Below are 141,114 nucleotides of genomic sequence, written 5' to 3'. Positions count from 1 at the left end.
TAATGAAAAAAATAAACATAAAAATAAGAGTATCCTGAGATGGAAGGGACACAGAAGGATCATCAAGTTCAACTCCTGGCCCTGCACAGACACCCCAACAATCCCACCCTGTCTCTGAGAGTATCATCCAAACCCTCCTGGAGCTCTGGCAGCCTTGGTGCTGTGCCCACTGTCCTGGGGAGCCTGGTCAGTGCCCAACCACCCTCTGGGGGAAGAACCTTTTCCTGATAGCCAACCTGAACCTTCCCTGACACAGCTTCAGGTCACTAAAAGCCACATATAAAAAAAGCCAAAAGCCAAGTCCTGGAGCTCCAGAGACCTTTAAGGACAGACACGTGGGCTGGGGAAGCACATAAAACATATGTATATAAAATCTAAAAGGCACTGTGTCCTGCTTTCAGCTGGGATAGAGTCAGTTTTCTTCCTAGCAGCTGGTCAGGGCTGTGCTCTGGATTTAGGATGGATGCAGCAGGACATGGATGGGCAGGGGCTCTCCAGGTGATGCTCTGCCAGGCTCTCACCTGTGCACCAGCTGCAGGTTCTCCTGCCGGAGGCGGCTGTGCTGCTCCCCGTTGGCAGCCGTGTCCTTCTCCAGCTCCGTCACCCGCTTCTCCAGGAACACCACCTGTGGGGAGGCACAGGGAGGATCAGCCACCCGGCCCTGAACCCGCTGGGATGGGCCTCCTTGAACCCAGAGCAGCTCCCAGAACCATCCTCAAAAACGGAGGGTTGCCGCAGGAATGGGGCAGCCGTGCCCTGATTTAAAGCATCCTTATAAAACATCCTTTTCCACCCATGTTTTGATGTCTCCCATGTCCCAGTACGGGGTCAAACACTTCATTCTTGCCTTTCTTCAACCCTTTCCTGATGACATTCTAAGTGGAGCCTAGAGGGATCCCCAGAGCTCTGCTGCATCCATACTCCACTGCCTGGGACAGGACCAAACCCCTGCATTTGCAGATAAATAAAGTCACATAGGAGGGGTCAATGCCAGATGGTGGGGAAGGATCAGAGGTGAGGGGTTTTCTCCCTGTACCTATGCAGGCTTTATTCCAGCTGTATTTGCATTTTGTTCATTCAAATCCCAGTTATACCCACACAAAACAATCGTGGAGGAGAGGCAACTAGGAACACGTCTGCAAAACCCAAACCACCGCTCTTGGAGAAGGGCAAGAGACATGTGGATATTAAAAAAACCGTGCAGAGACCAAGGCCTTTCCCAGCACTACATCCATGGTTTCCCAAGTTAACTGCCTTAGGGAATATGAGTATTTTTTTCAATTTTTAGGCTTGGAAAAATGTTTGATTTTTAATTATTTTTTAAAGGCCTTCTATGCGTTATAATTATTTTCGAGTGCAGCCACACACACATCTATTTCTCTTTCACATGCAGCTCTCTATTCATATTCTAGAATTAAAAAGCCATTTCCAAGGAGTTTCAGGACTGCAGCAGACATTTACACAAGCCCCAACTCACCTATCTTTAATTCTCCTTCTTTCCCATAGCTTCTTTCCCCTATTTTTAGGTAGGGGTACTCAAAACAAAAGCTTTCCTGTGCTCCCATCTTATCCCATAACTCTTTTCTTGTAACACCCCCATAAAACCCAGCAGGCCCAGCACAAAATCAGCTTTTCCTGATGGCACAAGCAGAGTGTGCCAAGGAAAGGAAGTTGTTGTTTCACATCAGGCGAATTGACTCCAAAAAGCAGAATTTGAGAACATCTTGTTTTGTGAAGGAGAAGTGAAAACACAGCCTGCATACAGCCCTCCCTCCTCCTGACACGCTGGGACAGCCACCACCCCTGGAGAAGGCTCCAGTGCCACCTCCTGACCCAGCACAGGAGCTCTGCAATCCCTGGAGTGCTCTCATCCTCCATCCCCTCGATGGCTTTCTATGTCCCACCTGCACCCACCTACCCAGAGGAGCTTCAGCCTGACCCTGCCTGTGGATCTGCACTGCAAGGCACTGACTCCACCAGGACAGCACAGACAGCTCCCCTGTGCCCCTGCCCTGCTCCCATCTTGTCCTATAATCCTTATCTCCTAACACCTCAGAAAAACCCAGCAGGACCACCACAAAATCAGCGTTCTCCTGATGGCACAGGCAGAGCGTGGCCAGGAAAGGAAGCCTCTCACCTTGTCCGTGATGTCCTCGTCCGTGCACTCCAGGCTGTCCTGGTAGGACTCCTCCATCACCCCCACGGCCAGCGAGCTCGTCTGGTGCAGCTGCCTAAAACAGAGACAGACCACCCCGACCCAGAGCAGCAGCGGCATCAGCGCCAACATCACGGCCATGGGACAGCAGGGGACAGCCCCTCCTGTCCCCCCCACAGCCACCACCGCCTCCTCCCAAGGGATTTAGCAGCACTGCTCTTCGGGCTACTGGATTTCCAGCAGAGGAAGGTGTGGGCAGGCCCCTGGCAGAACAGCTGCCCCCCTCACCACCCAGCTCTCCCCAGAAGTCTGGCACCTCGAGCACCCGGAGAACGGGGACAGCAGAGCGCGGACGTGGACACGGCTCCTGGGACTTCATACCGGGATCATTGCTCCTGCTCTTTGGAATGGCACGAGATAAGAGCTCCCTCTTTCCACTTTCTTTCTTTATGAACATCCCAAGGCCGTGGATTAGCCAGCACAGGCCAGAGTACTGGCTCTGACACTGATAAGGTGCAGAAGAAGGGGAGGGTAGGGGTGGGAGGGGAGGGAGGGGGGAAAAACCCCCCAAAGCTGTTGCAAAACACCCCCGCCCACCCGGGACAGCCCAGGGTGAGCTAATCATTAGCAAGGCCTTGTGACACCAGTGTCCCCAGCTTGGTGAGGAGCTAAAGGACACCCTGGGGAGGAGCTGGATGGGGCACCACTCTCGTGGCATCACTGTGGATCAGCTCTGGCACCTCATGGCACAGGGAAGAGCTACTGCCATGGGGAGTGTGGTGCATTCCAGCTCTGGAACCCCAGGCAGGTGCTACCAAGAGGAAAACACTCTGCCCTCCCACTGCTTTCAGCAGGACATGGATGAGAAAACCACAAAGGTCTCTTCTGAACCTCAGTTTTCCCTAGGAATTTGTAACATTGGCTCTCAAATTCATCCCACTGCACAATATGCCCATGCCAGTACTCACAAGCACAACTGGCATTTACCAAGAGACCACAGCCAAGGCCCAGTCTCATTTTGCATCCTCACCCTCAGTATATATTTAGATTCTGAAGTCTCGGGCACATTCGTCATTTAAATCACGCCAAGCACAACAGGGCTGAAGCAGCAGGAGCAGAACCCAGATAACAAAAATGAGGAGAGAGCCCTAACCAAACCAAAATCGATCTTTTAAAATGTTTTGGGATTTTTCAGTAATTACAGTATCTACAACAAAGGGTTTGCTTTGAGCTGTGCTTAAGGATCTGGCTCAGCAACGCCCTGTTATCTCTCACCTTATCACAAACTAAACCCAACTGCTCTTGAATTAACCAATATTTACCCAAGCCCACATGTCCCAGTCTCAGAATGGCATCTTGCCAAGGGCCAGGAGGGCTCAATCTCCCAAAAGACAGGGAACCTCCATTCCCAAAACTTTAACTCAAATCCTCCCTAATTTATCTGTGCCACAGGACAAAAACTAGTCCTAAAACAGGAAACCTGGGGGCAGGCTGCTCCCTTCAACCCTCTTTCCTGCCAGTGTTTTTAACAAAGCTCTAGAAAGTAAGATGACTGGAAGTAGGAAATGTAATATCAAGGAGCTGCTTCCTTTCCAGGAGGGGAAATCACGCCAGGGGAGATTGCTGACCACAGGAAAAACGGAGAAGGGAAAGGTGTGAGAGCACAGGGGGAGGAAGAGGCACAGGATCAGCACAGGGAGCTGAGTGCCAGGGCACAGGGTATGAATATTCCCAAACTGAGCTGTCTGCTCCTCCACAGTGTCCCTGTGCTGACTGGAAACAAGCAAAGAGAAAGCCAACAAGTGCAGAGGGAAACCTCTCTCCTGAGCAGAGCAGAGGCAGGACAGCAGAGGAATGACCCAGTTTATCCTTAAAATCCTGATGGCACAGGAACAGGAGGGATGGAGAGTTGGGAAAGGAAAGCACCAGGTGTCACCAAGAGGGGATGGATGGATCCTCTGCTCCAGAGATTAAGAGCAAGCTGCCTGAATATATCATATATCCCTGTGCACTCAGGGATCAAAATGCCCACAAGGAAAATGTGACCATGACAAGATGGTCGTGCAGGACAGAAGCAACACAGAATTAAACCTGGGTTTAAATCAGGGTTAAACCATTAAGCCAGAGTTACCTGCAGCCCCCCAGGACGCCCCAGACTGAGGGAGGAGGGGGGGGATGGTCCCACAAAGTCAAGTGCTAAGTGAAGTAAAACAGGACCAAGAACTGTCTGAAGTGGTTGGATTTTTTCTGGGTGCTGGAGAAATCCCCCTCCCCTAGAGACCCACCATGGTGACACTGGGGAGGGGACAGCCCAGGGGAACATATCCTTCTAGGAACTCTGCTCCACACACCCCTGGTACGGCACTGAAGGACAGAGAGGGAGGAGAAGCACCCCAATTTTGTCCTAGAAGAAACCAGCAGCCTCCAGCTGTGTGCATGGGTGAGAAAACCCATTTCAGAAAAACTGTATCAGAATTAAACCCACTTTTCCCCAGGGCTATGGAATAAATCCAGAAATAAGGCGCTTCAAGCTTATTTTGAGTCTTCCTTCTGTGGAGCCAGCAGCTCACACGGATCAAGCAAGCAGGAACAGGAGCATGGGCTTACCTTGCCACCTTCTTGCTGGAGAGTCTTTTATTTGGGCTGCAAAATGAAGAACAAACAGGAAAGAGTTAGAAGAGCTGACAGTGGAGAGCAAGGGAAACAGGAAACTGCGAGGAGTCCGGGGCACATCCTTTGCTCTGGCACGGAGCACCCACAGCATGCACCCCCCAGCCCCCCTGGAAAGGGCAGGAGAGGGACCACTCATGGATTTAACACCACAGAGACAACGAACCACATGGAATAATGCTGGAGAAGACCTGACTGCCCCCACAACACTGCCCTCTCCCACTGATCCGTGCCTGAAATCTGATCCCCCAGGAAAGCGCTAATAATAGTGGGGAGAGTGGGGGGCTTCAGCCTGGCGTCGATGGCAGAGTGAGCCAAGTCTCCTGCACCCCACACCACCCCAGGCCTCCCCTGGCATCCCCCCAGGCTCCTGCCCCCTGGATGGGGGACAGGGAGCAGCTCCTGCCTGCCAAGGGGCACGACCATCCTTCTGCCCTTCCCACAACCATTATCCTCCAGATCAGCAGAGAATTGCTGCCTACTTGTACTCAGATGTTTTAGGAGCTGTTGCTGGTGCCCCTGTCTGGATTTCAGGCTGTTAAGAGTGGCTGGGGAGAGGGAAGAGCTCTCCTCTCCAGGAGAACTGACAGGGATCACTCCCCTGGCTCCGTGTCCAAGGCAGCTGCCACCACCATACCACGGCGGTCAGGGCTTAGCTAATGCTCAGCGTGACCAGGGTAGGGAAGCCAAGGTCTGTGTGACCCTGTCCCAGCCCCTCAGGACGGGCTGCAGGCCCTCCCTGCTGAGAAAAAAAATAGCCTTTTCCAGAAACAGCTCCTTTCTAAGACACTCCTTCCAGTCTTTTGGTCATGACTGATGCTGGTGAAGTGAGCAGGGCCTGGATCTCCCTCCTCATATGCCACCAAAGACATGCTGGTGTCAAACAGATGCCACTGGGCTACATCACTGGTACCAAATCCTCACTCAGTGATGGCAAGGGAGAACCTGAGTGGAGAAGTAGCAACTGCATTCCCTGGTATTCAGCTCAGTTGAAGGAAAAAATAATAAATAAAATCATCTGGGAGTTCATTCCTGCCTGCAATATCAGTTCTTGGAAGGAAGAATTAAAAATAGCTCAGGACAATTTTCTTTGTAAAAAAAACCCTCAAAGCCCAGCCGGGGGGTGTTGTCAGGGTGACCAGCCCTCATGTCAAAGTGCATCCTCAAATCCCAGATTTCCAGGGAGCACAAGAGCTGCTCCTGGCTGGGCTTCAAGGCCGCTCGGCGCCCACCCGAGGGGAGGAGGTCAGGCCCTGGTGTTTGCCAGGAATTGTAAGGAATGTCCCCAGCACTGGGGGGAAATATTTTTCTCTGCAGAAAGCTCATCAGGAAGCGATGCCGGCACCTGCTGAGGGGTGAGACACCAGCTCTGCCACAAGGGCACTGAAACAAAACAGTCACAAACTCCTCCATCCCAAGCTCCTTGAGGATTATTCCCTGCTTTCCTGTGCTGTGGGCTCAGGAAGCAGCACCCCAATGCTGGGAGCAGCTCCCCAGTCTATGACAAGGATAAAACACTGTCTGTAAGCCCACAGTTTTTAAGAGTGAGGCTGTTACAGGGTGCTTTGGGCTTCACCCCAGCTGCCAGAATCCCCTGGAGCTGGTGTCTTCAGGCTTGTCCCAGATTTTGGTCCAGTTCCTACTGCTCTGGTTGTCTGCAGTCTGGGACCTGTCCCTTGTTCTGAGGCCTTCACGTCACCAGTGATGCTGGGAGGAACAACAGGTCCTGTCCCGTCCCACACACAGCACATGGCACTTCTCCTCCTCACCACAGAGAGGGCAAGTACTGCCCCTTCCACCAGGCCCCTTGGAACATATTGCCAGGAAATCTGTGCTCAGGAAATTGCACCTCCTCACGTGCCAAATCAAAACCTACGGAATTCCCACTGTGACCGTGGGACAGGGAAACCTGCACTGGAAATGCCACCCATCACAGGAGCTTCTGAGCTGTTAGTTCAGCTTTGCAGGTAAATTTGGTGGGGAAAAACTGAAATGGAGTGAGGTTACTGATGCATCCAGGGAAAACCAGTGTTCTCCATAGTAACTGCATAACCTGAGACCCATCACTGACCCTCAAGGCCCCCAACAGCAAAAACTACTATTTACTCAAGAAAGGAAGAGAGAGACATTCTTTTTTCATTAAAAAGAATTAAATTCAAGATTCTCTTTGTTTTCCAGTTTTCTTCCCATAACTATACAGCCCACGAGAGCTCCCAGATCACATTGTCCCTGCAGAGGACAGACAGGAATCAAGAGCATGACCAAAAACCAGGCTTGAAGAGGCCCACCAGCCATGGGAAGAATGATTATCATTAAACACCACCATCCTTCCACCCAGTGGGCTGCAAAAGGTCTGAATGAATAAACCAACAAGCAGAAATTCCTCCCCAACTTCTCAAACCAGCACATCCAGCTGCTGGCTGGTAGACTTCCAGAAGGACATTCCAAAGCTCACCAAGCTCCTACACAAAGATCCTGGTGTCTGTCATGAAGTTCCTACACAAAGATCCTGGGGTCTGTCATGAAGTTCCTACACAAAGATCCTGGTGTCTGTCATGAAGTTCCTACACAAAGATCCTGGGGTCTGTCATGCCTCCCCGGCCCACGGTGGCACAGGCAGTGGGGGAAGCTGGGTGAGACAAGATTTGACTGCTCCCAAGCCCCACAGAGCAGGTTGATTCCTTCAGGATACTGCTGCAGTGGGAGGATGGACTGGGCCCTGCCCTTCCAGGCTGAACCAGCAGCTCAGCTGTGCTTCCAACTCCCGGTCTTTCCTCGGTGACAGAAATACTGTACGTGACCAGCCCATGGCTTCCAGTGCCAGGAGAAGCCCCCACCACTCACAGAACATGCAATGGGGCTGCCCAGAGAAGAAGGGAACACGCTCCTTGTCTCCCAGCTTTTGTGGCTTGGATTAAAGGCATCTTCTGCTCCCCTTCATTAATATTATCCCCACCTTTCCCACCTGCAGAGCCTCACCTTGAGTGAAACTCATTCCCCGTCACAGGAATCGACCGACGCAGCAAAGGGAAAGCTGGGCGAGACAAGGAGAGTCTTCCCTCCCAGAACATCATCCCCAACACTGAGAGGGGCCACAATTACCTATTCATCTCAAGATCATTCAGGCGAGCGGAAAGATCCTCGAGGCGGTTGATTTGTTTGTGGCACTGGCTACAGTAAAACTCAAAAGCTTCATCTGCGAGAATGCTGTGCAGTTTCGCAGCGAGCGGATTGGGGCTAGAGAGATCACAAGGGTCAGTTCAGCAGGACAGAACCACGGGCAGCAGCTTCAGCCGGGGCTTCCACAAGCTGAGGGTACGGTGGGGCAGGGGAGCTTTCGGTGGGAGACGTGAGATTTGCAAATTGGAAACACCAGGGCAGATCGGGGCGACTCCCACCTTGGTTTTAGAAGCCAAGTCGCAGTGACTGTGGGGTTGCTTGTAGCAATGTATAGAAAATTTAGAATTGCTTCTAAAAATATATTTTTATTTTTTTTAGAATATTTTAGATTTATAATTGGCAACACTTTCATCACTCCCAGAGCTGAGCTTGGCCTGTGCTTCCAAACCCCTGTGCCAGTCAGCTTCAGTGGGGGATCCCCAAGAGCCCAGGGCAGGTGAGGTAAGCGCTTCCTACAAACCTACATCACCACAAAGTTTACTTTTCAACACAATTTTCCAGGCAATCTGTCTCAGGAGGCTCCAGCAATGGTCCTGGTTTGCCTAATTAAGTGCAGGACTGGGCACTGTGAGCCAGAGGTGAATCTAAGGGGGGTTTAGTTTGGATATCAGGTTCTTTCCCCAGAGGGTGGTCGGGCACTGGAACAGGCTCCCCAGGGCAGGGGCCCATTTTCCAATGGGATGTTTTAAAGATAGAGCAGCTGTGCTGTTGTGCACCCACTGTTAGCAATGCACAGTGTCAGATATTCACAGCAAAGTGCTTTTAAGCTAAGATTAAATGGGCAGTTGCAGTTCAACCCTTCTCTCCTACAAAGTAAAGCTCAGAGAAGCCAAGCAGCAGTGCTGCCTTTTTGTAGGGAATGGCCTTTGGGAAGAGGACATGGGGGGACTTAAACATCTTGAGAAGCTGTGAGTCACCTCCCCACCTGACATGCCCTGGGCAGGACAGAGGGATTCTGAACAGCAAAGGGTTTGTGTTAATTTGGGGCCAGATAGACTCCACAAATCCTTTCTGTAGGAAAATACACTTCTGGAAGCCACGGACTTGAATCAAGGAAAGGTTAATAGTGAAAAATCAAAGCAGTTCAATAAGAAAGACAGGTAAAGGTGTGAGCAAACACAAGCAAGCTTAAAACCAACAGGCATCCAAGAGGGATAGGCAATCCCAGGATACAGATACACAGCAGCAAGTCCTGGCCTGGGGGATGCTGAAGGTGTGGGACATCCTGGGGGTCCCCTGGCTCAGCCCCATTTTAGGGGCAGTGGGGTGTCAGGGTCACCCCCAGGGTCAGGCCTTGAGTCTGTGCTGCCTGTACAGTATTTCCAAGCCCCCTTAGGCAGGTAACTGTTCACCAGTCAATGCCAAATTACTCATCTCTTCGCATTCCTGGAAAAAAAATTAAATTGAAACTCATTCCCCCTGCCCTCCAGGGCAGGTTTGGACCTGGGATAATCCATTCCCAGCAGGACACACGTTAGTTGCTCAGACTTTGTGCAGGGAAGAGGTGACAGCAGCTGAGAGACACCCGAGGAAGGGATTTGCCCTTTTCTGGGTGCTGGTGGGTAAGTTTCCCTCCCAGGTTGGTGCACCCTGGGCAAGGTGGGAACCCAGATCTAACCAGCATTAACACAAATAAGAACAGAGGTGTGGAGGAGAACCTCTGGGCCAGCCTGGCAGCTCCTGGGGTGTGTAAAGATCTCCCTGGCCTCTGGCTGTGCTGGTTCCGTGCCCGCTGAGTGGGTGGGAGTTTAGCCCCACTGTGCCCTAGGGTGTCCCCACCTACCCCTGTGGCACACAGCCAACACTCAGTGATCCTGATGGAGCCCTTCCCACTCAGCATATTCCATAGTACCATGAGACAGAGCCTTCCTGCTGCCTCCCTCCACCTCCTGGAGCAACGTTCGTCTTCCACAGGCCATCAGTGCTCCCTGACAGCACAGGTGAGGAGCTTCTCCCTTCAGTTCCCACCAAGCATTGCCAAGAGACTTTTCCTACTGCAAGGATGTGCCAGGGAAGAGGTGGCAACCCAAGAGGATGGATCACAAACACACACATGCAAGGACTGAGCAGGGAAATTCAACATCTCACAGGGTTCCCTGAAGGCTCTTGGGGTTTGTGTCAGTCCTCTGGTGACAATCTGGAGCCGTGGCAGGGAAATCTGTTGATGTTATTCTGTTCAGAGACTCTTGTCTTGTAGCACGGAAAGGGTGCCTGGAGATGTGGCCCTTTACAAGTGAAATTACAGGCTGTGGTTCTTTCAGGTTTCACTGTGTTCAAACACACCAGGGCTGCTCAGAATCATGGAGTGGTTTGGGTGGGAAGGGACCTTAAAGCTCGTCTTCTCCCACCCCCTGCCATGGGCAGGGACACCTTCCACTAGTCCAGGTTGCTCCAAGCCCCGTCCAACGTGGCCTTGGACACTTCCAGGGATGGGGCAGCCACAGATGCTCTGGGCCAGGGCCTCCCCACCCTCACAGGGAAGAATTCCTTCCCAACATCCCATCTAACCCTGCCCTCTGGCAGTGGGAAGTCACTCCCCTTTGTCCTAAGTCAAGAAGACACAACTGCATGGAATGATCAGCCAAAGACCTTCACACGTGGGATGATAACCCAAGGTGAGGGCAGACCTGAGAGGCACAAGGCAAAACATTCCTGACCCTGGAGGTTTTGCAGGGTTTATCTCCCCAGCAAGAGCCAGCAGAGAGTCTCCAGCACAAACCACCACAGGCCATGTGCTGAGCAAGCCCCTCCCAGCACAGGGAAGATGGGATAAGATTTGGATAAGATCCAAAGAGACAGAGCAGAGGAGAGATGGTGCCTGAGAGAGCAAAACTGGAACACCAGGAGTTCAGGCAGACTGGGAGCTCTGGACTGATACTAAAGAAGAAGTTTAACTGATTGTAAAGGTCCTTCAGCTGGATATTTTCTGGTCAGGAGCCTTCTGGATGAGGCTGGAAGCCCATCCTCAAGGAAAAAATGAACATCAAGGCTGGTTTTTAATCAGAGAATTCTTCCTATGCCACAGCACCAGTACAGCCAGCTCTCCTCAGCTGCACCTCCTGGATGGTGCAAAGGACAAGCATGGAGGAGAGACTGTGCCCTTCCCTCTGCAGAGTATCCCAGCATGGAGCACTGGTTTCCTGAAGGAATGGGTTGGGAATTCTTTACAGCAACTCTATTGCAGTTAACACCTTCAAGCACCATGAAGAAATGAGCCCTGACCTGCAGCACAGGGCAGGGGGGGAGGTTTGACAGCAGCAATTCCCTGCACCCAGAATTGCCCAAACTTTCCAAAGGGCTTTGGGAAGTCGGGAGAAAACAGGCAGACAGCAACAACAAAGTTATGAGAAGTTTACACTGCTGCAGAAAGGCAAAAATGTATCATCCCAAAGGGAAAAAGGATGTTCTTGTCTTCAGCAAAGGTGTCTGGCTGGCAGGGATCACTCCTGCCCTGTGCTTCCAATGGAAAAACACATTCCCAGTGTGTCATCATGGAGACCTGTGGGTTGCAGCATTGGATGATATTCCAGCTTTTACCTATTTTCCTTAGAAAGTAAGTCTTGATGGGGTTTGTACCATCACACCACCTCCTCAGTCCACCCTGCACGGGCTGCAAAATGGACTTTTCCTGGTTTCAGACTCTAAAGCAAGGAGAGAAAGCTACAGCCTGCTTGTTGGTCCACATATCCCTAGAGAAGGAATGCTGCCACAGCTCATGCAGATCCAACCAAGCATGGGATCAAAGCCCAAAACACAAGTATAGAAGAGAAAGAAAAGTTATCCAGCAGCACCAGGGGTAAAGCTGCACAATGGTTTTCTCTCCTGGAAGATTCTGTGAGGAGCCACACCCCTAATAGGACTGGGAATGTGATGCATGGACATACAGACTGCTCTTCCAGTTCCTCCTGGGCTTCAGCCACTGGAGGAGAGGAGGGGCACTAATCAGGGAAAAGAAGCACTGGGGGAGGGAATTCCTCTTTCATTTTTGAGCTGATTATCCTGTAGTAGCCCAAGTTTTCCAGGACCCCTGTCTTGCAAAGCCCAAAGAAATCCCTCTCCCACAAAGCAGAGTGAAGGCACTGAGCAACTGAACCTGGTGGAACAGTGCCAGGGCTGAGTTACCTGGGAGAGAGGAACGAGGAGCTGCTAAAGCTGCTTTCCCCATTACACAAGCTGTCCGAGAACAAATCTGCTTCATTCCCTTCTCCATAATCCTCAAAGTGCTCCTCTCCACTAATGACTGTGACGATGGAGTGGCTGAGGTCCGAGCCCAGGGGCAGGTCATGTGGGTGGGATCTGTGGGAACAGAGGGGAACATGTTAGAGGGTGGGTGCCACAGCCACCTTTCCAATTACATTCAGGACGTGCCCTTTCCAAGCCATGCCCCCCATTCCAGCAGAGAAACAGGAGACCTTCACCCTGTGCCTTGAGCACTGGAGGGGCAGCCCAGGCACCACCAGGAAGTTTGCAGCAATTTTTTTTCCCCAATAAACCAAGTTTTTTCCATGCAAACTGCCCTGGCAGCTGCAACTCGGGATCTGGGGGCACTCAGACTCACAGGGTTGATGACAAGCCTTTGCCCAACCAAAAGCATGGCAGAGAAAAAGCTGGGTGAGTCCCAAATACATCCAAAATACGTTCTGAGTTCCATGGGCAGCCTGTGTGCCAGGCTCACTCCTGCCTGTTGCTGCCTAATCCTATCAAGGGCCTATCCCGGGGTTTAACACTGCAACCCCGGCAGGATTGGTGTCAGGGGGGGTTTAGGCAGCTGCCAAACCCAGCAGGGACAGACCCCCCAAGACAAAGGAGCCCTTTCCCTGCCCCTGCTGGGTAAATGCTGTACATGACAATCTCTTCCAAGAATGCTCTTCCATGTGTTTTTAGCCCCAGATCCAGAAGGCTGGAGCATGTTAAGCTTCAGTGTAAATCCCAAACACACCCAGCACCAGTCCTGGGATGTCCCTTACTTCTCAGGGGACACAGCTCAGCACTAAGTCATCATCCCTGAAAGCACCTTTGCCCATGCAGAGCATGGAGCCACAGAATCCTGGAATGGTTCATCTTGTTTCATCCCCTGCCATGGGCAAGGATATCTTTCACTATCCCAGGTTGCTCCAAGCCCTGTCCAACCTGGCCTTGGACACTTCCAGGGGTGAGGCAGCCACAGCTTCTCTGGGCAACCTGTGCCAGGGCCTCACCACCAAGTCAAGCCACCACAGCAGGATGTGCATATCCCCAGAGGACTTTCCTGCCCAGGACTGTGGAGGTTTTAAAATGAAGCTGGGGGTGTTTGTAAGGACCAGGCTGTGGAAGCATCCATGTGGCTCTGAGCCACAGGAACGTGTTGGGGGGGACCAGCACTGCACTCCTCTCCAAAATTCAATGTTAAAAATAAAATATTGCATTATTATAAAAACTGGTAGCTCAGACTACACCCCCAACTCCATCCACTTGCTCGGAGAGGGAAATGGGGGTGTGACCAGACTGCTGGGCTAAACCAGAGAGAAGAAAAGATTACAGATAAGCCATTTATGACAAAAACCTGCACCATCTGAAGGATTTGCCCTTATCCCGCTAATAAAAACATGTCAACCCTCCAGATCTCTGTTTAACCACAAATAAATCCAGTCCAGCCTGTGGGCATCTGCACATCCTCCTCGTGTCCTTTTTATTCCACAGCGAGATCCACCAGAACCCATCCATCCCTAGGGTGAGTCACACCACCACCAAAACCAGCGGAAACCTCGCCAGGAATAGAAGGTAGGGGGTGGAATTGTTAACTCAGAAGCAAAACCCAAGCCCAGATCTCTAAGTCTGGGGCTGTGGTTTGACAAGCACCGTACAGAAGCAGATCTGATCAGGCACCTGGAAACCCTCAGCCCGGGATGCTTTGAGCAGCAAACAGTATTTCCTGTTCACCTCTGGGGGCTCCAGTAGCTTCAAGATCCAGAGTCTAAGTAATCTTTACTACACAAAGCCTAAATAGCCACTTAAGCTCAAACCATCTGAGGTATGTTGAGCTTCAAGAGCTCCTGAGAAGTGATGCTGAAGCTCTGCTTCAGCCCACCAGCTGCACTGGTCGGACTGGCCCCTGGAAGAGCTCTGCATCCTCCTGTGTGGGGTTTGATGGCACCAAAACCAACCCTCAACACCTTGGGAACAGACTTCCAGAGGTTTCCATCTCAAACCATTCAAATCCTTAAGTCAAATGAAGCTTTTCCTTATATTTTTGGCTATCTGGAATTTGCACACAATTAACACACCTGGCAACAGGTACCACTGTGCTTGGACAGAGCACCCAAAGGACACCTGACATTCCCAAACCAACACTGGAAACAGCAGTGAATCACAGAAACCCAGAGTGTTTTGGGTTGGAAGGACCTTAAAGCCCATCTCATCCCACCCCCTGCCATGGGCAGGGACACCTTCCACTAGCCCAGGTTACTCCAAGCCCCATCCAACCTGGCCTTGGACACTTCCAGGGATGGGGCAGCCATAGCTTCTCTGGGCAACCTGTGCCAGGGCCTCCCCACCCTCACAGCCAACAATTCCTTCCTGATATCCCATCTAACCCTGCCCTCTGGCAGTGGGAAGCCATTCCCCTTATCCTATCACTCCATCCCTTGTCCCAAGTCCCTCTCCAGCTCTCCTGGAGCCCCTTTAGGCACTGGAAGGGGCTCTCAGGTTTCCCTGAAGCTTTCTCTTCTCCAGCTCTCCCAGCCTGGCTCCAGAGCAGAGGGGCTCCGGCCCTCAGAGCACCTCCATGGCCTCCTCTGGACTCTTTCCAGCAGGTCTATATCCTTCCTGCGCTGGGAGCCCAGACTTGGGAAGCCCCAGGAACAAGGTCACCTTACGATCAGAGTTCCCAAGCAAAGCATTTTGTACCTACAGGCAGGTGAATCCAAGGCACGCCCCCCTCGCCAGGGGCCGGGAGCGCACGCAGGCCACCATGGCCCCGCCGGGTCCCCCCGCTCGCCGCCGGGAGCTCACGGCCGATTATGTCCCAAATTAACTGTCACTGAGCTGCAGGCGCCGGGGTGAGGAGAGCCAGGCCAGATAATCTCATTTCTGCTCTAATCCACGGCACCCTTTCAGCCCCGGCGCCGAGGCCGCGGCAGCGCTGCTCGCTGCATCTCTGACGATCCCAGATGGATTCAGGGGGTGGGAGGGAAGGCTGGTGTTTCCAAAAAAACAATGGGAACTGTGAGGACTCCCCAGAGCACCAAGCCTGGGCGATGTGTTTTTGGCCAAAGCTGATTCTGTACTTTATCAGACCTTAAGCAAAGATGATTCCAGAGGTTTCGGTGCTCTTGGGTCACCAACCAGGTTGGCCCTGGCACAGGCTGCCCAGAGAAGCTGTGGCTGCCCCAGCCCTGGAAGTGTCCAAGGCCAAGTTGGACGGGGCTTGGAGCAACCTGGGCTAGTGGAAGGTGTCCCTGCCCATGCACAGGGGGTGGGACAAGATGAGCTTTAAGGTCCTTTCCAATCCAAACCATTCCACGATTCTAAAGGAGTTATTCTCTCTCTTCCTCCTGCCAGTATCCCAGTTTCACCCTAAACTCCCCTTTTCCCCTAAAAATGAGGTGGGCCCAGGAGCAGTTTTGCCAGCAGCAGTTCAGACCCAGGGAAGGAGATCTCAGCTCACGTTTCTGTGCTTCAGGCACAAGTTTCAAACTAGTTATTACAGGAGGCAGTTGCACATCAAAGGGCACACGCATGTTTTTAGGGAAAACAAAAATAGGATGAGTTCCCCTCCTGACTTGAAAATTATATGTTGTGTTTCTGGTTTAAGTGATAGATTAAAAACTGCGAGTCTTTCAGGTGTTTGGATCACTGAGAAGTTATTTTAGAGGTTTAAAGATGCTAATGAGGGTACAGAAGATCTCCCAAGGCAAGCAATGATTAACTCAAAGAGATTGCCAGGTCGAGCTCCAAAACAGCCTACACATGGTGCAGCCTAATTATTACCATTATTTTTCAAGAAGAGCTATTTTGGTCTTGCATAAAGTTCCAAACACAAAGAACAAACCAAGTTTCAGCAAGACAGACTCAGCCCACTTGGATTGTACATCCTCGGGCTGCGTCTCCCTCGATCCTCGTCTGCTCCCAGTTTCCTGGGAGCCCGCACGGTGGGTTTGCTCCTTGCTGTTCCCACTCACCCCTGCTCCGGCTCCTCGATGGGGTCTGTGAATTCCGAGTGCACGGTGGAGTCGATGGCACTGTCTGTCTCCACCTCGTCGTGCATCTCGTGGTGGACCAGGGTGCTGGTGTCCTCATCCGTGAAGGTTTCGCACTCGCTGTACGTGCTCTCCGAGCCCATGTAAGCACTGTCAGTCACCTCATTTGCCTGGCAGAAAGCAAGTACAAGAGGCAAAAAATAAGATCCTACAGCCACGTGGATTCATGGCAGAGCAGGACAAAACACGTGTGAGGCAGCGAACCTTGGCTGTGTTACATTTCCAAGCACAGAAATCCAACCTCCTAAATCCACCCCGCATCCAGGTGCTGTTCTGTCGGCACCCCGGGGTGCACCCCAGCCTTTGCAGCTTTTGGAAAGCAGATCACAGAAACACAGACTAAATAAGAGTTGGAGGGAGGCTTTTGTTGTGAGCCAGTATGGATTTGGCAAGGGCAGGAATGGATTACCCACTGCTGACTCAGCAGTTCCGATCCCCGCTGCTTTCTCCCACTCTATTCCAAGAGGACACCTTATTAATCTGAATTCCCTGCAAAAACCACCATTCAAAACTACCCAGTTAGCCCCTAAAGCACTTTTTTTTCGCCCTGTCTGGTAACACCTTCCATCCCTCAACAGCAAATAAGCTGGTTTATAAATCTTCATTACAGTCTCATTTGCAGGGACTCAAATCTCCACATTTCAGCTGGAACAGCATCTCAAATCCATCACCTGAGCAGGTTCTAGGAAAGCAACAGGATTTGGTTTTTAAGAGGCCATGATATGAGAATGGAGAACTGGGTTTTCCTCCCAGTTCTGCCCCTCAGGCAGGTGTTCACCTTCAGTTCTGCCTGTTCATACACATGGGCAGGGACAATCCCCTCTGTGCCCAGAACCATCCCGATGTTTGGAGGAGAACCATGGGAGCACCAGGAGAAAACCCCTCTGAAAGACATCACAGTGCCAGCTCCTTTTCCAACATTTGGGGATTTCCCCAGCACGCCTCAGAACAAATCAAATTATTTTTGGTTCTGTCAGTGGATAACAATAATATGGGATCTGTCAGTGATGGTGCTGAGCTCCAGATAATCCCCTGCCACTGGAGGTGTCGGGCAGAGGGATGGGAACCCTCCTGGCTGGCCTCCAAATAAAGAGCTGCTCATGAAAAGCCTTTTGCTCCATGTGAAGTCCACCTGAGGGGATCCCTCCGTGATGAGATGCCCTCCAGCACGGCAGCAGGGCAGAGCAGCAGCAGTTTGAACATGGGCACAACTGAAGCAAACCTCTCTTCCTTGGCCAGAGAGCCCACAGAGCAGCTTTCAGGGCTTTTCCCAAGGAATTTTGAGAACACAACGTGTCTCAAAGTCCTGTACTGACAGAATCATAGAGTGGTTTGGGTTGGAAGTGTCCTCAAGGCTCACCTTGTCACAACCCCGGCCATGGGCAGGGACACCTTTCACTAGCCCAGGTTGCTCCAAGCCCCATCCAACCCGGCCTTGGACACTCCCAGGGCCAAAAAGGGATAGAAAACTTGAAGGGGATGGAGACAGAGCTGCTCAAGAGCAGTTCCTATTCCACAAGGCCACAGGGGAGCAGCAAAATGACCCAGTCCATCTCTGCTTTCCTCCCCGAGCACTCTCCTCAGCCCACTCAGCACAGTGGTGGATGGAGACAGCCAGGAGCTCCTCTTGGAAGCTTGGCTCAGTTTCCACCTGACTTATGGACACCAGCACGTCATCAGGACACCACCCTGAAAGTTAAACATGACATAAACCTGCACAGAACTGGAGTGTGAAGTCAGCCTGAGAAGACAGGGGGAGAAAGAGACTTTCACCAGCCTTTGAGAGGAAAATCAAAGCCTCTAAAATCCCCACCCACTTTAAAAAGCATAAATCCACCAAAACCACTTATATACCTAAAGCTGGGACTTGCTTAAGGGTTTCACTGGATTTATGCTGTGCTTCCCAGAAAGGCCATTAATGCTCGAGGAGGGAAGCAGAGGTTTGGCCTGCCTGGATGGCTCAGGGACAGAGAGGGCCCAAGAGGGGACAGCAGCCACCTCCACCTGCAGATTTCCCCTCCTTTTGCCTGTTTGAAAAAGATTTAATGCCAAACTGGAAATCACTTTGCTTGTAGACTCCAAAAGAAATGCTGCTGTGACTGTTCGTTTTTTTGTTGTGTTTTTTTTTTAAATACAAGCCCCCACACACACTGAAAAAGCTTGAATTTAAGTATACATTGAAGTATTATTATGAGCACAAAGTAAAGACAACTACTGAAAGAAGCCAAAAGCCCCATAACACTCCAATTCACAAGTAATTTGGTTAAAACCTGCCCTGCTGTGGTTACTGCTGACTCCCTCGACGTGAGGCACAACCAGGAGCTGAACTGTGACCCTAGTTAGGGGTTGGAATGAGATGATCTTTAAGATCCCTTCCAATTCAAACCATTCCATGATTCTGTGATTTATCTATCACATTGTTCCAGAACACCTTAATCATGGGAAATACCAATATGGACAGGTTGGATGAGGGAGCAACCCCTTAGGGGCAGAAGTGGCCACCAGGACAGCACACCAACCACCCTTCAGGCCCACCAAAGATGTGCACAGATTTATTATTTAAAAGTTATTTTTTCCCTTGTGATACCATCCTAGATGAGATTTCAAATGCAAGAGCCCTATTAAAGTTAAACCTGTGTGACCAGTGAGTTAAGCAGCAGTTGAAACTTTAAACAAAATCCTCCTGAGCATGAGCGTGGAGAACTTTGCTTTATGTTTCATCACAGAATAAGTAACTAAACCTCAAGAAGAGATGCCAGGAGGAGATAGGCAAACCAAGGGGGTTTAGGTATTGCCAAATGCCTGACAGAGCAAAGCCAAGCCAAGTCTCTGTCCCTGGGCAAAGGTGTGGGTGCAGACAGTTCTTATTTACAGCCTCAGTTCTTATTTACAGCCTCACAAGCAGCTGGTTGTGCACTGACCCTTTAAAAACCTGTCTCTCCTTCAGCCAAATCTGCCTTTCTGGGAGCAGGCAGAGAGTAAACACTTTTTCCTGCTTAAAAACCCCCCACATACACTTAAAAGATACTCATGGGTTTGGGGCTGCAAGGCTGGGCTACAAGCACCCTGGGGAACTTGCCAGGGATGTCTCCAACATGTTCAGAATGGGGTTGGTGTCACCAATATCGGTGTATTTTAAGTTTTTATCAAATAAAACATACCCTCAGATGCTTCAGGCAAACCTCAGACTTTAAAACTGGGACTGATGCACACTCACAGCCCCTGAACCAGAACAGGATCAAGATCTGACTGAGGTTCCCAACTCCTAATCCAGCTCCTCCACCAGGTATTTTCCCCAGGGAAATATTTTCCCCCTGGCTGAGCAGGACATGGGCCACCTGGAAGCATCTCTGCCTATTCAAAGCAAACCTCCAGGGATCTGGAAGCCCAGGTGAGCATTTCTGCTTCTAAAAGGAAATAACTGGATGAAATCAGCGCTGGAGTGACGTAACGTGCCCGGATGGAACAGGTGAGATGATGAAGTGCTTTAGGAGCCTTCTCCAGCTGCAGCTCATCTATTGCAGGCGTGGGATTACACATGGCAGTAAAGACTATTTGATTAGATGTTGTAAAGTGCTGTAAACCCCACGTGGATTTAAAAAAGGCTGCTGGAGTATGAGGAGAGGAAACAAGACTCTTGGGAGTCACCTGCAAGGTCCAGGCAGGACCAGGCTCAGCTTTGATCTGTGATGGACAGAAGCTTCAGCCCAAGCTCTGGTAAGGTGTTGCCTTGGAGAGGAGAGCAAAGTCTGGCTCCCAGAGAGGTTCCTTGCAGGCATTTTCCATGGGGCTGGTCCCTGGATCTGTCCTGACATCCCAAAGCTCTGCTGTCCTCGGCCACAAACACTCGGAAGGTTGGGAGGGAAGGTGAGTGATGAGGAAAAGGATAAACAAGTCTGTTTTCCCAGCAGTGTGAGCCTGTTTCTGAAGAACTCCAGCCCTGATTGCATACAGGATGGGGGGGGAGAGGAGCCAGCTACAAAAATCACCCTCCAAGGACACCCTGTGGCCAGGACAGCAGTGCCAGTGCCAGGCTTAGAACGCTGTCCTGCCAGGGAGCCAGGGACAGGGAGATAGTTGTGTTTATAGTTCCACGTGAGCCTGCATTAATGCAGCCACCCCCAAAGCCCTGGGAACACCCCATGACAGCTCAGCCTCCAAAAAGCCACTGTGCCACCACGTCACCCCACATGGCAGCATGGCACTGAGCTCTGGGCCACAACATTTGCCTCATCCCACATATTCAGGCAGTGTCAGCTTTTCATGGAAGCCAGGGAGCCTGTGCTCAGCCCTGGACAAAGGCAGCTTTCACAACTCAGTCCCTGAAGTTGGGGTTTGAGGGTATTACACTCAGTTATACCCCTCAGGGCTGGGCAACAGAACCACCCTGCATCTGTTGGGGCAAATGGAAAACACCTGCCCAGCTCAGAAACCCCAAACCAAAAAACAACTCACAAAACACCACATCTTGCACACTGTCCTCAGCACCCCCAAAGCCTGCAGGCACTGTCCCTCCTGGTCCAACTCCCCTGAGAGGACCCAGGCAGAGAGAGAGGACTGCGAAGTTACATCATGGAATCATAGAATCATGGCATAGTTTGGGTTGGAAGGGACCTCAAAGGTCATCTTGTTCCACCCCCTGCCATGGGCAGGGACACCTTCCACTAGCCCAGGTTGCTCCAACCCCGTCCAACCTGGCCTTGGACCACTCCAGGGATGGGGCAGCCACAGCTTCTCTGGGCAACCTGTGCCAGGGCCTCCCCACCCTCCCAGTCAAGAATTTCTTCCTAACATCCCCTCTAAATCTCTCCTCTTTTATTTAAACCATCCCCCCTTGTCCTACGCTGCCTGTGTAAGGACCCACATGGATCCCAACCTGCCCCTTCCTGGCACCTCCAGGGCTGAGGGCACATCCCAGGTGCCACAGACCTGCCTCCCCCTAGAAACCCAATCCCCCCTCATTCCGGGTCAGCCCCAAACCCACCTGTGGACACATCTCCTCTGAGTCCACCCCAGCTCCGGGAGCGCTCCCAGCCGGGAGCTGCCGCCTGCTCCTGGGAGGCAGGAGGGAAGCAAAGTCCAGGAGAGGCAGGGAGCGAGTGTGCCGGTCCCAACAGAGCGCCTTTTGTTCCCGACCTCGCCGATAAGGAGCGGGAGCTCAGCCACACTTCCCTGCCGTGTGACCGCAGCCTCTCGCTGGTGGGAACTCCAAAATAAAAGCACGGCTCCAAAGCCCCACGCCCTGGCCAGCCCTGCTCCAAGTGCTCATGCTTCCCTTTCCCGTGAAACCGCCCCCAAATAAAGAGGTTAAATCTGAAGACGACCTATAGAGGCTTATCTCAGCCTTCCTGGTACTTCTGGTGAATATTTAAGCATTAAATGACAAATTCCTTCCTTATAGCCACCAATAGAGGGGTAAATAATGCCTGGCTTGCTCAGCAGGGGAAGATCAGAAGCACTTTCCTGCTGATAATCACTGTGTGGGTGACTCAGAGGGTGAGCTGTGGTAGGCAGTGACAATATTGACCCCAAAGAAGGGCTGAGCCTTGGTCACAGGTGCCAACCGAGTTTACAAACACCCCAATGCAGCCCAAACTCACACCCCAGCAGCTGCTCCCTGCAAAGAGAAGCCCAGCAGAGCCAGAGCCACGGCTGATCTGTGGGATCCTCCCTTCCCCATGGTGAGCTGATCCACTGGATCCTCCCTTCCCCGTAGCAGCCCTCGGCATACAGAGGCAAAGGCCTTGGCAGTACAGGGTGTGCAATGCACTGCTCAAACCCACAAGTGTTGTTTTGTCTGTTTTTCTGTTCCCTCTCCACAGGAACCTCACATATTTCAAGCCTCAGGCTCCTTCAGTCCTGCCTGTCCAGCGTAAGCAAACTTATTTCCTTCCATTACCTTCCCAAACCACGTTTTCTCCGGGTTATCCTTGCTGTCCTCTTGTCCACATCCTTCCTGAGGGGCAGAGCTGCGAGCAGAACTCACGACTCAGCAGCACTGACTGCAAGTGTCTTGCACCTTGATAACCAGTTGACCTTCTGTGCTGAGTCCAAAAGCAGCCTGGGTTGCTGCTCACGAGCAGGGCAGCAGGGAGTTATGTTTTAACACGAGCTCTCCTCTGAGCCCTGCCTGGATCTGCTCCTCAATGGGGCAACTCACAGCCCTTCTGCTCCTCTGTGTGTGCAGCAAGAACCCCCGTGAGAGCCCAAAATCAGACACCCTTACACTAAAGCTTTTAGAAAACCTCAACCACTGCCCATTTTACTTCTCAAACTCTTACTGAGACACCTTTGCTTCCAGCTTTGGCCTCTCTCCTCTCCTCTCCCAGTCCTGCCCAGTGTCCCACGGCCCAGCTCCCACGTTTCCCAGTCCAACACACTCTGCTCACAGTTCAAGATAAGGCTTCAAGGTCTGTGTTTTCCAAACTCCTTATAGCCCTGTTTTGTACAAGGCAAACACTTCAACCAGGATCTTTTCCAGCAAAGAAATGTCTCTCCCTAACCCTGCACTCAGGTCCTGCCTTCAGGAACGTTTGTGCCCGATTTACATTCCCATCCTTCCCCCTACGCAGCACTGAGTCTACACAAGAAATAAATCTCCTTGGAATCTGCAGGTGTTTAGTTACCAAATTATAACCACAGACTCACTTGGGAGTTCAGTCCAGCAGTTTTAGTGATTTGATAATGGTACTTTTTTCTGTCTAATAACAGTGTGGGCAGCAGGGGAGGGGGGATTCTGCCCCTCTTCCCTGCTCAGGTGAGACCCCACCTCAGAGCTGCCTCCAGGTCTGGAGTCCAACATCAGAAGGATATGAAGCTGTTGGAGAGAGTCCAGAGGAGCCCACGGAGATGTTCCAAGGGCTGGAGCCCCTCTGCTCTGGAGCCAGGCTGGGAGAGCTGGGGGACATCACCTGGAGAAGAGAAGGCTCCAGGGAGACCTGAGAGCCCCTTCCAGGGCCTAAAGGGGCTCCAGGAGAGCTGGAGAGGGACTGGGGACAAAGGATGGAGGGACAGGACACAGGGAATGGCTTCCCACTGCCAGAGGGGAATATTGGGAAGAGATTCTTCCCTGTGAGGGTGGGGAGGCCCTGGCACAGGTTGCCCAGAGAAGCTGTGGCTGCCCCATCCCTGGAAGTGTCCAAGGCCAGGTTGGATGGGGCTTGGAGCAACCTGGTCTAGTGGAAGGTGTCCCTGCCCATGGCAGGGGTGGAACGGGATGATCTTTAAGGTCCCTTCCAACCCAAACCATTCCATGATTCTGTGAATACAAGGATAACATGGACTGTTCCCTCACGGTGACGTTGCTCCACATGTGAATGGGGTGAGCAGCTCCCTCTGTCTCTCTGTGCAGGGGAGCAGAAAGGCTTTGCAGACAGTGGGGACACTGCTCAGGGCTCCACGTGCTTGCCCAAGGCACAGGCAGATGAACAGACACTGAACTGCCTCTGTCACACTCCACAGCCACCCACAAGAGTTTGAGTGCACCAGCTGTTCAGGACAAAACTGTCACCAATTCCAGCAGCCAACCTGGGGAGGGATTTGTGACCTTTCATTCAGACACAGCCATGCTTTTGGGTCAGCCCTGTGACCAGAAGCCTGTTGAGGCCAGTCCAGAATGAGGGAAAGGCATCAATAAAGAAAACCTGAGCTCTCATCTCCATCTCCCCATCCCCACCACCTCTGTGGGACCTGTGTTGGGATAGTCAGGAAACAGCCCAGGAAGTCCCTGGCAGAGCTGGAGAGCTGAACCCAGGTCTGTCCTGGTGCTTTGAGCCCCTCAGTCAGCTCAGAGGAGGTCACAAAGCTTAACCTTGTCTTTTCACACTAGTTGGCCTCTACCAGCCACACATCCTGTGGTAACACTGGTGTGGAGAGGCAGAGGAGAAGAAACCTCACGTAAAAAGCTGAAGATTGCAAAGCAGGTCCCTCCCAAGGCAGCAAACACACTCCAAATGCTCCATGCTCACCACGTCTCTGCCTTAGGGAAGGCAAAGATCTTTCTCAGGAGTCTGCCCTAAGAAAGGAGAGCTCAGAAGGTCCACAGGGCTACCAGGAGGGGCCACAATGAGCCTACAGCAGACTCATACAACCACCCCACGTGGGCTCCTTGCACAACACAATCCATAAGGAATGACAGCCCATGCCTCTGGGAACAGCTCCCACCCACCTGAGCTGGGGTCACCACGTGCTCTCACAACAGCATCTGTGTTCCAACACACAGCTGAAGCCTGCAGGTCTCTAAGTCCCCTTTGCAGAAGCTCTGAGCAGCTGGAGAAATCCAGCAATGTGGCTTTCAATTGCCTCACTGATTTCTGCCCTCAAAAAAGCATTAAATTCAATTGCTCCACATGGGAAGAAATTTCAGCTTTAACAGAGGCCACAGTTTCACAGAGATGGTGTGTTAACCTGAAAGCTGCTGCTCACTGTCTCACAGAATTTCACAGAACATTCTGAGCTGGAATTCTTCCAGCTGTGCCTGTGGACAGGCAGGCTGGGAAATGCAGGAGTTTCCCCAGCTCCCAGAATACAACAGCTACACGTGAGACCTCACCAATACTGATTTTACCCCCCAGATCCACTCCCACCCCACTGTAGGACTCGCTGCTGGATGTGGAGACAAAGGGGATGTGCCTGGGGGTGGTGAAGGCTTCCAGAGAAAGCCAAATTCCCCTCTTGTGGCTGTGCAGGAGGTGTTTTCCTGGCTGCCTCCCGGAGGAACCGCTGTGGCTGCCCAGCAGATGGCAACAGCCCTGCACGAGGCACGGCACAGCACCACACACCCGCAGGATTTATGGAGGGAGATCTCAATAACAGCCTTTTCTCACCTTGCTGGCCCAGAACGTGAGTTCCCATGGCTAAAAACCACTATTTGTGCTATTCATGGTGATATTTATGGTGCTCCCAGGCAACCTTTAGGGAGCACAGCCTCGCACTGGTTCTGCCTCTCCTCCAGCCCACCTCAGGTTATACACCCCCGTGCCCATCCCAGCCTAATTCCAGCATTTCTGTGGCTTGTTTTCCTTTTGGGAAAGTCAGCCTTTCCACTCTGCGTTGCTCAAGCAGGCTCACCTGCCCCAGGAGCAGGGCAGAGGGGCACAGAGCACTCACCCAGGGAGAGGCACAGGGGGAATCACTGTACTGCTGGGCTGATGGTTGGTCTTGATGATCTTGAAGGTCTTTTCCAACCTTAATGATTCCACGACTCTAGGATTCTAAGAAAGCCAACTCCAAATTCACCTTCATCTCCCACAGAGCACTGCAAACGAGTCCTGTACCCCAGCACTGAGTCACAAGCTCCACAGGAGCATGAAAGGGAGGCAAGGAGAACTCCCACCTTCCAGTTAGTCAGCAGCCCAGCCTGGGGGAGAACAGGGCTCAGGTGCCTGGATGGACGAACTCCAAGCCCCCTTCACATGTCTTTTCCAAAGCAAAAAGGCTGTCATTCCTTTTTGGTGATGTTTCCCAGCAGCAGCACTAGCATCATCATCCTGCAACCACCATACTTCCAACTGGGATAGGGATGAACACACTGCTGGGGCTGCAGGCAGGTAACCCCAGCCAGGTGATGCTCTCCCTGCTCCCAGTGGACACACAGGGGATGAGGCTCCTCTTGCATGTGTGACAGTGGAGCTGCAGGAATTGTGATGAGCCCCCTGCAAGACCAGCTGGAGGCACAAGGAGCCACGTGGCTGCAGGAGCTGCTGTCTCACTGGAGCCACAGACCAGAAATCCTCTTTGAAAACAGTCTGACAGACAGACCTGTCTGCTGGACAGACCTGGAACGGTGCAACAAGAGCCAGGAGCTCTGTGCCACATCCAGATCCACACCAGTGGCTGAACTGTGGGAGTATCCAACACTACAAAGGTCCCAAGTTCACACCTTGTCTCCTTCAAGAGGCTTTTACGTCCCTACTGGAGGAAGCAAGTGTTGGTGGTTCTGTTTGTAGAGCAAACAATGGCTGAAAGACCCCAATTCTGGGTTCTCAGGGTTTTCCATGGACGCTGAGCTGTCCCTGATGACAACCACCAGAAGAGGGAATGAGTCACCAAGAAGAGCAACCTTATAAACAAAGAGAGGGTGTTTTCATGGAAGCTGCTTGAAGCACTTGTTTACACTTGTTTGAACAAACATTTGGGAGAAAAGCTCTCTGTCAAGACCCCAGCACTTGTAAGAGCCAAGAACTCCAGCCACTGGAATTTTGGGCTGTTTAAAAGGGACCACAGCCAACACTCAGATCCAGTAACCACAACTGCCCTCAGCCCCTCTCCTTCAGCTCACCTTTAAACTTCCTCTGACGTGACACGAGAGGAGAAAATCCAGCAGTGCTCCTTCCCCCCATGGCCCACAGGAAGAGGGGCTCACCCCGTGCCTGGAGATCCCCACCTGTGTTTTGGGGCTGAGAAAGAAGCTCTTCTGTTGAACTGCCTGGTGGTCCCAGCAGCAGTGTCAGAGCTGAGCGTTTGCTGGGCAGCATCTTCCCAGCTCTGACACAGGGACATCTGTTGGGGCAGGAGGTCTCCTCAGAGGAAAAGCGATGTCGTCACTTTGAAAGGTGCTTTTCCCTCCTCGTCTCTTCCAAGGTGAATCCAAGCAAGATGGAATATGTGTATTGGGAAAGGTCATTTATTCTGTTTTCTGCTTTAGCCATTTTCTGCTGCACCAAAGGAAGAAGGGCCTGCTGGAGCACCCCTCCCTCTTCTCCCAGACCTCCAGTGAAAAACACTCCTTTGCTGCTCCCAGCAGGATGCTTCCTACAATGGCTTCTCACATCCCCCCTTCCCTGAATCCCCTCCAGCTTTCCAAGGTACGGCACTGCAGGACATGTGGGAGAAAATGCACATTGGGAGCTCAGGGCTCAGCTAAAGGAGAACAAAAAACCCCTCCGAGACTCCAATTTATTTTTACCCTCACTGGGCTGAGCGGGTATTTCTCGACCATGTTCTCGTTTGCTGAGCCTCCATGAAATCCTGGCAGGCTGGAAATGATTTGGAATCACGTCTCCAAGACAACAAGGATAATTCTTCCCCGGCATAATAAACGTAGAGATCGACAGAGCTGTTCTTCAGATGAGTACCCTGAATTCGGTATAAAAATCCATTTAGATATTTTGGAAAAGGAGATTTCAGGACTCATCACCTTTTCCCTTTGGGTCACCTTGTCGTTTCAAGGAAAGGCTGGCCCAGCAGCACAAGTATTTCATCCCAGCGGGGCACACGCCCGGCTTGTTGGTATTCTTGCCCAGAATAGCTTGCAGCACTGACAGAGCCCATCTGTGTTAAATTAGCCCTTAGAAAATATCCCTGCTCGGAATCTCAGGGAAGAGGGTCCCTTGACGCAGGTCTGAGGAGCAAAAAGTGAAAGCCTTTGCCTGTCACAGCCTCCACACTGCTCAGTCCAGTGTTAAAAAGCACATTTGTGACCTTGTACCAGATAAAGAAAATGGAAACCCATCTCTCTGCCTGCCTTCCTGTCCCACTTCTCCCCAGCTATTACTGGGTTTTGTAACTATCTTTCAAAAAGGAAAAATAATCTAATATTCAACATTGCCCAGAGAAGCTGTGGCTGCCCTGGAAGTGTCCAGGGCCAGGTTGGATGGAGCTTGGAGCAACCTGGGATGGCAGAAGCCATCCAAACCGTTCCATGATTCTATAACCAGCTGCCCAACATCCAGTTTATCATTAGGAAGCTCCAAAGAAAAACCTGAGCCTTTTATCAAGAAATAATAAGGCCAAAATGATGTATTACAGACTATACAGACCAAAGATATATATAGAGATATATATAGAGAGAAGCAGATAGATGGATATATTTGCATGCAAATACAGAGGTCGGGAGTCCTTTTGCCAGAAACAATTTGTGTGATAAAAATCATACAAAATCATGAAATATCCAGAGTGGGAAGGGACCCACAAGGATCACTGAAGTCCAGCTCCTGCTCCTGAACAGGACAGCCCCAAATGCATCCAGGCTATCAAGACACAAGAGTCACAAATCTGAAGAGGAAGGTTTGGAAAAGTAAAAACAGAGGGAGGGACTCAGTTCCCACATGGGACAGGGAGCCCTTTGCTCCAAAGGCACCTGCACCTGCAGCACCTTCTGCTCCAGGCTGGAGCCCACCAAGCCAAAGCCAAAAGCCCACAGACAACAGGTCCATCCTTTCCAGCTGGGAACAGCAGGCACGGGACATCACTGCAACATGCTCCTGCACTAAAGAATACAGGAGGGAACCAAGGGATGGGGGCTTTACCTTCAACCAAAGGAAAACCTATCAGAGAAGCCTCCTTGTTCAAGCCCAAGAACACAGAGAAAATCTAGATTGTTGTCCTCTGCTCTACCTTTTACTGGCCAAACAGCACTGAGTGCCAGCGCCCCACGGCCCTGACATGTCTCTCAGGCAGGCTCCTGGCTGCTACATCTCAAAACCAAGCTCAGAAACTCCAGCAGAAGACAAACCCAACAGCAGCAGGTCTCCTTCCTGTGTCACCAGTGTTTCACTGCAGAAAGGGGCTCCCTTTTCATCCAGGGCTCTCTCTAAACTTGGGGTTTTTTCCTTCAACACCAATTTTAACTTAAACAGCACCAAATGCTCGGTGCAAACTCTCTGGGCCAGTCACCCACAGATTAAAGGATTTGTTTTTACATGTTAAGCATCCCTGTGCCCTGTCACAGCCAACACCCCTCTCCACAGCAAACCCTCCCTGCCCCGGTCCCACCCCGACACTCGCAGGAGGAACAGAGCTCATACTTGCCTCAAACGTGACAAAGTCATCAAACTCATCAGGACAGGCCGGGGTTTCCTCCTCGGGGGTATATCCCATATCATACAGCTGGCTGTCAGGATCTGCAGAGGGAAAGAAGCACAGAGCTGGAATCACCAAGAGGAAATCTGCACCTCAGGCCAAGGATGGCTTTGGGAGACACGAGAGCAGCGGGACAGGAACTTCCACCTGCACGCACCAGCACCTTCAGCCTTCAGGAAGGACCTCTGCTTCCAGGCATTCCAACACCACCTTGGGTGGAAGGCCACGGGTTTGGCTTCTCCCTGGAATAAGCCCTATGAGGCCCCTTGCTGCTCTGAAGAGGCCAGCACCTGGATTCATCCCTACCCCTCCATGCTCTCCATTCCTTTTCCTGCCTTCTTCCCTATCTCCGTTTCCTGCATCCTCTTGCTCTTCTCCCAGAAGGCTCTAATCCTGCTGTGGGCAGGGAACACACGAGATGTATGTGTGACAGCCAAGTACCATGGGAACAGGGAGAGCAGGCAGCTCCGGAGCCTTTCTCACTGCTGCTCCTCCCGTGGCCACACACATCAGGAGCATCCGCACAGGCCCACGGCAAAACAGGAGCTCTTCAGGGAGATATCTTTAAAATATATTCCTCCTCCCGCCCCCAAGCAGCATCTGCAGCAGAGCATCCGAGCCCTTCCAGCGAGGAAGGGAGCGCGAATTCCCCGCGCTCCTCAAGCAACAGCTAATGCCCGATCCGGCACACGACCCAGATCCCGGGCTGGAAACACCAAATCAGGCTCAGATGCTGCAGTCCCAAAATAAATAGCAGGCTCAAACCCACACGCCTCGGAGCTGTGATGGTTGCAGCAGCAGGTTTGTCTGCTGTCGATACACTCGGCTGGGCACAGGGAGTGTTCTGTCAGTGCTCCTTGGGAAGGTCGGCACACGGACGGATTTGGGGAGGGACAGGGGGCTGCTTTCTGTGTCCTTCAGGCTGGTGAACTCCCAGCAGGGTGGCAGCCCAGCCAAGGCAAACAGCTCCCAGGCTCGAGTCCACACCAAAGGGGCACACAAAGCACATGATGCTGCAGCTGCCCAGACAGGACTGTGCCAGCCTCCCTTGGAGGGGACATTCCCTACAGAGGCACAGACAGAGCTCCTGCTTCAGGTCCACCTCGTGGTATCAAGAAAGGACATTTTTCATTAAGGAATCCTAGTAGTCATTTCATATATCTAATACAAAGTCAAGGGGTTAGGAGTTGGGGCTGTTCAGCCTGGAGAAGAAAAGGTTCCAGGGAGACCTGAGAGCCCCTTCCAGGGCCTAAAGGGGCTCCAGGAGAGCTGGAGAGGGACTTGGGACAAGGGCCTGGAGGGACAGGACAAGGGGAAATGGCTCCCCACTGCCAGAGGGCAGGGTTAGATGGGATATTGGGAAGGAATTGTTGGCTGTGAGGGTGGTGAGGCCCTGGCAGAGGTTGCCCAGAGAAGCTGTGGCTGCCCCATCCCTGGAAGTGTCCAAGGCCAGGCTGGACGGGGCTTGGAGCAACCTGGGCTAGTGGAAGGTGTCCCTGCCCGTGGCAGGGGGTGGAATGAGATGGGCTTGAAGGTCCCCCCACAAGCCAACCCGTGCTGGGATTCTCTGATTAGGGCACAGGACTGAGTTAAAGAGTCAGGTCCATGGCAACCCCCTCCCACCCAAACACTATACCTGGTGCCTCTCTCAGCTGACCATTAAACACAGAGTCAGGGATCCAGGAGACACTGGAGCCACCAACCCAATGGGTTCCATGGGGGTGGGAGAAGCTGAAACGTGCACCAAGAAATGAGCCCCCTCCTAACCTGGGTCTGGGGCTCCCAGGAGGAGGCTGTAAATCAGGAACAAGCCAAACTGCTTTTCCAGCAGCCAGCACCCAACACTGTGCTCCACAGCAAGTGCAGGGTCAGGCCTGCAGCACATGGAAGGTGCTCTTGGTCACCATTTATGACAACAATATCTGCTGCTCTCCCACTGCTGGCACCATGAAGTGGTGCTGCTCCGAGCTCTGCTTCCAGCTGCTGGGGCTCCTGCTCCCCTCAACCAGACCAAGGCCATGGGACACACATGGAAATGCTGCTGCCTGAGCACCCTGCTCAGGGCAAGGCCACCTCCTGTCCTATCCAATGGTATTAGCACTGAAAGATCTCTGACTTGATGATCTTGGAGGTCTTTTCCAGCCTTAATGATTCCATGATCTGAAGGTGGAATTGCCTCTCAAATGTCCCCCTGTCCACAGCTCCACCATGAGTCTGAGCCTACAATCAGGAGTTTTCCCATCAGTTATCCTGGGATTTGGGCCTCCCTGCTGGCACCAGGGAGGACCAAGGGGATGGGGACAGTGACCTGCTTGGTGCAAAAGCTATGGGAGCACCTCAGTGGGTTGCACCAAGAGGAGCCTTTGCCCACATCTAGGGGCAAAACCAAACAGTGCTCCTGAAAGGCAACCCAAGTCACACCACCCAGAGAGGACAGCCAGCCACATCTCCTGCCAACCCCCCCAGTCAGGCAGTGCCCACCTCCAGAGAGGAGGCTGTGATGTGCAAAGGAGTGTCCAAAGATCTGGATCAGCTCACTGGGATGCAGGCTGCAGGCACACTGCCCTGGTCCTGTGCCAGCCAGGGCTCTGCCCTGTGGCATGTCCCCCCAGCAGGAGCTCTGGGGACAGCTCTGCTCCCCACGGCCCCCAAGCACACCCTGGCACAGCCCAAACCCTTCATCTATAGCACATGTGAGCCCCAAGCCAACAGTGGCTGATCTCACACCTCTGCCAGGCATGGATGGGCAACCCAGCCAGCCTTCCCAGTGCCCACCCTGCCAGGCCATCTCCAGTGATCCTGGTGACACCCCATGGCAGCCCTGGGAACCACAGAGCACCCCAAAGGCACAGGCTGATCCCTTCTGCTTATTCTGTATCATTTCTTTTCCTCCCCCTCCAAGCAGACACACAAACACTTCCTACTCTTCCACAGACACAGATAGAGATATTTATTCCTCTCCTTCCTTCCAAAGGGGCTTGAAAAGGGAGGATTTTCAGTCAAGCAAAAGCTTCCCTTCAGAATCAGGGGTATAAAACATGGGCAGAGCACACAAACAGCTCCTGCCATCACCTGCTTCCTGCTCAGCTCTTGCTTAAACTGAGGGATCCTGGAGCCTTCCCAGCCCTTCGTGGGAATGAACATGATGGGGATGAACATGAGTCTGGTTGCTCCATCTGTGTGCAGAGCACTCTACCCAAAGAGGGAGGGGTCTCTGTGTGGGCTGGGTCTATTTTTGCACCAAATTCCACTGTAAAATCAAGGAAAGACCATCTCAGGGGTCACCTGCACCCTCGCTGGTGGCATGGCCAGCAGAAGCCATGCCCAGGAACCAGCACTCAGTGCTTCCACCTCCCCACGCTCCACATCAGAGAGCAAAGACAAACATCACCACAAACAAAAGGTTGACTTTTCTGTTGGATTCATTCCCTCCCCCTCTGAAAAAGCCATATGGTGCTTTGTGTATAGGGAGAGTTGCCATGGAGAGCCTGCCTGCGAGTCTGCCAGCACAATAGGCTGCATTAAGCTTTCAAATTCCTGGCCAAAAGAGCCAAAAAGTTCCTAGAGCCAAAAAATCTGAGACCTTTGGTGCTCAAGTGGCACTTCCCATGTGAAGAGCCCTGTCCCCAGGTGCATGTGGTGAAACCTGGAGGGTCTCACTGTTGTTTTCTCCCCCCCACCCCACTAACAGAGCAGGGGATGGCTGTGGACCACCAGCAGCAGCACTGCACAGCCTAATTCCCATGGCACAGGATGAGCTCAAATCCTCACATTCCCTCTGCTCTGCCCCTTGGACCTCAAAGCCAAATCCCAGCTGACATTCTGCTCCCCTTCTCCATGCCCCTCACAACACAAAGCATCCTCCCCTCACACTCACCCCTGATTTACATTTGGATTGGAAAAGCCCTCAAAGATCATCAAGTCCAACCATTCCCCAAGGCCACCACTAACCCATGTCCCCAAATGCCACATCCACATGGTTTTTAAACCCCTCCAGGGATGGGGACTCCACCTCTGCCCTGGGCAGCTGTGCCAGGGCTTGACCACCCTTTCAGGGAAGAAATTTCCCCAATATCCAACCTAAACCTCTCCTGGCACAACTTGAGGCTGTTTCCTCTTGTCCTGTCCCCTGGGAGCAGAGCCTGACCCCCACCTGGGGGGACCTTCTCACTCTCTTCAACTCCCCGACAGGAGGGTGGAGCCAGGTGGGGGTCGAGCTCTGCTCCCAAAAAACAAGTGACAGGACATGGGGAAAGGGCCTCAAATTGTGCCAGGGAAGGTTTAGGGTTAGATTAAGGTTGGATATTGGGAAAATTTCTTCACTGAAAGCATTGTCCAGCCCTGGCACAGCTGCCCGGGTGGAGTCCCCATCCCTGGAGGGATTTAAAAGCCATGTGGATGTGGCACTTGGGGACATGGGTTAGTGGTGGCCTTGGCAGTGCTGGGAGAATGGCTGGACTTGATCTTAGAGGGCTTTTCCAATCTTAATGATTCCGTGATTCTGTGATTCCATGATCTGTATCTGAACACATCTGCCATTGCTGGACCATTGCCTCTCATCTCTTACACCAACTGCAAGCCAAAGGCAACCTCTGCCCAGTATCCACAAAGCCTCCAGAGCCACCAGCCAGCTCAGAGGAGCAGCAGTGCCCACAGCAGGGACACAGCCAGCTGCATGGACATCTCTCCAGGACGTATGGAGAGTGACAGGACAGGTCCTGGGCTCTCTGTGGGGGTGCATGAGTGCTAAGCTCTGGCAGAGAGACCTCTTCAATGTCCTGTTGAGCTCCAGAGGGCTCAGGGGTGCCGGAGTCACCTGTGCTCTCCAAGAAACCCTCAGGAACAGCAGCCCTCAGATACAACAGGCACCTGAAACAGATTGTAAAAACTGCTTTCAGAAGGCAGGGTTGCAGTGAAAAGGCACCTTGAGTGAAGAAGAGCTGTGGGTACAGTAGTGACACACAGGTCAGACAGAGCCAGTTTTATCAGCTTCATATAGGAATGACCTAGAAAAACAGCCTTTCAGGAGAATTTAAGTCATCTGCCAACACACACCGTACACACTGCTGCGAGCCTCAGAGCCACAAACTCCAGTGATTCCAACAGCATGGACTGGGTGAGCTAACAGACCTGAATTACTCAGTGTGGGAACAAGGCTTGGAACCTGCTTGAAGGGCACAAAATAAAACAGACCCCAAACCAGGCACAACCAAGTTATGTTTGGCTTAAGCTGATATAAACAGCTCCCTTACTGGGAATGCTGCTGGAAAACAAGGGGGTAACAGACTCAAGCCAAGTATTTAAAAGTTACAGGAATTTAGGAGGATCTTGTATCCAGAGCAGAGACACAGGGGAAGCCACTGTCCAGCATTTCCAGAGGCAGCTCGGGATCTTGAGCTTTCACCAAAGTTCATGGTGTTATCCCTGTGGGATAAAGGCAGCACCACTCCACTCATCCACCCTCTTCCTTCCCCAGAGTGACCCAGCAATACTTTTATAACCTGATGCTCACACAAAGGAGCTGGAAAGAGCAGCTTTCTGCTCTCTGCTTTTCCTGTAGCTCAACCTGCCCCAGAGATGGGCCAAGGGAACTGGAAACTCTCACGTTCCAACCCAAAATGACAGGAGGGACTGAGTGAGTGGCAGCCCAGGCTCCCAAGGAGGCAGAGGCAGAATTCAGGTTGCTTACACAACCCTCAGCAGAGCCCCCTCGGCTAATGCGCTTTAGCAGTCCCTCATTCCCTGAATATCATTGCTCATGGATTGGGACTTATCACACATTCCTTTTGATCCCCTTCCTACAGCACAGGCCCTCAAGCCTCATTTAGACACACCATCTAAAGACAGCATGGAAAGAATTAACTTTATGGTATCCAAACACTTTGGAAGCATAAATCCAGCTGCCTCCCCTTCATCTCAGGGACCAGCTGGGCGCTGTGGCAACAGATCCAGGACAGGAACCCACCACTAACACGTGGAATTTGGGGCTGACTGACACATGGCTCCTCCTTTTTAATTCTCAGCAATCTGAGTGGCCCTTCCAGTGTGTGGCAGTCACCAAGATCAGCTCAAATTCCTCCACACTTGTGTCAGCCAGGAACAAAGGCTCACTGCTGGAGGTGTGGAAAACAAGGAGCAGGTTGTGGCCACCAGCAAGTGGCTCAGAGCCACCTTGTGATGTACCAGCAGAAAGGGCCAAGTGACTGAGCCTCCAAAATAGCACAGGCTGCTGGTGAGGAGACTTCCTGATGTCCTCCAACTCCTTCACTCTAGCTTTTACTTCCAAAACTCTATACTTGTGGAAACAAAGCTGGATTTGGCAGCCAACAGCTTTATCACGGAATCATTACGGTTGGAAAAGCCCTCTAAGCCCATCGAGTCCAACCATTATCCCAGCACTGCCAGGCCACCACTAAACCATGTCCCTAAATTCCCTGTTCTGGGAAGAGACTGAGGCGGGACCTCCTGAAAGAGCTTATGGAACTATGGAACCAGCAGAACACTCAAACTCAACTTCCCAGAGCACACTCAGTGCAGACACAACCTTTGGGACATCCAGCAGCCAGTCTCTTGTCAGGGGTTTGAGTACCCTGAAACAGAAACTCTTTGAGATGCTCCACACCCAGCCTGTCTCATGCAGGAGCTCACAGAAGACAAGTGGCACCTTTTAGATTAGATGGTCCCACAAACAAATAAAATTAAAGGCAATCCTAGCTCAGGAGCTCAAATGGACCAGAGCTTTTGAGACCCCAAATAACACCAGGCAGTTTCTCAGCCCATTGAGAGCACTCCCATCAGCTGGGAATGGCTGGATGGCACCATCCCACCACAAAGCATTTCAGCCTCCCAGCTCAAGGCTCCCACATGGAGAAACCAGGACAACAGTTAAAACCAGTCCAATCCTCCCCAGCTCAGAGCTTTGTGCCTGAGAAATGCTCACCATGTCCTTTCCTTCACTCATGGCTAAATATTATCAGAGCAATCCACGTAGATCCAGGCACAGCTTCCAGACCCACGGTCTGGACACGAGTATTAAAAGAAGCCATTCAGCACCTACAGCACTTGCAAATCAACACACAGACATCAGCACGTGTCATTCAGGTCTTACTTGCCATTTGTGCCCCCAGCTAGCCACACCACAAGCTGACCACAGTTAATGCAAAGCCTTTCCAAAGCCATCACCAGGCCCTGGGAAGCAGTTTGGACCAGGACCACCCAGCTGCCTCTGGGCAGGATGTGATGGAGTGAGCTGGAGGCTGGGCAGTGACTGTCCACACACCACCTCCAGCCAAGGCTCTGACCTCAACAGGTAAAGCTGCAAAATCAGTAACAAAGACTAAATACAGTTATTTATAAAGCCTCTGATCTCAGACTTGCCCACTGGGTCCTGACCAGAACTCAGCCTGGGTTTAGGGGAAATTGGGGAGAGAAAATATGTAAGAGAAGAGACATTGAACTCCACCTGCAGGAAGAACTCTTCCCAGTGTGGATTTCTGAGCCATCTCTTGGAAATTATGATCATGCTGCTCCAAAATGTCCCGTGCATTACAGGGAGCATGGAGCAGCCAGTTTGCCCTCCTGTTCTGGACAAAGGAGAGCAGTTTGGGTCCCTGTCCTCCAAAATCCCTCAAAAGCTATGCAGATTAACAGGAAGATGCTCCCAGAGGCTCATGTTTGAACCCCCTTCCCTGTTTCTCCCCCTAACTCCCAACATTGCCAGAAAATCCCTTTGAAACAGAGCCAAACCATGCCCCATGTGGCACTGAAGGAGAGAGGAGCTGCAATTTTTAAAGTGCTTTTGCCCCAACCAGTTCTGTAAGAGAAACATTGTCCAAAGGAAAACAAAGTCACGGGGGGGTGTCCTATAAAACTGGGTTTTAATCCTTTTTCCAGCTGTTATTTGTGCCTGGCCATTCCCCTGCAGGTGGAAGGAAGACTGGGAGGAGTGAGACTCTTCAGAGTACAAGAGCTCTGAGAAGGAAACTGAGGGGCTGAGAGGTTACAAACAGAACTGTTAAGGTTGAAAAAAACCCTCAAAACATAAAGTCCAAACATGGAAACACGGTCCCTGCCCTTGCCCAGGTCCTATGGCCTCAACAGGAGTGTTTTTACTACAAGTTGTCACATAATCTCTCCTGAACTCTCTATAACAATTAACTCCATTACTAAAACTTCCTATTGCCTTGTTAGCAGGAATCCTTCCTACCCTAAGGAGAAATAAGCTGTCCAGTGGTTAGAGCTTTACAGGAGCAGTCAGATGTATGAGCTTGGAACAGCTGATCATCAAGGAGAAGGACATGGAGGGACATGAACCAGCCCAGGAGGGGACACAGCTTGGCACAGGCACAAGGGGACGGAGATGAAGTGAGCTGTGCTCAGCCAGAACCACCAGGGAATTGGGAAAACTGTGTTTTCCCAAAGTGGGGATGCCCATCAGAGCTGTCCTGCCTGCTGCTCACCCATCTCAGCCCAACCCAGCCCAGTGGCTCCACAACCAGGACTGATGTCCTGGGAAACCCATCTCACATGCAGCCTCTCCTGTCAAGAGCAGGACCAGGAAACACTCTGAAAGAAATGAGCTTTCACCACATCAATCTGTCAGGGTGTCACAGGGTACACTCACTACAGTCACCAGCCCCCAGGCTGTGACAGAGCCCAGCAGGGCTCTTGGAGGAGTCACAGTCATAGGTGAGTCATTAACCCTTCCTTAGTAACTCCAGACTGACTGGATTCCTAAGGAGAAATGGGCTGACAGCTCTGCCTCCCCTGCTGGTGCAGAGGCAGGACACTGGGCTTTCCTTCACCTGAGCTGGGGCAGCCAACCCTCCTGATCCCCCAGGTGTTCCTGGTGAGGAGGCAGGAGACATTCCCACCTTTCTGAGCTGAGCACTAATAATCCCTGCCTCCAGAGCTGACATCCAAACCTGAGAAATCAAAACAGGCAGAGCCGAAACCACCCCCAAGACCCATCTGGAGCCACCAGCCCAGCCCAGCCTCCTCCCACGCACTCCCCAAACCGCAGGCGAGCCCAGCTCCCAAAAGTATTCACAGCAACAGATGTGGAAGAAAACAGCTCCCTCCCGGCTCAGAAAGTGAAACCTGTGATGGAGAAACACTGAGGCAGCAGATGGATGATGAGAAATGTTTATTATTTAACAGCAATTGCCTTTGTTTTCTCCTTAGTCATCATATCCCTGTAAGAGCGTGCTAAGAACTGCTCCCGGGCTCTAATAGAACATTCCTTCTTATTTTCATAGTGACCATTTTCCCAGGAAAACAGGTAGTCCCAGCAGTGGGTTTTCTGCCCCTTTCCCAGAAAAATTTGCTTTCTTTTGGCCATCTAACTTAAGCCTTTCATTTGCAATTTAAACTCCCCCCAGCTGGCCTCTACCAGGATTAAGTTATGATCTGAGGGTCTGAAAGCCATAGGTTTCCCTTACTTCAGGACACATGGAAGTCCCTGTGCTCTGTAATTTGCTGTGATTTCCAGGAGATGTGGGCACACAGCAATGCTTTCCCTCCCATGGAATGGTGAACCAACAGTGATGCTCTGGGGGTTTGGTCCCACGTTCAATCCCAGCTCGCCACGGCGAGCAAGGGGCAGCTTTTAGGAACCAGAACTTCCTCGGACTGAGGACGTATTTTGGACCTGTTACGCTCCATGACGGTGACTGGACACTGCAAGATTTTTTTGGCATGTGCTCCAGAACATGCACAGAGCAGGAATTCTCCAAAGGGGAGGGATTCCCACGCCAGTCTCCCAGTCCCCAGCCCTCTGGGGCTGCTGAGCCTTCGCCGCGGTTTTCCGGCAGCACGTTGGAGTAATTCCTCGCTGTTCTCATCCCGGAGCTGCAGCCTACGGACACAGCTCTTCCAACACTTCTGCGCCTCTCCCAAAAGTAGGTCAATGCAGTGTGTCATCTGCCAGGCTGTTTTTGGGAAGACAGGCTCCCTCCCAGCCATGGCGCACGCGGAGCAGGGCAGCCTCCCCCCGTGGAACCCTTCACCCAGCTGCCAAATTCAGGAATCGAGTGAAAACCAGCGCTGATGTCAATTAAAAGAGAAATAATGCAAACTAAAAAACGCTATGGTGAGCCAGAAGTGCCCCCCCATCAGCATCCAAGTGCTTTCCCCAGCACACTATTATTAAATAAAGTCCATTAATGGCTGGATTCGATGATCTTAAAGGTCTTTTCCAATCCAAACAATTCTATGTCTACATTATAGCAGAAACAGTGACTTAAAAGAGCTGGAGGGTGATGTGAGCTGTGGGTCTGCAGGTCTCACTGCTGAGGAGCAGCTCCTCACTCCCAGCAACTGCTCCTGCTTCCAAAGGGAACAAAAAGTTATCCTTGCTCATCTAAAGCTCCCTGCTCCCACTGCCATGTAGCCAGGATTTACCTTGCTGATCCTGGCAGCTGAAAGGCTGGAGAGAAAGTTTTGCACACACTGTGCAGCATTTTGGGGCTCCTGGGAGCAGAAGAGGGACTTTTCTTCTCCAAGGACACAGCATGATGTGGGCTGGGGGAAGAGAACAACCACCCAGTGTCCTCTGCCCTGGGGCTGCCTCCTGTGTCCTCCCCTCACCTGGAACAGCCTCCAGTGGGTCTGGATTCACACCTGCTTAGTTCTCCTTCTGTTTGCACCTTCATGCAGAGGAACTTCATCCCACCCTCACCCTCTCATGCCCTGAGACCAGGCCCTCACAGGAGAGTCTCTGTGCCCCAGGTATGCCTGGACCTCTCCTGTTAGGAGAGGGGTGGAGAGAGACCTGAGGCCATTCTGACCACAGGACATCCCCAAAGCAGCTCATCTCCATCACACACTGGTGCCTACATTCCTAACTCCTCATGGCCCACGAGCTGGGAGAGAGACTCAACAGAATCCCAGAATCAGTGAGGTTGGAAAAGCCCTCCAAGCTCATCGAGTCCACCCTGTGCCCCATCCCCACCTTGTCACCCAGCCCAGAGCACCGACTGCCACATCCAGTCATTCCTTGGACACCTCCAGGGGTGGGGACTCCACCATCTCCCTGGGCAGCCCCTTCCAATGCCTGACCACCCTTTCAGTGAAGAAATTCCTCCTGATGTCCAACCCCAACCTCCCCTGGCACAACTTGAGGCTGTTTCCCCTTGTCCTGTCCCTTGTTCTGTGGGAGCAGAGCCTTAAACCCCCCTGGATCCACCCTCCTGTCAGGGAGTTGAAGAGAGCAAGAAGATCCCTCCTGAGCCTCCTTTTCTCCAGGCTAAACAACCCTCACGCATTTTCATGGACAGGCCCAGTGGTTTCCAACACAAGCCTTTAAATGCCACTATTTCAAGGCAAAAAAACCAAATTCAGTACATCCAAGTAAGGTTTGGCTGCTCCTGCCCCTGGCAGAAGAGGGCACAGACAAGCACGTGGACCCCAAACTTGACAAGCACAGTCATGGTTCTGTGAGCAACCCTGCACCACAGGGATGAGCACAATTCTGATCTACAAAGAACAGCAGGGGATTATGGTTTTTTTTCAAGTACACATAAAAATTTTAAAGCTACACTTAAATCTTCACCCGTTTTGGGAGCAGAATTAACACTCATCTTTATAAACTCCTTATCCCAACCTGCAGTATGTATAGCACATACATATGGATCTGCCAGAGCAGATCAAGATGCAAGGCAAAAAAAAAAAAAATAAATGCAGAAGACATAATCAGAGCAATTTGGATTTTATTCTTGCTCATGAATCAATCTTGATTTCCCATTCATGGCAGCCCCGTTCCCTGCACACCAGCTGAACACAAAGAGGCATCTGTCCTACCTTCAGCCATGAAATGAGCTGTGTCCCTGAGCAGTAATGGTTTAGCCAGGGTTAGGAACAGGCAGGAGCAGCAGGAAGGTCTTCACTGCAGCACTGCTGCATGAATACAGGGATCAGCAGATCTGATGGGAACGTAGGAAGTGCTCAAAGCGGTGCCAGATACTCACCGAGTTTAGTCAAACGTGCACACGAGCTCTGCTTCCATCTGCTAAGCCTTGGGGAAGGCTTTTCTTTTAAAAAGCAAATGCCTGGAATATTAAATTGGGCCTGGACACCCCAACTGAGAGACTGTGCTCAGGTGTCAGCATTAGCCTGTTGCAAATACAACCATAATTCCAGCATCAGAGAGGAACAGAGACCACTGAGGATGCAGAAAACCAGCCCCAGAAATAATAACAGGATTGGGACTGGGTAAGGGAATGCAAGCTTTGGCTTTTGGAATTATCCCTGGGCAAGGGAAGCTTTCCTTCAGCGTAGCAAAAGCCATCTGCAATGCAGATTCTACAGAAGGGGGGAAGAAACCTCCACACAAAGCAAACAGTGGGTTATGTTACCAGATATCCAACACCTGGAAATGCTCCGTGGAGCCAGCACGGATCTGTGTCCCCAGGGCAGGAGCCAGCCTGGCTCTCCCCAGATTAAACCAAGTGCTGCCCAGGAGCTCATACAGGCACCAAGGGGGCCATGGGCACTGTGGGCTCAGAGGTGGCACCTGAGCACTGTCAGTCCCAGAGGTGTCTCTGAGATGCTGGATCAGCAAGTGAGCAGCAGCCAAGGGAGCAGGGAATGCCACTGCAGAGCACAGCCTGCACGTGGGGTAACACAGGGATAACTCCCTGGATCTGAGCTGATGTGCAGTTCCCTCTCTTGGCTCTGAACCCTTAAGATACAACACCCTTCAGTCAGAGAGAGGCTGGAGGTGTGCTTTTCTTTCAGGAAATCCCCAAACTGACACTCAGCTACCCAGAGATTTTGGGACATGGAATGTCAGCTGCAGAAACCATGGATACACCCACTTAGATCCTCCCAGGGATGCTCCCGAGTGCTGCTGCCCCCCAGAGCTCATCCCAACTGGAGTTCCCGTTGCTGCCAGTCCCAGTGAGGAACAACAGGGAGCTGTGGCACAGGCTCTGTGCAGGAGGCACAGCCCCAGCCCCTGAGCCCTTCATTTGCCATCCAGCACCTGACTGCCCCAGTTTCCCAGCTCCATGCTCTTCCCTTCAGCTGGCCATCTGGAAGCCAATCAAATGCCTCTGGGGAGCTGAACATGCTCCTCCTGCTAAAAGCCCCTTCTTCAACCCCCTAGGGATCTCCCCCGAGCAGAGGCTCATTCCTTTGGCACAGTGGCTGATTCCTGATCCAGCTCCCCCAAAACTGGCACTGCCAGGGGCCCCCCAAGCTTTGCCCCCCACTTGCTCCTGCCAGAGGTCTGTTGTCCCTGCAAACAGGAACTCTGTTATAGCTTCCAGATTGGAGTGTTGGCTCTGGAGCTGGATTTTCCATCTTCCCAAATCCAAAGAGCTTTTAGTTGAAGCATTTGAAAAAAAAAAAAAAAAAAGATGTGACTATTTCCATCCTCAGGCCCTGCCCTGAGCTCACGGGCACATGCAGTCCTCAGTGGATGCACTGTCTGCTCTCAGTGCACAGGGGCCCCTTTGTTCAGGGATCAGAAGCCAAGGCAAAGGGATGGGTGAGGCTGGGAGCTCCAGGAATGCACCTTCCCCCTCCTGGCACAGTGGTCACTTTGACTGACACCAGCAGCAATTCCCCACGTATCCCCTGCTCCCAGAGCCCATTCCCAGTGGGTTTTTCTCTGGAAGACAGATGTTTCAGATGTTTCAGCTCAGAGCATGTGTGTGAATGACATGACTTGTTCATCACTCTCCTGAAGTTGTAGTGAGAGCAAAGAGATGTTCAGCATGTCCTACTGAATGGTGAGAGGCAGCTGTTGAAAACACAGGTGTCTGAAGCTTAGAAAGGTTTTAAATACCCTGACAAGGAAAGGAATCTGCTTGTGAGCACAGCCCTTGCTGTGTGTTTGCATCCAGCTGTGGCTGTCACTGCCCATCCCTCGTGTTTGCCACCGAATTCCCCTCTGTTCCTGCATCCAACACGTGATGTCCAGAGCTGTTCTTTGCTCCAGGACCTTGGCTTCAAATTACAGACACCCTCTCAGTCCCCCACCCCAGGTCAGCTCCTTACTCCGGGTCTGAGTTTTCCAAGTGGCTGGAATACAATCCCTCATACCTGTTTCTCACCGAGGAGACCCCTGTGAGCTGGAGCTCCCAAACATGACAACTCCAGCAGTCACACTGGCTCCCTCCCTGTTTCTTTTCCCTGCAGACTTTGAGGATGTCCCGTTGGATCTCCCTGATTGTAGCCAGATGCACCAGGTCTTCCTCTGGCTGTGGATTCCCCAGACATCCAACATCTTATCTGCCCTTTTTAAGCACGTTCTAGAACATAATCTCCTTCATTACTGCCTCCACTACATTATCAGTTTCTCAAGTTTTACAACGTAAAATTCCACTTTTCGGAGTTATTTATCAAGCTGCCAATGTTTGATCCACAGTGTCCCCCTCTGCTTTGCTGCTCACACACTGCCCTGGCCAGCCATCCAGGCACCATTCCCACAGTCTTTAAAAGCAGGCAAACCCCACTCCAGGTTTCCTGGAGCAGGGGAGGACAAGGGGGCCCAGCAGCCACACACCACCAACGAGTAGGAAGGGCTGGGACACAGCAAGTTGTGAGGAGCTGAACCTGTCCCTCTCCCAGCAGCATCTCTGTCCCCATGGTCCCTTCTTGGGGTTGGACCTAAAAACTGAGCCCAGGGGCCCCAGAGTCACAGGCTCACCACATCCCACAAGAGGGAGACTCTCTGGAAGCACTCCAGTGGCCATCACACCAGCACACACACACACTGCAGGCACAAATACATATGTGAGGACCATGTTTTCCCATTCAGTCTTCACTTTGGGAAGGGCAGAAGGTAAGGCAGCCCCAAACTGGCTAGAAACTCTCCTTCAAGCCTCAAATCCAGCTCCTGCAGCAGGCAAGACACTTTGCTCTTCCCCCCTCATGGTCAGAATTACCTGGCCAGACAGAGATTACAGCAGCAAAGAGATCAGAAATGGTTCGTGGCAGTGGAGGGGTGACACTCTGAGGGGCTTTGTCTGAGTGGTGTTTACTCCACACTGAGGCAGAGGCAAGTGCCAGGAGTCCTGGATCAGCACCTCAGCCAGTGGGACATGCCTCAAACAGCTGGCACAGGGACAGCACTGAGTTTAGCATCCTCCCTGGATGTAAAGGCCAACTGAACACGAAAGCAGTTGTGAGAAATGCAGCTGACAAAGCAAATTTGGCTGGTTTTGTAAGTGCACCTTCAGTTTGCCAGGCTGGAATGTAAGAGCTCGGGTCAAATCACAGCTACTCTGCCACAGGGAGTGTCCATGGGAGGGGGAGAGAGGAGAGTGGAGCATCTTCAGAAACAAACCCTTACCTGCATTAAGACAGACACTGGGAGGTACAAACTGACATCAGCTCTCACTTCCATGACTGACCAAAGAATTCAGAACACCAAGAAGTCCAGCAGAACTCTCTTTGGCTAAAAATAGAGCCAGCTAATTACCCAAACCTTGTTAAAAGGGACACCCAGCAGCAAGCATGACCTCTGCTTTCTTTACAAATGGATGATCAATATTGACTGTTCTCAACAGGAAATCCTTGAGATCACTCCAACGTGAGCAACTGCTCACTGTGAACTCAGAGAACCTCCCTCCATACCCTGCCCTGGGGTTCTTTTATAACTATTTAATGTGTGATGCTTGAGAGTTCAGCCTTCCCTAACCACTGTAATAAATACACATCAATCTCTTTCAAATTTAATAAATAGAGACCTTAAAAGCTTGCTCTGGATCTGCTTTTCCCATTCAATTAATATAACACAATACCAAAGCAATGAATTATTGAGGAGAAATACGAGCCTGAGCTTTCACAAACACGCTCTACTCCAATGGCAATTTATTACAAATTAATACTGTGCTGCATTTCCTCCTGTGGGAGCTGGGAATTGGTCAGGCTACACCAGCCACGAAAACTTCAGAGCTGCCATAAAACACTACAGTGCTGAGCACAAACAATCATGGAATGGTTTGGGCTGGAAGGGACCTTAAAGCTCATCCTGTTCCACCTCCTGCCATGGGCAGGGACACAGAAATTTCACAGAGGTATCATTTTAATTTCACAGAATATTCTGAGTTGGAAGGGACACACAAGGATCATTGAGTCCAACTCTTAAGTGAATGGCCCATACAGGGATCAAACCCACAGCCTTGGCATCATCAGCACAATGCTCTGACCAACTGAGCTCATCTCAGTTTTCAGAGATTAGGTTGCTCCAAGCCCCGTCCAGCCTGGCCTTGGACACTTCCAGGGATCCAGGGGCAGCCACAGCTTCTCTGGGCAACCTGTGCCAGGGCCTCCCCACCCTCACAGTAAATAAGTAAATAAGTCAGTAAGTTGGGGGTGGGATTGGGGAGGAGGAGGGGGGATGGACAACTGACAGAAAACAGAAGAAAACCCTGCTTTGAGGGGTTTCTACTCAAGAACCAGCACAGTTTTTCTAGGAATGATGGTTCTCTCCCCCTCTTTGCAGCTCGATGTGCTGGGCTGGCAGTGTGGGGCACGTTCACTGCTGTGTGAAAGCAAGGCTGGGGTTTCAGATAAGCATCTCTGAACAGAGCTGACTATTGTGCAAGGATGATAATTCACATTTGCACATTCAAAATTACAGCTGCTCAGCAGGAAGCTTCCCACATTTCTCACACCCTGCCCTCAGCAACATGCCTGCCCCAAAATGACCCTCTGACACTCAGAGAGGAATCCCAAACTGAAAAAACATCTGTTCTGCAGCAAAGGAGTTCAAATGCCAATCAGCCAGAAAGATACTTCACATTTCACCAAGCTATTGCTCTGGAAGCCCATCAGGAGCCACGTGGGGATTGGGACTGCCCTGTTTGAAGATCATCTGCCACTCAGTGAGTTCAAAGCTCTTGTTTAATGTGCTTCTTGCTAGAAACCAGCTGAGCACATTGATGGTCCAAATAGTTGGAGTGAAGGTAAATTCATTAATAAACTAGTAAATTCATGGTAAATTCCACTCTGGCAGTGTCCCTGCCCATGGCAGGGGGTGGAACAAGATGATCTTTCAATTCAAACCATTCCATGATCAGTGCCCAGCATTTGGAAGATGTTACACCCTACAGCAGACAGACAGACAGACACCTCCAGCAGTGTGTCAGCTCCTTGGTCAGAACAGCAAACTCCCCAAAAGACATAGGAGACCAGACACCAAAGTAGAAGGGATTTTCCCTCTATGTTTTTTTTGGGGGGGGAAAGGACTTTCCTGATAAACAGGAAAACATGAAACCCCCACCACAATTTCTGTACCACCTCTTTCAACCCTTATTAAATGCCCCCAACCTCTCCCCCTTCCCCTCTGCCAACACAGAGCAGTGACTCTCAAAATACCAAACCCAGATGGTTTTCACCAAAGGGTCAATTAACCCCTGTGGGGTTAATTTTGCACAGCAGCAAACTCACCTCCATTTTTGATGGCTCTGATCCCCCGATGGAAATCCTCAAAGCTGATGACTCCCAGTCCACTCGGATCCAGGTACTTTGTTAGGTCCTTCACCTGCAACCACAAAAGCAGTGTCACCTATAGAATCCCTGGAGGAAACAGCATCTTCCACTACAGAAACACCTTGTAACCAACTTTTTCCCCTTCACAAGAAAGATCTGAGCTAATGACAGTGAATTTCTTCAACTGGCCCCAAAAACTGTGGCTGTTCTCCTGGATGGGAACATAAGCAACCAACACAAAGGGGTTAATTATTACTTGGTTGGTGTTGAAACTATTGCTTAGCCTTGAAACATCAGTCTGGGCAGTGTTTCTTGCAACATGGTCCTGGGATCCTGGATCCTAACAGGGATTTGTTTATTTTTATGGTTTTTAAAGAGGTCCTGTCTTAATTGGGAACTCAGTAATAGGCTGCCTGGCAGGAGGGCCCAATTAAGAGGATTCGGTGATAATGAACTGCTCCACGATACAAATTTAGGCCATATAATTGAAACATTTTCCCAATTAGACAATGCCTGAGGGGGAAGGAACCACATCAGCTGGAGAGGATTGGGATGGGGGTGCTGGAGCAGGCACACATATGGAGCAAGGGGCACTTGGGAGACCTGGCGAGGACAGTTTGGGCTCTCCAAAGAGAACAGGTAAAGGTTTCAGGGTAAAACCACAGGCATTCCTCACAGTCCAAAGTATTCCAAAAGTAGTCCTTTTGGTGCCCTTCCTTTTGGGTCCTTCCACCTAGGCTGCCACGAGCAAAAAACCCTTTACACCACTGATGCTTCTCAAGCTCAGACAACCAGACATAGATCCCTCACTTCAAGGGCTCTTGAGGCACCTTGAGCCACATTCAGCTGAGAAACAAGCCCAGGAGGAATCCAGGTGTAAGAGGTGAGAGAAGGAATTGCACAATGCCCTCGCCCTGCCACACACATCTACTCCTCCTCATCCACCTTCCTCCTCCTCCTCCTCCTCCTCTGGAGGAAGTCTCCAGGAGGGCTGCAGGGCTGGATTTGTGCAGTTCTCATGAGCACAACCTTTTGCCTCACTCGGGTTTTGGTTTGTTCTTGGGGAAAGAGATGGTGAATCACCAAACCTCTCCTCCCACCTAAAAGGAGACTTAACCCTGAGACCAGCCATGGTGCTCAGTGCTGCCCTGCTCATCACACGGCAGCACAGGGGCGTTGGTTTGCTTTCTTTTTTGTTTTCTTAAACCCAGGTATGTGTTTCTACAGGGAAATCACATCCACACCACGCTCAGAGCTGTTCACCCACGTGTCCACATGGTTTTGAACGCACTCAGGGGAGGCAGGAGATGTCTCTGCTTTGGTCATCCCACCTCCCCACAGGAGCAGTGAGAATTCCACCACCATGGAAGAAACAACAGGGCAGAGACCATAAAACCATAGAATCATAAATATCCCAAGTTGAAAGGGACCCACAAGGGTCACAAGTCCAACTCCTGGCCCTGCACAGACACCCCAACAATCCCACCCTGGCCCTCAGAGCGTTGTCCAAGCCCTCCAGGAGCTCTGGCAGCCTTGGGGCTGTGCCCACTGCCCTGGGGAGCCTGGGCAGTGCCCAACCACCCTCTGGGGGAAGAACCTTTGCCTGAGATCCCACCTGACCCTGCCCTGATACAGCTCCAGCCGTTCCCTGGGTGCTGTCACTGGACTCCAGGCTGTGCCTCTGTGGGGCTGCCATGAGAGGAAATCCAAGCTCCTCATGGCACAGGCTTGTCCACCTGCCAGCTGACTCCACCTCGGGTTGGACATCAGGAGGAATTTCTTCCTGGAAAGGCTGGTCAGGCACTGGAAGGGGCTGCCCAGGGCGGTGGTGGAGTCCCCACCCCTGGAGGTGCCCAAGGAACAACAACTGGACGTGGCACTCAGTGCTCTGGGCTGGGGGACAAGGTGGGGATGGGGCACAGGCTGGACTCGATCTCAGGGATCTCTTCCAACCTCATCTGTGATTCTGTGAATGGGAGAATACAACACAAGCATCTTCTCCAGTTTTCTGGAGCACTTTTTTGGCAGCCAGATTACAGACCTGCTGAACTCACGTGGCACACATCATCTCGGGTGAGCCAGGCTTGTGTACGTTAAACAAAGGTATTTTAGACTAATAAAAACAGCTCACAGGAATGTGTCAGTGCCACTTTAATGCATCTGGCAGCTGCTTTGTGTTCAAAAGCTGTTGCTTAATTTGTTATCTGGGTACAGAGATAACAGAAATGCAAGTGACATTTAATCAGACTTGATAAGCCTGTGAGGGATTACCATGACATACTCTAAATTATAGTTTTTGCAGTTTTCAGCTTCTCAGGACCACAGAGGGCTCCACAGCCTCCTGCCAGTCCCCCAGCAAGGCACCTCACCCACACTGGAGCTTGTGCAAGACAGGAGAGCACAGGGAAGCACTTTGTTTAGGCAAAAGAGCCACCTATACACCCATCTATTTAAATTGGGCTATGGGCAGGGGAAAATGAGGGGAAATGGTCATGAAAACTTCCCAACCCGGGCATTATGGATGCAAACAACAAAAGCCACACACTGTCAAAGCTCAAGCCCATGGCAACACGTCTGTGCTGATCCAAACCCGCCTGTATTTGCTGTCCAGGCTTAAAATCACTATTAACAACCACCTGAGACACCACCTCCAGACTAGTGTGAGTGGCTGCTGACACTCCAAAGAGTTCACAACACAGAAAACAAGCACATCTGCAGTACCTGCCTGGTCCCCCCAGCCCCTGGATGCTTTGTCTCACCCAGCACCTCCCTGCACAGTGATGGAGCTGGGGGTGCTGAGGGGACACCCCTGCCCAGACCCTTCACTGCCCATGAGCATCTGGACCTGTCCCACCACCTCTGGGGCTGAGAGCTCCAGGATCTGGCTCCCTGCTTTGAGCTCTTCTGCACCTATTTTCTGCTTTGTCACCAACTGCCTCCCAGTTCTACCACTGAAAGTCCTGGTGAGGTGCACACAGAAACCCCCTGGACCACACTCTGCTGCCTGAGGGGTCCTGCCTGCCCACTCTGCTCCTGCAAGGCAGTTGCTCCAGCTCCTTGGACATTTTAATCATGTTTCCTGCTCCCTTTCCAGTCCCCACCTCTCCTTTTTGAAGAAAAAGGTGAGAACCGCACACATTATTCAAGACATCAAGATGTTGCAGCCTTTCACTGCTTAAAAGAAGCTGATAAAAAAGAGAGAGAGGGACTTTTGCCAAGGCCATGGAGGGACAGGACAAGAGGGAATGGCTTCCCACTGCCAGAGGACAGGGTTAGATGGGATATTGGGGAGAAATTTCTGGCTAGGAGGGTGGTGAGGCCCTGGGAGGTTGCCCAGAGAAGCTGTGGCTGCCCCATCCCTGGAAGTGTCCAAGGCCAGGTTGGATGGGGCTTGGAGCAACCTGGGCTAGTGGAAGGTGTCCCTGCCCGTGGCAGGGGGTGGAATGAGATGAGCTTTAAGGTCCCTTCCAACACAAACCATTCTGGGATCTAAAATGATGTCAAACGCAGGTCCTTGCCATTACTCTGAGACCCCTCCCCAGGCCACTGTCTTGTCCACAGCCAAGATGTCACAGCACTGGGCCCCCACACTAGTGACAGCTCCAGCATCTCACTCCTGGGTTGGAACTGCCAGTTTTCTCCATTTCTTCATTTTGATGTCTTAATTTTTGATGACTTAGGTTAAAACCACTACCTTATCAGGACAGTTGGGAAGAACACCAGCATTAAGGCTCAAACTGCTTTAGATTAGCAAATCTGAGCAGCTCTGAAGTCACAGATTTGTTTTCAGCTGAGGCCTAATCTGCAAGCGCAGAGCAGCCAAACCCACACTCCTATTAGCACAAAAACAAAAGTTAATTCTTTACCAAACTGCAACACGAAGCTAAACCCAGGCATATATGAGCCACAGTCACAGGGAGGTTCCTGCTGCTGGCCAGCAAGAAATACTCAAAATAAATAAAGGGTTTTCTGACTGTGTGTGTTTGTGGCTGGTTACAAACCCTCCTTGAAGAGTGAGCAGCTAAAATACAGAGCATTAGAGAGTCAGAGGATGACGTGGTTTAAGTAGCCGACTTAAATCCTGGTGGAAACAGAGAGGTTTAAACTGCTTGAAGCCAGGCTGCCTTGAGCTGTGCACAGACACAAGCCTGCAGAGGCAGAACTGGTGCTGAGATGTGCCAAGGGGGCTCTGCTCACCCTGTGCCAGGGACGAGGCACAACCTGGACCAAGGGTGTTCTCCTGGTGAAGGACACGGAGCAGAGTGGGGAGGAGGAGAGAGGTCCCCTGGCACCTCAACAGCACAACAGGAACTACTCACTGCAGCAACCACATCTTCTGTATCAGAGAGCTCTGCACACTCCAGGGCGTTTCCCTTTCCAAAAACCCAACAATTTTGCTGCCAAAAACCCCTATCTCTGACAACCCCTCAGAGCATGTACACCAGCACCACACTTGTCCCTGAACAGCACAAAAAGAGGTTCCTTGCAGTGAAATCAGCTCAGTAAATGACCTCGAGCCCCAACAAAGCCAGTGGTGACAACTCCAAATCCAAATTAACACACAAAGGCTTGGCAGGCACACAGTGGAAGTTTCCCAGGGAGGTGAGGGATTCCCCAGCTGTGAGTGGCCCTGTTCAGCAGGCGGGAGGAAAAGGAAAAGGAAGCTCCAGACCTTTTTATATTTATCCTAATGGACATTCCATATCTCCACCACACAGCAGATGGATTCAGATGCACAAAAATATCCACTGTGCTTGTTTTAAGTGTGATCTCTGAAGGAAGTCAGGGCTGTGCTGGCCAGACAACACCCTCCCTGTAACCCCTGAGCCTGCCAGCAGTTTTCCTTCATATTCTGGCAGAGATCAGGGCTGAACCAGCTTCCAAAAAGACATTCTTTTGAGGGGTGAATGAGGGTAGGAGATTTCTAGTGGCCACAGCAGTCAGGCATCCCACAAGAAGAGCCAACAGGTATCTCAGGGATGGTGCTTCCAGCCCAGTCACAACCACATCCTGCCCTGGGAATAAATCAGCTCCCAGTACTGCTTTAACCTTCACAGACTCTGGAAGCAAATCCAGAGGAGACAAAGAGGATGAATAAATACTGGTATATTCCTGATAAAGATCCCCAACTGCAAGTTGAGACCCCACCAAGAACTCCTGCACCTGCAGCCTCACACATCTGCCATGGGCAAAGACAGATGCCTCAGCCTTGAAATCACTCCCACCTTTCCCTGGAAAGGATCTGGCAGGTAGTCTGCCTTTTGAGGAACAGGAAAGACACCAAGGTAAGTCATGGGAAAGGGAGCAAGGGTGAAGGTCTGGCCTGGTTAACAAATGACTTCTAAAAGGACCAACCACATGGGTGGTGTGCAAGATGAACCCAGAGAGATGTCAGAGACCTAGAGAGCCCAGAGAGCTGTCACAGAGACACCAGGAGACCTGTCCAGGTGAGGAACAACCTGCTGGAGACTCACCCAGAGCCTGGCTGAGCTGGGGTTTGGCTGGGTGTGCTTTGGGCACTTAAGCAACCAACAGGGACAGACCAGCCCACCCAGGGAAAAGTCCAGAAACCAGTAAGCCCAGCCTAGATTCTGACTGGGTGAGACAGTATGTTTACTGCTGGCTGGGTCTTGATTTTAGCCAAATCATCAGAAGAACCATTAATCACCAGAGAAGACCTTCAACAAGGAACTTACTGCCATACTTTGACCTGATGGCAGCAGCCAGTGCTGGCTGGGGATTGTTGAGCAGCAAGAACCACATTCACATTTCACTTACTAGAATGTATTTCTACAGAAAGGCAAAGGTTTGGCCTAAAAAGTGAGCACTGAAGCTCTCAAACCAGAGCTTTAAAGCCCCTGCTCAGTGCCAGGGCAGGGACCCTACACTGGGCAGGCCTTCCAGCAAGGTTGTGGTGGGCAAACACCTTGTCTCCCAGGTACATCCTGGCCAGCTGCAGTTCCTGGCCCCTCTGCCTGCACTTGGAAAGCTGGGCTGTGCACACAGGACCCCCTAACATGGACATGCAGGTGCCAGGCAGGGACTATCCCCAAGCACAGCTCAACAGGAGCATTGCTCCTCCTTGGGGGGATGGAATGAGGACACCTACACCCCCACACCAGCCCCTCACACTTCTTACCACCACTTCTTCCCAAACCGTTTATTAATAGGGAATTTTTCTCTCCTGAATGGATATTGCAGGAGATGAATGGGTTTAAGGACCTTACCCTTGTTTCTTGCCCTCCAGAAGAAGATGATGAAGGGAGGGAGGAAAGTGGAAGGAAGGTGGGGAAGGCAGGAAGGAAAGAAGGAAGGAAGGTGGAGGGAAGGAAGAAAGGAAGGTGGAGGGAAGGAAGAAAGGAAGGCTCCACACTACATTAAGCATACCCACAAAACAGCCCTTATTTTCTTTTTGGCCTTAAAAAAGGCTGCTTAAACCACCTCTCCTCATCCCAAGTCTCTGGACTGCAGGAGTCTGGTTAACAAGGAACTGTCAGCAGGCATCAGATTTGCCTCTCATCTTCCAGTACACCAAGGGTCTCCAGATGGGACAACACAGGGGACAGCAAGAGCAAAGTCCTGCCAGGTGCCAACACACCTTCTCCACTAATTTACAACTTGAGGAGTGTCCAGCAAAGCAGAGGACCAAAAACATCCTGAAATCCAGTGGCTCTTGGAGCTCTAAGTGTAGGAAACTCACTGAGAACCAGGTACAGACCAATTCTGGGTGTTCTTGGCTGAGACAGGACATGAAAATCCATGTACCTCTCCTGCAAGTCTGACTACCCTCTCCTGTCTGCAAGAAGCCCAAATCCACTCTGAACATCTTTTGTCTTTGGGGAGAAAACACTACTGGAAGTCACACAATCCCTGAACTCAAGTGGAGAGAAAGCCGAGCACCAAACTGGTGTAACTGTGCAGGGCTAAGAGCTGGACTCGATGATCCTTGTGGGTCCCTTCCAACCCAGCATATTCTCTGGCTCTGTGAATTTATCTGAGTGAGAACAGGATAAAACCCACTCATGGTTATGTGAAGGTGGCTACAGCACCTCTGCCCTCTGTGCTCAACAGACGGGGATGAGCCAACGATGCTCAGTTGTACCTAAAAAAGTCTCTCAAGGCTAAACTCACCCTTTCAAGAAAAGATTTAAATGCTGATGACAAAAGTCAAGACTGGTATTTTTGCACCTTTGGGTGTAAACATGCTGGGACTGCTGAACCTCCGCAGCCAAACACCAGAGTCGCTGCGGAACGCGCCGAAGACGTGGCTGTCCCCACACACAGGGTCCCTAAATCCATGGGTTGCAGTGGGATCAGCTTAAATGGACTCATCCCTGCTAATGCAGCATTTGCCCAGGGTAAGAGCACGTCTGTCCCCCCGTGCCAGGTGCTGAGAGAGCACTAACACGCCAACAGCGCGAGCAAACTTCATGTTGCCTCACGCGACGCATTTCCCACGCTGCTGCCGCGATGGGAACGACAGCTGCACCATTCCCAAAGCCAGGAACACCCTTCCCAGCACTCCACTTCTGTGGCTTCATCATCATAAACAGCCAGGCTGAGGGGAAGGCTGATAACTCGGGATTACACTGGCTCCAGCTGTGTTCATAGGAACAACTCCGTAATTTGTTGAGGGAGCTGGCGCTACAGAAAGCACTCAGAACCTCAAAGCAGGTTTCTATTCTGCTGCAATTACACCTAATTAAGCAACCTTTAAAACACCCCAAGGGGCAGATCTCATTACAGGCAGCAGCCCTGGTCAATTGTTAGTAAGCAGTGAAAGAGCTACATTATTTACTTCACAAGTGGCAGCACTGACCCAGAGCTGCTGCCAGAGCTTTGCTTTCCCAGCCTTTTCCAAAGCTCCAGGAGGAGATCAGCAGATGGATCGTGCCTGGTCAAGTCTTTATTTAAAGGTCCTCCATAAGCAACACCCAGTGAAGATTCTTTCTGCAACATCCCTCCCTAATCTTGCACAGACATCAGCTCATCTGTCCTTCCCATCCCTCCATCCCGAGGCTCCAACACTGCAGGGCCTCTGCCCTCAGTCTGGTACATGAAACCAAGGACTGAGATGTCTTGATGAGGAGACAAAGACTCAGCCTGGTTTGTTCTCATCTCTTCCTGCTACAAAATAAGTAATCAAACCTACTACTCAAGGTAAAGAAGGAATAAGCCTCCTGTATTTAGGAGGAATAAAAAAGAATATTTCCTGTAGAAATAAGTCTAGAAGTATTTAAAGAACAGGAATGGGAGAGGGGTCACCCACCAACCAAGGGGGAGAAGCCCCAGAAGTTCAATTGTTTGCTTGGAACAAGCTCTCTCCTTCCTTTCCTGCCTAGGAAGACCATATCCCCATCACTTAACCCATCCACTTGCCTAACAAACCCTCCTTCTCCTATTAACCCAAGAGGAAAGCTGCTCAGCATACCATCGAGTTTTTGATTTTTGCTTTTCCCCCAGTTTTGCCCCCCACCAAACTACTATTTTTCCCTTTTGGAAGGGGAAGGAAGACATCTCCAAGTCAACCATGAGCCAAGAACAAGCCCAAAGCTGATCCCAAGGAGCAGGTCTCCTCCATTCCCATCCCAATGCCACTGTCTCAGTGCCATCGGGAGCACCCAAAGGAAAAGACCTTCCTTCAAACACTCAAAATTCTACTGGCAGCAGACAAAGAAGCCAGAATATATTTTAAAGAGCTGGCAGCCAAAAAAGCCTTAGGACCCACATCCTTCCTGCCACCTCCACGTGGAACCAGGACAAATCAGTGCATCCAGCCAGGCCCTCGGTGCAGAGCACGGAGCAGAACTGCAGGAGATCTTCACCACCCAAGATCACTCACATCCAGCAGTCTTTGGGGTATTTTACTTGCTGGCAAAAATTCCTCTGGTCTGTACAGGACCTTTTTGGACCAACCCCACCAGCCTCAAGGCCTCTCTGGAGGCAGGAACAGCTCTACACTCACCGCAGCTTCAGGAGCCTCAATTTGTTGTATTTAAGTGTGTTCTCAAACGTCAAGAATGACATTTCCAAATTATCCCTCAATTGTTGTTACTGAAGCATAAAAACACATTTAAACAAACAACTTCAAGGATGGTTTGGAAACATTAACAGGAATATAAGTTATGCTGAAATGGTTTTAATCCAACTTTAATTGTTTGTCTCGAGTGTTCCAGATTTCCTGTCGCTCCCTAAGTGTCCCGAGGCTTCAGCAGCAACGCTCTACTACAAACATTTGTTTGTTTAATGAAACTTGAAGAGTGTTCTTCCTCCACCTTCCAAACCATTGAAGCCTTTGCTTCTAGCTTTTGTTCCTCTGATGACACGGGAAACCTGTTCTCACACCTCCCAGCACAGCTCAGGGTGACACACTTTAATCCACAGGAGGCTGGATTGAAGTCAAGAAAGAAAAGGTTTGATGCCAGGTTACTCCTCACATAAAACACACCCTCGATGTGGGCTGGACCACCCTGAGAGAAGAGCCAAGTGCCACCAGTGCAGCCACCCCGAGGCCAGGCGCCTACACAGGGTTTAGAGCTGATCTGAACAGACAAAAAGCAGCACAATAAAGCATGACAGGAGGTCACACACCAAGGATTAGGCATTTTGAGATGCTGAACATTTTTCCTGATCTGACTTTATGTGAAGTCCCCTGCAACAAGCCCAGGTGTTCCTGTGATGGGTTGGTTTGGGTACAGAACTGACTGTCTGGGCTTGCAAAGCTGGGACTGCAGCGTTGGCTTCCACAGCCTCCCTTCCAGGTTAGAAAGCAGCACAAAACCCCCATGGCACGTCCCAGAATAAATCCTCTCACTACCTTGGGACACTCATCCTCTCCAAAAGACAATGTACAGGCTGTAAATCATAAAACAAGATTATAATCACAGAATGGTTTGAGCTGGAAGGGACCTTAAAGATCATCCCATTCCAGCCCCTGCCATGGGCAGGGACACCTTCCAGTAGATTAAGTTGCTCCAAATCCTATCCAACCTGGCCTTGAACAATTCCAGGGATGGGGCAGCCACAGCTTCTCTGGGCAACCTGTGCCAGGGCCTCACCACCCTCACAGGGAACAATTTCTCCCCAGTATCCCATCTAACCCTGCCCTCTGGCAGTGGGAAGTCATTCCCCCTTGTCCTGTCTCTCCAGGCCCTTGTCCCCAGTCCCTCTCCAGCTCTCCTGGAGCCCCTTTAGGCACTGGAAGGGGCTCTCAGGTCTCCCTGGAGCCTTCTCTTCTCCAGGTGAACCCCCCCAGCTCTCCCAGCCTGGCTCCCAGAGCAGAGGGGCTCCAGCCCTTGGAGCATCTCCGTGGCCTCCTCTGGACTCGTTCTAACACGTCCACATCCTTCTGATGTTGAGAGCAGAGAGCTGCACCTCTCAACTTGCCAGTGCTGGGAATTTGGTGGGCACAAGGAGCCTCTTGGGCTGCAGAGGTGAAGTCCAGAGGAGGGGAAGACAGGAATAGCTAAATATGAGAGCCAAGGGCGAGAGAACTAACTCACCTCCCTGAGCCAGGCTTAGCCTGCCACACAGTCAAAACTAAGTTTATTGTAATACAAACAAGCCTGAATGAATGATATACCAGCAAAGCATAAAGACTTATTTCTTTTTTAGAGCTGCTTCAAATTATTTCCCTCCTTTTGGAACCCCTTCACCCTGCTTCAGAAAGGGCTGTTTGTGTGAAGTACACAGAGGAGACGTGCCAGAGGGGGGAAAAAAGAGCCCTGAACAGTTCAAAAGCTCAGAGGTAGATTCTTGAAGGAAAGGAGGAGAGGCTGAGATGCCACACATAGTTTGGGAAGCTCAGGACTTCAGGGATTGTAAGCACTGGGCATGGGAGCAACTGGATGCTCCACAGGGCCTGAAGAGGTGCAGCACAAAGTCCAAGAGCAAATTCCTTGTTGCACATCAAGGCCTCCAGCACCCTTCTGTTCCACACCAAGGCCTCCAGCACGCTCCTGGTTCCACACCAAGGCCTCCAGCACTCCCCTTGGACCTTTCAGGGAAGGCCCCACAAACCTTGCATCTGCTCTTTGCCTCCTCCTGCCAGCACAGTAGTCCCACAGTTCTGAGCAGCCAGGAGAGGATTAGCAAGTTGCTGCATCCATTTAGCAAGCACAGGAAAAGAACTTCCACAAGGATATCCAGATTTTACTTTTCCCCCAGCTGTAATGTCCTCACACACACACAGTGAGCAAGGCAAAGAACTGCCACTCCCCCGGAAAAAATAAGGAATGTGAGAATGTGACCACACCAAAGGGAGGCAACAGATACCTTTTCATCCCTTGACAGCCAAAGATGGTGGTGAAAACCACAATGTCCTGATCAGTTTTGAAGCCAAGGTGGGACTGAATGTTATTTTTCCATGAGGAGAGTTTTGCTTTCAATACAGATATACCTTCTCCAAGCAGAAGGGCCCCTTGAGCAGCCCCTCTTTCCATGATGTATTTGTTTGGGAATGTGGAACCACGGAGCAGCTGGAGCAGCATGGAGATCCCAGTCCAGCTCTGTGCCCTGTGCCCACTGCAGCGAGGCCTCACCACTTGCTTCCTGCCCCCGACAGCTTCTCTTCTCTAAAAACTGTTGGTTTGGGCTTCTTGTACTGCCTGCACATTCTGCTTGAGCCCAGTTTCCTACTGGACTCTGGCACGTGGATTTTCCACAGGGTTCTCAGCAGTCAGCTCCATTGAGTCTTGCCAGATGACGCAGCTCCCAGCACCAGCTCCTCTCCCTCTGGCTTTACTCCTCTTCAGGGAAGAAGAGGAAGCAGGAACAGTCTGCAAGCTGAAAACCCCTTCCAGCAGCAGCAGTGACTCAAACTCAACGTAACGCTCCTGGCATTTCACCATGGGATATTGTAGCACGGGGAACAGAAGCTCTTTCTTCTGGAAAACTAAAATGTGTTATTAAAAATAAATAAATTGGGAGACTACCAGGCTGCTCACCACACTCCCAAACAGAGGGACATTCAGCCTGCAAACAAAGCTGTAAACACCCCTGGAACACCAACAGCACCACAGAACATTCCCAGAGCTGTCACCATCCCATTCCAGGGCCCACACAGACAACACAGGAATTGGTGTCATTTAACCAATCGCTCAAATTGGCATCAAATACCCCTATCCCTCGAATGCTTAAGCTTAATTAGAATCACAGAATACGAGAAGAGTGAGCAAATTCAGCAGTTTGGTACCGCTGGTGTTTCTGTGAAAAGGGGTTTTGCTGTTACACTGGAAGGGGCCAGGGGAGAAAAGCCAAGCTCAGAGCACAGGGAGCACCAGCAGCCTCGACTCCCTCTCCTCAGCAGCCTCCACGTATCTCTCTGCTTTAAGAGCAGTTTTCAGCCTACAGAGGGGAAAGACCCTGACAAAACCCACGGATGAAGTGCCTGGACCAACCCCAGGATGTTCACAGCCATAAGGAAGCCTCGTGCCAGCAGCAGTGGAGCCCCATCCCAGACCTGCAGCTCACCCTCACCTCCACTGAGGAAAACCCCAGTCCAGCCTCAAAACCACGACAGCAGTGCACCGTGGAAAGCTCTGCTGCCATGTACAGTGATCTGAGCTCAGCTTAACCTCCCTCTGAGCCTGCTTTCCTTCTGCAGAGCAAGCACCATCCACTCCAGCTCAGCAGTAGTGGCACTCTGGGAGGAAATTGTCCCTGTGGCTCTCCTTGGTCATGCTCCTCCTCTTCCCTCCACCCCACAACTCACACAAACAGTAATAGTTTACTCTGCCCCACACCAACACCAGCAAAGACTCCACAGGGAAGGGGAAACTGCATCGCAAACTAGTTCTGGAAGATGGGACAATTTCTGCACAACTCTTAAGTCATGCAGAAAGGCCAAGCTGGCATTTCCACTGCCCCATGGCATCTTCAGGGCTATTCCTTGGGCTTGGATGTTTTGGGATCCCAAAACAAGGTTCATGCCAGTACCACTGGTATTACCTGTGACTCCCCTACTCACACAGAGGATGAGCTCCCTTTCAGCCCATAGGGATCTTCCTGCTATCAAGCACATCAAGGGCCTCCAACATAAGGATATGGAGCTGGAGTGATTCCAGAGGAGGTCATGGAGATGCTCCAAGGGCTGGAGCCCCTCTGCTCTGGAGCCAGGCTGGGAGAGCTGGGGGTGTTAACCTGGAGAAGGTTCCAGGGAGAGCTGAGAGCCCCTTCCAGGGCCTAAAGGGGCTCCAGGAGAGCTGGAGAGGGACTCTGGACAAGGGATGGAGTGACAGGACAATGACAGAGGGCAGGGTTAGATGGGATATTGGGGAGAAATTGTTCCCTGTGAGGGTGGTGAGGCCCTGGCACAGGTTGCCCAGAGAAGCTGTGGCTGCCCCAGCCCTGGAAGTGTCCAAGGCCAGGTTGGACAGGGCTTGAAGCAACTTGAGCTAGTGGAAGGTGTCCCTGCTCATGGCAGGAAGTGGAACTGGATGGTTTCAAAGGTCCCTTCAACCCAAAGTGTTCTGTGATTCTAAGCACAAACACACAAAGATATTCACAGTGATTTTGAGAGCAGCCTTATGAAATCCTTGATGCCTCTCCCACTGTGTTCAGGTACAGACCTGTCTCTGCTGGGAAGCCTCAGGCCTGGACCTACAGCATCAACCTTCAGCACCATCCCACACATGGGAAGGGGATGGAAAGATGTAATGATTTTAAAGTGGAAAACAAAGGCTGAGAGGAGCTTTGGGGGCTCTGCTGGACATGGGACAAGCAGGAAAGCATGACTGCCCTGCAGACTTGTCCTGGCTAGTTCAGCAAACAGCTGTACTGCAGATGTCCCAAAAAACCCAGTAAGGGGAGCAGCTCCAGGAAGGTCAGTACAGCACCCAGACCATGGACTGTACTCCGAGAGGAGGTGGGAATGCTTTTGGCATGTGGGACGGTCATTTTAAGTACAAAACGCACGACTCCCCAAGGACAAATTCACCCTCTGTGTTGACAGTTACCTCTCACAAGGGGAGCACAGTAGCAAGACCTGAAATTACCCTCTAATCCTATTCCATCCCTGTGAATGAGCCCTCTGGCCAAGCCTCTGCCACATCCCAAACTGGCACTGTGTCCCCTGACCACAGAGCATCAGGAAAACGTGCCAGTGGAGAAGCTCAGCTGCTTCCAAGGAGAAACAGGCCCAGGGCAGTGCCCATCCCTGTGCTGGCACTGCTGGGGCACCTCCAGGCCTGGGGGCAGTTCTGGGACCCTCAGACAAGAGACATTGAGGGGTTGGGGCATGTCCAGGGAAGGGAATGGAGCTGGGGAAGGGGCTGGAGCAGCAGGAGCAGCTGAGGGAGCTGGGGGGGCTCAGCCTGGAGAAAAGGAGGCTCAGGGGGGACCTTCTGGCTCTGCAACCCCCTGACAGGAGGGGGGAGCTGGGCAGGGGGGAAGGGGTCGGGCTCTGCTCCCAGGGAACAAGGGACAGGACAAGGGGAAACACCCTCAAGTTGCACCAAGGGAGGTTTATATTGAATATTGGGAAAATTTCTTCACTGACAGGGTGGTCAGGCATTGGCACAGCTGCCCAGGGCAGTGGTGGAGTCCCCATCCCTGGAGGGATTTAAAAGCCCTGTGGATGTGGCACTTGGGGACGTGGGTTAGTGGTGGCCTGGGCAGTGCTGGGGGAGGAGCTGAGTTGATGATCTCAGAGGTCCTTTCCGATCCGAACAACTCCGTGACTCTCAGCTCCCCAGAACCAGTCTGGCAGCATTGTACCAACATTTTCCACGGGTGTCTAAATTTACACAAACAAGCAAAGGGAAGGGCTGGAACTGCTCACCCCGGGCTCACAGAGAGGAACCAGCACCAGGAACCCAAGCAGGATTACAAATGGATGGAGCCAGATCTGAGGAACAGGGAGGAACAAGCCATGGTCCATGGTCATCCCACTGCCAGCAGCTTTCTAGCCTTGTGAACCTGATGGTCCCAGGGGAGAGGGAAAGTTGAGAGTGGCCCAGCAGAAGCAGCTCACCCTGACCAAGCAGAGCCAATGGCTGATGGGGAGCCATTTGTTTTACAAAAATCCAAAGCCAGGGAGAAAAGCAAAGCAGCCCCTGGGTTCAAAGTGGATCATTCATCTGACAACAAGCAGCAAACAAAAGTCAAAACAAGGATAAAATTCAGAGAAATTATGCAGGCAATTGTAATGATTATCAATTACTGGCTGGATTGAGTTACATAATGGTATCAGCAGCTTGGGAAAGCTTTGGGAGAGGGCCCTGTGAGCAACAGCAGGTCAAACTGACTCTGAAAGAGCCCAGTCGCTGTGTTGTGGTGCACTATCATATTCCAGTAACTCAATTATGATGACCCCAATCCAATTTTTATTAGTCACAGGCTAAGAAAATACACTGCTCCTGAAAAGGGAGGAAACTTCTTGTGAAACTACCTCTGTCTTCTCTGAGCACTTAAAGGGGGGTTTATAAAGAGGAAGAGCGACTTTTACACAGCCAGAACAAGACAGGACACAAAGGGAGGAGATAAGACATATATTGAAAGAGATTTAGATGGGATATTAGGGAGAAATTCTTCCCTGGGAGGGTGCTGAGGCCCTGGCACAGGTTGCCCAGAGAAGCTGTGGCTGCTCCATCCCTGGAAGTGTCCAAGGCCAGGTTGGACGGGGCTTGGAGCAACCTGGGCTAGTGGAAGGTGTCCCTGCCCATGGCAGAGGAATGAGATGGTCTTCAAGGTTCATTCCAAACTCAACACTGAAAACCCTTTTAGAATGGTTGTTTTCCATTGCTGGGGCTCCTGACCCAGCCTGTGGCAGTGCTCACCCAGTACAAACTGGCCTCCCAGCTGGAGATCACTGGATGCTGCATCCACACCCCAAATCCTGGAAATCCCACATTTGCTTCCTTACCCACAATATTTGCCAACTCTGCAAAGGTGGAACTGTTTTTTTCTTCTTCTGAGTAAAGAATGTTTCTTTATTTGCAGAAATGATCTCAAATTTCAGAGGAACACAACTAACCTTTAAAAATAAATCACAGAATCAGACTGGTTTGGGTTGAAGGGACCTTAAAGATCATCCATTTCCACCCCCTGCCATGGGCAGGGACACCTTCCACTAGACCAGGTTGCTCCAAGCCCCATCCAACCTGGTCTTGGACACTCCCAGGGATGGGGCAGCCACAGCTTCTCTGGGCAACCTGTGCCAGGGCCTCACCACCCTCACAGGGAAGAATTCCTTCCCAATATCCCATCTAACCCTGCCCTGTGTCAGTGGGAAGCCATTCCCCCTTGGCCTGTCGTATCCAAAGCCCCTCTCCCAAAAATCCACACCCCGCTCCGCATTCACTGTGTTCTCCATCTGCAGCAGAAAGGCAGAATAAAAAGTTTTATTTAATAAACTGGTCACTGGGATAAAATTACCACCCCCAGGCTCCTGCCAGCCCACACAGACAAACCATGCCTTTGAGCATTCACAGCCCTGCCAGCCCCATCCCGCTGGGATAAGCCATCAATCTGATTACAGCCACAAACTATGAAACCCATCCCGGAGATCTGCCTGTGGAGTGACCCAGCCCAGCCCTGCCCACCCTTCCCAGAAGGGAAAAACGCCCCCCAGGAGCTTAAAGCCAAGACCCAGCAGGAGCAGCAAAAACCCGGGAGCACAGAAAGCATCTCTTCCTCGGAGCCTTTGGGATATTTGTGAGCGAATCAAGTGAGCTGAAAATGGAATTTGCAAACCGGCATCCACCTCACCCAAAATTACACAAAATATGTTGGCTTGGAAGCGTTTTCCTCTCCGAGGGAGAGAGAAAAACTCCTGTCTTGGAGCTCCTGCAGCACAGACATGTTATTAATGGTGGTAAAACCCCTTTGAAGAGGGAGGAGGAGGGAGGCTGAGCCCAGCCTAGCCCTGTGTGTGGGTGAGGAAAGGGCTCCCACCCCAACCCCCAAAACCCACAAATTCACTGCCATGAATTTCCATGGGGAAAAACTGGGCCCTTGGTCAAAGCAAGCAAAATATTTCAGATTTGTGGCCCTTCCAAAGCACACAGGAGTGTCCACAGGCCAGAGGGGAGCAGGAAAAGCAAGCCTGGATTCACCACGGGGGGTTGCCACTAAAACGCTGCAGTTCGACACTATCCAGACTTCACTCTGAAAAGTAACTGCCAGATCTCTAAATTGTTCTATTTAAAAATAAAAATCAGCTCCAAGATTCCTTGCAGCTGTTGTCTGGGGCAGCCTCTGCTACCCCTAGGATGGTGCCAGGCTGGACACCTCCTTGAGAAGGTGGTGGGAGATCAGAAAAGTACAACAAACCTGCTAAAAACCTTCAGAGGAAAAGTCAAAAGCTGAATATGGAGAGCTCAGCTGAGGATTAGCTAAATGGGGCTGAGAAAGGCTAGTGGTAGGACAGGTACTTGGGGGATGTAAGTGCTAAAGAAAGCAAAATAAATCACATTGAAACGAAGCTTGAACTGATCAAGAGGGGGAAAAAAAGGCTGAAGATCTCTGGGAGCACAGAGGGCAGAGCTGCCACTGAGCCTGGAGACTTTGGAAGTGGGTTAGACAAACTCTGGGAGCTCTCTTAATTGAGCCGAGGCAGCAGAGATCATGTGGTACAAGAGGTTTTTTCCCTCCTCCAATTGTCTTTTAGATCAAAACAAAAAGGAAAAACAACCCCAGGTGCCAGCAGGATGCTTCTCCTCAGCCTTACAAAGAATCCATTCTGCTCTGACCCTGCATTCCTAGGTAGTGATAAATCCAGTGAGAAAAGGCTTGGGCTTCATCACCTGGATCACACAGATACAGTGCAATGGTACAGCAGGCAAGACACATAAAATTAAATTTTAGAATAAAAATTGAAAATGAAAACCATTGCACAATGGCCTTAAATTCTGTGCAACCCACAGAACTGCAAGACACAACCCTTCCTGCTTTATAAGGTGACATAAAAGGTATGTCAAGTGTGCACCCACCTCCCTACTCACTGTTCAACCAACCTTACCCCATCCTTCTGTGCCAGCCAGGTGCTGCAGCACAGAGAGTGGCTCCAGGGAATATCAAATCCCGGGGAAATGCAGCTTTGATAAAGGGAAGTGAGAGGAGACAAAAATACCACACCATCAGAAGCTGCCTCACACGTAAGTGAATGGTCCAGGGGTTTTGCAGGAAAAAATCAAGTTGTCGTCAAGAAAAGTCAAGTTTTCCTCACAACCCTTCCATCCCAGATCTTGTTTGCAAGTCCACAGAGCATATCATCAGTCAGTGTGAGCTTTTCAAGTGGCAAAACATTCTCTGTTTGACAAACATCCTCCCGTTAGAGATTGTGGGGGACCATCACAAGGCTCCCCTATCTCGGGTGCCAACCCCAGCACCATCCCCTCCACACACCTTTGAAGATGAAGGTACTGGCAACAGCCTCAATCCCTATCAGCTGTTATCACTTCAGAGAAAAACAAACTGCCTTTAGATTCCCATGCCTTGATCTCCTCTACCCCAACCCAGCACCTCCCTGCCAGGACCACAACCATGGAGCTCAACAACCCCAGCTACTTAAGCAAAAAAAAACCAACCCAACTCCAGTTTTTCTCCCCGTGGGGAGAGGAAAAAAAAAAATCATCCGAACAGAAACCCACAATCACATCAAGTTTATGGAATAAATGCCAGCTGGTCCCTTCCCTTTGACATTTAGCTAATAATTGTTCCAGCCAAACAACCTGACAGGGCTGGGCTCAGTAGCCCATGAATGCCTCTGGTGTTTCGCTAAAGACAACACTTGCTGCTCTCTGGCTCCTCATCCATGTGGTTAAACACATACGTGCTCTCCTTAACCCTTCAGCCCTCTCCAGCCTCAGGAATCATCTGGATGTGACCACTCCTTGTGCTTCAATTTAGCCATTTTTTCCACCACACACACCTTCCATGAACCCACCCTGGGGGCAGCGGCCAGGAAGGAGAGGAGAAGAAAAGGAAGCAGGTACGACCTCCTGCAGTTAGGAGAGGGACAGCAAGAGGACTGGAATTTGCGCCTCATTAACTCCCTGCTGATCCCTACAGATACTTTTGTGATTATCCAGCCAGCCATCAAACCCTGGCCCCTCTCTTACAAGCATCCCAGTTCCAGTTGTAGTACAACCTTTATTTATACCTTGAAGTTCCTCTTTAGTAACTTTAACACCATTTTACCTACTGGTGATATTCCTCCCCTTTAACTTTTACCTGAGCTGGATCTCCATTTTCCAAAATACCCCTTTGGGGCCCAAGTTACAGCTGCTTCCAACAAAATAAGTCAAGAAACCTCCCCAGAACTCCTCCCTTTATTACTCTGCACATCAGGGGAGGGTCAGGGTGGATCTCAGGAAAAGGTTCTTCCCCCAGAGGGTGGTTGGGCACTGAACAGGCTCCCCAGGGCAGTGGGTACAGCCCCAAGGCTGCCAGAGCTCCAGGAGTGTTTGGACAACACTCTCAGGCACATGGTGGGATTATTGGGGTGTCCTGTGCAGGGCCAGGAGTTGGATGATCCCTGTGGGTCCCTTCTGACTCAGGATATTCCATCATCCACTGGGAGCTTACAGACCCCATCACCAACCCCCTCCTCCTTCTCCCTCCGTGTCTCCTCATGCTTTTCTAAGCTGCAAACTCACACCAAGTCTTCTGGAACACACAGTTCACCACAAACATCACTTTTCCTGTTTTGCCAAGCCTTTGCAACACCCCTCTAGGGTGCCTGGTACCTGCTGGCTCAGCTGTTGTCCCATCAGCCTCCCCAGGGTGCTCAGCACTTACTGTGCTGAGGCTCAGTTGTTCTGCACCCCAAAAGCTGGCTGTGCCAGTCTCTTGCTGAAGAGAAAGGTGTTAAAAAAGCGTAATATGCTTCAGCATTACCGGTAGCTGTGCTCAGGGGGAAGGAACAAGCAACTTTAAAGGGACAGGCAAGGCCAGGAGCCTGCAGACAGCCCTTCCCAGCTGGCTCCACAGACAGAGCTCCCGGCAGCACAACGCCTCCCTGCACATCCTGCTTAGTTCAGGAGTGACATTAACACCTTGCAGTCACTCCTCAGGCCACGATCTCGGAGTGTTTTACAGGCTCAGTGTGGCACCTCTGGAGCTCTGGCACAATTCCCACCGGGCTCTGAGCCGCACACGCCACGGGCACCGACAGCACCAGAGCCACCTGCCGTGTCCCCTGCCGTGTCCCCTGCCACCCACACGCCTCTGTGCCCCCACTGCCCGCGTCCTTGGGCTCTCCACGCCGAGTGCAGAGGCACAGGGCAATGAACGGTGCCCTGCTGAGGTGCCAACGTGCCCCGGAGCCGCGGGCACCCTGCGCAGGGTCCGGGAGCCTCCGCCGAGCACGGACCGGCTGCTTCTGCTCCCTGTGCTGGAACAGCAGCGGGGCCGGCAGGCACGGAGTGCCCGTGCTTTGTCCAGCACAAAGCCTCTCTCACCTGGCAGAGGCAGGAGCAGCCCAGGTGCTTCTGGAACTCCCTCCAAAGAATCTGTAATCACGACACGGGTCTGCCAGCAATATCTTCTGCACACACAGTGCCCTCACCAACAAAGAAGTTGTCTATCTCCGCTTTACAGAGCTATTTCCTGAAATAAATACCTCTGTTTTATCTTTAAGAGGTGTTTTCAGCACGAGATAAAAAGCCCTCCTCCAGCAAAACCCTCTTCACACATGATTTGCTTTGTCATGGCACTTAAATACACGCGCAGAAGCTCCGGCTGGAGGATGAGAGCAGATCCGACCACGCACAGAGAAACTTCACAGCAATACCTGCACGCCTCAAAAAAAATAAATCCCCTTTTCCTGGTAGCGATGCCAGCACAGGCCAATGAATAAAATACCAACAAACGCATCTCCATCCCAAGGGGTGCTGCCAGAGCTCGCTCCATTTTGGGTCATACCAGGCAGCTTCAAATTATATTGCATCTCATCTGCTGCAGGGAAACACAGGCTCGCCGGGGTACAAAGCAGCAGGAAGAGGGGGAAAAATACACATTCAAGCTGTCAAAGTTGGAATAAGCGAGGTAGCACAGAATCACGGAACGGTTTGGGCTGGAAGGGACCGTAAAGATCATCTAATTCCAACCCCCTGCCGTGAGCAGGGATGCCACCCATAAGGTATTTTCGAGGTGATCCACAACCAGTGCAGTGCCAACAGGGGAGCCTCGGCACTGAGGGGGGCACGGGGCAGTCCCAGATCCCGGGATCTCACCACTGCCCAGAGAAATCCAAACGCGTTAATGATGGAGAACAAAGGGGGGATGCGGTTCCTAGCGGCACTGCCGGGACGCTGTTCCCAGCGGACTGGGCGCTGGAAAACAGGAGCTCCAGTTTCTCCTGGATGCAGGAGGCACAGAGGGAGCCATTCGGGCCCACGCGTGCCCTTCACCTGCGACGGCAGCGGGGCGGGCGGCGCAGACGATGCCCTTGCGGACATGAAAGGCTCCTCCAAGGGCCGGAGCCACGGACACGAGCCACGGACAGAGCCATCACCACCAAGCGGGCGGACCGGCACCCCCGGCACGGTGGCCGCGCTGGCGTGCCGAGGCAGGGCCCAGGCCGGGCAGACGTGTTGCCGGGCCGGTGCGTCGCGGCCCGGCCACCTGCTCGGGCCCCGTAGGCGTGGCGAACTGCACAAGCTCCGTCACCCGCACGAAGCCGTCGCCGTCGCGGTCCAGGCGTCGAAGACGGGCCGGAGTCCGCGGCTCCTTCCGCCGGCGGGGCTCGGCGCGCCCCCCGGGGCCGCGGCTGTCCCCGGCCACCCCGGAACCAGGGCGGCGGGCCCCGGGTCGGGACGGCGGGCTCAAGTGCCCCAGAGGTCCAGCTCCCGTTTCCAGCTCCAGCTCCGGCTCCGCGGTACAGCGCCGGGTCCAGGCTCCGGCTCCACGTTCCAGCTCCGCTCCAGCCGGGCCCCGTCCCGGCCCCGGGGCAGCGGGGGCTCGGTCCCGGCGGACGCGCTCCATGTTTCACCGCGGCGCTTGCGCGGCCGCCGCCGCCCGCCCCGGGCCATGCCCCGCGGCCATGCCCCGCCTCACATCGGGGCGTGCACGTGCGCTCCCCGCGCACACACGGCGTTTGTGCGAGGAGCCGGCCCCGGGGGCGGCCCCGCCGGTCTCGCCCGCGGGGACCCGCTGCGCTGCGGAGGGGCCGGGCAATGGCGGAGGCGGCGCGCCGAGAAACAACCCGCGCCCGCCCGCCCACCGCCCGCTCGGGCCGCACGCGGGAGAACCGCCCAGATCCAAGCCGCCGCCGCCCAGTAGGCCGGGGGGTGACGTCACTCGCCTGCCGGTGCGTCCCGCCCCGCCGCGGCGCGACCGTGCGGAGCCAGCGCCCCTCCCCTGCCTCGTGCGCGGCGGGGGCCGGCGGGAGGCGGCTACGCCGGCAGAGCACGTGGGAGGCCGGAACCCCCGAACCCCCGGGGCACGCGAAACCGGCCCCCGACCCCCTCTGGGGATGGAGCGGGAACCGGGACCCCCGAACCCCCCCGGGGATGGAGCGGGAACCGGGACCCCCGAACCCTTCCGTGGATGAACGGTCCGTGCCTCGGGAACCCCGAACCTCTGCAGGGGGGAACTGTGCACCGAGACCCCTGAACCCCTCCGGGGCAGCACCGTGCACCGGGATGTCTGAACCCCCCCGTGGGAAATCGTGAGCTGGGGCTCCCAAGCCCCTCCAGGGGGTGCACCGTGCACTGGGACCCCAAACCCCTCCGGGGGGAATCGTGCACCTGGATCCCCAATCCCCTCCTGGGAGATGAACCATAAATCAGGATGCCCAAACCCCTCCAGGGAAGGCATCATGCTCTGGGACCCCAAACCCCTCTGGGGGGATGAACCGTGCACCAGGACTCCCAGCCCCATCTGGTGAGGGGCACTGTGCACTGGGACACAGAGCTGGGACCACCACATGGATTAATGCCCAAGTTCAGGGCTCACAGCCTGTGGGTTCAGCCAACTGGCCATTTCTGCTGGAGCACTGGGATGACCCCACTGACACACTCGTGAACTGGCTGACCAGGTGGAATTACAGCCCCTGGGTATAATTAGCAGCAAACCTGATGAGCAAGAGAATCCCTGGCCACAGTGACCCTGCCCAGGCCATGGATGTGTGGGACCGCTCGGGCTGAGCCTGGTTGGGCCACAATGTGTCCCCCAGCATGGCTTTCCCAAAGCTTCACAGCTTGACCCCAAGAGCTGGAGTTCAGCAGCATCTCTGGAGAGGATATCACCCCTGTCCAATCAGTCCAGTGCTGGGAAGGATGGAAACCTCCACTTCAAATCCTTTTCCTCATTGTAGCCATTTCCAAAAGTGAGCAAGGCAGGAGGGGGCTCCTTTGTCAGTCCCACAGGGGGAAGTGCACAGCTGCTCTCCCTGGAAGACACCTGCCTAAAACACTCCCTGCAAAATCCCCTGGGCATTACAACTCTGAGTTTCCAGACAGCTCAAGCACCCAGGGATCCAGCCTGCACAAGGCTGGAGGGCCCAGCCTGATGCTGTGAGCAGCAGCTCTGCACCCCTCGATGTGTTCCTGCAGCTCCAGGACGTGGCCCAAGGCTGGGCTCGAAGCTCTGTCCTTCCCCTGGTGCTGGAGGCACGTGGCCAGGGGCTTGGTTCCCTCTTCCTTTGGTGGCCACAGAGCCAGGACAGCCCTGACAGTGCCCAAGTCACTTGGCTGTGGTTAAATATGACAGTAAAACACACGGACACTCCCAGAACAGGGATGCAGGTCAGCGAGGACCAACACATCCCACACAGGTACCTTCTCCAGGAGAAAATACATGTCCTGTTATCTAGGAAGAGGGATATCCTGGTGGGAGGCAAATCCCAGGAGACCTGGGCAAAGGACAACCCCCAGATCCCAACCTAAGCCCTGCATCCCCATCCCTCTGAAGGGGTCAGTCTCTCACCGAACACCTCAGCACCTCCCTGTCACCTCTGGCTGCTGGAACCACCTTCCCAGAGCAGGCTGGGGCTCAGGAGGGGGCAGGTCCCCCCGTCCCACTGGCCTGGAGCACTGGAACACCACAGCATTGAGGACTGGGGCCACACAAGGCAATGGGAGCAGCGGTTTTCCCCCCTCCCTCGGGACCCAACACCAGGACCAGTCGCCAGGGCAGGGTGTGGGTGCTGAAGCTGCTCCTGCTCAGAGAGAAGCATCACTGCTCAGGGTGCAAATTCTTTATTCGTGACCTGAAGGAAGGAGCAAAACCTGGCAAGTTTACAATCAAGTAGGAAACACAATTAGGTGGGAAAACAAGCTTCATGGAATTCAGAGTGAGGCTAAAAGCTGCCTTCAGCGGCAGGAGGCTGCATGGGAGCAGTGTGTGCCCCCAGGGTGCTGGCACCCCAGTCCTCTGGGAGGATCTGCCTTCACACCAGCTCTGCTCCTGGGAGAGGGGCACCTTGGCTGCATCCATGGCAGCCTTCAGGATGCCCACTCTGGACTCCCGGAGGGGATGAGGCCACTTCCCCCTGCCAGGGGCCGGTTGTTTCCCCTCTGAGAGCTGCTGGATCCTGCTGCAAAGGTAGAGCTGGCCCCACCACACTGGGTGATTCTGACCCCAGGTGAGCTGAGCTACTCCCCCTCCCTCAAAGGAGCTGCTGCTGGGGGTCCTGGGCAGTTCTCAGGCTGAGATGGGGGCAGAAGAGGATGGATATCCCGGGGCAGCACTGCCTGGGACTTGGGAAAGGCCAGGAGAGCAGCTCAGAGGAACACAAAGGGACAGTGACCATCCCAGCCTCACCCCTTGTGCTGTCCCTGCACCCTCAGCCACAGCAGCTCAGAAGACAGTCAAGGCACAGGATAGGTGTGGGACTGCTCCCCACCCAGTAACTCCTGAGCTCTGTCCCCCAGGCAGACACAGGGCTGGCAGTGTCACCACCACCCCCAGTTACCAATCAGAGGCCATGGCCATGGGCACCTGCTCTGGGACAGGTGTCACCCCGAGGGGTCCCCGGGCAGCTTCGGTCACGTCTGTCCATCGGTCAGTCCCACGCTGTCCATCACTGGGGTTGGTTTGCTCCTGCAGACCAGAAATCTGCAAGAGAATGTGGAGGTGGGGACACAGTCCTGCCTCGCCAGGCCCGGCTCATGGAGGCTACTGGGTGGGACACAGGCAGGGGAGACGGGAAGGAAGGAGACCCCTTTCCCTGACAGCCTGGGGGGAACACACACAAGGAAGAGACTGTTGGGACCCTCTGTGCCCAATCCTGCTGCTGGGGCACAGCAAAGGGACATCATGTTGCTTTGGGGGACACTCAGAGGTGTCTGGACAAGCATCCAGTGGGAATGACAAGAAACACCATGTCACAATGCAGGCTCAAAGGACACCTAGGAGTGACATGGACACTCCTAGTCACCTCTAGGAGTGTCCATGAGGTCACCATACCCACTGCCATGGCAGCCATGCACATAGAGAATCGTGGAACTGTTTAGGTTGGAAAAGCCCTCTGTGATCATCAGGTCCAACCATTCCCCCAGCACTGCCAAGGCCACCACTAACCCCTGTCCCCAGGTGCCACATCCACATGGCTATTAAATCCCTCCAGGGATGGGGACTCCACCACTGCCCTGGGCAGCTGTGCCAGTGCCTGACCACCCTGTCAGTGAAGAAATTTTCCCAATATTCAATATAAACCTCCCTTAGTGCAACTTTGGGCTGTTTCCCCTTGTCCTGTCCCTTGTTCCCTGGGAGCAGAGCCTGACCCATCCCTGGCTCCACCCTCCTGTCAGGGAGTTGTAGAGAGCAAGAAGATCCCCCCTGAGCCTCCTTTGCTCCAGGCTAAACCCCCAAGCTCCCTCAGCTGCTCCACATCAGACTTGTGCTCTGTTCCACAGGGAAAGTGTTTCCCTGAGGAGCCCTGCTCCGACCCCCCGGGGGGAAATGCACGTCACCTAGAGTTTAGCAGAGGATGAGGCAATACCCAGCAAGGCAGAGAAGCTGTTGGCAGAGGTGAGCCAGCTCCCACCATCCACGACCAGGGTGGTTCCTGTCACGTAGGAGGAGAGGGGGCTCGCCAGGTACAGGCTGCTGTGGGCAATCTCCGTCTTGTTCCCCGCGCGCTGCAGGGGGATCGTGTCAAACAGGCTCGATTTCTCAGCAAATTTCCCACCTAAAAGCGACAGAAAATAGTCAGCTTGGATCGTGGGAGCACCTGCCCATCACCACAGCCTGCCAGGTACTGCAGCACTGCCTGTGGGGCTTGTTCAGTGCTCCAGGGACCTGCAATCGGATCCTGGGACAACCCTGGGGACACAAACCTGGGGAGAGCTAAAGGAGGGGAGCTCAGGCCCAGCAGTGGGGTTTGTACTGACACAGCAAGCTCAACATAGGACCTCAGAGAGCTTTAGAATCATGGAATCATGGAATGGTTTGGGTTGGAAGGGACCTTAAAGCTCACCCTATTCCAACCCCCTGCCCTGGGCAGGGACACCTTCCACTAGCCCAGGTTGCTCCAAGCCCTGTCCAACCTGGCCTTGGACACTTCCAGGGATGGGGGGCAGCACAGCTCTCTGGCTGGGAAGCCCCTCACCACCTCACAGACGAAAATTCTTCCAATATCCCCTAACACCTTGCCGCCCTCTGGCAGGGAAGCCATTCCCCCTTGGCCTGTCCCTCCATCCCTTGTCCCAAGTCCCTCTCCAGCTCTCCTGGAGCCCCTTTAGGCACTGGAAGGGGCTCTCAGGTCTCCCTGGAGCCTTCTCTTCTCCAGGTGAACCCCCCCAGCTCTCCAAGCCTGGCTCCAGAGCAGAGGGGCTCCAGCCCTTACAGAATCTTCATGGCCTTCTCTGGACTCACTCCAACAGTTCCATGTTTTTCTCAGCCTCCAGGGCTGCACCAGCACTCCCCTGATGGACTACAAGAGCCAAACCATCAGGCAAGGCTGAGTTTTGGGGGAGCACGTTCCATCATGGCATCAGAGAGCACAAAAAGATGCCACTCAAGGGAAAAAACAGTGCCCTGGGAGGTACCAGGGTTGTGGAAAGGGCTGTTCCCCCACAGGGACGTGCCAGCCCACAGGACAGCCTTGCCCAGCAGCAACACTGGCACTGGGGGTCCCCCTGGTCCCCTCCCAGGGAGATGCCAGGCAGGGATGGGAGCCCAGGTTGCCTCACCCAGTCGCCGGAAGCCCTCGGTGCCCGTGATGGGTCCTGGGGCCAAGCTGTTCACACGGATGTTGTTGGGTCCCCACTCCACAGCCAGGTGACGGGTCATGGCATCTGGGGAGGGATTACAACAGGAATGAGACATGGGCAGCAGAGCCATTCCAGTAACTTTTTTATTGGGGGGTGGAGGGCAGGCAAAAAGAAGACTCTGGCTGAGAACAAAGGACCCTGGGAGAGAGGGAAGAGCCTCATCCCAAACCCAGGCATCCAGTAACCACACCCATTCATGCTTGCCCCTCCCCAGGACATCTTCCCATCCCAACATTTGGGAAGAACTGTCTTTTTTACTGGCCCCACACAACTCAGAGCCCCAGCAGGGAGCACTGAAGTACCTATAGCAGCCTTGGCAGCTCCAGCATGCACCTGGAGGGCCTGCCCTCGGTAGCTCAGGGTCGCTGTGATGTTAACGATGACCCCGCCGTGGTCCTGGGGAAGGAAAGGAGATGTGGAGTTAGGAAACAGCACAAAGGGTCACATAGGGAGGACAGCAGAGCTGGGTTAGGAGGGACAGTCACCCACAGGCACTGCCAAACCATCACTGGGGCAGCTCTGTCCACCCAACCTCAGAGCTGGGGCAGTCAGAGGAGCCCTGCCAGGAAGGTGGGACATGCAGGGAACAAGGAAAGGACAAGAAAAAGCAAAAGAGCTGGAGAAGGAGCAGCAGATCACAGGTTCTTCAGGTGGCAGAGTATGGAACAGCCCAAAGCCCAAGGACAAGCAGGATTCCCAGGTCAGGGCTGGGATCCCTGGAAGGGAATGGAATGGATCTGCACAGAGTGGGTGGCAGAGGCCCAGCAGCACGGCCCTGAGTACACGGTTGCTGTGCTCCCTTGTGCCCTCCACACTTCCCCAAATTCCTCAGGAGCACAGTATGGTTTGACACTACCCCCCACCTACCAGAGCCTCTCCTCCGAGTCCTCTGGCTCCAGTGCCACTCACCCGGAAATATTTCTCAAAGAGGACTTTGGAGGTGTTGAAGGTGCCGATGGTGTCGATGTCTATCACTGTCTTGAAGGCGTTGAAGGACAGGGCACTGGCTGGGCACAGGAAATTTCCTGCAGCACCTGAACAACAGGAACAGTCAGAACAAGACCAGGAGAGATCCCACAGGTTCAGGGCAATTCTCTGACAGGCAGGGCGAGGGATACAGTCTGGGTAGACTGGCGAGCACGTGGAGACAGCCCTGATATGGGGACACGCTGGTGGCTCCAGGTGCCCAGCAGCACGGCCAGCCCGAGGGCAGAGGCAGGGAGGGTCCAGTCCAGGCAAACAGGGATGGCCATGCACCATGAACCTCCGTGCTCCCAGGGAGGCCCATGCAGGAACATGCCCTTCCCAGTAGCAAGCCTGTCCCAAATCCTCCCCCTGCCCACTCCATCCTCACCGTTAATGAGGATGTCGATCCTCTTGAACTCCTTCAGCGCCTCATCCACCGCTGCCACGATGGTCTGGGGCTGCCTCACATCTAGGGACAGAGGCAGGCACTGCTGCCCTGTGGCTGCCACCAGCTTTTTGGAGGCCTGCAAGAATAAAAAGAGACTTCAGAAGCTTTCTGGGACTTTCTTCAATAGGGGTTGGACCTAGACCTTGTATCAGGTGAGCACAAAGTCGGGGAGGAGCCACATCCCTGTGAGCACACAGCAAACAGCGTGGCCAGGGGAGAGACCTGTCTGAACATGGCCAGCTCCTGCCTGGCAGCAGCCTGGGAGCCCTGGGGTAGACAGGGAAAACTCCTGCACATCATGTCCCAACCAAACTGGATGCTGGCCTGGCCCTGAGGCTACAACTTGCTAAGCTCAGTTATCTTTGTGGCCTGCCATGGACACAGCACACCCCAGGAAACATCTCTGCAGGGCAAGTACAAAGGTTGGACCCCAACGAGGCATTTCTGGCATGAGTACAGACATCATTAACCTTTAGGTCCAAACAGTTAGTGGGCAAAAGGGCAAAGGCAGAGCAGGCAGGTGTCAGCTGTGAAAGGGGCCAGCTCTGCAGCTCAGGGTCTGCCACAAGCCACCCCTGAGACTCATTAAGAAAGTGATTTTCCCTAGCAAATTAAGCACAACATCCAGTGACACTCCACCTCCCTGCTTGGACTCCTTGGGCCCCTTCTGTGAGAGGCTTTGAGCCCCAACAACACTCTGGTGCACTGAGCACCAGGAGCCCCAGCCTGTGACCCAGAGGACTAAAACCTGCTGAGCTTTGCAGCTTTTTCTAGCATATAAGGGAACATGAAGTTACAGCACACCTGCACCTTCCCCTCTGCCCCAAAACACAGGAGCTTTTGAGGCTCAGTGTACCCACCTCAACCAACACAACCCTTGCACAAGGGCATCTGGAACTACTCCAAGCTGAGGTTTAAGTCTGCCCTTGGGTTCTGCCACGTTTCTGCTGACAAACCTCTACCTCATCTTGTTTCTCCCTCTCTCACCCAGAAAAAGCCAACGTGATGTGTGGAAGATCCCCCCTAGAGCAGGTTCCAGGTTAACTGAGCTGTGCCAGGAGGTGCAGCCCCCCTAAACCTGCAGGCACCCTGCCCAGCACCACCAGCTGCTGGTGCTGGAGTGCTCAGAGCTGGGAGACAGGGCAGCTCCGGCAAGTCCTCTCTCCTGCTGCACTATTCCCAGGGCTCCCAGCTGCAGCCGGGGAGGGCGGAAGCATTCCCAGACTCACCTCGGACACCCGCTCCAGGTTCCGGCTGGCAATGACGGTCCGGCAGCCGTGCCTGCAGGGAACGGGCTGGTCAGAGGGGCCGGGTGGCGCCGGCTCCTCACCGGCACCTCGGCAGTGTGGGCAGGCCCTGGAGGAGCCGCTGCGGCCCCGAGCCCGCAGAGAGAACCAGAGCTCTGCCCCGGGCTGGGACGGGGCCGGTCCTGCTCCCACAGCCGCAGCCCCGGAGCCAGTCCCGCTCCTGCCCAAAGCTCTGCTCGGGGCTCTGCTGCCCTCGGCTTCACACCCCGGGGCTTCCAGGGCCCGTCACCGCAGCTGGGGAAGAGAAGGGAAAGGGGAAGGGGAGAGGGGAAGGAGAGAAAGAAGGAGGGAGGGAGGGGTGTCCGGACCTCATGAAGATCTCGGCGATGCGGAAGCCGATGCCGGAGCCGCCGCCGGTGATGAAGGCGACCTGACCCCTGCGGGAACAGAGGGACGGTGAGAGCCGGGCCCCGGGGGATGCGGCGCGGTGGACCCCCGCGGCCCCGGGACTCACGCGAGCAGTCGGGGCTGAGCAGGTGCCGGTACTCCCGCAGACACTCGTCCGCCTCCTCGTCCGGAGGCGGCTCGCCGCGCCATGGCGGCCTCGCCATGGACGGGCGGGGGCACCGCGCACTGCGCCTGCGCGGCGGCCGCCGCGTCGCCCTTGGCAACGGCGTGAGCCAGGGGCGGCCACAGCGCCCCCCAGCGGCCACGACGGGAGCTGCAGCACCGCGGGCGGAGCGGAGCTCCCGGCGATTCCCGGCGATTCCCGGCCATTTCCCGGCGATTCCCGGCCATTCCCGGCCATTCCCGGCCATTCCCGGCCATTCCCGGCCATTCCCGGCGGTGTCCCAGTGCTCCCAGCGGTGTCCCAGTGCATCCCAGAGGTGTCCCAGTGCTCCCGGCGATTCCCGCCGGTGTTCCGGTGCATCCCAGCGGTGTCCCGGTGCTCCCAGTGATTCCCAGAGGTGTCCCAGTGCATCCCAGTGGTGCCCCAGTGCTCCCAGTGCTCCCAAGTGCATCCCAGTGGTGTTCCGGTGGTGTCCCAGTGCTTCCCAGTACAACCCAGTGGTGTCCCAGTGCATCCCAGCGGTGTCCCAGTACTCCCAGTGATTCCCAGTACACCCCAGTGGTGCATCCCAGTGTTGTCCTAGTGCTTCCCAGTGGTGTCCCAGTGCTCCCAGTGCTTCCCAATACAACCCAGTGGTGTCCGAGTGTTGTCCCAGTGCTCTCAGTGGTGTCTCAGTACATCCCATTGGTGTTCCAGTGCTCCCAGTTGCTTCCCAGTACATCTCAGTGGTGTCCCAGTGTTTCCCAGTGGTGTCTCAGTACATCCCAGTGGTGTCCCAGTGGTGTTCTAGTACATCACAGTGGTATCCCAGTGTTTCCCAGTGCCACCCAGTGGTGTCCCGGTGTCCCTTGACAGCCCAGCCTCTGTGTCCCAGTCTCTTCCAGCGACCTACAGAGGCTACTGCAGCCCACCAGTGCCGCCCAGAGCCTCCCAGTAACACCCCAGTGCCCAACGGGAACAGCCCGGTGCCTCCCAGAGTTTTTCTGTAACACCCCAGTGCCCTCTGGTGTTACCTCAGTGTATCCCAGAGCTTCCCAGAATCGCCCCAGTCTCCCAGTGACATCCCAGTGGCTCCCAGAACTTCCCAGTACCAGCCCTGTGCCCTCTGAGGACACCGTGGTGCCTCACAGAGTTTCCCAGTATCACCCCACTCCTCCTGGGGACATCCCAGTGCCTCTACAGGGATATCCCAGTGCTTCCCAGTGCTACCCCAGTGCCCCCCAGGGACAGTCCAGCACCTCACAGTGACATCCCAGCACTTCCCAGAGCTTCCCAGTACCACCTCAGTACCCCTCAGAGCCCCCCAGCACTTGCTGATGGCATCTGAGGGATGAGACCGGAGCCAGGGCTGGAGGCACGGGGGTTTATTGGGGGTGTCCACGCACGGGGGTCCATCCCTAGGGCCCGTAGGTGTGGTCCCTGTCTCTGCTCTCCCAGTCCACCAGCTCGTCCCGCTGGAACCAGAAGCCGATCTCCCTCTGGGCCGTCTCCACGGAGTCACTGGCATGGACGACGTTCCTGTGAGGGGACAGGGGTGGGGATAGTGCCACGGCCATGGGGTCCCACCACCATCCCCCCTGCCCTACCTGCTGATGTGCACACTGAGATCCCCCCGGATGGTCCCCACGGAGTCGGTGTCCCCAACCATGGCCCGCGTGGACCTGACCACGTTGTAGCCCTCCCACACCTGCGGGACAGGGACAGCTGAGCCCTCCATGCCCCCCGGGACCCCCGAGCCCCCCGGCCTGGCCCCTCACCATGGCCACCACCGGCCCCGAGGTCATGTAGGTGACGAGTGCAGGGTAGAAGGGCTTGTGCCGCAGCTCCTGGTAGTGCCTGTCCACGAGCCCCTGGTCCACCTGACGGGAGCGGGGGGTGACAGTGGGGACACCCCCCCGGCACCCCCTCCCGGCACTCCCCGGCCGGCCGTGGAGCGGCATTCCCTGCAGGAACGGGTACCTGGAGCAGCTTCATGGCCACCAGCCTGAAGCCGCGGCGCTCGAAGCGCTGGATGATGTTCCCCACGACGCCGCTGCCACCGCGTCCGGCTTGCCAGGACCAGCGTCTCTCCCGCAGGCTCCGGGGGGCTGCGCCGCCGAGGGCAGCCGTTACGCTCCGCGGACACGGCGGAACAGCTGCGCACGGCAGGACCCCAAAACGCCCCCGCGGCACCACGGGTTTTGCTTGCGTCCCGGCGGCTGCCGAAGGGAATCCCATCCCCGTCCGTGTCCCCCTCCCATCCCCGTCCGGTCCCCCATCCCCGTCCGTGTCCCCATCCCGTCCGTGTCCCCATCCCCGTCCCCATCCCATCGCGGGCGCGGCCTCTGGCCGAGCTGTGCCTCTCAGGCCGGCGGGGTCCCAGCAGAGACCCAAGGGACCTGCCACAAAGCCCTGATGGGTGTTGGGGATGTGTCCCCAGCCAGGAAACCCCCTTTGGCCCAGTGTTGTCTCTGGTTTTGGCTGATGGCTCCGCACTGCCGTGTGCCCGGGCCGGGGCTGCGGGTGCCACCCTGCCTCCTGCCCGGCCCCGGGTCCTTCCCCCTGCCCGGAGGGTCCCTGGTCACGGCGTCCACTGGTGGAGAGCAAAACCGAGCACGGTGGGCTGGAGGGGTCTGGCATCGCTCTTACCCACAGCACTGCGGGCAGCAGGGTCTGACTGCACCGCGGGCCCTGCCACAGCTGCGCTGCAGGAGGGGACAGAAGTGCCCCAAGGGACTTTGCATCCTGTCCGCTGAAGGGACAGAGGGGACAGGAAGGAGAGGAAGGGAGAGGGAGAGAGGACGCCAAGCCGGGGCATTTCACCATCAGCCCCAGCCTTCGGGTTCCCATCCTGGGCTGCAGGGCTGGGTAGCCCCGGTGCTGGCGGGGGCAGAGTGAGACAAACCACCCCGAAAATTCACCCCCTTTTCTGGGCATTGCTGGACATCCTGCTTTGCCGGGATCCTGCCCCGTCCCCCCAGGACAGCTCCGGGGTCCCTCCATCACAGCCCCGGGGACATCGAACCCCTCGGGACCTTCAGGGAGCAGCGAGCTCTGGCCTCTGCCCCGCACTGGCACACGGGGATGGGGTAGGAGACCCTGGCACCGACTCACACCACAGAGGAGTGAAGGACCCCGCGGGCTGGGACCCGGCCAGGATGGAGGGATCGGGAGCACCGGGAAGGGATGGGCCACCGGGGGCAGGAGGGGACAGGAGCCCCGAGGGGCAGGACAGACTGGGAACAGGAGGGGGACAGGACAGGGTCCCCAGGGGCAGGGCAGGGATCCGGAGTGGGTCCCCAGGGGCAGGATAGGGAAGGGGCTGAAGGGAATATAGGGATTGGGACAGGGCAGGGATGGGGACAGGGTCCCCCGAGGTAGGACAGGGACAGAAACGGGATCCCCAGGGCAGGATGAGGATGGGGACAGAGTCCTCCAGAATAGGACAGGGACCAGGTCTCCAGGGCACGACAGGGACGGGGACTGGATCCCCAGGACAGAATGAGGATGGGGACAGGGTCCCCAGGGACAGGGCAGGGAGGACGGGGTCCTCTGGAAAAGAACAGGGACCGGGTCCCAAGGGACGGGACCGTGTCCCCAGGGGTAGGACAGGGACGCCGTGTCTCACCGGAGCCGTTAAGCAGCGGGCCCGGGGCCTCAGGCCCGGCTTGGCCCCCGCGGGGAGGCTTCCGTGCCACGCAGCGGCCCAGGAGCCATGCGGCCCGGCGGTCGACCTGCCGCGGTCGGGCGCGGCCGAGCCAGGGAACGGGTCAGGCTTCCGTCCCCCTTAAAGCAGCCGCCGGGGCCGGGCGGCCTCCGCGCCTGCACGGGAAATCCCGGACAGAGGCATCCCGGCACGGAGCATCCCGGCACGGAGCATCCTCTCGGTCCAGAGCATCCCGGTCCGGGGAATCTCTCCGTTCCGGAGCATCCCGCTTTGGAATCTCAAGCCTGGTGGGAGCAGAGCCTAAATCCGTGCCGGGAGGACCCAGACCCTGCCAAGCCCCAGACCTGCCGCCCCCGGTGTCCAGGCAAGGAGAGTCCTGGTTAGCCCACGCCAGCCTGAGCTGGGGCACAAGGAATCCCCCAGCCCAGGGGAAGAGGCACAGTGTGGAGCACCCAGGCCAGTGTGCCCCCTCTGTGGGACACAGGGCTGCCCTGGACATGGAGTGGGTGCTGGGAAAGGGGTGTTAAGGCCATGGGGGACAGAGGCACTGCCCAGATGGGAGCCCCTCTGTTCAGTTCTCCAAGCCCCATCTCAGCCCCCATACTGGGAAATCACTTTGTATTGAGCTTCCCCTGCACCCCAAACTCCAGAGACACCTCACGGGAGAGCAGCTTGACAAGGTCATGGAAGTTTGCTTCAAGCCTGCTTCCTAAAGCTGAAGGAAGGGGGGGGCCAAGCCCCTGTCAGAGCCTGGGAGGGGACATATGGAGATAGTGGCACTGAGTTCCTCCAAGCACTCAGGGACAGGTGTGGCTGGCAGGGAGCTCAGGGAAGGCTGGGAGCAGATCACCACCCACACCTCAGTCCTCACTTGCACCTCACTGTACCAGGTGAGGCACATCCTGGGCAAGCTGGACTCTGCTTCACCTGCCCATGGCAGGGTAGAGAGCCCAAACATCCAACTGGTCCCAGTTCAGAGCCTGGATGGAGGGCTCTGCACAGGTCATCCAAACAGCATCCATTATCTCCCAAGGGCAAACACGCACAGTGTTTTCCACAAAAGTAACTAGAGGAACCATGGGGTAAATGGTGCTACACTCCAACTCACCCTCTGGACCTCACAGCTTTTCAGAGGCAGTCATCTCACATCCACATCTCCAAATGTGATCCACTTCTTCCAGCTGCACTCCCTTCCCAGTAACTGGTGCTGTTCCCACCACGCAGCCCCAGCTGCAGCTGCCCATTAACTACAGGGAATTAAGACTGATTTCACAGACTCATGGAACAGTTTGGGTTGGAAGGGACCATAAAGCTCATCTTGTTCCACCCCCTGCCATGGGCAAGGACACCTTCCACCAGCCCAGGTTGCTCCAAGCCCCGTCCAACCTGGCCTTGGACACTTTCAGGGATGGGGCAGCCACAGCTTCTCTGGGCAACCTGTGCCAGGGCCTCACCACCCTCCCAGGGAAGAATTTCTCCCCAACATCCCATCTAACCCTGCCCTCCTTTAGCTTCAGGCCATTCCCTCTTGTCCTTGTCACTCCAGGCCTTTGTGAAAAGTCCCTCTCCAATTTCATCTATTAAATTTAAAAATGAAGACCTTCCCAGCTGCACGATCAGGGATCCACAAGCTCCACAAAATCTGGTCCTGCCTGTCTGGGCACTGGATTGCTCAGATGCCACTACAGGATCACTGAGTGGCCAGTTGCTGGCCTTCAGCTATGAGTTCCTGTGATCACTGGCAATGTGGGGAGATTTCTTCCTGCAGGTACTTCATGATTGATGCAGACAACAGTCTGCTGGAGGGAACGAATGGATCAGCCCAAAGTGTGGCAGAAAACACCAGGGAACACAGGCTCTGTGTGAACAGGAGCTTGGAATGAGATTGTTTTTAAGGTCCCTTCTAACTCAAACCATTCTGAAATTCTGTGATGAAGGAGAGAGGAGGAAGAAGCTATCATTAATCTGCACCTTCCAGGAGCTGCTGGACTTGCTGGGAGACTGGACAGGATGCTGCTCCTTACTACTGATCCTGGGAAAGGCTGTGGATCACTGCCTGCATCACAAAGCATTAACAGAATGGCCTAGAGGGAAACTAACCAGTCCCAAGTATTTAAAACAACAAAGTAAGCACTTTATTCCCATTAAGCATGTCGTTTTAGTATCACAATGGAATGATGAGAAAATGTTTAAAAAAACCAAAAAAAGTCTCTAATCCCCGAAAACATCGGGGAGGTTTTCAAGGCAATTTAAAAACAAAGGGAGTGACAGAAGTGCCAAACCAGTCCCAACATCAGGAGACTCCTCCTCTGAAAGCTGGGCAGGGCAGGGAGGTGGAATGACACGAAGGTATGAATGTCTGAAGTTAGTCTTTGGCGCTTCTGCCTCGTGTTTGATACCGACATGATCTCTCAAGACAACTCCACAGAAATCTCCGGACGCAACAAAGTGCTACGTTAGAGCAGAAGGAAAGCCCGGGGAGAGGGTTTTCCAACAGTTGGGATGCCCCACGGGTGGGCGTTAAGACACATCCTGCTGACTCCAGCTGAGGGCCTTTGGGCTGGGAAAGGAGAACTAAAAGGAAGCGTGGTGTGTGAATCCAGGGCGTGGCCATGGGCAGGACCCCATGTCCTGCAGCACTGACAAATCCCGGGAGGAGAGGGGGTGGTGGCAAACCGAAACGTGGATCCGTTCCCTACAGTGGTGGAAGAGGAGTCCAGTGCAGCAACTATAACTTCACAGTTCCAGGGGGCAAACTGTCATTGCAGAGTCTGTAGTAGCGCAGGTCGTTCACCAGCCTGTGCACGTTCTGTGTGAACGAGGGCAGGTCCTGGAAAAGAACAAACAGCACCTGGTACAGCAGAGTAACGTGACAGGGAGAACAGAAGGAGACTGGGAGGGCCAAACACCCCGGTGTGTGTTCACACATGAGAACTGACCCATTCCTCTGCAGCCTGAGCCCGGGGAATTCCACTTTCTGCATCCCATGGACAGGGAGCAGAGATGGCTCCAGAGCTGCTCCATGCAGAGCTGACTGCAGGATCCAGGCCTTGTTCCCAGCACTGGCTTATGAGCATGCACTCAGGCTCAACAGGTATGGTCAGAACCCCAGATTGGTTTGGGTTGGAAGGACCTTAAAGCTCATCCAGTTCCACCCCCTGTCATGGGCAGGGACACCTTCCACTAGCCCAGGCTGCTCTAAGCCCTGTCCAACCTGGCCTTGGACACTTTCAGGGATGGGGCAGCCACAGCTTCTCTGGGCAACCTGTGCCAGGGCCTCACTACTCTCACAGCCAACAATTCCTTCCCAATATCCCATCTAACTCTGCTCTCTGGCAGTGGGAAGCCACTGTCCATTGGCCTGTCTCTCCAGGCCCTTGTCCCAAGTCCCTCTCTTGGAGCTCTCCTGGAGCCCTTTTAGGCACTGGAAGGGGCTCTAAGGTCTCCCTGGAGCCTTCTCTTCTCCAGGCTGGACACTCCCAGCTCTTCCAGCAGTAATTCCTTGCTGCCCTTCTGCCAAGGCTTCTGGGGGCCACATACTCCCTTACCAAGGGCTGATTTCCCTGAAGTGCAATTGCCTTCTAGAGGCCAGTAATTCTCCCAAGGCTCCTTTCCTACCCTCACCCTTGGTCTTAAATCCCTATTATCTCCCTCAGAAGAGGAATCACTCAGTGGACAAGCTTCAGCAGATGGAAGCCACGACCCGCTGGTTTGCCACGATATTCCCAAGGCAGGTTAAAGACCCCCCATTTGATTCCCACACACAAGGGGTTTCAAGGATTGTGAGCCACTGCAGCTATTCTGCTGTTGTCCTCACTGTAACCCATCTGGCCAGCAGCTGGAGCAAGATTTTGGCAAGGATCCGAGTGTCCCACTCTGGAAAATGTCAGTCTACCCCTATTAAAACTTCTTCCAGGAAACATATTCCCTAACTCCTACAGCATCCAGCAGTCTGAGAGATGTCACATGGCAGTTCTGCTACCTACAGTGAGAAATCCTTGGCTGGGGATTGCTGAGCGTGGGAATGTTTGGAACAAAAGGTACTGCCTGGAAAAACTCCGCCTGGAGACGTCCCACCGGCGCGTTTTGGGGGGAAAGCTGTGCATCCTGGGAATATCAGTGTTCCCCTTCTTACCCTGTCCATTTTGAAATTCCTTCCCAGCACGTTCTTCTGGTTGGAGTCCACCCCATCACAGCTGGCCAGGAACTCGGGCAGGAAGGCGGAGTAGAAGCCGTCGAAGTCCACCGAGGCCATGTTGTAGGTGGCGATGCCGATCTCCTCCTGCAGCAGGTCGTGGGACTTGTGCACCAGCACCTGCAGCAGCACGTTCACAAACTGGAACAGCATCGTCGTCCGGAAGATCTTCTGCACAGGGAGAGAGGCTCGTGGTCAGGAGACTTCACTGCTCCCACGGGAGGGACCAGGGCAGCCAGAAGGACAAATCCGGCAAGGACAGACCGGGCGTGACTGCACCCGTGGGCTCTGCAAACTCCTGTGAGCACTGAGGTTATTTTCCAAGCCAAGCCAGATCAAAAATGGCTAAAATAAGGCAAATTAATATCAGATTTAAAGTTAAAAATTAATTTGGCCACACTTACCTCATGCTTTGGGACTTGAAAGTCCCTTCCAGGGCCTAAAGGGGCTTCAAGAGAGCTGGAGAGGGACTTGGGACAAGGGCCTGGAGGGACAGGACAAGGGACAGGAGAGACAGGAATGGCTTCCCACTGACACAGGGCAGAGTTAGATGGGATATTGGGAAGAAATCGTTCCCTGTGATAAGGGTGGTGAGGCCTTGGCACAGGTTGCCCAGAGAAGCTGTGGCTGCCCCATCCCTGGAAGTGTCCAAGGCCAGGTTGGACGGGGTTTGGAGCAACCTGGGCTAGTGGAAGGTGTCCCTGCCCATGGCAGGGAGTGGAACTGGATAAGCTTTAAGGTCTCTTCCAACCCAAACCACTTTGGGATTTTATGCTCTGACCCAAGTTTTAAATATTGCTAAAGCCACCAGCATCAAGTCCCATTCCACCTCCAGCCAGCTGTATTCCTCCCCAGAGCCAGGGAATGTGGCCAGCTGCCTGGAATTCTGCACCAGGCACCTGTGAACACGAAGGGTTGTCCTTCAGCTGTGACCACAGATGGACACTGAAAGCTCTGCTTTCACAGGCTAACCAGATTCCCTGGATTCCTCCTGTAATCCCTCATGACAGCAGCTAACAGCTTAGAGGGGCTGGAGGCTGGTCCTGCCTGGCAGTGATGGAGACACCCACCTGTGCCTGTGAGTACTGGATACCCTGTCCCAGATGGGATAGTTGGAGGGACTTGTCCACTATCCCACTGATGATCCCAATTCCTACTTTCCCAGACTGTCACTGTGTGTTCTCTGCTCTCTCTCACTGTCACAGGAGGACACACATCAAGGCTTTACTATGACAAGAGCTGGGATCCCTCCCGTGCCCCCTGCACAGGATCAGGGAGGTGGTACCACCACTCCCACCATCCAGAGCATGGCAAGCACCCAAAGGCCGTGGCATAAAAGCCATCAAATCCTGACCTGCAGTTTCTGAGTGGTTTAAAACAAGCCCCAGAACAACACCCACCTATTTCCATGCACAGAAGTCAGGTAGGACCCACCTTATGGTACAGCTTCTGCTTCGTGTTCAGTGTCTCCAAGTAGAAGAGGTTTTGCTTGAACAGGTGAATGTCAGGCTGCAGGAAGGACTGGCCAAAGGCCTGGGAACAAAGCAGAGTTGAAGGAAAGGGATTGGTATTACAGCAAACATCAGACATGCCATGCAGAACAACATCATTTTCACCCTGACACCAGAACAAACCCCTGGGAGCCTCAGTGCAGCAAAATAACAACACTGGCAGTTGTTCAAGTCAACTGTGCCACTGCCAGATCAATGGGAATTTTAGTGGGAACATCCCTGCAGAGCAGCTGCTAAGCTGAGTCCATGGGGAACAGGCAGGCCAAGCTGGCACTGAGAGGCACAGGGATGCTGAGCCCAGCTCCCTCAGCAGGCAGGCTGCTCCTGAAGCATGGGGCTGTTTCTCAGGGATGCTACCAAAAGTGAATAAACCAGGACACATGCACAGGTTGGGTCCTCAATCCCAGTCATATGACCAAGGTGACTGGCAGATGTCACTGCCCTGCACTAGAAAGAATTTAGAGGTGGGACCTGGGAGGCTGAATTGGGCATGACTGAAGCAGTAAAGAATCCAGGAACAAAATTTGCTGGACCCTGAACTAACCTGGCAGGGCTGCACAGTGTGAAATAAAACATCTTTTACACCCTAAACACCTCCAAAACACTGTACAGGTGATGTAAGCAGATGAAGTCAGCTCTGTACAGAGACAGGTAGCAGAATTTTAATAATTCCTCTTCAAGGTATCACAAAAGAAGAGTTTATTCCCCCAAACCAGCCATTTATTGTCAAATGAATAAAAATGGCCCAAGTCCCCTTTAAGAATGAGCCAGTTCTGCCCTCAGAACATGTGTGGAAACCAGCACACAAAGTATTAATATCCTTCACACAAACCACTGACTGTGTGGAGAACACTTACAGAACATTAAATAAGAGTTTCATATCAAACCAACAAGAGCCAAGTAATAAAACAAGTAGTTCAGTATTGTCAACCAGCCTGAAGTTAATACTGAGACTATTATATAAGTATCTCCCAAAATGAGACATCCAGGTGAGTTTGGAAGAGTTACACAACTACAGGTGAAAAACCCTTCCCACTCTCTGCAACTCCCTGGCAGGAGGGGGGAGCCAGGTGGGGGTTGGGCTCTGCTCCCAGGGAACAAGGCACAGGAGGAGAGGAAACAGCCTCAAGTTGTGCCAGGGGAGGTTTAAATTGGATATTGGGAAAATTTCTTTGGAAAAAGGGCTGTCCAGCCCTGGCACAGCTGCCCAGGGCAGAGGTGGAGTCCCCATCCCTGGAGGGGTTTAAAAGCCATGTGGATGTGGCACTTGGGGACGTGGGTTAGTGGTGGCCTTGGCAGTGCTGGGGGAATGGTTGGACTCGATCTCAGAGGGCTTTTCCATCCTAAAGGATTCTGTGATTCCACGTTTAATGCACTGCCACAAGTCCTGTGTGCTCCACTGCAGGAAGGGTTCTGGTGGGGAGAGGTGAGTTACCTGCATGATGGCACTGAACTGGGCTTCGTTCTCCATCTGCTCCTCTGCCACTCCCCTCTGGACACTGGCCAGCACACTGGATTTGAAGAAGTACCGCCAGTTGTGGTGCAGGACCCGGAAAAGCAGCTCAAACAGCTCTGCCTTCACATCAGGGGATGAGCGCTGGGAGGAGAGGGGAACACAGTTCAAAGCAGGCTCCTGTGCTGGAATCCCACTCATCCCCTGGATCCCACTGCCAAAGGACCCACATCCAGGGCTGTGCTTGGCAGCCAAAGGAAGCACCAAATTCAGCAGCTGTAGGATCATGCTGAGTTTTGAGTTTTACCTCTTGCTTTGACCATCTCTATAATTTTAGCCTTTCTTGACAAGTCCTAACAAAATCCTCCACCCACACAGCTTCCAGTTCTCACTGACTTCTCACCCAGTTTTCCTCCACAGGCACTGACATTTACAGCTCTTGGAAAGCCAAAGCTTCATTGCTGCCAGTCCTCAGCAATGCCTTCCCTTCCCACTCCCCCTTCCCTCTCCTGTGAGGGCAGCCCTACCTCTGCAATGATGGGATACACCTGCTCCATGCACAGTGAGATGACGCTGGGCAGGAAAGGCTTGAACACTTGGCCTGGCTCTTGCACCACCACTTGCAGTATCTTCAGGAACTTCTCCACCACCCGGCAGCCGGTGCTGCCCTCGTGGAGGATGCTCTCTGCCAGCTGCTCCCTGGGACAACAAACAGTTGTTAGGAGCCTTCCCAGAGATCTGTGTGCTCACCTGATTTACTGGAAAACACGTAATGCCTCTAAATCTGCTCAATTAATACAGGCCAAGTACATTAAGCCACAGAAGGGAGATAGGTTGTGACTGAGGACTGACCGACTCCACACCCCGAAAAATGCTCAAGTGATGGGGCACCCTCAGATCTTGGGCAGGAGCTAACAGGGAACGTGACAGTCCAGTTCAACATCCCACACTGCCAGAAAGTCCACGGGAGAGCTGGAATTGCACAATGGCAATTGATTGATGTGCATATGCTGGGTCACTTACGACTTGGAAATGTTCTCCTCAGATTTAGTCCTGAGACATGACAAAAGTCTGGACACAAAGGTTGGAAACAGCACACTCTCTAGGGACAAGGACTCTGTGTGAGCAGCTTATGAAGATAAATCAACCTGAGGGGTAAGAAAGAAGTGACCAGTGTTGGACAATACCTGGTGAACATGTTCAGGAAGGTCTGTATGATCTGCTCGGTGAAAGGCACTCCCATCTGCACCCTCAGGCCTTGGAAAAGGGTAAGGAAGAAGCTCAGCATCTCATCTGTCACATCTAAGATAAGAACAGGAAAGCAAAAAGTGCATGTTAAGGGAACATTTGAGTGCATCAATAAGTCTTTTATGTTTAAGTCTTTTATGTATGTCTTAAGTTTGCTCCTCCTGTTCAGGGAACCTCATTTACTCGGGAATTTACCACCAGGGTTGTCTTAGGAACTGACACCCACAGCACTACAGGGCTTAAAAATTGTTCATCCACTTCCAAAACCTGCCAGGGATGACAAGTACAGGCAGCACCAAACACCTCAGAACAAACCCAACACTGCCAGCAAGGCCCTTAGTGTGCTCTGCCTACACAGACTGCTTGGAGAGAGCTCATGGGCCCATCTCTGGTTGCTTACTGGTTTTACAGGGTTAACAGGAAACACCAGGAAATCCAAAACATCCACACAGCTTGGGGTGGAGGAGACAGAACCCAGCTTCTTTTTTTGGCAGGAACTGAAAAGGCTGTTCAGCTTCAGAAGTCATCTTTGAGCACATGGTTATGCAGTGAGCTGATCAGCACCCAGTTGACCCCTCACCAGTCCCAAGAAAGATGGAATAACCATGGCAAGCTGGAGCTGCTCAGCTCCTCATTCATCATACAGCCTTTGACAGCCAATAAACAGCCACTGATGAGGCTGCCAGCCTGTTCTGAAGGCAACAGGTCACTGGAGTCACAGCATCAGCTTGGCTGCCTTGGATCCTCTCTGCACTTCCACAGCTGCTTCACTGAGAAAATCCCACCCAACTCCAAAAGTTTTCCTGGAACACCTTGCTCGTCATGAGACAAGCACCCTGATGTGATACAAAATGGTAAATTGCTGGCCAGAAGAAGGTTCCCAAGTGACAGTCCTGGTTCCATCTCAGGGAAAAAAAATCCCCAAACCCCACATCATTTGACCTAATCTGACAAGATCTATTCTTCTTTGTCTTCAAGCTTCTGGAGAGAACGTAAATGGCAAACACAGCCAGAGTATTTTAAAGCTTATTTTTGTGCTCATGATCATCTCCATCTTCTGGAATTGTGTGACCATCTTTCCTGCTGGCAGAGATCTCCCTTCCCTTTTGTGGTTTGGCCCAGTCCACCCAGCACAGCCTCACAGCACACCCAGGCACAGCAAGTCCACACACTTCACAAAAACACCACGACTCTGAGCTGCTGCTCTGGGTGTGATCAGGGGGTCAGAGAGCTACTCACAGCATGAAACCTGGCCTGTGGTTATACCTGACTGATGAATGAAAGCTGGGAAGAGGGCTAGTGAGACCTGCACGGATTCTTGCAGCGACTGATAACAGATCTGGCGGGACTTGGTGGACTCTCCGGAGATACTTTCTACAATATCTTCCAGAACGCTGAGTGTCTGATGGATGATCACTTTGGCTGCAAAACAAGAGAATTGATACTTCTTGTATGTGCCAAAACTACCCAGGGGTAAGAGGTTCACACATGTGACACTGCACATTTCTAACTAATTTTTAAAGTGATCCTCAATTAAAAAACCCCCAAAAGATATGCCCCAAACCAGTCCCAAAACACAGACAGAAGTTTCTCTGCACCCCATCAGTTCAGAGCTCTCCTCCTACATATACAAACCCTCTACATTACTTCCCAAGTCCTGAAGAAATTCTTATTTGCCCTCTTCAGTTTTTATAACCATGATCTTCGTTAATGCTGTTTCCAGCCAGTCTTTCTACTACTACAACCTCCCAGCATTAGGCTGTTCAGTATTCCTAAAGCAATCTCTGCTATTTAAAGTTTTATCCCCAATTTGATTCCACCTTCCCTGGGAAGACAGTACTTTGATGGAAGAGTTTACAAGCAACCCGGGCCCTTCACACACCAGGAAAACCTCCAAAAATAGGAAGGAAACACCAGTTGCTCCTTTCCCACCCTCCCCACAGGCTAGAAAGTTTCTCGGCAGTAATTATTGGAAAATGAGCTTATTGAGGAGCTTATTGTGCTGCTCACACTGCAGCTGCCAGGACACGTGGTACTCACTGTCCTCCAGCTGCACTTTCCTCTGGGGCAGGATGGCCGTGGCCTTGAGCTGCCGGTACTCCCTGGTGAGGGCCGAGACGAGGCTGGCGTGGTTGGTGGAGCGCACGGCCCACTGCTGCTCCCCCTCGGGCAGGTTGGGCCAGGGCAGCAGCAGCACGTTGGACAGGGCTCTGCACACCAACACCTGGGCCTGGGAGGGACCAGAGATCGGGATCACACGCTGGTTTGGGCTGGGAGGGACATTAAAGCTCATTTAAGAAGATGGGGAAGAGCCTTGATTTGAAGCTGTGTGAGGACACTGAGGGAACTTGGAGTGTTCAGCTGGAGAAGAGGAGACTGAGGGAGAGCTCATGGCAGTTCCAACTTCCTGGGGAGGGGCAGAGGAGGGGCAGGGACTGAGCTCTGCTCTGGGGGGACCAGGGACAGCAGCCAGGGAATGGCTGGAGCTGTGTCAGGGCAGGGTCAGGTTGGATCTCAGGAAAAGGTTCTTCCCCCAGAGGCTGGTTGGGCACTGCCCAGGCTCCCCAGGGCAGTGGGCACAGCCCCAAGGCTGCCAGAGCTCCAGGAGGGTTTGGACAACGGGTGGGACAGGGTGGGACTGCTGGGGTGTCCTGTGCAGGGCCAGGAGTTGGACTCGATGATCCTTATGGGTCCCTTCCAACTCAGGATATTCTGTGATTCTCTGATCTCATTCCACCCCCTGCCATGGGCAGGGTCACCTTCCACCAGACCAGGCTGCTCCAAGCCCCGTCCAACCCAGCCTTGGACACTTCCAGGGATGGGGCAGCCACAACTTCTCTGGGCAACATTAAGCAAAGACTTTTACTGTGTGTGCAATTTAACTTTTGTTAGAGCACAACCCCAGAGTGAAGTGACATTTTACAGCTGTTTGACACATCAGCAGTGCTCACTGTTTGAGGAAAGAGTTCAGAGCAGGTGAGCCCAAGTGAAAACTAACAGCTCTGCAAGGTAAGGAAGAAGCAGAGTTCCAGTATTTAAGGCCTGGAACCAGCTCCCAGCTCTGCCAGACCTTCTCTGATACAGCAAGTCCCTGTTGTTTATAAAAACAAAGATGATTCTACTTTCGTTTCTTCTTGTCTGGTTTACACACTGAACTTCTTCACTTGTACAGTACTTTATGCTTCCTTGCTAACACACAATACAACCATATCCCAGCCTCCACTGTGGCTTTTTAGTACTACAAGCAGAATATATTTATAGTATTTATATTACAGAAGTAATATAAATACTCTAAGTATATTCCATTTATAGTACTTGGAGTAACTGTAGTACTTTGAGTAACTTGGAGTGAGGCATGTGGAGTGCTAACCTATGTTTCACAGAAAACTCTTCCTGTAGGTCAGAATCAATGTGCCTGTACTGTAAAAATGATGCAGAATCAGGGACTGTGTCAGCAAGTGAGTAAGGAATCAGATCTAAGAGGTGCAATTGCATTTTTTCCTTATGCTGTTGCTTGAAATAGATCATTAATTACAAACAGCATCACCGGATATCCACAATACAGAGAGAATTGCTGCCCCTCCGTACTTTTTGAGGTTATATCTTGCTACAGTAAGAGCTGAGGCACAGCCTCCCAAGGACACCTGGTGTACACTGAGACATGCCTGAGACAACCCACCTTGTCTGGGAGGCGTTGGGCAGAAGTGTCTGTGATCCTGTTGAACACCTTCTGCACCGCTGGGATGCTGATGAGGAACACCGGGCGCACCGTGGTGGCCAAAGAGACGAGCAGGTGACACGCAGAGAGCAGCAGCTTCTCCTGCACCTGAGAGAGACAGGGTGCTCAGGCTGCCCACTAACACTCCACCCAGAACCAATGGCACACAGGACCAGGGTTGCCAGGACCAGGAGGGGGGGTCGGGCTCTGCTCCCAGGGAACGAGGGACAGAGCGAAAGGAAACAGCCTCAAGTTGTGCCAGGGGAGCTTTCGGTTGGATACTGGGAAAACTTCATCATGGAAAGGGTGGTCAGGCATTTGAACAGGCTGCCCAGGGCAGTGTTGGAGTTCCCAACCCTGGAGGAATTTAACAGCATATGGATGTGGCACTTGGGGAAATGGTTTAGTGGTGGCCTTGGCAGTGCTGGGGGAACAGCTAGACTCAGTCTTGGAGGGCCTTTCCAACCTAAACAATTCCATGCTTCTATGATTTATTTATCAATTAGAGTGTAAGTCAGTTCCCTTAACACCATGAAATAGAGATTTCCTTGCTTTCAAGCCAAAAAATCATTAGTTTATAAGCCTGTAAATTGCTTATTCTTGATTAGCTTGACACACAGTGTTACTCAGAACTGCTCTTGGTCTCACCCTACGAGACATTTGCTGTGTCTCTCTCAGACCCACCCCCAGAGCCCCAGAGCGGTCCAGAGCAGACCTGAGCACTTGTGGGTCACCTGCTGCAGGTGGCAGCCCAGTGGCAGCAGTACCTTGGAGCTGATGAGGGGGGTGATGGCCTCCAGCGCCGTGGACACCAGAGAGATGAACTGCTCCGGGTTCTGCCGGTGAACTTCGCTGTAGAACTGGGCCAGCCAATGTGCATAGGCCTGCAGGGCTGCCAGGGACTGAGCGTGGCTGGGGAGAGGCACAGCAGCACTCAGAGACACAGGATGAAGGGGACACAAAGAGAAGGGCATGGTGCTGAGCAGGGTGGGCAGCCCTGACAGCAGGCTGGGAACAAACATCGGGGACTCTCACACAAATCTGGAAGCTTTGTCTTGAAAAATTCCTTACTGCTAATTTTTTCTTGGTCTGGAACCTGTACATTCAAGGCATATTTAAAGGTGTGCAGCAACTGGGCTCACCACTGACCCACAATATTGAGCCAAAGGTGTGAATTGATAAGGTCAAATTATCATCAACTGGTAGGTTGACTATAACCATACTTTATAATGACACTTTTATCACCATATTGAATTTGAGTCAGGATGTTTCAGACAGGTGTCCTCCAAATGTTTGACAAAGTGCCTTTGTTAAGAAAGCACTAAAAAATGGATCACAGGTTTCTCAGAGGCATCAGGCAGAGAAAAGGATGAAAACCCCTCGTTAACAGCTCATGGAAAACATCTCCCAAATTATTTTAAACGAGAAAAGGAAAGAGACAATTAGAAGAACACCATCTGCATAAAATTCAGTGCTATTAACGTGGGACTAACAGGAGACATTCAGGGAACTGTATGATGAAATCTAGTGGGGTTTTCAAGGAGCTGCTATAGATGCAATTGCAAAGTAGAATACATGTTCAAACCTTCAGTTCTGCCCACAAAACACCAGCTGGCAGGGAACATGTTTGTGCTACACAGCCTTGGGAAGGGAAGGTCTCTAAAAGGCTGTCCTAGTGGTGACCTATCACCACCAGCATCAAGATTTCACACAATATCAATGTCTGGATGGCAGGCAGTCATTTGTCCCAGAAATGGCTTGCACAGCTGGAAGACACATGCTTGTCTTGGAAGCCAAGGACTTGAAACCCTCAACTAGGAAAAACATCTTTTACCTGAGCCATAGATCTGACTTTGGTAGCAAAAAATCCATAAACTGGAACTACACACTGACAGTGGATCCAATTTCTTTACAATATCACTATTGTAACACTTATTTAATCAGTAATTACACTGCAAAAGAATGAGGCTTTTACAGTTTGCTTTCAGAGCTAATACAGTGGGCATTGTTACCTCTCAGCACAAATGTATTTTTCTTTAAATGACCTGAGTACACCCCTTAGAGGAAGCAGTGGTCCAAACTGCTGGCAGCAGCCTTGACTTTCATCAGTTTAAAGAAGGGGCCCTGCTGGTGAGCTGCCAACAGCTGGAGCAGTGTTTCACAGGACAGCTCCCAGCCAGGGGTCAGAGCAGCACACCCAGGAGCTCTAATGCTTCTCCGCCCCACAGAGGTGCCCAGTTTGGGTGCCACCACTTGCAGAGTGTCTCCCATACTCACACATCGATGAGGTCAGGTTTCAGCACAGAGGGGACTGCGGTTTCAATGTTGTACAGTTTAATCTGGGATCCATACAACGTCACTTTGACCAGCCTGGAAGTGAAAACACACGTGGCAGCGTAAAGGGATTGTTATAATTTGGATATATACATGCATAAATCAGCTTCAACACCTGATCTGGATGCAGCTCTTCCCCAGTCTGTGTCTATATTTATCTAATATGCAAATGAGATTCAGACCATTTAGTTTAAAATAATTCAGAGTCTATTGCACTCTCTGTGATAAGGTGGAACAAGTCTGATGTTCCTGCACGTAAATGAAAAAAATTAATGAAGGTAGCTGTGTAAAGCCCTGAAAATCTGCAATTAGCAACTGTGTGCTAATTATGTTTCTTGGAGGGGAAGAATAAAATGTCTGCATTTCAGCTTTCACAGGTCTTTTCATTTAAAAAAAGAATCACAGAATTGTTAACGTTGGAAAAGACCTCTAAGAATACTAAGTCCAACCCTCAGAAGAGTTTTCAGTGATTTGGTTTTCAGAGATACAACTCTAAAGCAATCATACTCTACATGTCATTTCTTTGCATCACAAATGCAGATGCTGGAAAACAAGCATCTCAATGTTTTTAAGTAACTGATTTTATTTGATCCCTCCTATTAGTTATTTCTTTCATAAAGGACTTGGGAAACTTAGAATCATAGAATGGCCTGAGTGGGAAGGGACCTCAAAGCTCATCTCTTTCCACCCCACCTGTCATGGGCAGGGACACCTTCCACTAGCCCAGGTTGCTCCAAGCCCCGTCCAACCTGGCCTTGGACACTTGCAGGGATGGGGCAGCCACAGCTTCTCTGGGCAACCTGTGCCAGGGCCTCACCACCCTCACAGTGGGAAGCCATTCCCTCTTGTCCTGTCCCTCCAGGCCTTGTCCCAAGTCCCTCTCCATCTTTCTTGTCAGCCCCCTTCAGGCCCTGGAAGGCCACAGTCAGGTCACCCCCAAAACCTTCTCCAAGCTGAACAATCCCAACTCTCTCAGCCTTTCCTCTCAGCAGAGCTGCTCCATCCCTCTAATCAACTTGATGCCTCCTCTGGACTCACTCCAGCAGCTCATCTTTCTGATGTTGGTGCCCCATATCTGGAGGCAGCTCTGCTGAGGGGTCTCACCTGAGGGGGCAGAGGGGCAGAATCCCCCCCTCCCCTGCTGCCCACGCTGTGGGATCAGCCCAGGTTGGTTTTACAATTACGGCTCTGGCCACCAAGTTCTTCATATCTCAATCTACCCATAACAAGGGGAGGCAGAAAAAGCCCCTTGTTTTTCACACTGCAGAGCTCCTTGTGCTGCTGAAGGGACCAGAAGGCCCTGTACCCACCTCTCCACCACAGTCAGGGCGTCATTGAACCTGGCAGCGAACACGTCCCCGATGAAATACTCGGCCAGGCGCCCCACGGCCTGCAGCAGGGAGCTCAGGTCCCTCAGGGAGCAGTGCAGGCGCCTGCAGTCGTTCTCTGCAGTGATGTTCAGCCTGTGCCCTGAAACGACAGCACAGTTCATCAGCACAAAGGCCCAAGTGTAAATTATCACTTGTCTAATGACTACTGACTAGGCGCTGAAAATTCACATTTGTGCAGGAAAAAAAAAGCCATGTAACTTTGTGACTAATACTTACAGCTCTTTGGGACAGGAAGTTACAGGAAATGCAAAGTTTATTCTAATTACATTACAATCATTCTTCTTCAATTAGCTTGGTGGCAGGTCACAGTTCAGATGGCAGCACTGTCCATGGGACTGAACAGTCCAACTGGGAAAGACAATTCCAACTGCTCTGACAACACTTCAAATTCCTCTTTAAAGGCTGATAAAGATGTTCCAAGTTCTTTCAGCCTTTTATACCTTTATTTTCTTCTATATGATATTAATACCTACAGATAACCTTTTTGGTTATCTGCTGCCATCAGAAGTGATCCCAGCCCTGGAGAAAGTGGTTATCCACATTCCCTCTGCTGGCTACAGTTCCAGTGATCCAGCAGCACATTTGGAACAGTGAATTTGCTTCTGATGTGAAACACGTTATGTATTTTCATATTTCTCAGGTACAAGAAACAATCCAATAACTAGATCTGCCAATCTTCTTGCCCACACAGTCCTCCTGCTGCTCAGGTGTGGATATCTGGGCTCAAACACTCCAGAACTTTCACTAAAAAAACAAGTATGTTCTGTAACATCACCTTTCGAAGAAAATCAGATTTTCTTTCCACTCACTGTATTTAATCTCAGATTAAGCTTTCAGCAACAACCTCTCAATTTTGTGCCATCAACACCAAAAACTGTGTGGACACAATCCTGTGCCAGGTTCTGTGGGATGACCCTGCTTGAGCAGGGAGGTTGGAGCAGGTGACCCACTGTGGTCCCTTCCAGCCCGACCCATTCTGGGATTCTGTGCTACAACCCAGGGCTGAATCCACACCTGCATCTGAGCTGCTGCTCCTGATCCAGCAGTGAACAGGGTGGTGCCACAGCACTAAAAGCCTACACATTGCTTATCCCAGGGCTGAAATGATCCTAAAAGTGGAAGTATTTTTTCCAGAACTGCTCATACAACAACTGCCATTCTGCCATGTGCAGCAGCACTGAAAACGTGACAAATTCCTTTATTGGTCACACTAGAAAATTTCAATATTACTTTAAGCTACCTTAATATCCCTCATGCAGATCTCACTACCATTGCTTTCCTTATTTCTCAGGAAGGAGCTGTAGTATTTGATGTTGCACACCTGCTCTTAACACACCTGGTATCTTCATTTCAAGTACTAGAACAAGGAAAGAACCATACCAATAGAGGGAAATCACATTATTAGATTTTTGTCTGCTGTTGGAGTTTAACTACTGAGCCATTACACACCACACGTGTTCAGATCCTCAATGAAACATGGGAGAAGAAACACCAAAGGAGGTCTTGAGTGTTTCTGCAATCATCAGTCAAAGAGTGAAGAGCAGAGTGTTGCACAGTGATTATTACCTGTCCCTGAAGTGACCACGAACTGCTGGAGCCCCAGATACACTTCCAAGTTATCCTGCAGAACTGGAAACTACAAGAGACAAGAAACAAACGTGATTTTGGGGCCTGGCAAACGGTTCACACCCAACTGCTGATTACTCTGTCAGAGCAGAGCTTTCTGATTTCTCCCTAGAGCCTTCACACAGACATTAGGAGGAAGGGCAGGTTGCTGGGGCTCTGGGCTGATCCTGCAGCTTCCCAGGTCTTGGCAGCTGTCAAGAGAACAAAGATCCCCACCCTGAAGGCAATTCTCTGGGGCAGCTCTTCTCTTCCCACAAATACCAGCCATCAGCCTATCAAGATAATGGTCTGACAAGTGGGAGTAAGGGCACAGCATGTCACCACTAGGAATATACAGCTGGATGGACAACCCAGCCCAAAGAGAGCAGAGGAGTGGCAGAGTCTGTAGTGCAGTCAGTCTGTGCTGAATCCACTTCACCTGGATGTATCAGCTTCTCAGAATGAAGCTCTCAAAATACTATGCAACCAGAAAGTTGAGTTCAGTGCCTCTGACAGAGTAGAGAAAGGAAGCAGTGCAGCATTCTGCCAGCAAGTTGCAGGCTGCATCAGCTGAAACTCCATAGGGAAAACAGCCAAGGGAGCAAACAGCACAGTCCTTGTGCATCCTGCTGTGGGAACAGTGTAAGTCCAACTCCATCACTCAAGAGTGACAGCAAACATGCCAGGTCCTGGTGATACTTCAGCTGAAGAACATTTTTCAGCCCTTTCAGTCTGGCTCTATTTAATTTCTATAGCCAAAAGTCACCACATTCAAGGCAGTTGGTTTTATGGAAGTTCACTCCATCAGCAGAAGGAGTTGCAGCCCTTCCTTGCCCATCAGGGGACAGAGTAATGGCAACTTGTTGTCCACTGTTTTAATTATTTGCTACTGATGGCCTGCATCCCACAGCCCTGCAGACACTGTGAAAGCACTGTGATCTGCTTGAGAACCTCCCACATCACCCAGTACAACAAGAATGAACAATGCAGGGCTCAGGAAAGCTCTCCCTACCCAGTTTCCAACACGCTGTGCCTAATTAACAGTGGAGTGTCTTTGTATAACTGCTCAAGGGGAACTATTTAAAACCCCAGTGTTTTCCTCATGTGAATGTGTTACTCCAAGGAAGCCACATATGCTCTCCTCCATCTGACCCATATGTTCCCTGAACACTCCCTCTGTTTGTGCCTCCTGCTGGCTCACATTGTGCCACCACCCTGCACAGCACTTTCTACTTTTGTTCACTACTTCAGAGCTTCAAAGTGCTTAGTTTCTTAAACAAAAATATCAATTAAAAAGGTACTTCAGGTCAGGCATCTTCTGCCTCTGCAGCAGCTCAGTTTTCTCTGCTTCTTGGGAACACGGTTCAGAGGCCAAGGTGTGTGGTATCCCCAGCAGAATTGATGCACTTCATCTGAGATCCCACTGCCCTTTCTCCTCCCATTCTCCTCACCCAGCAAAACTGCAGTGACTATTCTGAATTTTGGACTACATTTACAGCCTCAAGATCTCCTCCTCAAAACCTGTTGTGATGCTACAAACCCAGACAACTTTTACAACACCAAAGTTAGTGACAGCAGCACTGGCTGGAGTCTATCCATGTTTACTAGATCTACTTCCCAATTGTCCCAGGCACTCTCTTCAGCATTTATATCTACCCTTTCATTTAAACAAAGATTCCACTCCTCTTCAAACCCTGATAATGACACTCATCTGCCCAATTCACAGGCTGCCTCCAGGATAAAGGCCAAGATAAACAGCAGGGAGGGGCTGCTGCCAAATGTTTGCACTTTGAGAGATGGGACTTTCTAAAGAGCTCAGTGTCCAGAAAGCTGGACTTAGACAGGCACTGGAGTACTCTCTTCAAAACACACCAAGAAATCCAACGAAACATTTTTTCTCCTTGCCAAGCTTTGCACCCAACCCCAAATTTCCCTATTTTTCTTGGCACTGAGGCATCTATCAAACAGCTTGCAACAAGCTCCAACAGTTGGTGCTCATTTCACACGGGACTTCTGGCCTGGATAACTACTCGGATAAGTACTTACGAGTGTGGAGAAGGCATGAGTTGGCAAGAGCTCCATGACTTTGGCCACCACTTCCAAGCTCTGGCGCAAGTACCGCTGCCACTCCGTCTGCTGCTGCGGGGAGAGACACCGAGGTAAGGACAGCACTTCCAAAGGGAACAGAGCTCTGGGGACACTGGGAGGGCTTAATGGATGCTTGGGACTAGAGAGCTCCTTGCCAGAGCCTGGCTTTTGGGGACACCCAGACACTGAAGGTACGATTCGAGACGTCTGATGGAGAGTAATTTGCCAAGCTGTGTTTTGGGCACGTGTTTCCCTGGAGTGACACGGCACAAGGTCTCGCTCCCAGAGCACAGCCACTGCTCAGATGACAAACATCTGTTCTGCAGCACAACCTGTCCTTCCAGGGCTCTGGCCTCATCTATTTGGCCACCTACTCCACTTTTACATTGATCAGTGTTAAGATGGTCTTTACCAATACCAGCCTAGGAGAAATAAACTTAAACAAAAGCACCAACAATATCTACAGGTTCAAGCTTTTGTCTCAGAGGTATTTCATCATTTAATTTCCACAGCAACCTGACAGGGAACCTAATGTCTCTGACAGTCAGAACATAAGGATTTGTATTTCCCTCCCCCATCAGAACCAAGTTAAAATCAAAGGTTCTATCTTAGTGTGACTTTAAACACATTTTTGTCAAAAGCATTTCAAGCTGTTTTACCCCTCAAGCCCCACACACAATGGAGAGAAGAAGTGGCCGTGTGGCTTTGTACTCCAAAGTACAAGGTCTGGGAAAGACATTTCAGGTGCTAACAGTGCAAGAGTTAATATGTGGACCTGCAGCTTAGTTGTTGTTCAGCTGTGCTCCTTACATCATCATCCAGTGTCTCGTCATCCAGCTCCTCCAGCTGTGCCTGGTTATACCTGAACTGGATCCGATTCAACACCTCTGTCAGCAACAGAACCAAGGCATCTTCGTACCTACAACCATGGAAGGACAGAGAAAGAGCTCAACAAAACCCCTCCAGCAAAAGAAATACATATAACAGAGGACAGTAACACCAGGCACCTCCTAGGATTAAGGGTATCAGGTCATTTCAGACCACAAGGAAAGAGCCTTGACAATACCTGATATCCCTCTGCCTCTGAAAGGGAAAGGAAGGACTCTTAGCAACAGAAGCAGCCCCAGAGTTCAAAACAAGAAAGCTGGGAGCAGCTTGCCAGGAATAACAACAGATGTCCATGAACAGGAGGAACCAAGAGCCTGTTGTTGCCTGAGCTGCTCCTCGGCAGCCTCTGCTCTCTGGGCACTGAGCGAGGAGCAGATGGACCAGGGCAGTTATTGCTGCCACCCCAAGGCTGTGTGTGCTGCTATCCCCCCTTCCCTACACTTTTGATGAAGGAATTCAGGCCCTTGTGCCTCCGAAACAAAGCCAGCACTTTTCCTGCTTTAGTACTGTAACACTAAAGGCACGTCACTGAAATATCCCTTCATGTCTGGGAGCCAGGAAGCTGGTACAGAGCACACGAGCCCCTCCTCCTCACTGAAAATAGCACCAAGCTGCAAAATCAGCACAGAGCCACCTGAGCATGCAATAACTCCTGGTGCCACAACACCAACGTCTGGGATTTCAAGGGGGGTTGGTTTGATTTTTGTTTTGAAAACCCCCTTTCTCAAAGCAGCTGGGGTCTGATAAAAAAGTCCTACTCTTTCCTATGGTAAATCAGGTTGGAAAATAAGGCAAAGACTAAGAGAGATTCAGAGCATGATGCAACTGAAGTGTCAGCCCTGTCAGCTGTGTCACCAGCCAGGCAGCTGAAAGCTCTGTGCAAGGTGGTGTAACCCTGGATTTGGCAGCTTCTCCGGGAGTAAAAGTCGTGGTGTGTACAAAATGCAAAGTCTCTAAACCACAGAACAGGAAATTTCATCTGTGCTCCTGTGGTGTAACCACTTCCAGACTGCCCAGCTCAGCCCTCACACGGCTCAGGGAGTGCAAGGAGCTGGAGCTGTCACTAAGGGCAGGTAGCTCTGACAAACAGCACCAGCTCCAGCCACTTACAAGTGTTTTTTATTTATTTTGCAGCCTCATCTATCCCCTAGAGATGCTATTTGTTACAATTTTCTCCATAACAAGCCGTTTGATAGGAAGACAACGCGCATCACACATGGATGAAGAGGAGCAGAACACGAGGGCTGGGAGCAGCAAATTAGGAATAAATCATAAAGCTCAAACACAAACACCTACTTCTCAAGAAACTAAAACCCCACACTCCCCATGCTGAAAGGAAGCACTGTCTGGTGTAAGGTAGTTCCACATTTCTTTGTGGTTATGATGCCATAACCAACTGCTTCTATTTGGTGTGCTCAGCTAAGCTTCCTTCTGCACTTGGTGGAACACAATATGGCACAGGCCATGGTGCTTTTAAACCTCAAAAACCTGAACAAGACAGCAGATTTTTAAAGTGACAGCTAAGAGACTTTAATCAAAAGAGAGGCCCCCATTCCAGGATCAGCATCTACAAGGAAGAGGTGTCAGCCACTGTTGTAATTAATACACACAACAGGCACTGGGGGTAGCAAGTGGAACTTTCAGCTCCCAAACACATCTATATTTCACAGGAACACATCCTCTATTTAAACAGGAATTTAAAAATCCTAATTAAATAAAATAAATTCTAATTAATTAATTAGTTGTATGAGCTGTGTGAACACTCTACTCAGTAACTCACTGAACACTCTGTAGGCGACTTACTCTGTGGTCTCTTTCTCTAATGTGTGCTAAAATGTGCTTTAAAATTTGCTAAAATGTGTTCCAGTTCTATTTTAGACTACAAAGGTTCCTTCCTCTGGCTGCAAGGTTCACACACAGCACACATAAGTGACAGTTTCTCTACCCAAACTTGCTTGGTTTCAATTCTTTTGAATGAGTGAGAAGCACTGAGGTTTACACTTATTATACTTCACCATTTTAGAAACAGAAAGGACTCAACCACAATAGTCTATTCCTCACAGCCCTTGCATGGTGATCATGAAGTCTCTTTGCTGCTGGATTTTTTTGGGAAGCAAAAGGGATCCAGAGGAGAGGCTTGGGCACTTCCTACCGTTTCTCACTCTCCACAATTCTTTTATCACAGAATCACAAAATGGTTTGAATTGGAAGGGACATTAAAGATCATCTTGTTCCATGCCCCTGCCATGGGCAGGGACACCTTCCACCAGGAGTTTATATCTCCTAATCCCAATTCTTCAGGCACTGCCTCCTCTATCCAAACCTCTCCTTTGTTTTGTTCTAAACTTTGATGATTACAGCCAGAATTTTGAATGTATTTATGCAGTTTATTCCCATTAGCTGCCCACATGTCTGGAGTTCAGTGTTTCCTTTCTTGGGATGAACTACTGAGAAAATATTCAGCCAACCCATCCCTGGAATGGCTTCATTTCTCTTCTTCCATTTGGATTTGGGCTTCTGAAACATAATTTCCAGAACATAGGACATGTGCCAGCTTGGCCACAGAGCTGACTGAACATTTCCTGTCACTAATTTTTGACAAATATCACAGCTATTTGAAATCCTTCCCTGTGAGGGTGGGGAGGCCCTGGCACAGGTTGCCCAGAGAAGCTGTGGCTGGCCCCTCTCTGGAAGTGTCCAAGGCCAGGCTGGACAGGGCTTGGAGCAACCTGGGCTAGTGGAAGGTGTCCCTGCCCATGGCAGGGTGATGGAATGGGATGAGCTTTAAGGTCCCTTCCAAGCCAAACCATTCCATGATTCCATGCTGTCACATCCCAGCAGCTTCTGAGCTCTCACCTGTTGAGCACTGCTTCTTTGTCTGCCAGGCGACTTTTAATTTTGCTTGTCAAGTAGTCCAAGAAGAGTGTCCAGATGTCCAAGCAAGAAAAGTAACCTTCATGTGTAGGCTGAAAGACACCACAATTCACAGTGAATATCATGAGGATTGATTTCATACAATGAAAATAGGAGTTAACATGTACTTCAATCCATGAGAAGATCTTCTTGCTTTATTGACACATTTCTAGGATGTCACTGGAGAGATTTAGAGCTGTCCAAAGATAACTAAGAGCTTTTGACAAGGGCAGGAACCCAGGAATTACAAGGCTGGGCTCAGAATTAACCCATTTCAGCGCCTAAAGGGGCTCCAGGAGAGCTGGAGAGGGACTTTGGACAAGGATGGACAGACAGGACAAGGGGGAATGGCTTCCCTCTGCCAGAGGGCAGGGTTAGGCGGGATACTGGGAAGAAATTCTTGGCTGTGAGGGTGGTGAGCCCCTGGCACAGGTTGCCCAGAGAAGCTGTGGCTGCCCCATCCCTGGAAGAGTCCAAGGCCACACTGGATGGGGCTTAAAGCAACTTGGGATAGTGTAAGGTGTCCCTGCCCATGGGAGAGCAATGGGATGGGTTGAACTTTAAGGTCCCTTTTAACCCAACCATTCCATGATTCTGTGATTTTATGAAGCTGTTTCCTTGTCATTATTCTTGTGTGGGGATATATGGGGCTGAGCTGCACTGTGACAGCTCCTACAGCAAGGTAACATGGACCAAAAGCAAAAGGGTTTGTTTTTTTATTTAATATTAGAAGTTACAAGAAAGTCACAGATTCAGGACAAAGAACAGCATCCCCAAACACAAAACAAGAAAGTTAGAGAGACTTTTCCAGACAGCATTGTCCATTCCAAGGACTAGAAAAAAATTAAAGCAGAAGCAAAGTTAAACATCAGACAAGTTGTTCTTGCAGGGTAACTACATGTGACCTCTGTTTCCAGCTAAATCCAAGAGCACATGAAGCCATTTCCAAGTCCCCAGCACCACGGGGGAAGTGCCAGTAAGACAAAGTAATAACTGCTTTTAACTGGGGCAAACAAGCTGGTCCTGCTGAGCAGGACAATAGAACAGGCTGGGAAAAATGATAGTGTAGGGCTGTACCTGATGGAAGGTGTATTTGAACAGCAGTGCCAGGAATTCAACCACTGGGAACTGAGAGTAGGATTCGATCCTCCGTAGGTGGACGCTCACAAAAAGACGGAGGAAATCTGTGAACTTCTCAATGTAGCTACAAAGGAAAGAGAAAACTGAGAAAACGGGGAGGATGCCACAAGGAAAAGCAATTTCACTGAAACAGCAATAAAAGTCACTCAAAATCCTTGCACTAAGAAGAAACTTACAATTAACAGCCAGCAAAACAATTGAAATATAAAGCCCTACGACAATTACCTACAGGATGGGCAACCCTTCATTGCTTTAACACCTGAAACAGCAGAAAAGACAGTCCTGTCAAAAGCAACTTTAGTATTCACATAAATATCATTGAGTTCAACCAGGCCTGCAAATAAGCACAATCTCCCCACCCTAGAGAAGTAATTTAATAGCAAAGGTGGTCTTGCTGATGAATGTAGGATAAGTGAGATGAACTGTACTGCTGAGGAATCCAGCAGGAAGTTAATGCAGGAATTAGCAATACAAGTGTTACATTTACACAAGGTGTGGGAGAGTTGGGAGCTGGAAAGGACAATTCCTTCTGCAGTGCAGCTATCCAAGACTTCCTGAGCTGAGCCCAGGCTTGTGACTGAACTGGGCTGTAGAGAAATCTTCCTCAGAAGCACGGAATTAGTCAATGGATGGACAGAGTGCACGTCCCAAAAGAAACCTGCCACCCAAACTCCAGGGAGTGCAGCAAGAGCACGACCTCAGTGAAGGCACAGAAGGTTCTAGAGGGAAAAAGGGCAAAGCCCACAATGGGGCGAGCTTTTACTGGGGAGTAAGAACACACCCTGCACAACATGAGCTTTATCAAGGTTAAAAATCATCTTCAAATCCATCCATACAGAAAAAGTTTAATACTCCATTGCAGCATCACACACGCACAGTGAGATCTCCAGCAGTCCAGTGGTAAGCCCATCCTTCCCACTGCAAAAGTATTTCAGGCTTTTCTTTTAAACAAAAGTTGGGCTTAGCACAGTTTCAGACATGCATAAACAGCCTGGTTTTACTATACTGCCTTGCTCTTCCCTTCTGCAAACTCCTTGGGGTTTTTTTTTGGGGGGGGGAATCCCCTCTCTTTCTAACAAAAACTCCCTCAAGAGACAGAGGCATTTCCAGCTAACCCAGAGCTGCAGCACTGAGGGTTGTTCTAAGCCTACAAAACCACACACCACTTTGAATATGCAAAAAAGATTCAGTTCCTTTTTTATGTGGCTCTGTCTACTTGACAAGAAATCACTGAACACACCTGATCACAGATCAAACACTTCAAAAGCAAAGTCAGTAAAAAGAAATAGAGTCCAGACTCAAACACATCCTTCATACTTTTAATTTTTATTTTCTAAACAAGCTGTGACCTAAGACCAGTGAAATTCTTCCTTGCCCTGAGCTCTGCCAGCCCTAAAGCCCCTTCTCCAACCACTGAGCCATTGCTTGGATCCTTAGTAGCCAATTCCCATATTTTGGGATCTTCAAAGCCAAACACAAACAAAGAAAAGGCAGTGTAAACTCACTCTTTTCTGGGCTAGTCTGGCAGTTCCAAAGTGCTCAGACCACACTGATCCTTAAACAGAACAAAAATAACCAGCACCATGAGAGGCAGGGAAGGAAGGGACCCAGGGCCTGCAGGTTCTGAGGACACCCATCTACTGAAGGTGGTTTCTTCAGTGCCAATTTTGTTTAGGATTTTGTTAGTCCAAGCTAAAGTGACACTTTCAGGCAGTAAGTTTAGTTTTGGACATTAAAAAAGACAAGGAGAAAAAAAAGCTCCACTCCTCCAGAAGCCAGCTAGGTTATTCCAGCTTCCAGAACATCTTAGTTCCATCCCTATTTCAGACTTTGGCAATGAATAAACAATTCCTGACACCACCAATCCCTGGGGATAACATGTCTAAGGAGCAGAACGTAACGATACGGCAACACCATTCCTGCCAGGGCCAACCCAGCCAAAGAACTTCCACTGAAACTGGCCCCAAAGGCTGCTTGAGACTTTCCACAGAAGAAAGAACACAGTTAAATATGAGATTGGGGGTTTCCAGGAAAGCTTTTCTGAAGTCCAGATGGGAACTCCTGGATTCTGTGCATATATCTTGTACACAAAAGGTGGCACATTCCTACCCATGTCATTTCTAGGAAGTGAGTGACACTGAAGTCAGAGCAAGTTACCACAAAAATGAGCAAGCAGAATTCCCTCTTAATCCAGATTCGCCATCTCAAAGTTATTTGTGTGTCTGAAGACATGGAAAACGATTTTTACAGAAGAAACACCCAAGTCCTCTCTGCATATGGACCCACAGCTTTGTCTAAATGTTTGTTTTTCCTTGTGTGGAAATTTATTTCCACCACCACATACCCACAGTAAGACACTCAGCACATTCACACAGTTGCAACCTCTTTGCCAATGTCAGCACCAGCACCAAATCACCACCTCTTCCACCACCCTGCCAACACAAGGGTTCAGCCACTCAGCACAACAGCGAGACAAATCTCACCCTCTCTCCTACGAGCAGGAATACTGGATATAAAAGAGTGGAGCTGTTTCAGGGAACAAAAGATGGCAGTAACTCTCTGGAAAATGAGAATATGCAGCCTTTCAAAGTGCTGCTGCTTCCCTGCTGCCTTCAGCCAAGCATGAGGACAAACTCAGTGGTGGAGCCACCGAACAGAGCTCCCCAAGCTGTATTTTGGTTTAAAAGAAGTAAAAATAAAAAAGAATCAAATATGGCCATGGCTCAATGAAGGACAGGAAACTACTACTGTTTTCTTTCAAGTCATGACTGGCAGAATATATCCCCACTTTGTGTTTGAGTTGGGCAGAGAAGGAGGGCAGACACCGACCAGGAGAGGGGACACTGCAGTGCCTTCACCTCTCTGAGCCTCTTCTGTGATGTTACAAAAGGTGCAGCTCTTGTGCCACCTCAGACCTGCAGTCAAACAGCATCAAACAGGGGGCAGGGGAGGAAGAGGACAGGAAAAAACACAAACCTGTGCCACCATGGTCCCTCAGCAAAGTCAGCCCCTCACCAAACCTTACCTGTGGGCACCTACCTCTCTGCCTGGCTCCCCTAGCACAGCACTCTGAAAAAAAGGCCATTAGACACACAAAATAATCCAGACAGTCCTTTAGAAAGCATGAGGCCCTGGCACTGGGCTGCTTGGCTGCTCTCACCTCTCATCCAGCTCCTCCAGCCGGCTCTTCACCGTGTGCGCGTTGTTCTCCTTGGTGATCTTCTGCAGGAGGTAGAAAGTCTGCTGGAACATCCGCAGCAAATACTCCTCGAACTCCATAGGCACACAGTTCTTGGACATGAGTTCGTTGATGCAGGACATGGCCAGGACCCCGAGCCGGCCCCGCTCCTGCCCCAGCACCGAGTTCTGGCTGCTGCCGTTGACCGAAGGCATCTTCCGCGCGCGGGTGTCGCAGCCGAACCGGGCAAAGTGGAAAATGGTGGTGAGGAGGGAGGGGGTGATGCTCGTGGACAGAGGGATCCAGCTGAAGAGGTGTGCCAGGCACTCCAGAGCCAGGGAACAGATATATTCACTGTCTGTATCGAGGATGGGGATTGGCTGGTTCAAGAGTTTGGCTGCACTGGGACTCTGCAACAGGCTACTCAACAGGTCACCTGGGGGAGAAACACATGGAAATCAGGGCATGGACACTCATACTGCCTGTCCCAGCTGTCACAACCAACCAGGGAATAATAAACTCTGACCAGTTTGCTGGGTTAGAAAGCCACCATTACTTTATTCAGTGCTGGGAGCAGGGGCACAGCTCCACAAAACGTGCATGGTCAGCAACCAAGCACACCAGATTATAGTCAAGAAACGTGTACATATTTCACTTCTCTTACATATTCATCCTATTCCTGAATACATGCACATATGCTAATTATCTCTGTGGACTTACTTAGATATAAGCAAGGGTCTTTTGAGGGTCTTTGGTGGTCATTTAGGAACATCCCATTTGCCAGATTTCCCTTTTATGGTTACAGATCTCCTAATGAAGATCCTTGAGACTATCTCAAGTATGAGGTCAGGTCAGGATGTACTCCTCTTATCATTCTTTGCCCTGACACACAATCCTTGTTCTCAAAACTAAGGCATCTGCTAGTACATATTAATCACTGATTTAGGGATCAAACAGTATTTTGCTAAAGTTAAAAGAATTTTCCAACATCTCCCCCCCCTGCTGCATAGACTACTTTTTAAAGAAACATAACTTGTTTGGGAACACAGCTGGAAAGCAAAACCCACCAGAGTGTCTGGTTGCCCTGTGCAAGGCCAGGAGCTGGACTTTGATGATCCTTGTGGATCCCTTCCAACTCAGAACACTGCACGAGTCAGCAAGTCACAAAGACTTGGTCTGAGATGAACTGGTGATTTCTGTATTCAGGAATTAGCTTCACACAACCCTTCTGCCCTCACTGGGAAGGACACTCACACAGTATTTTGGAAAACAGCAAAGGCATGGGGTGGATCTTAAAAACCTATTATAAAATTCTCCCCCCTCACAAGGCTGAGCATCCCTGGTATAAGCTTGGCACAAGTTCTCTGGCACATCCACGTTACACTGAACGTTGGCAGAGAGGCTTCTGCTTCCCTGTGACACTTGTGGGTGATGTAAAGGCAGATATTCTGGTGTCAGACCAAAAAGCTCCCTCAGTGCAGCACCTTCTCCCAGTGACCAAAACCCCCAGCAGGCACAGATCACACTCCCCAGCCTCCAACCACCCCGTGACAAAGGCTTCCCAAGGAAGAGAAAATTCGGAAAAATTCGACACAGCCTCAGGATTTATCCTCCATGACTTTCTCCACTCTCCAACTGAAGCCACAGAAGTTGAATATTTGCAATATCCTGTGACAGTTCCACAGCTTCACTACAAAGCTGGTTTGTTTGGGGTATGTCAGTGCTAGTTTCATTTTCTACCTCCTGCACCCAAACAGGGAACAGAAATAACCTCTGTACTCATCTTCTACATGTCACTCTCTAGGTTCCTACTACACTTCCTCACTCTCAGTTCAACAGAACGGAGGTTCTACTTCTGCTGTTACTTACAGGGAAGCCACTCAAACCCCTCAATCATCTTCACCACCCTTCTACAAAGCTTTCATTGCCACTCTGCACCTACTGATACAGGAAGAGCAGAACTGCAGCCACTACTCGAGGTGCAGCCTTAATTCCACAGAGAACCACAGCAGGTACCTATTTTTGACTGCTACTGATCCAAATTTTCTGTAGAATGATCTGGTGTGACGCTCAGAAGTTAAACCTGCCTGCTCCAGGGTGAGCTCCCCCCTCACAGCAAGAGGGCACCATTTCCACTCACCTTTCATCTCCCTCCTCTAACCAACCCATCAGCAACCCAGACACTCCCTTAACCCCGATGGCCTTTGCTTTCTCAAAAGCTTTTAATGAGAATCCTTGTTGAAAATTCTATGGAATCCAAGGGCCACCACCAGCCAGGCTGCTCTTCCCACAGATGCTGCCCATCATCTCCAAGCTTCCACCTGCTGGAAACTCACAACTCAGGTTGTTCAACACAGTTCTCTTTCTTGAGTACAAATCTGGCATTTCCTACACTACAGAATTTGAAGTTCTCAGAAAATCTGAGTGATTCTTTCATGAAAGTGAAATGACCCAACAAAGAGCAGTACAAAAATAACAGGTATGATTTACTGAGCTGTTTCCAAAGTACCCAAGGGCCTGAGTGATGAACAGACTCCTCCCAATCTCCATTTCTCATCAAGATTGATGTTGCACATCAATAAATTCATAACTCCCTGCCATACCTTACCTTTGCTTCTTTCTCCAGAAACCAAAGGCATCACGTGGTTTTGGCTGAATGAGACAACCCTGCACTTTAATCTTTTCCCTGAAGCAGCCCCATGGTGACACTCACACCTCTGCAGATGCTGTAGGGCAGGAGCTGCTCACACTGTGCTTTTACAGACCTCATGGAGTTCAACAAGGCCAAGCACGGGTGCTGCACCAGGGTCAGGGCAATGCCAGGCACAAATCCAGGCTGGGGGGGAAGAATGGATGGAGAGCAGCCCTGGGAGAAGGATCTGGGGGTGCTGGTGGGTGAGGGGCTGGACATGTCCTGGCTGTGTGTGCTGGGACCCAGAAACCCCCCATGTCCTGGGCTGATCCCACAGTGTGGGCAGCAGGGGAGGGGGGGATTCTGCCCCTCTGCCCCCTCAGGTGAGACCCCCCTGCAGAGCTGCCTCCAGATATGGGGGAACCAACAGCACAAGGACGTGGAGCTGTTGGAGAGAGTCCAGAGGAGGCCACAGAGATCCTCCAAGGGCTGGAGCCCCTCTGCTCTGGAGCCAGGCTGGGACAGCTGGGGGGGTTCACCTGGAGAAGAGAAGGCTCCAGGGAGACCCGAGAGCCCCTTCCAGGGCCTAAAGGGGCTCCAGGAGAGCTGGAGAGGGACTGGGGACAAGGGATGGAGTGACAGGACAAGGGGGAATGGCTTCCCACTGCCAGAGGGCAGGGTTAGATGGGATTTTGGGGAGAAATTGTAGGCTCTGAGGGTGGTGAGGGCACAGGTTGCCCAGAGAAGCTGTGGCTGCCCCATCCCTGGAAGTGTCCAAGGCCAGGTTGGATGGGGTTTGGAGCAACCTGGGATAATGGAAGGTGTCCCTGCCTGTTGCACAGGGTGGAACAAGACGAGGTCCCTTTAAGGTCCCTTTTAACCCAAACCAGTCTGGGATTCTGTGATTGTTTTAAATGTCAAGCAAACTCCAAATAAATCAATGAGAATTAAAGATTCTCACCTTTTAATCCATTAACACCAGAAAAAAATTCAGTCCTTGTAACTCCCAGTTTTGCACCCAGTTAAATTACTGAAGCTCTGACTTTAAGGGATTTTAAGTGTCTTTGCAAAAAGGTGACAAATTTACAGGATCAGCTGCACTCATGCTCAAGGAGAAAACTGTCAGGGCCTGGCTCTGCAGCACCAAACATTTCTGTTACTCATCTGTTTGCCATACGTCAGTGAATTCGCCTAAGGCAGGGATTCATCACAAAATGTGCTATAAATCATGCAAAGACAACATTTGGAAGCTAAGATCATTGCTGAGTAAATGCTATACTGAAGCAATAACTCAAATGTTTTCCAACGTGGGACATTATCAGAGTTCCTTTGCTTAAGTGATGTGAGAAATGAGTCTGTCTTCAAGCACTATTTAAACCCTGTGCAAGACTTGCAAGGGACCATTTCACTGTGTGCAAAAAAAGCAAGGAAAGGTTTTCCAAGAGATTTGGAAAGAGATTTGGGCTCTGATGGAAGACATTAAACATTTATAAGGACTCTGGAGCTTATTTTGCCTCTTGGAACAGCTCTAATTTCACCTGAATGTATAGAGAAAAGGGTGGTGCCCTCACCTAAGCAATGAAAAAGTTGGAGAGTCACCAGTAAACAGGAGGATTGTGCTGCATGAATGAAGTCCTTCAGGGAACACAGAAAGTGGGCAAGCAGTGGATGAGAGGGAAGCAATTGGTGCTCCTTTTGGAAGTAGTGGAATCATCATCCCTGGAAGTGTTCAAAAGCCATGTGGATGTGGCACTTGGGGACGTGGTCTGTGGTGGCCTTGCTGAGTTAAAAACTGGACTCAGTCTTAGGGGTCTTTTCCAATTTTAATGATTCCATGAGTCTGTGACTTTAAGAACTTGAAGCACCAACAGTTTTAACATGGAGAAAGTGCTTAAGACACAGCACAGAAAAATAAAACAGAGAGTTTCAAACAAACAGGTTTGCACAGGCAGGACCCAGTGAAACGAAACCTGAACCTCTAAAGGAACTGTCAGTGTGGTCCTGATTCTGAGCAATTATCTTGAAAACACTCTGAGTAAAAAGTTTGTTTGTTTTCCCTGAGAGGGGAGAAAGGAAAGGCCCAGGACAGAAATGCAGCCTAGTTTCAGTTTGAGAAATACGATCCCAAGTCACGAGGTGAACACACAGGTGGATAAAAGCTGCCTCAGCACAAGCCCCAAGGGACTGAGGGACATCTCAAACAGGCTTCAACGACAACCAGCCCAGACTTTGTTCCACTAATGTCCTCTCCCAGCACCACTTTCACTACTGCCAAGTGATACTAGAAGCTTTGATCTATTCTGTTAATATTTCTTGTTCAAACTCTTCCTACCTACAGCAAAATCCACTCCCCTCCCAACCCAGAGAAATATTTATTCCCCTTACAGTTTATGTTTTGTATATAAATATAAAAGTGACTTAAGCTCTTCTACAGGAAAGAAGCACTTGAAATTTTGCTCAAACTTCAATGTGAACGTTTTAATACCAACCAAAACATTCACAACAACTGTCTAAATCTGACTGGTGCAATCTGGCCACAGGGAAGTGTGAACTCCTAATTCACCATTTAAGGTCTCAAACATAAGTGAAATGTGTGCCAAGTGCAAGGATGCAAACATATGTTCTCCACTTTGAATGTAACTAAGAAATAGGTATGTAAATGAGTTTAGATCAGATAAACACCCACACAAAAGCCTAACAGGAATAGGTAGAAAACAAACTTGCACAATGACGTGCTCTCTCCAACTCCCTGACTGGAGGGTACAGCAGGTGGGGGTCAGGCTCTGCTGCCAGGGAACAAGGGACAGGAGGAGAGGAAATGGCCTCAAGTTGGGCCAGGGGAGGTTTAGATGGATATTGGGAAAATGTCTTTCCTGAAAGGGTGGTCAGGCACAGGTTGCCCAGGGCTGTGGTGGAGTCCCCATCCCTGGAGGGATTTAAAAGCCATGTGGATGTGGCACTTGGGTACACATGCTACTCAGTGTCAGTCCTCAGGAATGGCTGGACTTGATGATTTGAGAGGGCTTTTCCAACCTTAATGATTTCACAATTCCAACTCGCTGGCACTAGAGCATTTTGCACTGACACTCCACAAAGCTTTCTGCCCTCTGAGGACAACAAGCAGCTCTCTGTGTCCTGTTCACTGAGGTGACATTTGCAGTGGGGCATCTCCTGCAGTGGAAACTGCTTCTTCCTCTAAGGGGTTTTTCTTTCCAATCAGGAATTTTGTGGCCTATGAAAAGCTCTAGGAAAGGGTTATTACAAGACGTTAGACAGTAAAGGAAGGAATCTGTGTGTGATATTGCAGGTTTAAGTACATGGAAGTACCACCCTGTAGCTCAGTTTTCCTTACCGCTTTCTCCTGAAGTCGGGGATGGTGGCGGAGTGGCAGCAGTGGCACTGTGCTTGTCCCAGATGCTCTCCAAAATACCTGGCCAAAGAGAGATTTTTCAGAACAGGCTGCTAAAGACAAACTGACCTAACAACCATGGCACAGAGCGCAAGAGAACTTCAGAGAAGTTCAGAGAACCACAGTAGAACACTCCTTTAGCGCTGTGAGAAGGAACATCATGTGTAAAAATTTCTTTGGGCTCACTAAGAGAAGACAACCTCCATCCCTCTTCCCAGACAGGACATATGGAGCTCTGCACTTGCTCTGCTACACGAGCTGGCTCATATTAAGCTGCCCCAAATGCCTCAGGGTAGAGCTGAGTGTTCAAACTGCAGGAGCAGCCCACGTATTGCTTTGCTGCACCCCGAAAGCGTGGGCTCAGCAGCACTCTTGGGATGGTGAGGGTGGTGCAGGAACTCGTACCTGTGAGGAGCCCCAGCACCGTCTGCACCTGGTCCAGGAGCAGCTTGCGCAGCTCCTCCTTGCGGGCCACGCTCAGGTCCTCCCGCGGGCACGCCAGCTCCTCCGACGTCGTCTTCAGCATGATCAGCCCCAGGGGAGTGGTCACAGGAGACTGGATTAACTGAGGGACACACAGTGCAACAGTGATGACAGCACCCAGCTGGCACACAGCACTGCTGACACACAGCACAGTGAACAAGTGCTTCGACACTGGGGAGTCTCAGCCCCTGCAGTTTGCAGAGCTGCATGTCGAGGGGAGAGAACTGCAAGCAGTCCATTTCCCCAGACAGTAATCTGTGATGTTGCAACAGTTCAAGCCCCGTGGGAATCCTTGGGGTTTCAAGAGAGCTTTCATAATGCCATTGCACACATTCTGTGTTTACCAGTAAGTTTGTTCCTTCTGCTGACATCATCACTCCTCAGAGTCACCTCAGCACCAGCAGTGTCACCACACAACAGGGCTGTCACTGCAGCTCAGGAGCCTGCACCATCAGCTTCCCACTAAAAATACCAGCCCCACACACACCAAAAGCTGCAGCCAGGATCAGATGCCACCAGAACACAGCAGGAGGACCCGACCTCTCCTTGCACCTGAATTGCATCTCAAACTGAGAATTGTGTTTACTCTGCAAAGAGTAACTTCCACCACATGCTGGAATAGGACTGGGAAAAAAGATGACTTTTGCCTTCATTAGCCACTGATGAAAGACTCATTCAAATGGGACAAAGTTTTATTTCCAGCTGAAGGACAGCTCTGCTCTCTACTGCTAACCTGAAACATCCAAAGTGATTTATGCACCGCTCCCTCTGGGAGAAAAAACTCCAAAGCCAACCACAGTTACTGAAACTAATCCTTAAAGTCATCATTCTGTAATACAGGCTGACTCTGGTCCTAATCTCCCTGACCCACCAAAGCAGAGCCAGGCTGAGTTAACACTGCTAAGAAGACACAGTTTGGTGAAATATCTGGGGAGAAAAGAGCTCATCTAAAAGTTCCTCATCCAGAGGTACACGAGCTTGGCTTTTGGAAAGGAAGGCCCATGGCACAGGAGCTGCCAGGTGAAGAACCAAACGAAACACACCACTTGTTGGTCAGTTCTGACTAGGCTGAACATCATCTCTCTGAATAATTTCTGACAAATCCCAGAAGTTTGAGCAATACTAGGCCCTGACACTGTTTAAAACAAATTTTAAACCCCTAAGGAAGCAGCACTTTCTCTGTAGAATGACTGGATTTGCATAATGACAACAGAATAGTCCAATTTATTTTTCTTCTCCACCCCTGCAATGGTTCAGTAAAAGGTATGGAGACTATTCAGAGTACTGAGATACAATTTAATGCTAAATAATCAAACAGTTGCTTCAAATGATCTCAGAAAAAAGTCTTGAGATAGGACTCATCTGCAATTCTAAAAGCAAGTCATGCTGCTCCTGTGCTCCTCTTCATTGTTTTCAGGCCTTGGAATTCACTATTAGTGCTTTTCTTCCACTTCCTCTGAACATTTTTGGAATGTGTCTGCTACATAAATTAATTTATGGGAACATTTCCCTCCATAGCTGAGTTCACAAGGAGAGGCTTAGGGATAAATAGACTCCTAAAGTGAGCTCTGCAATCCCTTAAGATAACCCTCAGAGTGCTAGAAAGGCCAGTGGAACTCAGGAAGCAATTCAGTTCAGATCCGGGTGAAAGGACAGCCAAAACAAGTATGGACGGTCATCTCAAAATATTTAGTGTCAAACTGACAATTCAGGCAAAAATTGCAGCATGTTACACCACAGGAAGCTGTCTGAGAAGTGATTACACCAGTTACTAACAAGTTCTGCAGACAAGTCAGTATTTTTTTTTAACTTTGCAATTAACACTAAAGCCATTTCCCTTAACAAATAAACTCCTGACACTCAAGGACCTGGATTTAGATCACTGTCTCGTGGCTTGGCTGTGGGCTTTGCTGCATTCAAATCATGTCATTATGTCAGCAGAAAAAAAACGTGCAGCACTTCAGTTTACACTCAGTCTTTTTAAGCTCATTAGGAACAACTTTAAGGAACCTGGAGACAAAATACTCAAATCCAAAGAGGTTTACACCAGCCTGGTCAAGCTCCATCAGCAGTGAGCTCTTAACATGGCTCAGGATTCCCTGGGAAGATGCTGAATTACAACCAAAATTCCAATTAATGGCACTGTCTCAGTCAGGATCCTCTGATTTATATTTGAATCTTCCTGCAAGAACCTTCTTAAACACCCCACCAACATTCCATTAGTGACTTTACACAGTGAGGTACCTGAGATTTTAGGGTATCTTTGGCTATTGGGTGAGAAATCTCCAACAGCCACGTTGAGAAGCTTCATCTTTGAAAATCACCCAGTGATACATCCATAGTTTTACTGACTTGTTTCTTTAAAGAATGACCCACAACTTCTTTATTTTCAAGAACTACCTCATAATATTTGAAATTCAAAGTTTATACTTGTTTCACTCACATAACTAGAAAGACACATAACCTGTAGGAATTTAAACGTTACCCCAAAATTGAAAAGGAAAAGGAATTTAAAAAGCAAGTTTGGTTTTCATGTAGTTACTTCATCTTCATCAAGGCAAGCCACTACTCGAGGAAACAAAATGATGTTTCCAGAGGGAAAAATTGGTTTGGTTCATGGATGGACATCCTACCTGCAAGATGTTGGTGAAGAAGTCGTGGTAGAACATGGGCCAGTCCTGGCGGCCGATGTCCACGATGACTTTGCAGAGCTTGTTCCTGATGAAGTAAGGCAGAGTTTTGTGGTGAGCCAGCAGGAGCTTGGGCAGGCAGCTGCGGATCTCCATTTTGTCTTGAGATGGGACCCCGAGCCACATCTTATTGATCAGGTTCTGGAAAAGAACAGACAGAGCTCCCAGATAAGCTCATCTTGGACGTGCTTTACTGAACTCAGTGAGAGAACGTGGACACACAGAATCAGGGAATCACAGAACAGCTTGGATGGGAAGGGACCTCAAAGTTCATCTTGTTCCACCCCCTGCCATGGGCAGGGACACCTTCCACTAGCCCAGGTTGCTCCAAACCCTGTCCAACCTGGCCTTGGACACTTCCAGGGATGGGGCAGCCACAGCTTCTCTGGGCAACCTGTGCCAGGGCCTCCCCACCCTCACAGGGAAGAATTCTTTCCCTCCTGGAGCCCCTTTAGGCCCTGGAAGGGGCTCTAAGGTCTCCCCAGAGCCTCCTCTTCTCCTGAGGCTGAACAACATCATGCAGGGACAGAACACTAGCATGTCACCATTTTAACTGGTTTTTGGTCAAGCAGAACTAACTGGCAGTCATAGAACTATTTCCACTATCTTTTAACCCTGGACATCCAGATTTTCCTCTTTAAAGGGGAAAGCACAGCCTCCTGTGAAGCAGGAAAAGAGCAAAGCAAGTTCAGTTTCAGATGGCTCTGATGCCACCTGGGTGTCCTGAAGGTGAGCTGGAAGGTCACTGCAGTGACTGCCTGGCAGTGACAAGGCACCACTGGAACAAAAAGCTTTTAGTTCACTTAAAGCCAGAAAAATTCCAAAGGAAGGCACAGTTGCAGATTGCTTCCCTGCCACGCTACGATCCCATTTAGGGGCTCTGGAGCATTAGGAGCTGAGCCTCTTGGAATAACCTACAGAGAAGGCTTTTACTGAGGCACATCCACAGTAGGATGTTCTGTACAAAGGCACCACTACACAGCAGAGAGGTACACAGGGTATTTATACATGAACTCCTCAATGAAGTTGGTTTTGGGGTTTTCTAGCAGAGAAGATCCAAAAGGATTGCTTAAGAACAACAATGACCCAAGCAACTGAGGGTTCCTCAATGCAAGCCCAGAAGGAGAGTTTCAGAAACCCCAATAAAACTGGATGTTGCCTTAGCTTTAATATCTGTCTTTCAATGATCACTGTGTTTTGTCCTACTCCTTTAACCTGACAGTGGCAGCTTTCTCCACCTACAAATGTTTTGGGGGAGATGTTTTCTTTTCCAAAAGCAGGAGGTGAAAATGGTTTATCTGGAAGGGGTCCAGGAGGAGTTTTATTCCAGATTCACTGGTAACTTTCTAAACAGTCTAGAAAATACAATATCCTCAAGAAGTTTTGGGAATGATCCTGGTGTTTCCACACACCCTCTGACTGACCCAGCACTCATGGACAGCTGGAGATGGATGAAGCTGCAGACTAGGACTGACCATGGCTCTGTCCTAGTGCTGTAGTGCAGCACTACAGCAGTTAACTCTGGAAATTCAAGCTCCTCCATGGAGAGATCCTAATCCCTCACCTGGGTTGTGGATTTCTGTCCCTCACTCTATACTTGGACAGTGGTTTCCTTATTCTGGGTACAATTAGGGTTTTTTTCAGTACTATTTCCTTTTCCCCTTCCAGGGAAGCAGAGGCTCAGTAAATAAAATTCAACTATGAGGTTGAAGGGATATCCACACAGGATGATCACAAGGATCATCCTTGTGCACTTGTTTTCCTCTTCATGAAAATCAGTTTAATTTTTGCAGGCTGCTGTGGGACACCCATCCCAGAGCAGGGAACAATTCCCTTGCCATTTTTCTCCCTCTGCCCTCTCTAGGGGAAGGCAAATCAGATTGATTTTGCAGATCGAGTCCAGACTCTCTATGCAATCCCTAATAAATAAAGTGAATATTTCAGTAAAGAAGTCAACAACAACACAGATAATCTGTCAAACCAACACAACTTCAAGAGCAGAGCTGTTTGTTTTACCTCAAAAGTGGCTCACTGCAAAGGCTACAAGCTCTGATTCAGAAGCTCAGCTCAGAGTGCCCACCCAGCAGGAACACAACAGAGGCCACAACTGGACCAGGGTGAGGTGTGACGTGGACCAAACCCCAGGATATCCTTGGGGAAAGTCACTTGAGAAATCAGTTGATACAACAGAGTTGTTCACAGAATACTTCTGTTTCTTCCAGTAGACACAGAGATCAATATCAAGGCTTCTAACCCTAATTTTGTTCTTTTATAAATAGGTAAAGGGTGGGATGTGGCCACCTAAGAGAGACCTCACCTCTACAACCAGCACAAGTTTGCAGGATGTAGTTCAAGACCATCAACCACAACAATGAAATGTCAGAAAGATAAAAGCATCTTTGTCTTCCCTCTCAGCATTAAAGTCTGCAGGAGCTTGCAGCAGGTAATCACACACATATTTCTGATCATAAAAAGGGTATAAAAACAATAACTCCCTTAAAAGCATCGTGCAGAAACTCAAGCAGCCTCTGAAACTGGAGGTAATTTTGTACTTAGAGATGCCAGGAAATGAATTCTTCAATTTGTGTACAAAGATTCATCTTCCCCTACTCTTAGCCTGCCATTAAGCAACCTCTCTAGCAGAGAGCAATAATAGCATTCTTTATCTCTGTACTTACCAGGGCTGCCATTCTAGACAAACATTTCCCCCCCCAAAAAATCGATTGCCAGATAAAACTGCACCAGGCAGAAGATGCACTGAGCAGGCAAGAGCTCAGAGCTCACCTCAAACACAGTCAGACTGTACATCATCACATAGTCATTCCTCGTGCTGGACAGGAAGTACAGGCAGAATCTCCAGGCTCCAATCTGCTGGGCAAAGTTATTTAAAAGCTCCTCTGCAAAAAAATAAAGTATTGTTTTAAAATGTACTTTAGTTTTAATTTTCACTTCAATGTAAAACATTACATTAAAATTCCTAAGCTGCAAACAAATCCCTAACAGTGTGTAGTGACAGCACAGTAACACACTGAGCATGGAAGAGACTCCATGTTCAGGGAATGGTTCAAACAGTCTGGAGGAGGAAAAAAATATAATAAAATCACACTCTAAAGTATTAAAAGCAATCTAATGAGAGACTTTAATGAAAACAAAATAGATGTGTTATTTTAGAAGCAGTTTTGACATAACTACCACAGTAGACTAAGAGCTGAATATTAAAACAAATCACACAAAAACTGTATTAGGAACATTACCATTTTATCTATAAAAGCCAAAAGTTGTGATTTCAGAGCACTGTGGAAGAGTAGGAACATGTTAGATCACACACAGTGTTCTAAAACCACCTTTTCTAAATGCAATTGCTTCAAGAGCAAGGTCAGTGTTTCAAGAACCTCTCTGAACACTCAGGTAAGGATTTGGTCATCTCACATCCAGTGACAATGTGCCAGAAAGAAAAGCCATAGGGGTTGTTTTACAGGCTAAGCAAATTTAAAGCTTAATCAATTTGCTTCTTTCCTGCAATTTAAGCAGGAAAATGAGGGATACACCTTTTCCACAGCAGATCTCCACCACGGGAAAAAACACAACAAAACAAAATCCTTGCCTAGTTGTTTATTTTTTACAGGATTTCTGGGAGAACGATTTCTGGGACAAGGATTCATGCTGATCATACTTTTGGCAGTAAAGACAGCAGAAACAAAACAATCCCAGAATGGTCTGGGTTGGAAGGGACCTTAAAGATCATCTTGTTCCACCCCTTGCCATGGGCAGAGACACCTTCCATTAGCCCAGGTTGCTCCAAGTCCTGTCCAGCCTGGCCTTGGACACTTCCAGGGATCCAGGGGTCAGCCACAGCTTCTCTGGGCAACCTGTGCCAGGGCCTCACCACCCTCACAGCCAAAAATTCCTTCCCAATATCCCATCTAACCCTGCCCTCTGGCAGTGGGAAGCCATTCCCCTTGTCCTGTCCCTACAGGCCCTTGTCCAAAGTCCCTCTCCAGCTCTCCTGGAGCCCCTTTAGGCACTGGAAGGGGCTCTCAGGTCTCCCTGGAGCCTTCCCTTCTCCAGGTGAACACCCCCAGCTCTCCCAGCCTGGCTCCAGAGCAGAGGGGCTCCAGCCCTTGGAGCATCTTCATGGTTGTTTGAGAATAAAAGGAACCTGACTCTTTACAGCCACCAACCACTGACACCCAGAGCACCTGCAGGACCTCTGCTGGCTTTCAGGACATATTTAACAACACCAGCCAAAGTGAAACCTCGCTGTTTATTCCTGCTTGTCACTTCCCATTAACTAGCACAGCCTTCTGCTTTGCATTCCTAGTGTTGAAATCCATGCTCCACCTCTGTGCAGTGGTTTTCCAGGACACAGAACCCAACAACATACAGGAAGAGAAGAATGTCACTGACATATCATTTACAGGACCTGCCACGGGTCCTTTGAAACCCAAGCCGGACAAACCTTGCCTTCAAGTCCTACATCAGCAGGAGAGGCTTCAGGATCAGACCCAGCTCTTCCACCCACAGAACACCCAGGGGACCAGCCCAGAAGCCCCATGAACTCACCTATCTCGCGTTTTCGCTCGTTTGTCGTGCAGTTGTGGAAGAACTCTGTCATCAGACTCTCCAGAGCCCGCAGCGAGGCCTCTTCCGACGCCTGGGAACGACATTGTAAGGAAAGAGTTAAAACTAACTCCCACTCTGACTCAGGAGATGGGCATTAGGTGCCATAGATGCACCCAAAACCCAACAGGAGCAGAGTGCAAATAACCTGGAATTCAAACTGCTCATTGGTGCCAAGTAGCAACAAGATTCGTCCACTGCAAGTGAAAGCTTTGGACGTGAAGGACCATTTGCTCAGCTCCACTAACTAATGGCAACAATCCCGTTATTTTGGTGGCATTTAGTCATTTCAAGTTAGTTAAGTGGTTCTCACTAAGACAGCAAACTCCAATAAAGATCCTTTCAGATGTTTAGATAATCAATATCATGACATGACAGGAAGCATGAGCTCTGAGAGGACTTTTGTTGGACATCAGGAGGAATTTTCTTCACAGAAAGGGTTGTCAGGCTGGAGTCCCCATCCCTGGAGGTGTCCAAGGAACAACTGGACACAGCACTCAGTGCTCTGGGCTGGGTGACAAGGTGGGGGTCGGGCACAGGTTGGACTCAATCTTGGAGGTCTTCTCCAACCTCAACAATTCTGTGGTTCTGTGACCCCCTGACACCTGTTCCTGTCTTTGCCTTGGTGCCATCTCGCTGCTCAGGAAGTAGAAGCCTGAAAGATTAAGGAATTTCCCCCACTGGGAAAAGCAATGTACAAGTATTCAGCAATCTGATACCAGAGGAACATCCCCCCATCCTCAAATTTAGCTTTTATTATTGGAAATCATCAGTTATAGCCCAGTGTTTTTAAGTTCTAAATAAAATTATCAGGATTAGCACACAATCATTACAGGGTCACTATAGTTCAGGAGCTCTCTGGAGTTGGGATGATTTTATTCTGGCAAGGTACCAGTCTTAGAAAGAGTCCTACTACAGTACAGACCACACCATTAGCTGTGCTTCTCATGTTTTCAACTCATTCTATCGCTAATAAACGCATCAAGATTCGAGCCCCAACCATTCTCTGCACAGGAACAAAGTCAACTATTAAAGAAAACTGAAAGTTCTGCCTCAAAAAATGCCAAAACAGAAACAAAAACCATGCCTGCCAGCCCTCAGCAGAGATGAGCATGTGAGGCAACTTGAGAAACACTCCAGGCTCCTGCTAGTTCCCACTTCCACACAGAGCAGTTTTCCCAAGGGCCAAGCAGCAGGAGACTCTCCCCACTAGATTAAGCCCCCAGGAAAACCAACTCAAGCAAGAGTTCTCCAACAGAGATATAGCAAACCCCCCAAGAGAAGTTTCCAAACCTTGGGTAGATCAATTTGACACAAATCCCCCCTGTTCTCGCACTCCACTTTCCACCAGAAAAGATCAAGATCACCTCAATTCACAGAGAACTCTCAGTTCCTCACAGGATGGCAGAGCTCCATCATCTCTGGAGAGTTAATTGAATCCTTCTTCAGGAAGAGTAGTTGAGATAAGTCGATTTTTTTCCAAGACCCGAGATTTATTTCCTACTTTTGGAAATAAATTACAGAGTTCTCATAAATCTTGAGCATCTGCCACGTCCTCCATTGACTTCAGCACTGAGATTTGGAAGATGACAGAGCCTCCTCCTAGGAACACACTTAATCTTTCATAGCAGAACACCACCATTGTGATGTTCAACGTGTCAAAAGCAGAAAAACAAACCAGAGAGCACAACACAAACATTCAATGCAAAAAGCCCAGGCTGTCCAGCAGCCAAGGCCAACTTGGGCACAAAGAAACAGCATGACCTCCAAGATTGTTTTCTTCTCTTGCCTGACTTCTCCCAGCTGTCCCAGAGGCCAAAGGTGAAGGAGAAATTGTCTGAAGTAATCAAAACCCAGCCCAGGACTGGCTCTGCAAGCAGGAGCCTCCCAGGTCTTCCCTACCTGTGGGCACAGCACGTACATCCCCTTCTAGCCATGGGCTGGGTTACAAAGGATCTGTGTTTGCTGATGCCTTTGGGGATTCCTCAAGTTAACCAGATCCTGGAGCACGTGGTCATCTCCCACCTCGCCAGCAAAGGCCCTGATAACGAGGCCACTGAGATAGATAACGAGCTGCAGGGGAAAATCCCTGCACCCAGACAGCCCAGAGAGCAGATGAGTGAGACTCCAATCAAGGCAGGGCTGTTGGAGGACCTGTGGCTGTACCTGCTGGAATATTTTCTCTGTTATTGCTCATGTTATTGTGAGTTTGCCTTCTTCTAGGGTTCTGTGTTTAGTCTGCATTGAGGAAAAGGGCAGGAAAGCACCACCACTGTCATGAAGAGAATGCCATGAATCCTGGCATGGAGCAGCACAGGTACTAAGGATTGCTTCAGGACAAGATCCCATCCCATGGGCAGCCAGAACCAGCAAGGTGCAGTTCAGTTTCTGCTCTGAAAATCAGCCATTTGGGACATGCACAACTTCCATTTTTAAAGGTTTCCAAGGAAAGTCAGGACCATCAGCAGCAGAATTTACTACAGACATACTGGGTAATGGCAGTTTGCCTCATCTTCACAAGGCATCACTAAATATTCAACTGTTAAAGTAGAAATACTTCCCATTTGCTTTCACAAAGTGTATAATCTGACCCCTCTTACCCCTAGTGCCTCCCAGGGCTGCATCAAACCCTCAGGAAATACTATTCCTCTCTTCTGCCAACCATTTGAGGGAAATATGCTCAGTTCTGTGACTTGTGTTTGCAGAGCAAGTAATGTGAGCTTCTTACCAGGAGAGCTGTGCAGTTCACTAACAGTATTTGAGGTAAGATGTGACACGTCACCATCCACACCAGCTCCACTGCCTGAACACTACAGTTGAGTTCTGACCCACAGGCAGCCACAGGGAGGATCTTGGCTGCCAAATTCAGCAGATCCTCTGGCAAAGGTGATGTCCTCATCACAGCTCCGTTAGGGGAACAAGGCAGTGAGAGGTGAAAGCAAACATGGCTAAATGCCAACACACCCACAGCTACTGTCCATGTTCCAACAGGATATCCACACTCTGGCCTGGCAATGGGGTCAAAACAACATCTCAGAGGTGTGTCACAGCTGATTCTCCCCAGAACAGTCCTGTGAAGTGCTGCTGTGCTGGATTGGGTCTGTGCCACAGGTCTGCTCCTCCTGGAATTGTCCCATGTGACCCAAGCACGACTTGATATGGATCAAGTGAGGGAGAGAGCCACTGTCAACCTCTGTCCTTCCCATCCCATTTCCCCTCATTAAGTTTGCTAAAGGTGTTCCACACGTTATCAGGAGGGAGGTGTGGAGCTGTTTACTCATTCCATTTATCTACGGACTCCAACCTTCCGTGCCCTCATCGTACAACCAGAACAATCACAGGCTCACAACTCAAACAGCTCCACTCTGACAGAAAACACAAGATTTGCTACCAAGAACTTGCACATGCAGTGATTCTCCATCCACCTGAGCACCAAAAAGAAGGATCTACACTACCAGCTGATTTCAGGGCTATCTCCAATTACATTTGAAGTTGTGTGAGTCATTTCTCATTTATGATTTCTGCTGATTAAGGAAAAAAATAGCTGCCAACTTACTGCATTCAGGCTGTTCAGTATTGAGACTGCACCTCAGTAAGGCTCTGAAGAAGCAAAATCTTCATCCCCTGCTGCTGACTCCAGAACAAGCTTAGTTTAGGTTGCAGACTATGACTAAAGTCTTCGGGTAGAACGAGTTACTCATCCAACTCCAGCAAACAACAGGGGAATGATCTTTGGATTTCAATTTAGACATTGCACATTTACACTAATGGATAATTCAATGCTAAATTTAAGTTTGTATATAACCAGAGACAATCTACCCCTTAGAAAAGTACCTGATCATTCTGGAAGAAATGCTTTCTAAAGCCATTTCCATTTTCTCCACCAGCACTTTAAAAGAGTTCACTTCCTCTTCTATTTTTTATTTCATTTTACATTCTCCGAGGGGATTGTTTCGTTTAGAGGAAAGCTTTTCTCTAATGCTTTGCCATAAAAACACAAGCTGTTAACCTTTTAATGTTTGCCATTAGAGCATCAACGTTCTAAATATGGCAACTCAGGCTGGTGACAACTGTAAGAGGGTTATGGCAGTTCAGGTTTTTCCTAATGTGTCTGGAAATGGGTATTGCTCCAAGCCAAAATTAAGGCAATCCCTCCCCAAAGCTTTTTTTAGTAAGATGTTAATTGCAGCTGCAACGTTACAAAGGTGACTTCATCCTCCAGGCAGCACTGGAACACCTTCCTGATGTGGAAGAATGGATTTTACACCACACAAAGCGTCCAAACACCTCCTCCAGTGGCAGGTGGGAAAAACCCTCGCACTGCTGCACGTCACTGCAGATTGAATCCCTTCCACAGCTCCAAATAAAGAGGACAGGAGTTCTCTTGGGGAATTGTTACTCACCACCCTCTGCACCCATCATGGTTTTAATTCCAACGCCCACTCCTGTTCCACCCGTCCCCTCCGTACCTGCACTGCTGAGGCCCTTTTCACACTGTATCTCACACCCACCAGCCCCAAACCCCCCCACAACATGTCCTGACACCAAATGCACATCTCTCCCCGGCTTCCTCACTGTTTGGAGCCTTCTCCTGCATCCCAATCCCAGCCACCCCCTCTCCTACCATCTCCAGTGCAAGACACAGAGCCCAGCAAGACACACACCTGAGCCTCCTCCTGGTTATCAGGATTTGGATCTTAGCACATTTATCTGCTAAAATGACTATCAGCTACATCTACCAGCTTGTGGGCAACTCCTGCAGGAGAGGAGGGACACCAAGTGAAACCTGGCTGTTGGATGCATTCCCAGCAGGAATTGCTATAATGCCACCAGCAGACAGTGCATAGGGTTAAGAAAATTCATGCACAGCACCAGTATAAAATAACTCATTATCACCCTACCTTTGCTAATTACAGTCCCATCCTCTTCCACTTCAGACCCTTCTGCTTCCCATGTTGCACAGTAAATTAATAGCAGTCACATACATAAAAATACAAACAACTACACTCCAGCTGCTGAATTTTCTTCCTTCTGTATTTTTATAATCTTAATAATACACCTATGTATTATTAGTATTACTAACATGCATATTTGCTAAGGTAGTAATTTATTTATTTAAGAATTACCAGGGTGTCTTTCAGAGCCCCTGCCTGTCCCAACCCTAACACGATAATGAACAAGGAAATCAGTAATCACCCTCTCAGAAAGCCTGGGGATCATTTCAAGCCTTCTTTTATGGGTGACAATAGGCAGGATCACCACTCCAGAGAATCCCTGCAACAGCCCTGGGTCACTCAGCACACTGAAATTTGTGGCAGAAGCGCACTACTATTTTTAGCAACAAAAGCAGAATTATGGAGTGTTTTTAAAAGAGTTGTAGGGCACTCAACACATCCTCCAGAAAGGATGAACACACGCTGGGGGGAGGCAGAGCTCTGAGCTCAAAGGCAGCGTTACTCTTTGTATGTAATCATTTTTACCAATAATTGTAGAAGTTGGGAGTTTCACACTAATTCCCAGGATCTCCTTTTCAGGGGTCTTACAGGAGGAGCCCAGAGTATTTGTGCTCCCCCGCAGTGCACTGCTGATGGTATCAAGACAGGGCTCAGCCTTTGCTCTCAGTTTCCTTGTTGCATTTCGGAGATGTTTTTGTGGTTTAAAGAACCGAAACTAGACTTGGCCTCACTCTGTGCTCTGAGAACAGCTCAGGCTCCTGGTGCTGTGTCAAGACCTCCGGCTGCAGAACTGACCCCCTTACCTGGGTCACTCAAGGGCCACGACTTCAACAGTTCACTGATCAGACAGGGATTTTGCAAACTCAGTTCTGTTCTAGCAGATTTTTTGCTTAAATTGTGGGATAAAATCCGTAGATTGCTATTGTACCTCGAGGCAACTGGCAGAGGAATAAAGGCACGACGCTCCTCTCCATCTCCCTGCGGCGCTGAAGCTCAGGGCAGCACCAGAGCTGCTCAAAGTCTTGCTGCCTGTCCAACTGGCCCATTCAGGAACCCCAGGCTGCACTTCAGGAATCATCAGCTAAGGATTAAACACAACCCCAGGCTGAGCACCGTGGAACAGGCTCTGGAGAGCCAGCAGTGACAGACAACCTGATGCGTCGATCAGGACACAGATCATCTTCCCTGTAACACTGACTGCTCCACAAGTAATCAGCACCTTTCAATACCCAAGGGATCTTATTTCTTAAATCTTCTTGGACAGGCAGGTTCAGTTAACCAGGCATCAGGTTTTAAGGTTGAACTTTGATTAACAGGCTCAAGTGTCAGAGTATGATTCTTTCTACACCAGTAACTCTTAACCCACATAACCAAGCCCTGCAGTCAGTGCCCTCCACCCAGCAGTTCCACTTGCTTCAATACCTAGAAATGTTCTCAGAAACCCACCAAAGGAATAAAGTAATCACAGCAAGCTAGGATAAGCAAAGGCAGATTGAGGCAGTGCTGTTTCAAGCCACACTCTCGCTGAAGACGAGCCCAAGAACGATTTCTGGGTCCCCGGCACTCGGTCACGTGCCCATGACTTCCTAATTGATTTCTTGTGGTTTAGCTGCTGGAAAAGGCTTAGCAACACAGTATTTTCCTAAACAAGCAGTTGCTAAAATAGCAATATACAGCTGAGAAATGCAGAAGTGCCCAAAACAGATTCCTCAAGATCAATATCCTGCACATCACCAAAACAGGCCCAGGTGCCTCTCGAGTTACTTTCTGGACTTATAACTTAAATCTGACAATCCAGCCACAGCCACCAGATCTTCCTCAGTAGCTTGCACAGTTCTGAGCTGCTGTCCACTGCTTTTTAAGCCACCAATGATAATAACTTTTCGCTTTGTGTGTTATCAGCAAAAGCAACCAAGCAAAACCTGTTCTTCAGACACAGCACAAGGTTGAGCATCTGCCAAGGGTGACCAGCTGGGCATGTGCCACTTTCCAGATGCTAAAACACTGCAAGGTGACTCTGGTTCTCTCCCAGAGTTCAGAATTAATGTAAAATTTTGGAGTGGAGCCTGGAAACACCTCTGTAAAAGAACAGGTTTGCAAACTCAGTGCTTTGGTCTATCCAATAATTTTTGCTGGGTTCCTGGGATGTCCCACAGCCTGTGGCACCTTGGAGAGGGATCCCATCCTTTCCTGTAAGGCAATGCTAGTGCAGGAGCTCTGCAACCATGGTCACAGGGTTCAAATCACTTCCTTTTTCCCTGCATAAGCAAATCAGGCTTGCACAAGCAGGACCACAGGGCTGCCCCAAAGGCAGCTTCACCCACTGAGAGAACACTTCCTTCACAGTTTTAGGTCAATTAACCCGACTGCTAAACAGGCAGGTGGCAAAAGGCCATACTCAAATGTCCCAGAACAGCAAAAGATGAGCAGCAATGTGTCAAATGAACTTACAAAAGGTACCAAGTATGGCCATTTTAGCTGAAGTCTGCTTAAAAACCCCACAACTATCACAGACTCATGGAATGGTTTGGGTTGGAAGGACCTCAAAGCTCATCTCGTTCCACCCCCTGCCATGGGCAGGGACACCTTCCAGTAGATTGAGTTGCTCCAAGCCCCGTCCAACCTGGCCTTGGACACTTCCAGGGATGGGGCAGCCACAGCTTCTCTGGGCAACCTGTGCCAGGGCCTCACCACCCTCACAGCCAACAATTTCTCCCCAATATCCCATCTAACCCTGCCTTGTGTCAGTGGGAAGCCATTCCCCCTTGTCCTGTCCCTCCATCCCTTGTCCCCAGTCCCTCTCCAGCTCTCCTGGAGCCCCTTTAGGCCCTGGAAGGGGCTCTCAGCTCTCCCTGGAGCCTTCTCTTCTCCAGGTGAACCCTTCCAGCTCTCTCAGCCTGGCTCCAGAGCAGAGGGGTTCCAGCCCTCGGAGCACCTTGGTGGCCTCCTCTGGACTCACTCCAACAGGTCTATGTACTTCCTGTGGTATTAATGAGTCTTCCTACAGAGAACACTATTCTTGCTCTCACAGATGAGTGTTTTACACTTAAAAATGCTAAAAAACTTGCTCCTCATCACTTGTTCAAGTGTGGCAGGGCCTTTGACCAGAGAGAACAGCAGAAAAAGAGATGTCCAAGTGACAGGAATGGTGAACCCAACATGTTTGTGGATCAGTTCTAAGGAGTCCAAGATGCATTAACAGATTTTTAAAAACACTTCTCAGATATTTCACCGTCTGCAAAGCTGCAAAGAAATCCTTATTTATCTCAACTACAGACACGTACAATAACATCCAGAGAGACACCCTGGATCACAGTTGTTTGCAGCCCCAAGTGAAGGAGTCTCTGGAAGTCTGCACATATGTGGAGCTGGAAATGGGAAGCACTAGGACAAGCCAAAAAGAAAGTGAATGTAAGAAAAAACAATTATTCAGCATGCAGCTGCAGAAAGGCAAATCCTCCTGGGATTTTTCCAAGTCCACTTCCAACATCCACTTCTGCCTGGCAGTATTAAGCCCATTGCCACAGGGAAAAACCTGTCCCAACACCTGGCTACACACAGTGACATCAGTGTGAGGTTTGGGGCAAACCTGGGGGCAGGATTATACCTCACCCATTTTATGACACCAGCAGACCTGACTGCCAAAGAGGAATGATTCCACTACACAAAAATATGGAATTTTTAGACCTTTGCCCCTGCCAAAGTGAAGAAAAAAAAAGACTGTGATATTCCAAATTTAATTCCTGGCAAGAGCAAGTTGTGTCAGGCATTTAAGAGTGTACAATGAAACCATCATGGATAACACCATGGGAATAACTCTAACATTCCTTTTATCCATTAAAATGTTTCCAAAGGACAGCTCATGCAGGGAGAACACCCAGTCCAATCAAAGAAAAACAAGATGTTGGTATCTGCAATGGTACTGCACTTTGTGGTATTCCACAACAGCATCTCCTGCTGGGACAACCAGTGTGTTCAGCCTCTGGGAAAGGTTCCAGGACCTGCCCCACAACTGAGGGGATTCCAGTGGGCCAATATAGGGATATTTGCCCTGGGGCCAGGAGAATCCAAAGCACCAACACACAACCAGGCTTTGGTCAACACAACCCAACCCACTTCATCGAGCACCAGGAAACAAGAAAGGGCAGCTGTTGCAAACCAAAGCTCCTTCTCCTCCTCCACCTTTCCCCAGTTCCAAAAACTCCTGGGGTGGGATCAGAGGAGCAGCTGGTGCAGCCCCCAGCCATGGATGGGAGCAGGAATTGTGTTGCTCCCGAGCACCTACCTCATGTTTCCATGTCAGAGGTCATGGATCACATCCTCCTCCTCTTTGTTTCCTTCACACTTGCAAAAAGCAAGCCAAGGAATTGTAGAAAATTCCATCTTATCCCTCGCAAGAAAAGGAACAGGGTAACAGCATGGGGAACAACAAATCCAGCCATACAGAGCAGCTGGTTTTACATTATCCCCTCCAGACCTTGATTTTAAACATCCAGTTCTCCAGCACCAGCTACTACTCCAGGAAAATCATCACTGGGACAAACTTCCATGGAAGAAGCTGCCCTCAATCCCAAAAAATTTGGGTGGTATTGCAATGCAGAAGAAACCTTGTTCTGTTCTTACCCATTGAAGCAGGAGAGAACCAACCAAGCACAACACAGCTTTTTCAGGCAAGATTATCTCTCCTAAGGAAAAAACCCCTCACTCTTTCCTCTGGAAAGCTGCATCCAGTGCTGGCTTTGGCATCCTGACAAGCCAGTATACAAAACAGATGAGCAGCTTCCTTCTCCAAAGAGGGGACAAAAAGGAATCAGGACAATCCCTCTTGGGAAGAAATCCATGCTGCATTAGAGCTGTAATAAAATATTAAGTCAAACTGCTAAAAATACACCCAGAGATCCAGCTGTAAACTTGGAGATGCTGAAGCAAATAAAAAGTAATCTGGAGCATGAATGCAAAGTGTTGGGAAACTGGAAAAGAAATGGAATTCTAGGCATGATCCACACAGAGGAGGGATTGGGGAAAAAAAAAAATTAAGGAATTTGTGGTGTTGCTAGAAGAGGCTGGGACAGTTCTGGTGGAGTGAGAGTATCCTGACTGTAAACAGAAAGCAGACACATGGATAAAATGTGTGTGGAGGGAAGGTAAGGTTGGTAAAGAGTTGCTTCACCACCAGAACACCTTTCATAAGCTGGAGGTGCTTCTGAGCCCAGGAGAAGCTGCGTCACTCCCAAAATTCCAGAGGACAGAGGCTCTCCTCAGAAGACTGACAAATAAAACCCTGGATGAGCAAGCAAGTCCTTGACCATCAGAATCAGAAGGAAAACTGTTTTTCCTCTACCAAACTGTTAATATTTACACTTGGGTTGGAACAGTGAGGCCTTCACAGGAGAACGGGCACATGCTGCACACTTCATAAATGGGATTCCAAGGATTATTTGATCTAAATGGGATTGTAAGAATTTTATTTTGATAAAACAAAGCAGCAAAGGCCTTGGTTTTTAATTCTCTAAAAGGAGAAGGTTACCATGTTAACACCTGGGATGCAGAGAGAGTCAAGGCAGCAGTGACCCAAATACAAATATAATTACTACCAGGAAATATTGAAATATCTGCTGACTGATAAAGGGATATTGGAAGGATTTTAGGACACATTTTACCAGACACATATCAGCCTGTACATAAAAAAGCTCCATTCTCTTCTACTTTCCATATACTAACACCTGTTGGAAATACAACAACATCAATAGCAGCTAATTCTCCCTGGTCTAAGCGACAACATCTAATAATGTGTACTAAATTCACCAAACACAACCCAAATTCCTTGGAGATTTCAGGAGCAGTCGCAGTGCTGAACCCCATGGTATGAGCTTGGCAGTACCTGCCAGGTTTTAATGCTTTCCCACTGAAATAATTCCAACCACCACCACCCATCTCTCAGCATCATCTATGAAAAGAGCTTTTCAAACTCAACCTTGAGGCTCAATAATTTCACCTGGATACCTTTTAGTTCTCCTGGTGACAGGGCAGCCTAAGTTTAGCTACCCAAGTCTTTGAAATATGCATGGATCGTAGTTATTATAGATCCTGAAAGGTATTATGGACAAACATTCTGCTAAATGAGCTGTGTTCCTCAGAGAAAAAGCTTTTCTTCTGGGGGAAGCATCCTTGGCAGACACCAGCTCTCCTGCTACTGCCTCAGTTCCTCTCCAGAGCTGCACAGACTTTGCTGCAGAGACAGAGAAGATGGGAAGAATCACCAGCATTAGGTCTCACCTCCAGTTTAATGATTTAATAACTGGAGGTAACTGGGGGGTACAGAGTTATAACATGACTTGCCAGTCCAAAAAGGAAGCCAGAACTTCCGAGTTCCTATTCTCTCATCTCTCTGCTCAGTAGTGAGTCAGAATGGTTGTACAAAGGGTTTACTTTTAGTGGTAAGCTGTACACAAGGGAGATGTACAGGGAGCAGACAGAAGCTCAGGCTCCACCACAGTGGTGCAGTTTTGGTGCTGCACTTCAGCCAGGACTGAGGGCAGGGAGGGAGGGAGGACACTCAGCTCCCTCCTCAGGCAAACACCTCCCTGAGGCAGAGCCCACCTCACCACGTGCCAGCACTTCCTGCCTGTGCAACACCAGCATCCTCTCCATCTCCTGCCATCCCTGCAGCTCACGTGTCTCACCAACAGCCAGAGCAGCCCTGGCATAGTTTGAATGTCTCCAGCACGATGGGACAACCAGGCAGGGGGGCTTTGCAGGAGCAAGAAGCTGCTGCTGCCTCCTGTCACAACATCCTCAGCCATCTGCACGGCCAACATCAGCAGTGATCCCAAAACCAGCTCTGGTTCACCTCCCACAGACCTGATCCAGCCTAAGGCCAGCAGCTCAGCTACTCTGACACACAGAATCAACAGGAGCTATTTTGGTAATTCAGCAGGAGCTCCTTGGCAACCAAGAGTGCCAGATACCCTGTGGCTCACCAGCATTACCTGGCTGCACGTGCTGCAATCCACACACTCTTTTGTCCTTAGTGAATGGAAGGCCTAAACCATCACCAAGGTAGCTTCAAGTGTAAGAATACAACAGCACTTACTGCCAAAAAACTGGGAAGGTGATAACAGAAGTTGTAAAATAAAAGCAAGGATGCTGCTGTGGGAAACTCAGAGATCCAGGCTACAGACAACCACTGCCTACTCCCATTTCTGCAGCTATATTTGTCACACACAGAACCAGGACACAGGATTCCTGGGATCTGTGCTGCCACTTTCATTGTCTGCTCCCTGTGTGGCTCCACACTCAGTGACAACCTGAGGGAAGCGTGACTTGTTCCACGAGGAGCCTGTTCTCCAACCCCTCTGATCCCACACCTCACACAGCAGCATTTCCTGCAAGAAGTCCCTTTTCCTAAGCTGGCCTCGCTGCTGGCAGAACACAAACCCCACATAATTGAAGAACACATTCCCTAGGAGGCAATCACCTGACTTCAGCCTCACATGGGAGTTCCAAATGCAATTCCCAGGTGACAGGATTGCTGGGGAGCTCCTAACTGAGCTCTGAGGGCCTCAGAGACTGTTTATCTGCACCAGTGCAAGGGGAACAAAGGTGAAGGAATGAGTGATGAGACAAAACAAATGCCTTCAAGGATTAGTGCCACAAACAATATTTATTCTGAAGCTGTTCACTAAATCACATAGAAAGATCCTAAAAGTTGAGCATGAAACTATATAATAATTTGTGGCCTGTGAAGGAAGAGAAAAGCTTGAAGTTGGATTTAGTTCCTCTGTGTTTAGAGATTTAACTCCCCAGAAACCCACCTGATTTTGCAAGACTCTTTTCCCTATGGACATATCGTGACATCCTCATTGCTGACCCCCCTTTCTCCCAGGAAGCCCCAAACTGGACACTGCACACAACGTGCACGAGCAGCCACAAGAACCACCACACAGGGACGACCAGAGCTCAGCACAGCAGGGCTGCTCTTCACAAACACCTCTGGAAGCCAAGGATGATTCAAGCTTCTTCTGAAACTCAGTTTTAATAGTGGCATTAAGATTTCTGAGCCATTAGTGGCACCTAAGCCCAGCAAATGGGCACCTGTTCTACAGCATGTGCAGTTTCTGAGCTCACTGTGCATCACTGGTTTCCCTCTTGCCTTTGCTGGGCACTCAGAATTCACAATTTCCTCTCAAAATTCCTTCCCAGTTAATCAAGCTCTAATTCATCACTGCTCACTCCATTCCAGATCAAGCCAATTCAACTCCACTATGAAAATCTGCTTACATGAGCCTGTATTCCTGACAGCAGGGTTTAATTATGTTTTATTTGTTCCCAGGATGCCTTCCAGCAGCTCATCTTCCCCCTTTTCCAACTGTTTCCAGGAAGGAGGTGCACTAGCAGCAGAACATGCCCATCTGTAAGCTCCAAGGAAATGGAAACAGCAGGAAAATCTTGCCCAGGAGTCACATGAGGAGTTACAACAGTAAATGGTGCAGCACAGTCCGGTGGCTGTTTCCATTTCCCAAGGCAGGGCTTGTGGCTGAGCCAAATGGTGGATGTTGATGGCAAAAGGAAGCAAACATGGTGTAATTCAGGAGGATAAATGTGTGTGTCCATCTCAAGGCAGGGGAAGAATTAAGAAGTCCTTTTGCCACCTGCAATTTTAAGTGGTCTACCAAATCCTCCAAACCACAATATTTATTCATCTTTTTGAACTTGGGGGGTTCACTAAGATGAATCCACCTCAAAAACACCCCCCTTTGGCTGAAGCTAAATCTAGAAGGACCTGTGGCACGTGGCAGACACGTCAGGAGCCCACCTTGAGCAGGCAGGCACAGCAGGTACTTCCCTCACCCACACACACCCAAGAGCAACAGGCTACTACTTGTATTTATTGAGACCATATCCCACCCCAGCAGACCCCATATGGAGCAGCAAAGCCTCTCAAAGGCACTAATGAAGCTCAACTTAAATGGGCTCCAGAGAGCAAGGGTTCAATAAACCAGCAAAGAGCACATCAAACAATGAGCAGATGTGATTATTTCAGTTCTTAAGTGAAGAAATTCACAACCAAGACCCAAACTCCAGAAGAAAATGGGTGCAAGGCCTGACCAAGCATTTAAGTCAGTTTAAGCAAGAAAGGGGTTGAAAATTAGATCAGAAATTACTATCTGCGCCCAGTGGGACTCTCTGGGGGAGACAGGGCAGGAAGATTCCCATGAGCTGCTGAAAACATCTCTCCACTCACTGACCAACTGCAAAGGGTATGTTTGTGGCTTCCCTTTGTCAGCCCAATAAACATTGGGAGAGAAGGCTTCCCTGGAGGTAGAACAAGGGAGAAATCAGAACAGCAGTTGTGGTATGGTGACAGTGAGCAGCACCACGATCCCCTGGAGGCAATTCCCACCTCCCAGCCTGGCTCTGCCTGCACCCAAAGGATCAAAGATGTCTCCTCTGGCTCCTTATCAAGAGGAAAAAAGATTGTGCAAATCAGACTGTGCTGTATCTCCTCTGTATCTCTCCTTGGGATTGCACAGGGCTGACGCTGCTGGGAGGCAGCTGAAGGCCACTGTCTCCAGCAGAGAATCCAGGACATTCCTGCAGCTTATCCAAGGCCAAACTGGAGGCCAACACGGCAACTCGGAGACTCTGAACCACAGAACGGTTTGGGTTGGAAAAGACCTTAAAACTCAGCTCGTTCCACTCCCTGCCATGGGCAGGGACACCTTCCACTAGCCCAGGTTGCTCCAAGCCCCGTCCAACCTGGCCTTGGACACTTCCAGGGATGGGGCAGCCATAGCTTCTCCGGGCACTCCCTCCCCGGGTGCGAGGCCGGAAAACCTGTAATTCCCAACACGCTCCGGCACCAGCGTTCTCAGGAGGAATTCCTGCCTTCCCGGCCTTTCCCCTCGTGTGACCAGGGCGGCTCTGGGGGTGCAGCCCCAGGGACAGGTCCCGGTTCCCCCCGCCCGTCCCGTCCCCGCTCCCCGCACTCACCATGGCCGCGGCGGCTCCGGGGCGGCTCTAGGCAGGACGCCGCGCTCCGCTCATCTCATGGCGGGCGGCGGCCCGGCGGGGCCTCCCTGCCCATGCACCGGCGAGCCCCCGCCGGCCGCGCACGCGCGGCACCGGAGAGCGCCGCCGCCCAGCCCCCGGGCCCCCCCGTTGGCGGGGACGGGGAGCCCCGGGGCGCTGGGCAGGGGCTGCGGATCGGACGGTGCGGTGGGTGGGGGCGCGGCCCGTGCCGGTGCCGGGTGTGAGGCGGTGCCGCTGCTCGTGCCGGGTCCGTACCGGACTACCCCAGGCGCATCCCGGGCCCGCCCCGCCCCCCTCCGGGAAAGCGCTCACGCGCCCGCGCAGCCAATCACGGCCGGTGGTGCGGGCGCCTGCGCACAAACCAGCCGCGGCCGCCGCCGCCGCCATCTTGGAAAAGGTCGCGGCGCCTCGCGGGGCGCGGGAGGGGGCGGGCACGCCTGGCCACGCCCCCCGAGAGGGAGCGCATGCGCGAAACGCCCTTTCCGCGCGGCAGCACGGGGCTCCGCAGGACTGCGCACGCGCGCGGCGGGGGAGGAGCCAAGGGCGGGACTACGGGTGGGCACGCGCGGAGGGGGCGGGGCTTGGGAGGGAATGGGATTGGGATGGGATGGGATGGGCATGGGATGGGATGGGATGGGATATGGGGATGGGGGATGGTGAATGGACGGGGATGGGATGGGATGGGGTTGGGCGTGGGATGGGATGGGACGGGACGGACGGGACGGGACGGGACGGATGGAATGAATGGACGGGGAGCGGGAGGGAATTGGGATGGGATGGGATTGGGATGGGATGCGGATGGGAATGGGATGGGATGGGATGGGATGGGATGGGATGGGCATGAATGGGAAGGGGAGCGGGAGAATGGGATGGGATGGGATGGAATGATATGGGATGGGAATGAATGGGCGGGGAGGGGAGGGGATGGGATGGGATGGGATGGGATGGGATGGGATGGGATGGGGATGGGACCCGGAGCTGGGCCTGACCCTTGGGCTAGTGCTGGTCCCAGACCTGCCCTGGGACTGGATGTGGGCCTCACCCCGGATCCGCAGGGATGCCTGTGCTCCCAGCTCCTCCTGACCCCCAGCAGAGCTCCAGGGACACCCTCTCTGTTTGCTGACTTCCTTCCCATGTAACTAATTAAGTAATGAAATTAACTGGTGCGGGGGGGACCCCCAACCCTGCCAGCCCTGCTCAGCAAGGACAACAGAGCTGCACAGCCCAGAATCCCGTTCCTATTCCCATCTCCCAGGTTTGCCACAACCTGGAGCTCTTTGTGGCCATGGGTGTTGCAGTGCCTGATGTGGCTGGGAGAGATGTTAACAGAGAGATCCAAATCCATTCATCCAGTGAACTAATGTTAAATAAAGAGAAATCCAGTCCCCAACTGCTGCCTGACAGAATCAAGAAGCTGGGACCAGCCATAGCCCCAAAAGAATGAAGTTAATACAGATCCAAACATTCCTTTTGGTTCCCAAACTCTCAGTGGCACCTGCAGTGACAAGAGGTGGCTGAAACCAGCAGCTTAACTGGCTTTTGAGGGGACAGCCAATGCCCCTGTGGGGACATTGCAGAGGCTGGCACTTACTTTAGAGGATTAAACACCGGGAGGAGGGAGAATAAACCCTCCATGGGGCTGTCACTGTCCCCAGGGCTCAATAAGGAGCTTAGGGCTGAGCAGTCCTGGGGCCTTTCCACGGCACATTTTCTGTCACGGAGGTTTTATTTCCGCACTCTCAGCACAGCACTGACCCCAGAGGGGCCAGGCAGGGCGAGGGAACTCCCCAGGAAGGAGCTGTGCAGGTGAGGAGACGCTGCCTGGACACACGGGAGAGAATGGCCATGAGCTGCCACGTGCTGATAAATGACCGTGTGCACACCCAGGCAGAGCACTGGCTCCAAAACCTACCCCCAACACCTCCAAAACACCCTCCAACACCTCCCAAACCCTCCAATGCCTTCAAAACACCTCCAACACCTCCGAAATCTCTCCAATGCCTTCAAATCCACTCCAACATCACCAAAATCTCTCCAACACCTCCAAAAACTCTCCAACCTCCCCAGACCTTCTCAAAACTCTCCAAAACCTCTCCAACATCTCCAACCCCCCTCCAAGCTCTCCAAAATCTCTGCCACATCTCCAGTACCTTTCCAAAACCTCTCCAACATTTCCCACACCTCCAAAGCCTCCCAAACCTCTCTGACTCCTCCAAAACCCTCCAATATCCTCAAAATCTCTCCAACATCTCCAAAACCCCTTCAAAACCTTCAAAATCCCTCGAGCATCTCTAAAACCTCTCCAGTCTCCTCAAAATCCCTCTGACACCTCCTGAACCTCTCCAACCCACCTCCAAAACACTCCAGTGCTTCCAAAATCTCTCCAACACCTCTGAAATCAATCCAACACTTCCAAACCCCCTCCAATCTCTCCAAAGCTGCGCTGTCTCCAGAACCTCTCCAAAACCTCTGCAATATTGCCAACACCTCCAAAATCCTCCAATGGCTCCAAAATATCTCCAGCCTCTCCAAAATCTCCCTGAAGCTCCTGCAACACCTCCAAAATCCCTCCAACACCTCCATACATCTTCCAACCTCTCCAAAATCTCTCCATCACCTCCAAAACTTTTCCAATACCTCAAAAACTTCTGCAAAATTTCCTCCCAAACCCTCTATTGCCTCCAAAACTTCTCCAACATCCCCAAAACTCATCCAACACCTCCAAATATCCACAACACCTCCAAACCCTTTCAATAACTTCAAACCCTTCTGACTCCCCCCAAACCCCCAAACCCCTTCAAAATCTCTCCAGCAGCTCTAAAACATCTCCAACCTCTCCAAAAACCTCTTCAGTGTCTCCAGAGCCTCTCCAAAGCCTCTCCAATGCCTCCAAAACCCCTCTGACACCTTCAAAACACCTGCAACCTCTCCAAACTCTCTCTAACATCTCCAGAATCTCTCCAAACCCCCCAAAAACCTCTTCAACATTTCCAACACCTCCAAAACCCCTCCAATACCTCCCAAATTCCTCTGACTCCTCCAAAACTCCTCCAAAACTCTTTCAAAACCCGTAAAACCTCTCCAGCACCTCTAAACTCTCAAAAAAATCTTTCCAGTGTCTCCAGAACCTCTCCAAACCTCTTCAATGCCTCCAAAACTCCTCAGACACCTCCAAAGCTCCTCCAGCACCTCCAGACCCCCTCTGACTCCTTCAAAACCTCTCCGACATCTCCAAAATCCCTCCATCATCTCCAAAATCCCTCCAACACCTTCAAAGCTCCTCTGACTCCTCCCAAGCCCCTCCAACACCTCTGCAACCCCCCAGCTGAGCCGAGGCCTGTGCTGTGCCCAGCAGAGGGTTGAAGTGAGGCCGGAGCCCCTGGATCTGCCGCCTCAGCAGGGCTCACATTAGGATCAGGGCTCACATTAGGATCAGGGCTCACATTAGGATGGGGGCTGTGCTGGCACGTTACCATGGTGATCATTAAAAGGATAAGCTCATTATCACCACTTGTCATTCCAACAGGGCCGTGTGTGGACACACGCTCCGAGGCGCCAGGGAAAGCAGGGACACGGATCTGCTGTGCCAGGACATGCTGTGCCAGGACATCGGCCTCCAGAGCCAGGGGGGACCCGCTGCTTCCACCCCTCTGTGTTCTGGTGTGGGATCCTTGGGGGCTCCAAAACAGAAGTGGCCCCATCTCCCTGGGCTGGGGTGGGAGGGATCTGCAGGCACGGAGCCAGCTGGTGAAGCAAAAAGAAGGAAGAGAACCTTCTGCCAAATTTCTGGGTCCCTACAGGGAGATTTCTTCTCTATTCCTGTTTTCCGTGCAAAACCCAAGGAGGTGGAACAGCTTTTAAGCACAGGATGTGGGGCTGAGGGTGATTATTGAGCTTTGCAAGCCTTTGTCCTTGCTTTGTGCCCCGAGGCAAAGGGATCATAAAGCATGGAATGGTTTGGGTTGAAGAGACATTAAAGCCCATCTCGTTCCACCCCCTGCCATGGGCAGGGACACCTTCCACTAGCCCAGGTGAATCCAAGCCCCATCCAACCTGGCCTTGGACACTTCCAGGGATGGGGCAGCCACAGCTTCTCTGGGCAACCTG

The 141,114-nt window shown here is 51.2% G+C and overlaps 4 protein-coding genes across 10 annotated transcripts in view; all 4 read right to left on the bottom strand.

Annotated features, from left to right (window-relative positions):
• The window catches only part of RAB11FIP3 (RAB11 family interacting protein 3), a 56,195-nt gene extending 9,660 nt beyond the window's left edge, over window positions 1-46,535 (bottom strand). Inside the window, exons 1-8 of one of the 6 annotated variants that reach the window (XM_029957774.1) lie at window positions 46,444-46,535; window positions 28,993-29,084; window positions 16,165-16,352; window positions 12,128-12,301; window positions 7,928-8,062; window positions 4,763-4,798; window positions 2,138-2,231; window positions 522-625 (exon numbers count right to left, since the gene is read on the bottom strand). In XM_029957774.1, coding sequence (XP_029813634.1) covers window positions 522-625; window positions 2,138-2,231; window positions 4,763-4,798; window positions 7,928-8,062; window positions 12,128-12,301; window positions 16,165-16,352; window positions 28,993-29,061 — 800 coding nt within the window. In that variant the 5' untranslated portion in view covers window positions 29,062-29,084; window positions 46,444-46,535. Of the gene's footprint in view, window positions 1-521; window positions 626-2,137; window positions 2,232-4,762; window positions 4,799-7,927; window positions 8,063-12,127; window positions 12,302-16,164; window positions 16,353-21,226; window positions 21,433-28,992; window positions 29,085-29,200; window positions 29,394-40,842; window positions 40,862-46,443 lie in introns of those variants that run through there. The other 5 variants (XM_029957773.1, XM_018067541.3, XM_029957776.1 and 2 more) reach the window with 5 other exon arrangements.
• A 24,077-nt stretch (window positions 46,536-70,612) lies between these two features.
• DECR2 (2,4-dienoyl-CoA reductase 2) lies at window positions 70,613-77,135 on the bottom strand. Its single transcript, XM_029957871.1, has 9 exons — window positions 76,822-77,135; window positions 76,676-76,744; window positions 76,290-76,341; window positions 75,001-75,136; window positions 74,556-74,680; window positions 73,949-74,042; window positions 73,566-73,670; window positions 72,374-72,562; window positions 70,613-71,487 (listed from the first exon to the last, which is right to left on the bottom strand). Exons 1-9 carry the CDS (start codon window positions 77,133-77,135, stop codon window positions 71,453-71,455), a joined length of 1,119 nt encoding a protein of 372 aa, XP_029813731.1. The 3' UTR covers window positions 70,613-71,452.
• A 1,140-nt stretch (window positions 77,136-78,275) lies between these two features.
• On the bottom strand, window positions 78,276-79,095 carry LOC103763551 (nucleoside diphosphate kinase, mitochondrial-like). Its single transcript, XM_029957870.1, has 4 exons — window positions 78,838-79,095; window positions 78,636-78,737; window positions 78,465-78,565; window positions 78,276-78,396 (listed from the first exon to the last, which is right to left on the bottom strand). Exons 1-4 carry the CDS (start codon window positions 79,093-79,095, stop codon window positions 78,276-78,278), a joined length of 582 nt encoding a protein of 193 aa, XP_029813730.1.
• Window positions 79,096-82,641: 3,546 nt separating this feature from the next.
• Window positions 82,642-137,070, bottom strand: XPO6 (exportin 6). Of its 2 annotated transcripts, none has more exons than XM_008929706.3 (24): window positions 136,969-137,070; window positions 121,964-122,054; window positions 120,185-120,297; window positions 117,344-117,541; window positions 114,633-114,792; window positions 114,171-114,248; window positions 108,169-108,622; window positions 104,946-105,072; window positions 103,812-103,921; window positions 100,878-100,986; window positions 100,026-100,118; window positions 97,941-98,010; window positions 96,294-96,453; window positions 94,927-95,019; window positions 93,417-93,561; window positions 92,611-92,757; window positions 90,972-91,161; window positions 90,198-90,353; window positions 88,871-88,985; window positions 88,211-88,382; window positions 87,666-87,827; window positions 86,154-86,252; window positions 84,660-84,890; window positions 82,642-83,354 (listed from the first exon to the last, which is right to left on the bottom strand). In XM_008929706.3, exons 1-24 carry the CDS (start codon window positions 136,969-136,971, stop codon window positions 83,253-83,255), a joined length of 3,378 nt encoding a protein of 1,125 aa, XP_008927954.2. In that variant the 5' UTR covers window positions 136,972-137,070; the 3' UTR covers window positions 82,642-83,252. The 2 variants fall into 2 exon arrangements, with proteins under 2 accessions (XP_008927954.2, XP_017923022.1); XM_018067533.2 differs by having other exon boundaries at window positions 100,026-100,115.
• Window positions 137,071-141,114: the final 4,044 nt, after the last annotated feature.

The sequence above is a fragment of the Manacus vitellinus genome, unplaced genomic scaffold, assembly GCF_001715985.3.
Source record: "Manacus vitellinus isolate BGI_N305 unplaced genomic scaffold, ASM171598v3 scaffold_12_pilon, whole genome shotgun sequence".
Taxonomy (NCBI): Eukaryota; Metazoa; Chordata; class Aves; order Passeriformes; family Pipridae; genus Manacus; species Manacus vitellinus.
The sequence above is the reverse complement of the archived record's forward strand: the minus strand, read 5'-3'. Positions and strand labels throughout refer to the sequence as shown.

What these genes read in the sequence shown, in the direction of transcription:
- DECR2 (XM_029957871.1), bottom strand. Translation starts at nt 77,135, where the DNA reads ATGGCCGGGAATGGCCGGGAATGGCCGGGAATGGCCGGGAATCGCCGG. An exon ending in GCTCAGCCCCGACTGCTCGC is followed by an intron (nt 76,745 to 76,821) that starts GTGAGTCCCGGG and finishes CTGTTCCCGCAG; the next exon opens with GGGTCAGGTCGCCTTCATCA. An exon ending in CGAGGGCTTCCGGCGACTGG is followed by an intron (nt 72,563 to 73,565) that starts GTGAGGCAACCT and finishes TGTCGCTTTTAG; the next exon opens with GTGGGAAATTTGCTGAGAAA.
- LOC103763551 (XM_029957870.1), bottom strand. Translation starts at nt 79,095, where the DNA reads ATGGGATTCCCTTCGGCAGCCGCCGGGACGCAAGCAAAACCCGTGGTG. An exon ending in TGGCCATGAAGCTGCTCCAG is followed by an intron (nt 78,738 to 78,837) that starts GTACCCGTTCCT and finishes CGCTCCCGTCAG; the next exon opens with GTGGACCAGGGGCTCGTGGA. An exon ending in CTCAGTGTGCACATCAGCAG is followed by an intron (nt 78,397 to 78,464) that starts GTAGGGCAGGGG and finishes GTCCCCTCACAG; the next exon opens with GAACGTCGTCCATGCCAGTG.
- XPO6 (XM_008929706.3), bottom strand. An exon ending in AGCAGAAGCTGTACCATAAG is followed by an intron (nt 84,891 to 86,153) that starts GTGGGTCCTACC and finishes CTCCCTGTGCAG; the next exon opens with AAGATCTTCCGGACGACGAT. An exon ending in GGAATTTCAAAATGGACAGG is followed by an intron (nt 83,355 to 84,659) that starts GTAAGAAGGGGA and finishes GTTCTTTTCCAG; the next exon opens with GACCTGCCCTCGTTCACACA.